The sequence below is a fragment of the Odocoileus virginianus genome, chromosome 4, assembly GCF_023699985.2.
Source record: "Odocoileus virginianus isolate 20LAN1187 ecotype Illinois chromosome 4, Ovbor_1.2, whole genome shotgun sequence".
Taxonomy (NCBI): domain Eukaryota; kingdom Metazoa; phylum Chordata; class Mammalia; order Artiodactyla; family Cervidae; genus Odocoileus; species Odocoileus virginianus.
Genome location: NC_069677.1, coordinates 60,522,262 through 60,644,990, shown reverse-complemented (window position 1 = coordinate 60,644,990; position 122,729 = coordinate 60,522,262). Strand labels below are relative to the sequence as shown.

General features: G+C 38.8%; 2 protein-coding genes and 1 long non-coding RNA gene across 7 annotated transcripts; 1 reads left to right on the top strand and 2 right to left on the bottom strand.

Moving 5' to 3' along the window:
• Window positions 1-8,533: 8,533 nt before the first annotated feature.
• Window positions 8,534-53,239, bottom strand: LOC110139147 (phospholipid scramblase 2-like). Its single transcript, XM_020896763.2, has 8 exons — window positions 52,946-53,239; window positions 45,571-45,596; window positions 31,511-31,791; window positions 30,149-30,191; window positions 18,453-18,673; window positions 15,353-15,514; window positions 13,543-13,704; window positions 8,534-8,967 (listed from the first exon to the last, which is right to left on the bottom strand). Exons 2-8 carry the CDS (start codon window positions 45,581-45,583, stop codon window positions 8,908-8,910), a joined length of 942 nt encoding a protein of 313 aa, XP_020752422.1. The 5' UTR covers window positions 45,584-45,596; window positions 52,946-53,239; the 3' UTR covers window positions 8,534-8,907.
• A 67-nt stretch (window positions 53,240-53,306) lies between these two features.
• On the top strand, window positions 53,307-61,334 carry LOC110139149 (uncharacterized). Its single transcript, XR_002314423.2, has 3 exons — window positions 53,307-53,388; window positions 58,057-58,141; window positions 58,544-61,334. It is a non-coding gene; the product is annotated as an uncharacterized lncRNA (long non-coding RNA).
• An 8,766-nt stretch (window positions 61,335-70,100) lies between these two features.
• LOC110148950 (phospholipid scramblase 2-like) lies at window positions 70,101-116,237 on the bottom strand. 5 transcript variants are annotated; one of them, XM_070466617.1, is made up of 9 exons: window positions 116,026-116,080; window positions 112,307-112,332; window positions 110,261-110,556; window positions 107,844-108,148; window positions 106,088-106,130; window positions 84,678-84,898; window positions 79,357-79,518; window positions 72,965-73,126; window positions 70,101-70,505 (listed from the first exon to the last, which is right to left on the bottom strand). In XM_070466617.1, exons 3-9 carry the CDS (start codon window positions 110,406-110,408, stop codon window positions 70,446-70,448), a joined length of 1,101 nt encoding a protein of 366 aa, XP_070322718.1. In that variant the 5' UTR covers window positions 110,409-110,556; window positions 112,307-112,332; window positions 116,026-116,080; the 3' UTR covers window positions 70,101-70,445. The 5 variants fall into 5 exon arrangements, with proteins under 5 accessions (XP_070322718.1, XP_070322719.1, XP_070322720.1 ...); XM_070466618.1 differs by lacking the exon at window positions 116,026-116,080 and adding an exon at window positions 113,457-114,071; XM_070466619.1 differs by lacking the exon at window positions 110,261-110,556 and having other exon boundaries at window positions 116,026-116,237.
• Window positions 116,238-122,729: the final 6,492 nt, after the last annotated feature.

The window sequence follows — 122,729 nt, the reverse complement described above, 5'->3', positions numbered from 1 at the left end:
GATCATAGACGATCTTGCTGTGATTTATGTCAGAGAGTGTTCTACCTGTGTTTTCCTCTGGTTTTATAGTTTCTGGTCTTTAATTTTAGATCTTTAATCCATTTTGAGTTTATTTTTGTGTATAGTGTTAGAAAGTGTTCTAGTTTCATTCTTTTACAGGTGGTTGACCAGTTTTCCCAACACCAATGGTTAAAGAGATTATCTTTTCTCCATGGTATATTTTTGCCTCTTTGTCAAAGATAAGGTGTCCATAGGTGCGTGGATTTACCTTTGGGATTTCTGTTTTGTTCCACTGACCTATATTTCTGTTTTTGTGCCAGTACCATACTATCTTGATGACTGTAGCATTGTAGTATAGTCTGAAGTCACGCAGGTTGATTCCTCCAGTTCCATTCTTATTTCTCAAGATTGCTTTGGCTATTTGAGGTTTTTTGTGTTTCCATACAAATTGTGAAATTATTTGTTCTAGTTCTGTGAAAAATACCATTGGTAGCTTGATAGGGATTGAATTGAATCTATAGCTTGCTTTGGGTAGTATACTCATTTTCACTATATTGATTCTTCCAATCCATGAACATGGTATATTTCTCCATCTGTTTGTGTCCTTTTTGACTTCTTTCATCAGTGTTTAATAGTTTTCTATATATAGACCTTTTGTTTCTTTAGGTAAATTTATTCCTAAGTATTTCATTCTTTTCATCGCAATGATGAATGGGATTTTTTCCTTATTTTCCCTTTCTGTTTTCTCATTGTTAGTGTATAGGAATGCAAGGGATTTCTGTGCATTAATTTTATATCCTGCAACTTTAACATATTCATTAGCCCTAGTAATTTTCTGGTGGTGTCTTTAGGGTTTTATATGTAGAGGATCATGTCACTTGTAAACAGTAAGAGTTTTACTTCTTTTCCTAATTGGATTTGTTTTATTTCTTTTTCTTCTCTGATTGCTGTGGCTATAATTTCCAAAACTATGTTGAATAATAGTGGTAAGAGTGGGCACCCTTGCCTTGTTCCTCACTTTAGGGGAAATGCTTTCAATTTTTCAATATTGAGGGTAATGTTTGCTATGGGTTTATCATATATGGATTTTATTATGTTGAGGTATGTTCCTTCTATGCCTGCTTTCTGGATAGTTTTCAATCATAAATGGATGTTGAATTTTGTCAAAGTCTTTCTCTGGATCTATTGAGATAATCATATGGTTTTTATCTTTCACTTTGTTAATGTGGCATATCACATTGATTGATTTGCAGATATTGAAGAATCCTTGCATCCCTGTGATAAAGTCAACTTGGTCATGATGTATGATCTTTTTAATATATTGTTGGATTCTGTTTGCTAGAATTTTGTTGAGGATTTTTGCATATATGTTCATCAGTGGTATTGGCCTGTAGTTTTCTTTTTTGTGGCATTCTTTGTCTGATTTTGGTATTAGGGTGCTGATGGCCTCATAGAATGAGCTTGAAAGTTTACCTTCCTCTGCAATTTTCTGGAAGAGTTTTAGTAGGATAAATGTTAGCTCTTCTCTAAATTTTTGGTAGAATTCATCTGTGAAGCCATCTGGTCCTGGGTTTTTGTTTGTTGGAAGAGTTTTGATTACAGTTTTGATTTCTGTACTTGTGATGGGCATGTTAAGGTTTTCTATTTCTTCCTGGTTCAGCTTTGGAAGGTTATACTTTTCTAAGAATTCATCCATTTCTTCCAAGTTGTCCATGTTATTGGCATATAGTTTCTGATAGTAGTCACTTATAATCCTTTGTATTTCAGTGTTGTCTGTTGTGATTTCTCCATTTTCATTTCTGATTTTGTTGATTTGATTCTTCTCCCTTTTTTTCTTGATGACTCTGGCTAATGGTTTACCTATTTTATTTATCCTTTCAAAGAACCAGCTTTTAGTTTTGCTGATTTTTGCTATATTCTCCTTTGCTTCTTTTTCATTGATTTCTGCTCTGATTTTTTTTTTTTTTCTTTCCCTCTACTAACTTTGGGGTTCTTCATTTCTCCTTTTTCTAGTTGCTGTAGGTGTAAGGTTATTTATTTGATATTTTCTCATTTCTTGAGGTAAGCTTGTAGTGCTATGAACCTTCCTCTTAGCACTGCATTTACTGAATTCCATAGGTTTTTTGTTGTTGTGTTTTCATTTTTATTTCTTTCTATGCATATTTTGATTTCCTTTCTTATTTTTTTCTGTAATCTGTTGGTTATTCAGAAGCATGTTGTTTAGCCTTCATAAGTTTGTATTTTTGATAGTTTGTTTTTCCTGTTGTTGACATCCAATCTTACCGCATTGTGATCAGAAAAGATGCTTGAAATTGTTTCAATTTTTTTGAATTTACCAGGGCTAGATTTATGATCTAGGGTGTGATCTATCTTGGAGTATGTTCTGTGTGCACTTGAGAAAAAGGTGAAATTCATTGTTTTGGGGTGAAATTTCCTATAGATATCAATTAGGTCTAACTGGTCCATTGTATCATTTAAAGGTTGTGTTTCTTTGCTAATTTTCCGTTTGGTTGATCTATTCATAGGTGTGAGTGGGGTATTAAAGTCTCCCACTACTACTGTTTTACTGTTAATTTCTCCTTTTGTACTTGTTAGCATTTGCCTTATGTATTGATGTGCTCCTATATTAGATGCATATATCATTGTTATATCTTCTTGGATTGATCCTTTGATCATTATATAGTGTCCTTTGTCTCTCTTCATGGTTTTTATTTCAAAGGCTATTTTATCTGATATGAGCCTGATATGAGTATTGCTATTCCTGCTTTCTTTTGGTCTCCATTTGCATGAAATATGTTTTTCCAGCCCTTTACTTTCAGTCTGTACGTGTCCCTTGTTTTAAGGTGGGTCTCTTGCAGACAGCATATATAGGGGTCTTACTTTTGTATTCATTCAGCCAGTCTCTGTCTTTTGGTTGGGGCATTCAACCCATTTATATTTAAGGTAGTTATTAATAAGTATGATCCTGTTGCCATTTACTTTGTTGTTTTGCATTTGATTTTATAAACTTTTTCTGTGTTTCCTGTCTAGAGAAGATCCTTTAACATTTGTTGAAGATCTGGTTTGGTGGTGCTGAATTCTCTCAGCTTATGCTTGTCTGTAAAGCTTTTGATTTCTCCTTCATATCTGAATGAGATCCTTGATGGGTGTAGTAATCTGGGTTGTAGGTTTTCTCTTTCATCACTTTAAGTATGTCCTGCCATTCCCTTCTGACCTGGAGAGTTTCTTGAAAGATCAGCTGTTATCCTTATGGGGATCCCCTTGTGTGTTATTTGTTGGTTTTCCCTTGCTGCTTTTAATATTTGCTCTTTGTGTTTGATCTTTGTTAGTTTGATTAATATGTATCTTGGGGTGTTTTGCCTTGGGTTTATTCTGTTTGGGACTCTCTGGGATTCTTGGACTTGGGAGGCTATATCCTTCCCTGTTTTAGAGAAGTTTTCAACTATTATCTCCTCAAGTATTTTCTCGTGCCCTTTATTTTTGTCTTCTTCTTCTGGGACACCTATGAATTGAATATTGGGGCATTTAACATTGTCCCAGAGGTCTCTGAGGTTGTTCTCATTTCTTTTAATTCATTTTTTTCTTTTTTTCCTTTCTGCTTCATTTATTTCCACAGTTCTATCTTCCACCTCACTTATCCTCTCTTCTTCTTCAGTTATTCTACTCTTGGTTCCCTCCAGAGTGCTTTTGGTCTCAGTTATTGTATTATTCATTATTGATTGATGCTTATTTCTTCTATGTCTTTATTAAACATTTCTTGCACCTTCTCAATCCTTGTCTCTAGTCTATTTATTAAAAAAGAAAAGAAAAACTCCATTTTGTTTTCAAAACTTTGGATCATCTCTACTATCATTATTCTGAATTCTTTTTCAGGTAGACTCCCTATCTTCTCCTCTTCTGTTTGGTTTTGTGGGCATTTACCATGTTCCTTTACCTGCTGTATATTGTCACCCTGCTTATTTAACTTATATGCAGAGTACATCATGAGTAATGCCGGACTGGAGGAAGCACAAGATGGAATCAAGATTCCCCAGAGAAATATCAATAACCTCAGATATGCAGTTGACACCAGCCTTATGGCAGAACATGAAGATGAACTAAAGAGCCTCTTGATGAAAGTGAAAGAGGAGAGTGAAAATGTTGGCTTAAAGTTCAACATTCAGAAAACTAAGATCATGGCATCCAGTAGCATCACTTCATGGCAAATAGAAGGGGAAACAGTGGAAACAGTGGCTGACTTTATCGTTTGGGGCTCCATAATCACTGCTGATGGTGACTGCAGCCATGAAATTAAGAAGCTTACTCCTTGGAAGGAAAGTTATGACCAACCTAGACAGCATATTAAAAAGCAGAGATGTTACTTTGTCAACAAAGGTCCATGTAGTCAAGGCTATGGTTTTTCCAGTGGTCATGTATGGATGCAAGAGTTGGACTATAAAGAAAGCTGAGTGCTGGAGAATTGACGCTTTTGAACTGTGGTGTTGGAGAAGACTCTTGAGAATCCTTTGGACTGCAAGGAGATCCAACCAGTCTAACCTAAGGGACATCAGTCCTGGGTGTTCATTGGAAGGACTGATATTGAAGGTGAAACTCCAATACTTTGGTCACCTGATGGGAAAAGCTGACTCATTTGAGAAGACCCTGATGCTAGGAAATGTTGAGGGCAGGAGGAGAAAGGGATGACAGAGGATGAGATGGCATCACTGACTCAATGGACATGGGTTTGGGTAGACTCTGGGAGTTGGTGATGGACAGGAAGGCCTGGTGTGCTGCGGTTCATAGGGTCGCAAAGAGTCAGACACGACTGAGTGAATGAACTGACTTTTACCTGCTGAGTATTTCTCTGCCTTTTCTTTTTGTTTAGACTGCTGTGTTTATGATGCCCTTTCTTTAGGCTGAAAGTTCATGATTCCTCTTTATTGTGTAGCCTGCTCCCTTGGGTGGGGTGGCTTTTCAATTTTTCCTCGTTAGGGGTGCCTAAGTCTGTGTTCCAGTGGATGGAGCTGGATCTCTTCTTCTAGATTGCAATGAAGTGTCCAGTAGTGAATTTTGCGGTGTCTATGGGGTTGGCATGGCTTTGGGTAGCCTGTCTTTTAATGCTCAGGCAGGGCTGTGTTCCTGTTTTACTGGAAAATTAGCATGGTATGTCTTGCACTGGAAGTTATTGGCTCTTGGGTGGAGCTTGGTTTTACTGTAGGTATGGGAGGTTTTGGGTGATGAGCTCTTTTTTAACGTTCCCTGGAATCTGGACTTCTCTGATGTTCTCAAATTTTGGAGTTAAGCCACCCACCTCTGGCTTTCAGTGTTATTCTTACAGTAGCCTCAAGATTTCTCCATCCATACAGTACAGATGATAAAACATCTAGGTTAATGGTGAAACAGTTCTCCACAGTGAGGGACACCAAGAGAGGTTCACAGAGTTATGTGAAGAAGAGAAGAGGGAGGAGGGAGATAGAAGTGACCAAGAGGAGAAGAAGGGGACTCAAAAGGGGAGAGAGTAATCTAGCCAGTAATCAATTCCCTAATTGCTCTCCACTTTCTGGAACACCCAGAGAGATTCACAAAGTAGAGAAGAGAAGGGGGAGGAAGCAGATAGAGGTTACCTGGGAGAGAAAGGGGGAGTCAAAAGGGGAGAGAACAACCAAGCCAGTAATCACATCCCTAAGTGAAAATGGATACTGAAGATTAGATTCTTAAAGGTACAAAATTGATAGCAAATACCAAAAAGCAAAAATTTAAAATCTAGTATAGAGGTTAGACTCTCAAAGATACAGTATAAAAAATACGAAACAAAATCAATCACAAAATTAATACATGTATATATATATATTAAATTTGCTTTAAAAATAGGGTCTTTTTTGGCAAGGTAGTAGTAGGTTATAAAAATGAAAATTAAAGGAGTAACAAAGAACTTAAACTTTTTAAAAAAAGTGATAATAGTAAAAATATACCTAGGAATTTCTCTGGAGCTGTTGTGGGCAGTGTGGAGCCAGTTCAGTTTCAGATAGTTCCTTATTTCAGCTTGTACTTGTTCTCAAGGCTTATGGGTCTATAGCCCCCCTCCAATGCTTAGTCAGTGCTAACTACAGGGATTTAATCTGTTCACCTGTCGCTTCCTGAGCGGTTCCCCCTTCTTTGTTTATTTTGGCTTCCTCTCTTTGCAAGTCTCTTCAGACTTTTCCAGCCTGACACAAGGGAGCGAAGGTGTTCACTTATTTAGGCTCACTTGTTCAGTTGTGTTGTAGGGAGGCAGGAACACTGCAAACAAATATTGCTGGCGTGTGTTGGGAGTGATTGCAGTGTATGAACCACACTGGCTTTGCTGTAGATCAAGGCAGCATGTGTTTCCTGCATCTACACTGCTCAGGCTCCGGGTTGCTCAGCAAAGGCACTGTCCAAAGCAGACCCTGTGCTTCATGCCCATCCCAGGTCGAAGCCGCTCAGGTTCTCGGGCACTCCACAACGGCACAGACACAGCTGGGTGTGCGCTTTTTGCCCTTCCCAGGTCCAAGCAGCTCAGGGGACCAGGTGCGTGGTGAGCACACTTGCAGGTGGGCCACGTGTCTTAATCACGTCCCTGGTCCTGGCCTCGCGGTCTCCCCAGTGCGGCAGGAGAGCACCGTCTCAGGTGGGCCATGTGTCTTCTCTGGGGAGCTGATCTCAGGCTGTGACCCTCCTGGTGGATGTCAACAATCCAGGATCCCAGGAAGACATGGCTAGCAACTGGGAGCCTGGTCACAATTTGGTGGAGGATGTGGTCTCTGGGGCCGAGATTGCAGCAGCTCCTTGCCTTCCAGCTCTGGCTGACACATACCTGCCTCTCTGCCTCCGGGGGCAGCGGGGAGGGGGGCCTGTGTGCAGCTGGCTAGCTCTCCTTTAGTATTTGCTTAATCCTTTGTTCTGAGTGGGCCAGGCTGGACATTAGAGCCTTTCATGGGAAAGTTTTTTTTTTTCCCCTCTGGCGATCCCACAATTTGGGTTGCTATCTCATGTTAGCTCCCCCAGATTGTCCTCAGGGCATTCGGCCCTGGTCCTTACCCTAAGCACTGACTATGCAGCCCGCACCTCTCTGCCCAGCCCCCACTCGCCGGTGGCAGACATGAGCATCTGGGCTACTTCTCCGGGGGCAGTTGCGGTTAGGTGCGTATTCGCTGGGTTTTTTTTTTTTTTTTCCTCCCGGTTATGTTGCCCTCTGAGATGCCAACATTCCCCCCCCCCCCCCCCCCCCCCGCCAGACCCACCTGTGTGAAAGCTTCCTGCTGTGCGGAAACCTCTCCTCCTTCATGTCTCCCTCCCCAGGACAGGTCTCTGTCTCTAACTCTTTTGTTTCTCTTTGTGTCTTTTATATTTTGTTCTACCTCCTTTTGAAGAGAATAGGCTGCCTTTCTGGGTGCCAGATGTCCTCTACCAGCGTTCAGAAGTTATTTTGTGGAGGTTGCTCAGCATTCAAATGATCCTTTGATGAATTTGTGGGGGAGAAAGTGGTCTCTGCATCTTGTTCCTCTGCCATCTTGAGACCAACCTCCTAAGCTCTTACTTATTAAACACACTTCCTTTGCATGAAGTAAATTGTGGTTTGGACATTTCACACAATTCAATTTTCTCTACAAGACAGAGTATAAAAATTCCTCTAACTTTCTGATATATAGAAATCCTATTTTCTAGCACTACTATTGGCTTTACTAATGGTGTCATATGCTTTTGCTCCTTTTAAGGAGATCTGAAAGATAACGAGAGGTACAGGGTTCAGAATACCACCTGAATTGTTTGTTCACTGGTTGTTTAGAAAATCAAATGTGTAAGAAAACATGTTAACAATTCTAAAATTTCACTTATTTTATTATTGGTACACTTCATATTAGATTTCTACTGAAGTTTTTACCCTGCAAAAGAGTTGCTGGTGCTTAGTCACTAAGTCACGTCCAGCTCTTTCGCTACCCCATGGACTGTAGCCTGCCAGTCTATGTCCATGGGGTTTCCCAGGCAAGAATACTGGAGTGGGTTGCCACTTCCTTCTCCAGGGGACCTTCCCAATCCAGGGACTGAACTTGCCTCTCCTGCATTGGCAGGAGGTTCTTTACCACTGAGCCACCAGGGAAGCCCTGCAAAGGAGTAGGTATGTTATATTCAATACATAGAATAATATCAAGGTTTCTATGTTTTGTAAACAATAGGATATAGGAGCTATTTCATGTGTAAATGGTTACTTCAAAAATTATAACAATACCCCAGTTTTAGAGTGAGTTTTTAAAATGTGTTCTTTTTGGGACAGAATCATGTTTTTCTTTGCTGAAAACTGTCAAAAATGGCAATTTATTGCCTTGTCAATATGAAGATTTTATTTACATTAGCAGATGATCAAAAATTTAATATAGTATGGATCCCTGAACATAAAACAAACATATTTTACTTTCCTTGGTGTTTATATTGAATATTATTTGAATGTAATTGTAAAGGAAACTGAAATTATGTTAATATTAGTTCTCAAATATATAGTGTTTGCAAAATAACATGACTTATTATGTGTGAAATAACTAGATTGAAAAAAATATAATTTTACAGTATAATTCATTTAATAAGTCTTTCATTAATTTTGCTATAAAAATGTAAAATAAATCAGAATATAACTCAAAAGTTTTTCATAAGAAGTTTCATGTCTAAAGGTAAACAGTCCTATGCATTTCTCCCAAATACATAGTGAACATTCAAAGAAAATGTATAAAACATTTATAAGCATGTAAACAGAAAATGGACCATAGTTTCAAGCTGGAGTCACACTCTGGGACCACAGATATCAAGAGTATTTCACATGTGGCATAATGACTTTCAAAAGAAAAAAATTAGTTTTTCTTTTATACAGTCCCAATCAATACAGACATCACATTTTTTGATACTTTCATTACTCTGCTACCATATTCCTCCTGTCAAAAGTTGAATGCAGCCATTGTTTTCATAAAACATGAAATCCTAGATAAAAACAAAAATGCAGAAATGAATTTCAAGAGCATAACAGAGATAATTCTGATGCACAGGGATGCTAAGGGATCTGATGAAACACAGTAATATATCTGTTAAACAAGAAAAAATAACTGAAAATTGAAAAGCTGTAGCAAGTCTATAGCTATATGAGCTCCACCTGCAGCATTTAATTTTAATAGCAATGAAATCCCATAATTCTATGCATTTTTTGATAACTGCAAGAATTGAATTCATCTTCTGGTAATTTCTCCTTCGTGGATCACAGCCTTGCCATGGAAAAGGGCTTGTGTACTCAGTGAAGCTATGAGTCATGTCATGCAGGGCCACCCAAGATGGACAGGTGATAGTGATAAGTTCTGACAAAACATAATCCACTGGAGAAGGAAATAGCAACCCATTCCAGTATTCTTGCTTGGAGAATCTTATGGACAGTATGACAAGGCAAAAAGATATGAAAATGAGCCCCCCGGATCAGAAGGTGTCCAATATAGTACTGGGGAAGCTGAAGGCAATAAATAATATCTCCAGGAAGAATGGAGTGGCTTGGCCAAAGCAGAATTGACACTCAGTTGTGGATATGTCTGGTGGTGAAAGTTAAGACTGATGCTGTAAAGAACAGTATTGCATAGGAACCTGGAATGTTAGGTCTGTGAATCAAGGTAAATTGGACACGGTCAAGCAGGAGATAGCAAGAGTAACATTGACATCTTAGGAGTTAAGTGACTAAAATGGACAGGAATGGGCGAATTTAATTCAGATGATCATTACATCTACTATTGTGGGCAAGAATCACTTAGAAGAAATGGAATACCCCTTGGGGTCAAGAGCAGAGTCCAAAATGCAGTATTTGGGTGCAGCCTCAAAAATAATAGAATGATCTCAGTTCATTTTCAAGGTAAATCATTCAACAGCACAGTAATCCAAGCTATGCATGCCCCAACCACTGATGCTGAAGGAGCTGAAGCTGACAAGTTCTGTGACTATCTACAGCACCTTCTAGAACTAACATTAAAAAAAAATAAGGTCCTTTTCATCATATGGGATTAGAATGCAAAAGTAGGAAGTCAAGAAACACCCTGAATAACAGGCACGTTTGGCCTTGGAGTACAAAATGAAACAGGGGAAAGGCCAACAGTGTTTTCTTAAAGAGAAAATCCTGGTCATAGCAAGCATCTTTTCCAAAAACCAAAGAGAAGACTCTACATATGGACAATACCTACACATGGACAATATCTACAGATGGTCAACACCAAAATCAGACTGACTATGTTATTTGCAGCCAAATATGGAGAAACTCTACACAATCAGTAAAAACAAGACCTGGAGCTGACTTTGGCTTAGATCATAAGCTTCTTCTTGAAAAATTCAGGCTTATGTTGAAGAAAGTAGGGAAAACCACTTGACCATTTGGGTGTGATCTGAATCAAGGCTCTTATGATTATACAGTGGAAATGACAAATATATTCAAGGGATTAGATCTGATAGACAGAGTGCCTGAAGAATTATGGAGGAAGGTTTGTAATATTGTAGAGGAAGGGGTAATCAAAACCATCCCAAAGAACAAGAAATGCAAGAAGGCAAGGTGGTTATCTAAGGAGGCTTTACAAACAGTTGAGAAAGAAAAGGAGTGAAAGGCAAGGGAAAAAGGGAAAGATATACCCAACTGAATGCAGAGTTCCGAGAATAGCAAGGAGAGATAAGTAGGTCTTTTTCAATGAAGAGTGCAAAGAAATAGAGGAAAACAACAGAATGGGAAAGACTAGAGATATCTTATTGGAGAAATCAAGAGAATATTTCATGCAAGGATGGGCATGTTTAAGGACTGAAACAGTAAGGACCTAATGGAGGCAGAAGAGATTAAGATAAGGGGGAAAGAATATACAGAACCATGCAAAAAAGGTCTTAATGACATGGATAACCATGATGGTGTGATCACTCCTCTAGAGTAAGACATCCTGGTGTGTGAAGTCTAGTGGGCCTTAGGAAGGATTACTGCAAGAAAAATTAGTGGAGGTGATAGAATTCCAGCTGAGCTATTTAAAATCATAAATGATGATGCTGTTAAAGTGCTGCACTCAATATGTTAGCAAATGTGGAAAACTCAGCAGCGGCCACAGGACTGGAAAAGGTCAGTTTTCATTCCAATTCCAAGAAAGGGCAATGCCAAAAAATGTTCAAATTACTGCACAATTGTGCTCATTTCACATGCTAGCAAGGTTACATTCAAAATCTTTCAAGCTGGGCTTCAGCAGTACATGAACCAAGAATTTCCAGATGCACAGCTGGGTTTCAAAGAGGAGAGGAACCAGAGATCAAATTGCCAACCTCCACTGGATCTTAGAGAAAGCAAGGGAGTTCAAGAGAAACATCTACTCTTGCTTTATTGACTATGCTTTGATTACTTGGATCAAAAAAACTGTGGAAGATTCTTAATGAGATGGGAGTACCAAACCACCTTACCTGTCTCCTAAGAAAGCTGTATATGGGTCAAGAAGCAACAGTCAGAACCAGGCATGGAACAATGAACTGGTTCAAAATTGAGAAAGGAGTATTAAAATGCTGTATATTGTCACCATACTTATTTAACTTCTATGCAGAGTACATCACGGGAAATGCTAGACTGGATGAACCACAAAGTGGAATCATAATTCTGTCAGGAATATCAGCAACCTCAGATATGCAGATGATACCATTCTAATAGCAGAAAGTGAAGAGGAACTAAAGAACCTCTTAATGAGGGTGAAAGAGGAGGGTAAAAAAGTTGGCTTAAAACTTAATATTCAAAAAACTAAGATCATGGCATCCAGCCCCATCACTTCATGGTGAATAGATAGGGAAAAAGTGGAAGCAGTGACAGATTTTATTTTCTTGGGCTCCAAAATCACTATGGACAGTGACTGCAGCCATGAAATTAAAAGACACTGCTGCTTAGAGGGAAAGCTATGACAAATGTAGACAGCATATTAAAAAGCAGAGACATCCATTTGCTGACAAAGGACCATATTGTCAAAGCTATGGTTTATCCAGTAGTCATGTACAGATGTGAGAGTTTGACCATAAGGAAGCTGAGTGCCAAAGAATTGATGCCTTTGAATTGTGGTGCTGGAGAAGACTCTTGAGAGTCCCTTGGACAGTAAGGAGATCAAACCAGTCAATCCTAAAGGAAATCAACCCTGAATATTTATTGGAAGGACTGATTCTGAAGCTGAAGCTTCAGTACTTTGGCCACCTAAGCAAAGAGCCAACACATTGGAAAAGACTGATGCTGGGAAAGATTGAAGACAAAAGGAGAAGTGGGCAAAAGAGGATGAGATAGCTAGATATCATCACTGACTTAATGGACATGAAGTTGAGCAAACTCCAGGAGATAGTGAAGGATAGGGAAGCCTGGTGTGCTGCAGACCATGGGGGTTGCAAACAGTTGGACATGACTTAGTGACTGAACAATAGTACATAGGTATTATTATCATCAGAGCTTAAAAAAACTTTATTTTTATATCATCATCAAATAGCCAGTCAGTATTCAAATTCCCTGGATGCCCTGTTAATGTGTTTTTATATTGATTTGTTCAAATCAATATGCAGACATGCTCCACAAACTGGGTAAGGTTGATGTCTCTCTGCTTTTTTCATTTTATTTTTCTTTCTATCTTCCTTGACAATTATTTGTTGAAGGAAAGGGTCCTGTTTGCTATATATCCTCTCACCTTTTGGTTTTTCCTGATTGCATCTCCAATGACTGTTTAAGATAGTTATCTAATGATTTCAAATCTTGTTTGGAAACTGGAATGACCTGGGAGCCTAATCAGCTTAAAGACTTGTTTCCACCTCCACAGATTTTAGTTTACTAGATGTGGGCAGTTTTGACATAGGGACTGTGAAAGCTACCCAGGCATTTCTACTGTATCGGTAAGGGTGAAAAATCATTGCTCTGTCTCAGGTGTCTTTGACTTTGACTGGATATGAATTTATCTGAGGAGTTTTACAAGCCTCTGATGCTAAGCTTCTGACTTAATTGAACTGGGGTATGATATGCTATTTGGGGTTTCTGAACTCTCCCTATGTTATTTAATGTGAAGATAAGGTCTGGTTCATTGCTTTATCCCATGTATTTCCTCTCAATTTGCAATTTGATCTGATGGCTTGATTGGATATATACTCATTGCAGATTACACCTTATATTAGATGATTTAATAGTGAATAAAAAGGAAACCTACCTGTTTCTCTGAGTTTTATCCTATGTAAGCCCATATTTAAAGTATTCCCATATCACTAATTTTGATTCTTTAATACAGGCCCCAAAGACTAGGGCCTCTCCTTAACATAGAAGGTCTTCCTGCTGACACGGGAACCTGAGCAGAGGTCCCAGAGAGAACGAGTCTATGAATCTACAGTGTCAGGTGAAACAGGATTTAAGAGCTAGGACTAAATAAATACTTTTGGGGAAAAAAAAAAAAAACTATAAATTTAAGAAGCTCATTCTAAAATATACAATTTACTGAATAATTTAAGCCTGATACTAGAGAAATCATCTACAGCCAAAATTAGTGACAACAGACTTACAAGGAGAAAACACATGCCAAGTATCACAGCTTTCATTTTCACATCAATGTCCGCAGGAAACTGGATGCCAAAGGTACTGTAGTGTGTAAATATTTCTCTCATAATCTTAGTAAACTGCTTGGAAATCTTGCCAAGCACATTTTTTCCATCAAGAGATTTAATCTGAATTAAAAAAAGGAGACAGTCTTAAAAAAAATTCTAGAAAATTTTAATCTACTTTCAAAGTTGGATAAAAATGAAACAGATATACTCTTAAAATAACATGCCAAATGGAACTGTGCATATTATGATCCATTAGATGCATACAGATATTTGCATCTGTCTATAGATACATGAAAAATTATTTCTTTGCTTTAGAGGACTTACATAAAAGTAGTTTTGCTGAAAAGTTAACATTAAGACAGACTTATAAGTGAGTTGAACTGATCCAAAATAAAAGTTAAGTGAAAATGATATAAATATGAAATATTTCTTTGACAAATTTCTAGAAGCCATTGGGGGGGGGGGTAGTAAATGGAATGCCCATCTGAATTCTAGTTTAAGACAAGCACAGAGGGCTGACATAGGGTGAGTGTTTAAATATGATAGAAGGCCTCATTATCATCCACTGTCAGTAGGAAAATGTAAAATGCCAAAAGCCCGGAAAAGCAGACTGGCAGTTTTGAGTGAAGGTAGGTAACCAATAAGTAACTTGATGGCATGCTCCAGCTCCAAGCTTGGGGTAAGACTGGACAACAGAATGGTGCTGAACAATAAAAGAGGAAGGATGCATAAAAAAACAAAGAGCTTCAAAGTAAAATTTTTCTTGTTTTTTAATTTATTTTTAATTGCTGGATAATTGCTTTACAATGTTGTGTTAGTTCCAGATTTAGATTTTTGTCCCTTGTATGGAAATTTGGATGCAGCTGAACAGACCTCATGGTTTTCTAAGAGAATCATTATATTAAGATTAAGTTACAAAACACTGAACCTTTATATTATGCATTTGTATCTGAATAATACAAAAGCTATAAGGCTAGACTACCTGTTGAAAAGCTGCCATGATAGAATTTACTCATGTAGTAATAAATATACAAATATATTGTGGTTTACAGGACCATAGAAAGCCTAACTGTATAGTATGTCTTATTGCATTTTTGTTAAAATTCTCTTTGCATATGTGAGCTTTTCAAAGGAACTTAAAGAGTCAGAGCTCCTGAAAAGGGTCTAGAACACTGGAAGTCTGTGTTTCAGACTAAGGAAAGACTAAATGCTTTGGCAATCAGATTTAATAACAAGGCTAATGTTCTATTTGGGGTTTCCCTGATGGCTCAGTGGTAAAGAATTGAATCCCCCCACCAATACAGGAGACACAGTTTCCCTCCCTGGGTCAGGAAGATCCCCTAGTGGAGGAAACGGCAATCCACTCCAGCACTGTTGCCTGAAAAATCCCATGGATGGAGGAGCCTGGCAGGCCACAGTCCATGGGGCCTCAAAGAGTCGGACATGACTGAAAACACACAATGTTCTGTTTTAAATGATAATATTCAGTGCCTCCATACAAAACCCACCATGTTTAAATGTTAGATATTTTGCTTATGTTTATGTGACTGTAAGGCTCTGCTTCTCTTTTTCCATTTAATATAATCAACACTGACATCTAATCAGAGCAATAACTACCTTTCTGACCAAGGTTAAATACATGAGCACATTATCGTCCTCTTGAGATATCAGTATACAAATATTTATTTAATATATTTGTAACATCTTACAAAATTATATTATCCTTATATTAGGAAAGCAAATCCTATAAATATATCTCATCTCTTACCTTAAATTCAATATTTCCACAAAACTTGCACGCAAAATATGGGCCTATAATTCTTAGAACGTCCTTTTTATTTTCATTTTGAATTGTAAACTTTGGCAGACATGGGTGCCAGGTCTGTGTAACATAACCTATTGGTATACCAGGAGGAGCACAGATTTCTATCTACAAAAACAAGAGAGTAAGGTAATATGTAATTATCATCATCACTGGAACAATGTCTGATAATCACTTTCATTTATTGAGTAGTTTTTTTCAATTAATAATATTATTTTCTCCCACCTTCACTGAGGTACATTTGACACACAAAATTAGTAATATGTTTAAAGTGTATGATACAATGATCTGTTATACAAACACATCATAGAAAGATTACCACAATTAAGTTAAATGAAACAAGCATCACCTCATATGGGTAATTTTTTTTTTTTTGTAAGAACACATGAGCTCTATCTCAGCAAATGTCAAGCATACAGTAGAGCATTACTAACTGTAGTCCTCAGGGTGCATATTAGATCCTCAGAGCTTATTCATTTTATCACTGCAAGCTTGTAGTGTCTGACTTAACATACCCTGATTCTCCCACCCACCAGTCCCTGGAAATTACCATTATATTCTTTGTATCTATAAGTTAGACTTTTTTTTCAGATTACACATATACATAAAACCATATAGCATTTTTCTTTTTAATCTGACTTATCAATTAGCATAATACTTTCTGGTGCATGTATATTATCACAAATGGCAAGATTTTCTTCTCTTTTTTGGCTGAATAATATTTTATATTTGTATATATATGTATGCGCATGTGTGTGTGTATATACACACACATCTCACATTTTCTTTATCCATTCACCAGTCAGTAGACACTAAGGATGTTTCCATATCACGGCTACTAAATAAGGGTTCAATAAACACATAAGTACAGAAATCTCTTTGAGAACCTGATATTATTTCCTTAGGATATATACTCAAATGTTGGATTGCTGGCTTATGTGGTAGTTCTATTTTTAATAATCTGAGGAGACTTGATACTCATCTCCATGATGGCTATTTACATTCCCACCAATGTACAAAATTTCCCTTTTTTCTATTAACACATCCTTGTCAACATGTCTTTGTGATAACACATTCTAACAGGTGTGATGTAAGATATCATTGCGGGTTTGATTTGCATTTTTCTGACCAATAGTGATTTTGAGCAACTTTTCATATATCTTTTGGTCATCTCTATGTTTTCTTTGAAAAATACATTTCTTTAATGTCTATTTAAATCCTTTGCTCCTTTTCTGAGTGCAAAATACTGCCCTATGCACCACTTAATTCACACTCCATTCTTAGCAGGCTGGTACTATTATTCCTATTTATAGAGGAAGTGACTGAGGGACAGAGAGGTACATCAGTTGGTTTAAGCGTCCTCAGGGGCGACGTGGAAGGGATGAGACGCCAACTGCACACACCGCCTCCTCAGGGGCGACGTGGAAGGGGTGAGACGCAACTGCACACACCGCCTCCTCAGGGGCGACGTGGAAGGGGTGAGACACGAACTGCACACACCGCCTCCTCAGGGGCGACGTGGAAGGGGTGAGACGCCAACTGCACACACCGCCTCCTCAGGGGCGACGTGGAAGGGGTGGCCTCCTCAGGGGCGACGTGGAAGGGGTGAGACGCCAACTGCACACACCGCCTCCTCAGGGGCGACGTGGAAGGGGTGAGACGCCAACTGCACACACCGCCTCCTCAGGGGCGACGTGGAAGGGGTGAGACGCCAACTGCACACACCGCCTCCTCAGGGGCGACGTGGAAGGGGTGAGACGCCAACTGCACACACCGTCTCCTCAGGGGAGACGTGGAAGGGGTGAGACGCAACTGCACACACCGCCTCCACTTCGAAGTGCTGCTCTACTAGCCGCCTATATTTCAAAATTTTCCTTTTTTCAGACTTATGAAAAATATCTAAATTATTAAAACCCTTAAACTCCTTTATAAATAGTAGTTTAGTGTACAAACGGAGCTCTGATCCCCAGGGCAATGTTCAAATATGAGTGTAATAGTGCTAGAACGTAAGGAAAAATGGGGCCTGGGTTCTTGGCTCTGAACCCTAGCTGGGTGACCTTGAGAGTATCTCAGCATGTTCATCTGTAAGTAAGGACTTCTTAGACCTATTTTTTAAGACCAAAAGTATAATGGATGCTAATATGCCCTACAAATTGTGAAAAATATTCCATCAAACTCTCAATTTTGCCTTAGCTATTTTTATGAGTATTGTTATATCTAAAGTAGGTGACATGGGAAATAAAATTCAGTATGAATAAGTTCAGTTATCCTTTCAAAAGAAGTGCAGTATTAGACATCAAGTGTCTATGTGCTTGCAGCTCTGTCTGCCCTGCTCTCGCAGCGACCGGTACAGATGCTTGAGTGACCCAGGCAGTGCAGGTCTCAGGCCAGTGGAGGTACAGGTAAAGGTCAACTTCTGTAAACACTCTGTGCCCTGCTGCCCACCCCCCACCGAGACCCGTGCTCTCTGTCAGAGGGCTGTCGAGTTCTATGGAAGAGACACCTGGCCTTTACAGGCCTGAAGGTGCTCACAACACTCAGATATACTTTTTTTCAAATAGAGAACTGAAAAACACAGGATTTGAGATTTCTTAGAGGGAGCCTTCCCTAGGTTAGCTCCCTGCAAGTTGGCTAAAATTATGAGATGAACACATCTGTTCTTTTCCTCACTCTTCTGTCCACTTGCCTCTAGGATGGCATTCAAAGATATTCTCTATGGAACCCTCCTCTAGGTTTGGCCAGGCCCTCGTGGTCATTTCAGGTGAGGGACGTGACCCAGGTGCCCTAATTCTCAGCTCTCCCTGAAGATCAAGGAGTCTCGTCTCTGAGCTCTCTGATCTCAGCCCAGAGGGCACACTGCTCATGAAGGTGTGGCTAACTGCTTACTCTTTTCCACCTGCCTCCTTCCTACAAGTTACTCTCGAGTATAACCCAATAGCTGGTGTGCTGCTTTTCCTTTAAATCTCATATGATTATGTAGTTCAACGACAGGGTAAAGCTTCTTGCTGACCTACTTTACAGAGTACCCAGGCAATTGCTTACTGACCTCCTGTAAGCAGCAGGGGAAACAACAGCTGGAACACCGCAGTGGCCTCTTCAGAGTTATGACTTCTTGGCCCTTGAGATCTCGAATCCTCATGGTGAAGGGTCTGCAGGACCCACAGCAAAGCCGAGTGCACACAGCAGTGTCCTCCACTGCAAGGTACATCCTCTGTCCACGGCTGTTCTTGATTTCATATCTGTTGTTGGTCTCATAGCTTATCATGGCTGAAACCATGGAAGAGGGAACCACAATCACTATTTTAAAAATATTTTGAATCTAAATATTTTAGACTTACATATCTTTAGACATTATATTTCTTGGATAAATAGAAAAAGGAAAGGTGTTTAGAGATGATCTAGACAGAGAAAAAAAGGCAAAGAAAAAAAGGAGGAAACTGGAGTAAGGTACTGAGAAATTAAAAGTATCTATGTGAGACATGGAAGACAAAACAACTAGTATCTTCCTAATCCCATGGACCACACCAGAAAGGAGACTTTGCTGTGAGGGATGGTACAGTTCTGCCAATGGTCACAGTCATGCTAAGTGTATGCAGAAAATGTCTACTTGTTCATGTATTCAACTATAGAGGGGAATATAGGATGGTTGTTACATTTATGTGCTGTACAATATTATATTAAGTAAACAGGCTTAAGATTTTGTTTTATAAACCAGGCATCACTTCTCTCTATGCACTGTGTGAGGAATGTATGAGAGGGCTTTCTCTCAATGAGCACATGTGATAAAGGAGAGAGTAAAAATGGAAGGGGAGGTAGAACTGTGCCCTGGGTTCATGGTACCCTGTCTAGATCAGCAGTTGTTGTTCAGAAGGGAGAGGTGGGATTAGAACAGGGGAAGAGGTGCTTGGCAACCAGGGCTGTAAGTCACAGGACATCTAGACCACTGGCATCCTAAGTGCACTGTGTACCTTAGTGGGGGCTAATGTCTCTATGGGGGGAACAGAGACATGCTAAATACTGACACCCATGTGGTGTCTTACCAAAGGGCTTCCCCTACAAACCACACTTTGGAAACTCTCCTTGCTTAAAGCCAGAAGAAGCAATGAATGGTCCCACTTGTCCACAGCCCTCATTAACATGGATCATAGGAAGTCAGAAGCCACCAAAATAAAGAGCAATTAAAAGAGACACACAGAGACAAAAATCATGGATTTAGTCAAAAGTCATTCACAAGCTCTATCACCTTGACCTCCTTTAAATGTCTTTTACTCAGGCCCTGGATTTTGCTTTAGAGAACTATCCTTGACCTCACCATCTCCCAGCCAAATATCTAATGAGAAAAGGCTGATCTGATTCATGAAATAGAATCTTTTTTTTTTTTTTTTAATTTGGTTTTTCAGCATATGGGATCTTGGCTCCCTGACCAGGGATCAAACCCATGCCTGTGCAGTGGAAGCTTGGAGTCTTAATCACTGGCCACCACAGAAGTCCTGATATAGACTCTATTGTTTAGCTGTTTCGTTAAGTACCTTACTCTTGAAAGTCTTTAGTTTGTTCATCTCTAAAATGCGATTGATGTGTTTACACAATCTCTTGTTTCCTTCTAACTACTGAAGAATGAAAACAAATATAAAAATTCTATAGTGACATCTTTCTGGTATATTAAATTTTGAACTGGAAACAGCTATAAATAAGTGTGTCATCGTCTCAAATGCTAAAAAGAAACTGAGTAATCTTCACCCCTTTACACTACTCATAATGTGAAAATATGATATAGACTTACTACTTGAGAAAAAAATTAAGAACACCTCTTAAAAACTGAAAATTAACAACTAGTAAACTTGTTAGTTATATTTCATGCCAAAAATGTTTTTGCAAATCTACATAAACATTTAAATTAAAAAATGCTTAAAAATGTATCATATCGTGTCTTTTGGGTTTTATAATCTCAATGAAATATACCTTAGAATAAAGTGTTTAGAAAATTCAGACAGGGTGGGGTGGAAGAGACACTTAAGAGGGAGGGGATATATGTATGCCTATGGCTGATTTACATTGTTATATGGAAAAAAACCAACACAACATTGTAAAGCAATTATCCTCCAATTAAAAATAAATTAAAAAAACATTAGAGTGAAAATTGTAAACACCAAAGAGCTCCTCTCCAGAGAAAGCTTAGTTTCAAAAAGCTAAACAAGGGCTTCCCTGATGGCTGTGGTAAGGAACCTGCCTGCCAGTGTAGGAGTGGGTTCAGGAGGATCCCACGTGCATCGAAGCACCTAACCCAGGGCGCCACAGCTGTGGAGACTGCTCCAGAGCCTGGGAGCTGCAAACCCTGGGGCCACATGCCTCAACTCCTGGAGCCTGTGTGCCCTAGAGTCCAAGGTCCACAAGAAGAGAAGGCGCCCCAATGAGAAGCCTGCACAATGCAACTAGGAGCGGCCTTCACTCGCCACAACTGGAGAAAAGCCCTTGCAGCACTGAATGCCCAGCACGGCCAAAACTAACTAACTAAAATTATTAAAAAACTAAACAAATTCAATTCTACACATAGCTAATAATGTGTATTATAAGTCATTTTAAGAATATACTTTTATTGAGATATAATTGACATAGAACATTGTATTCATTTTAGGTGTACAACATTATGATTTGCTATCTGTATATATGAGAAATGTATACCACAATAATACTACACATACACTCAAAATTTTTTTCTTGTGCAGGAAGTTTTAAGATCTATTACCTCAGCAACTTTCAAATATACTACATGTGTGTGTGTATTGTCGCTCAGGATTAAGTCGCTTCTGTCATCTCCAAGTCTGTGCCACCATGTGGACTGGGTTCTCCAGGCAAGAATATTGAGATAGGTTGCCATTTCCTCTCCCAGGGGATCTTCCCAACCCAGGGATTGAACCCTCGTCTCTTATGTCTACTGCATCGGCAGGCAGGTTCTTTACCACTAGTGCTACCTGGGAAGCAATAGTACTGTTAATTATGGACTTTCAGGTGGCACAGTTGTAAAGAATCCACCTGTCAATGAAGGCGATGCAAGAGACGTGGGTTCATCCGTTGGCTCGGAAAGATCCCCTGGAGAAGGAAATGGCAGCCCACTCCAGTATTCTTGCCTGGAGAATCCCGTGGAGAGAGGAGCCTGACAGGCGACACTTCACTGGGTTGCAGAGAGTCAGACACGACTGAGTGACTATGCATAGAGCACACGCTGTATATCACATTCTTAGGATTTCTTCCTCTTACAACTGAGTTTATACCTTTTCACCACATTACGCATTTCTCCATCACACTACCCCCAAACCTACAGCAACCACCAGTCTATTATCTAAGTTTAGTTTCTTTCGGATTCCACATATAGGTGAGATCATACACTATTTGCCTCCTATGTCTAACTTTTTCACTTAGCATAATGCCCTCAAGGTGTACCCATGTTGTTACAAATAATAGGATTTCTTTTTTATGACTGAATAAAACTCCAGTGTATATTTTCCATGTTTTCTTTATTCATTCATCTGTCAATTGATCCAAGTTGTTTCACTGTCTGGACTACTATACATACGCTGCAATGAATATGTAAGTGCATATACTTTTTTGAGATAGTGATTTTTGTTTCTTATTGATAAACACCCAGATATGGAATTGCTGGATCATATAGCAGTTTAATTTTTTAATTGTGGTGTAATTGACATATAATATTATATTTGTTTCTTTTCTTAATTTTTTTCAGGAATTTCCATACATAGTATTTTTCCATGTTGGCTGCACCAGTGTACATTCCCACCAACAGGGCCTAAGGATTCTCTTTTCTCCATAGCCTACTAGCTGCTTGTTCTCTCTTCTCTTTTTGATAATAGTCATTTTAAAGCATGAGGTGATTTCACTGTAGTTTTGATTTGTATTTTTCTGATCATTAGTGATGTTGAGGACTTTTCATGTACCTCTTTTTGAAAACATCTATTGAGATCCTCTGTCCATTTTTTAAATCATTTTTTTCTACTGAGTTTTATAAATTCTTTATATATTTTAGATATTAATCCTTTATCAAATATTTGATTGACACATATTTTCTCCCATTCACAAGTTACTCTTTCATTGATGATTTCCTTTGCTGTGTAGAGCTATTTAATGTAACCCTACTTGTTTTAATTGCCTGTGATTTATGATTTATACAAAAAAATTTATTACCTCAAATGGAGCAATGTCAAGGAACTTACCTTCTCTAGTTTCTTCTAGGAGTTCTGTAGTTTCAGGTCTTACATTCAAATTTTGATTCCATTTTGAGTTCTTTTTTGTTGTAGTTTTAAGATTGTGGTCTAGATTTACTGTTTTGCAAATGGAAATGCAAATTTCTCACACTATGTATTGAGGAGACTGCTTTTTCCTCTTTGTGTATCATTGGCTCCTTTAACACGTATCAGTTGACTGTGTGGGTTTATTTCTGGGCTCCTATTATTTCCCACTGGTCTGTGTGTTTGTTTTATGCCAACATGGTACTGTTTTGATCACTACAGTTTTGTAATACAGTTTTAAATTAGGAAGCATGTTCTTCCTAATACAGCTTTGTTCTTTCTCAAGATTGCTTTGGCCCTTTGGGGGTTTTGTGGTTTCAAAAAAAAATTGGGATTGTTTTTCCTCTTTTAGTGAAAAATTTCATTGATGTTTTGACAGGGATTGAATTGACTCTATAGATTGCTTTATGCAGTGTGGACATTTAAGCAATATGTGTTATTCCAGCCAAAAAGGACAGGATACCTTTCCATTTATTTGTTCTTTTTCAGCATCTTTTGTCAATGTCACATAACTTTCAGAGTATAGATTTTTCTCCTTCTTCATTAAATATATTCCAGATATTTTCTTTTAGATATAATTATAAATGATATTGTTTTATTAATTTCTTTCTGATTTGTGTATATTGATTTTGTATCCTAAATCTTTAGTGTATTTTTTTATTCTATCAGTTTACTTATAGAGTCTTTAAGGTTTTCTATATAATATATTTGAAAATAGAAACAGCTTACTTCTTCCTTTCTGATTTGGATGTCTTTTATTTCTTTATCTTTTCTAGTTGCTCTGGATTGAGCCTCAGTTCTATATTGAATAAAAGTGGCAAGTGTGAATTATCCTTGCCTTTTTCTTTAACTTAGATGAAAAGGTTTCAGTTTTTCATCATTGAATATGATGTTAGCTATAGGATTATGACATATGGCCTTTTATCTTGAAGTATGTTCCTTGTATACTCTGTTGAGAGTTTGGTATTGTAAGTGGATGTTGAATTTTGTCAAATGCTTTTTTTGCATCTAATAAGATGATTGCATAATTTTACCTTTCATTTTGTTAATGTAATGTATCACATGACTTGATTTGCAAATATTGAACTATCTTTGCATCACTGGGCAAATCTCATTTATGATAAATAATTCTATATTATTAAAATCAGTTAATATTTTGTTCAGAATTATTAGTCTATGTTAATCGGGGATACTAGCCTGTAATTTTCTTTTCTAATAGCATCCTTTTAAGGTTTGGTATCAGAGTAATGCTATTCTCTTAAATGAGCTTCAAAGTGTTCCCTCCTCTTATCATTTTGGGAAGAGTTTCAGATGTTTACTATTCTTAAATATTCTGTAGAATTCATCAGTGAAGCCATCTGTTCCTGGACTATTGTTTGTTTGATCACTAATTCAAACTCCTTACTTGTAATTGGTTTGCTCACATTTTCTATTTGTTCATGATTAAGTCTTGGAAGGTTGTATGTTTGTAGGAAATTATCTATTTCTTTTAGGTTTTCTAATTTGTTGGTGTTTAAATGTCCACAGCACTATCTCATAATCCTTTGTATTTCTGCCATATCAGTGGTAAATCTCCATTTCTTTTTATTTATTTGAATCTTCTCTCTTTTTACCTTGATGAGTTTTGCTAAAACTTTGTCCATTTTGTTTACCTTCCAAAAAAACCCTGCTCTTAGTTTCCCGATTTTTTTTTTTTTTTTTTTTTACTGTTTTTGGTCTCTATCTCAGCTCTGATCTTTGTTATTTTCTTCCTTATAATAATTTTAGATTAAGTTTGTTCTTTTTTCCAGTTTCTTGTAGTATAAAGTTAGCTTATTTGAAATCTCTCTTTTTTTTTTAATGTCGCATTTTTAAAATTTTTGGTAAAAAGGTCCCTCTTAAAACTGCTTTTAGTGTATCCCCTGTTTCAGTTGTTATATTTCCATTTTCATTTGTCCCAAGATAGTTTTTGATTTCTCTTTTGACTTCTTCATTGAATATTTGGTTGTTCAGTATTATGTTGTTTAGTTTCCGTGTATTTTCCAGTTTTCTTCCTGTAATCATTTCTAGTTTCATACAAAGCTGTTTGATATGATTTTGATCTTATATGTATCAAGACTTGTTTCATGAAGTAACATATAATGAATCCTGAAGAATGCTGCCTGTATGCTTGAAAAGAATGTGTATTCTGTTGCTTTGGAATGGGATTTTATGTAGATGTCTGTTCATCTCTTCATCAGTGCTGCTTTATGTGCAATTGTCTCTTATTGACTTTCTCTTTTGATGAACTATCCACTACTGAATGTGGGTGTTAAAGACTTCTACTGTTATTGTATTGCTGACTACTTCTCTCTATAGCCTCCTAATATTTGTTTTATATATTTAGGTGCTCCTATGTTGGGTGCACAAACATTAAAAATGTTATATCCTCTTGTTGGAGTCACCCTTTTATCATTATATAATGGCATTCTTTGTTTCTTGTTACAGACTTTGTCTTAAAGTCTATTTTGTCAAATCTGAGTATAGTTATCCCAGCTTTATTTGATCTCCATTTGTTTGAGATATCTTTCTATCACCACACATTCAGTGAATCTTGTTTTTTTAATCCAGTCAGCCACTATATGTTATTGATTAGAGAATTTTAAATAATTATTTATATATATGGACTTGTACTGCCATTTTATTAATGGTTGCATGATATTTTGTAATCCTATGTCCCTTTCTCTTCTCCCTGTTTCTATCTTTGTGCTTTGATGATTTTTTTTATAGTGATATGCTTAGATTTTTTTTTTTAATTTTATGTATATACTATAGGTTTTTTTGCTTTGGAATTACCATGAGACTTACACAGAATATCTTATGTTTTTGACAGTCTGTTTAAAGTTTAAAACAACTTAAGTTTTAACATGTTCTATAGGCCCACTTTTTTACTCTCTGTAGTACTATTTGACATCATGATTTACATCTTTTTATCTTGTGTATCCATTAACAAATTATTGTATAGTTTTTCCTGTTTTTATCTTTTATCCTTCACATTAGATTTATCAGTGATTAATCCATCATCATTATAACTTTAAATAATTCTGAATTTAACAACAGCTTCTTAAAGATGTCTCTTCAGCATTTCTTGCAAGCAGGTCTAGTGGTAATGGATTTCTTCAATCAACTTTTGTTTGCTTGGCAAACTATCTTTGTTTAAATTAAGAAGGTCAACTTTGTCAGGTAAAATATTTTTGGTTGTCAGTAGCTTTCTTCCTTTATCAGAATTTTGACAGTATTATTCCACTCCCACTGGTCTATGAGATTTCTATTGAAAAATTTACTCATGGTTGTATAGGGGTTCTGTTGTAAGTATTAAATTGTTCTTCTTTTGCTGTTTTTAATAAAGAGTCTCTCTTCTTTTAGCTTCTGACAATTTAATTATAATGTATCTTGGTGTGAGCCTCTTTGAAAGTGAAAGTCGCTCAGTTGTGTCCAACTCTTTGTGACCCCATGTACTATACAGTCTGGAATTTTCCAGGCCAGAATACTGGAGTGGGTAACCTTTCCCTTCTCCAGGGGATCTTCCCAACTCAGGGATCAAACCCAGGTCTCCCACATTGCAGGCAGATTCTTTAGCAGCTGAGCCACAAGGGAAGCCACAAGTGAGTCTCTTTAAACTAATCTTATCTAGAACTCTGTGTCCTCGATCTGGAGGTCAGTATCTTTCCTTAGGTTAGGGAAATTGTCATTTCTTCCAATGAGTATTGTGTCTGTTTCTATCTCTTTTTTCCTTCTTGGATGCCTTAAATGTGATTATTGCTCTGCATGATACTGTCCCATAAGTGCCTTAAGCTATCTTCAATTTTTTTTTTCTTTTTGATCATCTGATTGGATGAATTCCACTTCCCTGTTTTGAATTTGCTGATCCATTTTTCTGCTCCATCTGTTCTGCTATTGAACCCCTTTTGAATTTTTCATTTCAGTTCCTATATTCCTCAGCACTGTGTCTTTGGTACTTTCTTATATTTTGTATCTCTTGTTGAAATTCTCACATTGCTACATTCTTCTAATCGTGTCAAGCATCTTTACGATCATTATTTTCAACTCTTCATAAGTCTCTTACCTCGGTTTCATCAATGGCGTTTTCTGAGTCTTCGTCTTGTTTTGTCTGTAATACGCTTCTGCTTCTTCCTTTTCCTGGTGTCCCTGTGCTGGTTTCACTGAACTGCACACAGCACGCATCTCTCTCAGTCCTGAATGAGTGGCCTCATGAAGGAAGTGAACTGTATCACTTGACACTGCCCTAGCTCCTGGATTACGTCTCAAACTTTTGTGATCACCTAAGCAGCCTTCTTATTCTTAGTGGCTTTCAGCAGCTGAACTGTCAGTCTCTCAAACTGTAGGGTCTTACTCAGTACCTTCATGTGGTCTGATTGGAAGCTGGACATTCAGGCAACAACATTTAAAGTATGCAAATATACATCTTTCAGGGGATGATTGGGAGATGCGCATTTTCCTCTCCTATATAGGTACTGAACCCTAGGGTGGAGAGCCAATTAAGGATTATTTGTTTGTTACCATACTGTGGAAATCAACCACAAGCACTGTTACACCAAAGCCAAGCTGTCAAGAGATGCCTCCTCTCTGTGGCGCCCACAGGAGCCGGGTGACAGGCATGTGTGCAAACTCCTTTCTAGGAGGTATCAGCAAAGTGGATGGGGGCGAGGGAGAGCACAAAGGCGGTGCCCACAGGCCTCTGAGGACTCTAGACTGCACTGCAGCTGGCCCTGGATATGTGTCAAATTAAGAAACTACACTTCTTTCATGATAAGACTAGGTTTCTTTCACAAAAAGACTGGGCTGCTTTCAGTCTGCTACAGTTGTGCTGGGATCTGGGAGTTAGACATAGCGAATCAACATTTAATTATCTCTGAACGTCCCCAGTGGTCCAGTGGTTAAGAATCCACCTGCCAATGCAGGAGATGGGCTCAATCCCTGACTTGGGAAGATCCCATATGCCATGGGACAGCTAAGCCCATGGGCCAAAACTACTGAGCCTGCACTCTGGAACCCACGCGCCACAACTACCGAAACCTAGGCGCCCTAGAGCTAGAGCTGTGCAGCAAGGGAAACTGCAGCGCGAGGCCTGGGTGCGGCCACTGGAGTAGCCCCCACTCGCCACAGCTGGAGGAAGCCTGCACACGGCAACAAAGGTCCAGTGCAGCCAAAGGCAGACGAATAAAAACGTGAAGAAGTTTTCTCCGAGTTTCTTATAGCCTTGTGGGTCTTATGTACGTGAAATCCATAACTTTCAAAACCACTTATTTGGGGTGTCCACCATTCTGTGAAAATATTAAGAACTGGGGTATCAATTACGGGGTCAAGAACCAGTCACCCGAGGAGAACCTGAGAATTGTAAGTTCCCTCCTCTTTGTGTATTGTGCTGGGGGTATGGTTTACGGTGATATTGTATCTCACATCCCCCAGTCCCTTTCAATGTGCATTTTTTCTCATCTGCCCAATGTGCAGTCACTCAGCTAGTGTCCAGATTTCTTTCAGGGGGAATTGTTCTGTAGGTAGCTGTAGACTTATTGTCACCATGGGAGGAGGTGAGTTCAGGAGCCTGTTCTGACACCATCTTCAACTGGCCCATAATAAGTAATTAAAATGTATTAGGTGATATTATATATATTTTTAATTTATTTTTTATTAAAGCATAGTTGAATTATAATGTGTTAATTACTGCTATGCAGCAAAGTTATTCAGTTATATGTATATATATGAATATGAAATTATTATATGCATATATATGAATATGAAATTATTATATGTATATATGTATATGAATATTAAAAATATATATTTAAATGGTTTTCTAGTATGGTTTATCACAGGATATTGAATATAGTTTCCTATGCTATACAGTAGGACCTTGTTATTTACCTATTCTCATAGTGCTCATTCGGTAAAGCGTCTGCCTGCAATGTGGGAGACCCAGGTTAGATCCCTGAGTTGGGAAGGTCCTCTAGAGAAGGAAATGGCAACCTACTCCAGTATTCTTACCTGGAGAATTCCATGGACAGAGGGGCCTACAATCCACGGTGGGCTACAATCCATGGGGTCATAAAGAGTTGGACACGACTGAGTGACTAACATCCATATACCAGTTTGCATCTGCTAATCCCAAACTCCCAACTCAAACCCTTTCCACCCCCATCCCCACCGTGGCAACCAGTCTATTCTTTATGTCCTTGATTCTGTTTCTATTTCATAGATAGATGCAGATAATTGTATATTTTAAACAAATCCATTACTCTGCTGTACAATTCAGGTTCTAAATCTACTACTGGAAAGGAATTATCCAGAGATATAAAGATAGATTTACAGATATATTCTACAACTATCAGTTTTCTCACTAATCTCCTTATATCTGGAAGGAAGACACTCTGTTTCATGAATCTACACAGTTATCTTTCCCTTGGCAGCAGACCTGAAGCATCTCACTAGGTCCTAAGTTTATTCTTGAACATGAAAAGGCCTGGCAACATCTGGCAGAGTCAAAGGTATCACTTAGCACAAGCAGGAGTGCTCTTCTAGGAGCCAGGCTGCTGGCCCGCTGGCCAGCACTCTGTGCACTGCAGTGTCCCCTCATCGGAGTGGTAATTCACGGTCCATGGAACAGAGCCCGTGGAACACAGGTTTTATAGGATTCATCTGAACTCCCAAGGGGAACTGCGCAGGAATACCATTTTCTAAAATATCCCCCTCCAAATTAAAAAATTTCACTCTATTTAGAAATGCGTTACTATGGCTTCCCTGGTGGCTCAGTGGTAAAGAATTCGCTTGCCAATTCAGGAGACATGGGTTTGATCCCTGAGCCCTGCAGATCCCCTGGAGAAGGAAATGGCAACCCACTCCAGTATTCTTGCCTGGGAAATTCCATGGACAGAGGGACCTGGCAGGCTACAGTCCACAGGGTCACAAAAGAGTTGGACGTGACTAACTGACTAAACAACTGTTAGCATTAATACATGATGATAAATTAACATGAACTATTGCTGGTAGCTCTTTGCCAGTGTCAAGGTTGTCAGAAATTGGGAAGAAAATAGCTGAAGCCATAGAAGTCAGGTAAAGAGATAAATTCCTTGAAACGATGTCTAGCGAGCCTAGGGAACAAAGGTAAATTCTGACTGTTTTCTTTCAAAGTTAGAGTCCTTATCATGAAAACAGAGGGCAGAGAAACAGCATCTCACCACTCGACCCTAATCCTGAGAGCTACGCTGCCGACAAACCTCACCGATCCCGTGCCACAGAGTCTGTTGGACACAAACAGACGTCACGGTACAGTATCACTGAAAGTGTTTTACGTGTGGTTGGTGGTTGGTGATACACCTTTCTCTGCATATCACCAGCTCCTTTATCAATGTATCAGCTGTCCCATCTTTCTAGAAACATAACCAATACAATGAATACTTACCTTCTGTAAGTGCAATTTGCTGATGAATCTGAATCTGATCTGCCTATTATAGTAAACAAATAAATTAAGCTGTTAAGCATATATATTTTTATATTTTAAGAATTAATATACATAATCATCAATATATATCAATACTTTCAGGGTTCAATAATACTTTATATTATTTTTTGTTGCAAAAATAATGGTAATTTTTTTCAAAAACATCAATTGAATGTGTTCACTATTAATGCAGGAAAATTCAAGTGAAATAAAACTGACTTACATTGAAAGTTCTGTAAATATAAGAACACACTGCTGTCTCTAGAAGGGGTTTAGGAACTATTAAGACCACTTTAATCTATTTAAAGAGTATTATTACTGCAAATCTCAAGATTTTTATTTTTAAGTGTACATGATACCATCATTTCTAGTAGGTGATAAACTTGCCCTACATATTCCTTGAGTCCTGATTTAAAAAATATCCATTGACGGTATTTCTTGGAGAATATATGAATTAATAATATTCCTATATATGATGCCCAAGTACATTTTAAGATATAAAATTAGTTCAGAGATTGTAAGAGACACTACTCATTTTTTGAAATATAATTGGATGTCACAGGAATATTTAGTTTCATATAGTTTGGGCACACAGAACTTCCTACTCTACTTTGCATATGAGATTTCTAACATCAAGCAAATGTAAAACATCATTTTGCTGAGATAAGCTATAATGTAGTACACTGAAATCCAGGACTTTTCCCTCTTTGTGGCTGCACTTATAAAATTGTCTTCAAAAGAATAAAAGCAACATCAAATGTAATTCTATTAAAGATAATGAAAAGTTAAGTCATATACAAATTGTTGAATTGAACACTAAGTTATATTTGATGTTTGTTTCTAATTCCTAGAAAGTTATTCAGTGTTGGGGTTAAAAGACACAGGATCCAGAACCAAAGTTCCAGAAGTAAAAAGTCACATCTATTTCCTTTGTATTTTGATGCTGTGCAAATCATGTAACTTTTCTAGGCCTTTGGTAAATGGTGATAACTATAGCTCCTACATATTATAAAGTTTCTGAGGGATTAGATGCATTAATATGTGTATTACACTGAGGAACAAAGCTTGGAAAATAGTGCTTAATAAAGGTTTGCCATTGAGTATTGTTGCAGATTATATTCAAGATCATAGAACACACAGTTCCTAAGACATTTATATTTTGGTTTACTAGTAAACCTCACCTAGAAAAATTAGAGTAATTTGTTAGCAAGAAATGTTGTTTTACCATTTCAGACTTTTGTGAATTAGTTATTTGTTCATGTCATTAAGTAAACTGGAAGCACAGTTTTACCTGTTAAGAGTCTTTGATGTATTTGGAATTACCTGATTTAAACATTCCAACCCTGGTGGACAGTCTGATGAGAGTGGGATCCGTGCTAGCTCTTCAGGCACACCTGGCTGGAGCTGGACAGGAATGACAGCCGCTCCAATCACAGAAAAGCCAGGTGGCACGATTATATATTCAGACTGGGCTCTGGGGGTGCCAGGCTGCGAGGTGGAATGATGGTCAGGGACAGTATTCTCAGCCTGGGTCTCAGAACAGACAGCCGTGGGGGCACTAGAGTCATCTTTGGGGGCAGGGGAGTGGCTGTTTTCTAGAGATGCTGAAATATGAACAAATGAAATTGTTTTTAATTGAACAGAAAATTGAAAACTTTAATTTTTTAGGATTACTTCAGTTATCTACAAACTACAGTTTCCCCTCAGAAATCCTGTTTCTATTAAGCTTAAAGTTTGTGTTTTTATCATTAGTAATTTTCAATAAAATATCTGGAGTTACATGTCCACTTTTATTTTGAGGGTTTGGGGAATGTGTGTAAGGCCCATAGCCTTATTTTTATTGTTTAAAATTCAGATGAAAATATGCATGAAACCTAAGAAAGTGGGGGGAAAAAAAACCAGAAACATGATCTGGAGTCATGTACACAGAGATCCTAGAATGTTTTCATGGAAATAAGAGAGAGCATTGGGTAAGGGCCCTGGTGACTCAGAGGGTAAAGAATCCGCCTGCAATATGGGATTTGACCTGTGTTTGGATCCCTGGGTTTGGAAGATCCCCTGGAGAAGGAAATGGCAACCCACTCCAGTATTCTTGCCTGGAAAATCGCATGGACAGAGAAGCCTGGTGGCCTCGAGTTCACGGGGTCGCAGAGCGGCTAAGCACAGCACCAGGGCCCAATGTGATGGCTTGGAGCCTGCACTTCTAGCCCAAAAACACCTTACGATACATGATAATTCTGGAATTCTAACAAATGGCACTTCCCATATGTATAAAATTGGCAGTGGTTCTGTTCCCTCAAGGCATGCTTGCCAGGGTCCAGAGACGTTTTCACTGCCCCAGCCGCAGAGGAGAGCAGTACTGGCAGCCAGTGGACAGAGGCGAGGGACGCTGGTAAACACTCACTGTAAAGTGCTCAGGACAGCGTCCTGCAGAAACAGCACCATCCAGCCCCAAAGACCACAGTGCTGCTGTTGACAGCCCTGGTATAGAGGTAGATGTATGTCATTCCATCTAGTATTGTTCAAGTACTTGTCTGGCTTAACAACTTACCTGGGGGTTTAATCCATGGTGTATTCTGTTCCTACGATGCTGTGCATTAAAACATTTTAAATTATGACATTTGAGTTACAAATTTAAACTTTACAATTTCACACCCTCAGCTCTCCAGAAAATAGAATTTGAGAAGCAAGGAAGGTAAAAAGCATGTTAGGAAAATTTGTCTTAAGTATGTCATAAGCACAGTATAGGAAGAAATTTAATAAGTGTATACTCTGTATTCCACATGAATTTGTAATTACAATAAAATTTCATAGGAAATAAAGAAGAAGAAGAGAAATGGCTAACACTAAAGATGTAAAGACACAGGATCAGCTCATCTTGGGAGCTGCTAAATCAGGCGTTTCTATTTTATTCCAAATGTGATTGACAGGCCTTAGAAGATTTTAAGCAGAATAACAAATTTCATGGTCCGATTTATGTATTACAAGGTTTGGGGGAATACAGACCATTGGAATTTTTAAATTTTTTATTTTACTTTATATCAGAATAAAGTAGATTTATAATGTTGTGTTAGTTTCAAGTATATAACAAAATGATTCAATCACAAAGTATTTATTTTTTTGCAGATTCTTTTCTATATTCATTATTACGGAGTATTAAGTAGAGGTCCCTGTGCTATACAATAGATTCTTATTAGCTATCTTTTTTATTTATAGTAGTATATATATGTTAATCCCGATCTCCTAATTTATCCCTTTTCCCTTTGGCAACCATAAATATGTTTTCTAAGTCAGTGAGTCTATTTCTGTTTTGTAAATAAGTCCATTTGTATCTTTTTTTTTTTTTTAGATTCCACATATAAGTGAAATCATGATATTTGTCTTTGATTTATTTCACTTCATTTGATAATCTCTAGGTTCATTCATTTTGCTGCAAATGGCATTGTTTTGTTCTCTTTATGGCTGAGTAATATCCTGTTGTATATATCCATTCCTCTGTTGATGGACATTTAGATTGCTTCCATGTCTTGGCTTTTGTAAATAGTGCTTTAGTGAACACTGAGGTACATTTTATCTTTTTGAATTAGGGCTTTCTCTGGATATATGGCCAGCAGTGAGACTTGGATCATATAGTAGTTCTGTTTGTAGTTTTCTAAGGAGCCTCTATACTATTGTCCATGGTTCCTGTATGAGTTTACATCCCCACTAACAGGAGGGTTCCCTTTTCCCAACATCCTCTCCAGCATTTATTGTTTGTAGACTTTTTGATGATGGTCATTATGATGAGTGTGAGGTGATACCTCATTACAGTTTTGATTTGTATTTTTCTAATAATTAGTAATGCTAAGCATCTTTTCATGTGCTTCTTGGTCACCTGTATTTTTTTTTAAGAAATGCCTATTTAGATCTTCTGCCCATTTTTGATAGGGTTGTTGGTTTTTTTTATATTGAGCTGCATAAGCTGTTTGTATTATATATTTTGAAGATAAATATAATTCTTTGTCAGTTGCATTGTTTGCAAATTTTTTCACCCATTCTATGAGTTGTCTTTTTGTTTTGTTTATGATTTCCTTTGATGTGCAAAAGCCTATAAGTTTGATTAGGCCCCATTTGTTTTTGTTTTATTTGCATTTCTCTAGAAGGTGGATTGAAAAAGATATTGCTGAGATTTATGTCAAAGTGTTCTGCCTATGTTTTCTTTTTATGAGTTTTATAGTATTTAGTCTTACATTTAGGTTTTTAATCTAAATACACGGAAATATATGGTGGTACAGAATGTTCTAATTTTGTTTTTAAACATGTGGTTGTCTGGTTTTCTCAGAACCACTTATTGAGGAGACTTTTTCTCCATTGTATATTCATTCTTGTCTTCTTTGTCATAGATTAATTGACCATAGGTTCATGGGTTTTAAGCTTAAATAATGTATGAAAATTGAAATCACATCAAGCGTCTTTTCTGATCACAATGCTGTAAGGCTGGAAGTCAAATACAACAAAAAAACTCAAAAACCATAAACCTGTAGAGACTAAACAACAGGCTATTAAAAACCAATGAATCAGTGAAGAAATCAAAGAAGAAATTAAAAAAATACTGAGACAAATTAAAATTAAAACGCAACGTTCCAAAACCTAAGAGATGCAGCAAAAGCAGTTCTAAGAGGAAAGTTTATAGCAATACAATCCTACCTCAAGAAACAAGCAAAGTCTCAAATAAACAACCTACCCTTACACCAAAAAGCAACTAGAGAAAGAAAAACAATAAAACTCAAAGTTAGCAGAAGGAAAGAAATCATACAAATCATACAAACCACAAAAATACAAACTATCTTAAGTGACTGCTACAAGCAATTATCTGCCAATAAAATAGACAACCTGGGAGAAATAGAAAAATTCTTAGAAAGGTACAATCTTCCAAGACTCAACCAGGAAGAAACAGAAAATATGAAAAGACCAATCACAACTGTGGGAATTGAAACTGTGATTAAAAATTCTCAACAAACAAAAGTCCAGGACCAGACAGCTTCACAGGTGAGTGAAAGTGAAAGTTGCTCAGTCGTGTCCAACTCTTTGTGACCCCAAGGACTATACAGTTCATAGAATGCTCGAGGCCAGGGGATCTTCCCAACTCAGAGATCCAACCCAGGTCTCCCACATTGCAGACAGATTCTTTACCACCTGAGCCACAAGGGAAGCCCAAGAATACTGGAGTGGGCAGCCTATCCCTTCTTCAGCAGATCCTCCCAACCCAGGAATCAAACTAGGGTCTTCTGCATTGCAGGTGAATTCTTTACCAACTGAGCTATCAGAATGCTTTACAGGTAAATTCTCTTAAATATTTAGAGAAGATTAATGTCTATCTGGGCTTCCCAGGTAGTGCTAGTGGTAAAGAATCCACCTGTCAAAGAGAAGTAAGAGAGGTATGTTCAATGCCTTGGTTGGGAAGATCCCTGATGGAGGAAATGGCAACCCACTCCATTATTCTTGCCTGTAGAATCCTATGGATAGAGTAGCCTGGTAGGCTACAGTCCATGGGGTCGCAGAATCGGACACGACTGAAGCAACTTAGCATGCACACACATCTATATTTCTGAAACTATTTCAAAAAATTGCAGAGGAAGGAACACTCCCAAACTAAGCACTGGGATTTAAAATGAGAAGTGCAAATGCAATCTCTGTCCTAACTACCTGATGGGAAACAGAACTGTATACTTACCCTTAACGTAAAGAGATAGAACACCAGTGTGATGAAATGACTAACTAGAATCAGAAACAAATCCTCTAAAGGGAGGGACCCGGGTTTTATGACTACGCATGTGCCAAAGGACAGTGTTTGGAAGGGGACAGGGAGGAAGGAAGGGAACAGGGACAGCCTCCCTGAGACCATCAAGAGACCTAAGGCATGTAAAGTTGTTTAGTAGGCCAGTGGCAGGGAATGAACATTTCAGAAAGAAGTCCTAGGATAATAACAAACACAGAGTCTTTAAAAATCTGAAAAGAGGAAGCAACCTAGATGCCCATCAGCAGACGGATGGATAAGGAAGCCATGGTACATATACACCATGGAATATTACTCAGCCCTTAAAAAGAATTCATTTGAATCAGTTCTAATGAGATGGATGAAACTGGAGCCCATTATACAGAGTGAAGTAAGCCAGAAAGATAAAGACCATTACAGCATACTAACACATATTTATGGAATTTAGAAAGATGGTAATGATAACCCTATATGCAAAACAGAAAAAGAGACACAGATGTACAGAACAGACTTTTGGACTCTGTGGGAGAAGGTGAGGGTGCGATGTTTCAAGAGAACAGCATTGAAACATGTATACTATCTATAGTGAAACAGATTACCAGCCCAGGTTGGATGCATGAGACAAGTGCTCGGGCCTGGTGCACCGGGAAGACCCAGAGGGATCGGGTAGAGAGGGAGGTGGGAGAGGGGATCGGGATGGGGAATACATGTAAATCCATAGCTGATTCATGTCAATGTATGACAAGACCCACTGTGGTACTGTAAAGTGATTAGCCTCCAACTAATAAAAATAAATGAAAAAAAAAGAAAAAAAATCTGAAAAGAGGCCGATCTACCTGAACAGAAGACAGGGAAGTCTCCTAGGACCTGGTGACCAAATTAAGCATTTTGGTTTCCATTCTAAAAGTAATGGAAAGCCAGTGAGACTGAATATTCTCTGTAATATGTATTTCCCCCACTTTATGGATAAGAAAACTGAGGCTGGAGGTGTAATAACTTGTTTAAGATTACCACACAACTATTAGATATAGAACCCAAACCTGATGACTGATCCAATCTTTCTTGCCTTTTTTCCCACCTGAGTAATGGGGATAATTAATAGCATTTACTCTATATGATTGAGAATTAAGTGAGTTAATCTACATTAGGCACATAGAACAATGCCTAAAACACAGTAAATCCTCAATTTTAAGCTATAAAATTGTTAGCATAACTTTCCTCCTAAGACATGAGCTATATGTGGCCTTAGACTTAAAAAAGAAAACAGCAATTTTTCTCATGAACTTTCAAGTTGAGTATAACCAATTTTAATTATGTACCACCTGCTTTAATTCTACAGTGTGGATTAAATCATTCTCCAACTGCACTGGATAGATGTTATAGACTTGCTAATCATTCTTCAAAGAGCAACAGTATAAGGATTTAGAGCACAGTTCTCAGTCCTTGCTGCACATTATAATCACCTGAGGAATTAAAATTTATCAATCACTGGGTCCCACAACTAGAGTTTCTGATTTGATTTTTCTGACATAATCCCTGATAGTATTTTAAAAAGCTTCTTCTTAATACTTAAGTGAAGGCAGTGTTGAGATTTACCACCTTAAAGCTTTAAAGTTTTTCTACTGCACATTCTTTTAATTGCAAACATCCAGATGAGGTTCAGGCCACACTGCGAGTTTTCTGTCCGGACAAACCATGTAGTTCCCAAGCAGATTTGTTTGCTCAGAGTAGTATACAAAATGCATGTACCTTTCTGCCCGTAATTTTTTTTTAACTGAAATGTCATTGTTTTACAATATTATATTTGTTTCAAGTGTATAGCATAGTGATTCAGTACTTTTATAGATAATATTGTTAAAAGTTATTATAAAATATTGGCTACTGAGATGGATGTGATTTTTATCCTTCCTTCTGCTACTGTGGTGTATCACACTGATTGACTTACAAATGTTGAACCACCTTGCATCCATGGAATAAATCTCAAGAGACACAGAAAAAGCATTTGATAAAATTTACCATCCATTTATGATAAAAACTCTCACCAAAGCTAGGATAGAGGGAACACACCTCAACATAATAAAGGCCAATTATGACAAACCAACAGGTAACATCATACTGAATGGTTAAAAAGCTGAATGTCTTAATCCTAAATAAATGAAGCAAGAATGCCCACAATTCAGTTCAGTTCAGCTCAGTCACTCAGTCGTGTCTGACTCTTTGCGACCCCATGAACCGCAGCATGCCAGGCCTCCCTGTCCATCACCAACTCCAGGAGTTCACCCAAACCGATGTCCATTGAGTCAGGGATGCCATCCAACCATCTCATCCTCTGTTGTTCTTTCTCCTCCTGCCCTCAATCTTTCCCAGCATCAGGGTCTTTTCAAATGAGTCAGCTCTTCGCATCAGGTGGCCAAAGTATTGGAGTTTCAGCTTCAGCATCAGTCCTTCCAATGAGCACCCAGGACTGATCGCCTTTAGGATGGACTGGTTGGATCTCCTTGCAGTCCAAGGGACTCTCAAGAGTCTTCTCCAACACCACAGTTCAAAAATTGTGGGTGGTTAATGGCCACTATTACTACCTCAATTTACCATTGTATCAGAAGCCCTTGTCACAACAGACAAGAAAAAGAAACAAATGACATCTAAATTGGAAGGGAAGGAGTAAAAATTATCACCACTTGCAGATTACTATATATAGTATATATATAGTATATATAAGTATAAGTATATATATAGTATATATATATATATATATATGAGGCTTCCCGGGGGGCTCAGTGGTAATGAATACGCCTGAATGCAGGAGATGCGGTTTGATCCCTGAGTCAGGAAGACGCCCTGAAGGAGGAAATGGTAGACCATTCCAGTATTCTTACCTGGTAAATACCCTGGACAGAGGCCTGGCAGGCTACAGTCCATGGGACCACAAGAGTCAGACATGACTTAGCAACTAAACAACAGCAGCAATGTGTGTGCGTGCATGTGTGTGTGTGCGTGTGTGCGTGCATGTGTGTGCGTGCGTGCGTGCATGTGTGTGTGTGTGCGTGCATGTGTGTGCGTGTGTGCATGTGTGTGCGTGTGTGCGTGCATGTGTGTGTGCATGCGTGCATGCATGTGTGTGCGTGCATGTGTGTGCGTGCATGTGCGTGTGTGTGTGAGAAAACCCTTAAGTCTCCACAAAAAAACTGTTAGAATAAATGATTCAGTAAAGTTGCAGGATACAACAGACTAGTATACAGAAGTCTCTTGCTTTTTGATACAGTAATAATGAACTATCAGAGAAGGAAAGTAAAGAAAAACTCCCATTTCAAATCACATAAAATAGCTTTCCTGTATAGCAGAAACTAATACAACACTGTAAAGCAACTGTATCCCAATGAAATTAACAACAAATAAAAATCACACAAAATTAAATACCTTGGAACAAACTTATCCAAGAAGGTGAAAGACTTACACTCTGAAAACTAAAAACACTGAAGAAGGAAACTGAAGCTGACTCAGAGAAGTAGAAAGGTATTCTATGCTCTTCAACTGGAATGTTTAGGATTAATAAAATGGTTATACTACCCAAAGCAATCTATAATTTAATTCAATCCCTATCAAATTACCCACAACAGAACTAAAGCAATTTTTTTTCACAGAACTAGAACAAATAATCTGAAAATTTACATGGAATCATAGAAGACCTAAAATTGCCAGAACAATCTTGTGAAAAGAGTACAAAGCTGGAGATAGCAACCTCTCTGACTTCAGACTAACTACAAAGCTATAGTAATCAAATAGCATGGTACTGGCACAAAATCCCTTTTGGTCCTAGGCCCCCAGGTCTCTGCCTACTTGACAATCTGGTATACCATGGACTTTGCCAATGGATAATTCTGAAACCTGCCTTTGTCTGGATGAAATTTTCTGACATCTTATATGCGGTGGTTCAAAAGAAAAACATATTCCCTAGTTTGTAGTGAGGTAAGGCATGATTCAGCATGCATACAAAAGTAAAGCTTTCATACATATTACGAAATAAAAATGAAAATTATCCCAGGTAGCTAAGTTTCTATTGGTTGCAGCTTCCAGATTTAAGCAGTCGCTGCTTCTGTGATGCTCAATGAATACAATTAACTCCAGATAATAAATGACTCAAACACCTCTAGGGCTAAGTCTCCTAAATATGATTACATGACCACAATTTTCAGAATAAAAGGAGAATCAATAAACTCTTTTATTAAACATGTATTTTGGGGTTTAATTTATGTACAGATTTATATTTCATCAGATAAATCTAAACTTATTATTGTTTTTATTACCTTTACATGTTTTTACTATCCTCTATAAATAAAAATTACTTTTATGATATTTATTCATGTGTGTGCTCAGTCGCAAAGTCATGTCCAGCTCTTTGCGACCCCATGGACTGTAGCCTGCCAGACTCCTCTGTCCACGGGATTCTCCAGGCAAGCATACTGGAGTGGGTGCCCTTTCCTTCTCCAGGGCATCTTCCCGACCCGGGGACCAAGCCTGTAACTCCTGTGTCCCTGCACTGGCAGGAGTCCACCACTGTGCAATCTGAGGAGCTACGTGATGTTAACATTTATGAAAATACACCAAACAGAAGTCAAGAACTAGGCTGCTGCTGCTGTTGCTAAGTCACTTCAGTCGTGTCCAACACTGTGCGACCCCACAGACGGCAGCCACCAGGCTCCGCCGTCCCTGGGATTCTCCAGGCAAAAACACTGGAGTGGGTTGCCATTTCCTTCTCCAGTGCATGAAAGTGAAAAGTGAAAGTGAAGTTGCTCAGTTGTGTCCGACTCTTAGAGACCCCATGGACTGCAGCCTGCCAGGTTACTCTGTCCATGGGATTTTCCAGGCAAGAGTACTGGAGTGGGGTGCCATTGCCTTCTCCAAGAACTAGGCTACCAATTTCATTATTGTACTTTCAATAAAATACACTTCTATGATAAATACATATACCGGGACAGAAGACAGATATAAGCGCATCAAGATCTTGTGTGGATTTGTTTTCAACACCTTTGAGTAAATAATAAGGAGTATGATATCTGGATTGTATGTTAAGAATATATTTATTTTTTTAAGAAACTGACAAACTACCTCTCAAAGTGGCTGTACCATTTTGCATTCCAACCAGAAATGTATAAGATTTCCTATTGCTTCATATCATCACCAGCATTTGGTGTTATCAATGTGCCAGAAAATTGGAGATACCAAGAAAACATTTCATGCAAAGATAGGCTCAATAAAGGACAGAAATGGTAGGGACCTAACAGAAGCAGAAGATATTAAGAAGAGGTGGCAAGAATACACAGAAGAACTGTACAAAAACGATCTTCATGACCCAGATAATCACGATGGTGTGATCAGTCACACTCATCTAGAGCCAGACATCCTGGAATGTGAAGTCCAGTGGGTCTTAGGAAGCATCACTACAAACAAAGCTAATGGAGGTGATGGAATTCCAGTTGAGCTATTTCAAATCCTGAAAGATGATGCTATATGTCACCAAATTTGGAAAACTCAGAAGTGGCCAGAGGACTGGAAAAGGTCAGTTTTCATTCCAATATTGCCAAAGAAAGGCAATCCCAAAGAATGCTGAAAACTACCCCACAATTGTACTCATCTCATGCACTAGTAAAGTAATGCTCAAAATTCTCCAAGCCAGGCTTCAGCAATACATGAACTGTGAACTTCCAGATGTTCAAGCTGGGTTTAGAAAAGGCAGAGGAACCAGAGATCAAATTGCAAACATCTGCTGGATCATTGAAAAAGCAAGAGAGTTTCAGAAAAACATCTATTTCTGCTTTATCGACTATGACAAAGCCTTTGACTGTGTGGATCACAATATACTGTGGAAAATTCTGAAAAAGATGGGAATACCAGACCACCTGACCTGCCTTTTGAGAAATCTGTATGCAGGTCAGGAAGCAACAGTTAGAACTGGACATGGAACAACAGACTGGTTCTAAATAGGTACAGGAGTACATCAAGGCTTTATATTGTCATCCTGCTTATTTAACCTATATGCAGAGTACATCATGAGAAATGCTTGGTTGGAGGAAGCACAAGCTGGAACCAAAATTGCCAGGAGAAATATCAATAACCTCAGATATGCATATGACACCACCCTTAAGGCAGAAAGTGAAGAGGAACTAAAGAGTCTCTTGATGAAAGTGAAAGAGGAGAGTGAAAAAGTTGGCTTAAAGCTCAACATTCAGAAAACTAAGATCATGGTATCTGGTCCCATCACTTCATGGCAAATAGATGGGGAAACAGTGGAAACCGTGGCTGACTTTATTTTTCTGGGCTCCAAAATCACTGCAGATGGTGATTGCAGCCATGAAATTAAAGGACTATTGCTCCTTGGAAGAAAAGTTGTGACTAACCTAGACAGCATATTGAAAAGCAGACATTACTTTGCCAACAAAGCTCCATCTCGTCAAGGCAATTCTTTTCCAAGTAGTCATGTATGAATGTGAGATTTGGGCTATAAAGAAAGCTAAGCACTGAAGAAGTGATGCTTTTGAACTGTGGTGTTGGAGAAGACCCTTGAGAGTCCCCTGGACTGCAAGGAGATCTGACCAGTCCATCCTAAAGGAGATCAGTCCTGGGTGTTCATTGGAAGGACTGATGTTGAAGCTGAAACTCCAATACTTTGGCCACCTGATGCAAAGAGATGACTCATTGGAAAAGACCCTGATGCTGGGAGGGATTGGGGGCAGGAAGAGAAGCGGATGACAGAAGATGAGATGGTTGGATGGTATCACCGACTCGATGGACATGGGTTTGGGTGGACTCCAGGAGTTGGGGATGGACAGGCAGGCCTGGTGTGCTGTGGTTCATGGGGTCATAGAGTCGGACACGACTGAGCGACTGAACTGAACTGAAATGAATGTGCCAGATTTTGGCCATACTAATAAGTGACAAACTTACTTGTCATCTGTATATTTTCTTTTGTGAGGTGCTTAGATCTCTTTAGTCCCTTCTAGACTTAAAGCTCAGATCCTGGTCACCCCCAGCAGAAACTTCTATTGGATCACCCTTGGCGAAGGAGCACAGTGGGGAAGTCACTTGAGACTGAAAACTTAAGTTTTTCGGCCCAATTTTCACAGGATTTTATTGTTGTTAAGTTTGAGTACTTTGTATGTTTTACATGTAGTTCTTTATCAGATGTGTCTTTGCAGATATTTTCTCTCAGGATGTCTCTTGTCTTCTAACACGCTTGATATTGTCTCTTTTTGCAAAGTAGAAGTTTTTTATTTTAATGAAGTTCAGCTTATTAACTGTTTCTTTCATTGGTTGTGATTTTGGGGTTATATTAAAAAAAAATCACTATACTCAAGATTATCTAGATTTTCTCCTGTGTCATTTTTTAGGGATTTGATAGTTTCACTCTTTACATTCAGGTCTATAGTACACTTGAGTTAATTTTTGTGAAGAGTGTAAGGTCAGTGTCTTGAGTCAATTTTTGCATGTCAATGTCCAGTTGCTCCAGCACTATTTGTTGAAAAATCTTTGTTCCATTGCAAGCCTTATTCCTTTGTCAAAGATCAGTTGACTATATCTATGGGTATCTACTCTGGACTCTCTATTCTGTTCCAATGACAAATATATTTGTCTACTCTTTTGCACTTGCCACATTGTCTTGATACTGTAACTATCATAAAGTCTTGATTTTGGGTAGCATCATTCCTCTTTGCTCTTCACAGGATTTTGTTCCTAACATTTCCCTCTAATATATATTGTTTTCCCCTTTAGAATCTTAAAATTTTAAAAAGAGAAGGTCTTCATTTATATCCTTGATCAATATCTATTTTATTTAGAATTTTCTTAGAGAAAAACAGACTGAACTTAATGGTTGTTACTTATTTAAACCTATATATCTGTATATGTTAAGAAATATACATAGGGGATATATCTGAGAATTTTAAACAATGAACATATTAAATTCACTATCTGTTAATTAGTATGATTTGAATAAACTTTATGTATATATAATGTACACAGAATAGGGAAAACTTATCTGGTGGAACACTGACAATTATATAATTTATTCCCAATAATATTAGAATTTCTTAGGTTACTCTTAGATTTTTTTTTTTCATTTATTTTTATTAGTTGGAGGCTAATTACCTTACAATATTGTAGTGGTTTTTGTCGTACATTGACATGAACCAGCCATGGATTTACATGTATTCCCCATCCAGATCCCCCCTCCCGCCTCCCTCTCCACCCGATCCCTCTGGGTCTTCCCAGTGCACCAGGCCCGAGCACTCATCTCATGCATCCAACCTGGGCTGGTGATCTGTTTCACCCTTGATAATATACATCTTTCGATGCTGTTCTCTTGAAACATCCCACCCTCACCTTCTCCCACAGAGTCCAAAAGTCTGTTCTGTACATCTGTGTCTCTTTTTCTGTTTTGCATATAGGGTTATCATTACCATCTTTCTAAAGTCCATATATATGTGCTAGTATGCTGTAATGTTCTTTATCTTTCTGGCTTACTTCACTCTGTATAATGGGCTCCAGTTTCATCCATCTCATTAGAACTGATTGAAATGAATTCTTTTTAAGGGCTGAGTAATATTCCATGGTGTATATGTACCACAGCTTCCTCATCCATTCGCCTGCTGAAGGGCATCTAGGTTGCTTCCATGTCCTGGCTATTATGAACAGTGCTGCGATGAACATTGGGGTGCACGTGTCTCTTTCAGATCTGATTTCCTCGGTGTGTATGCCCAGAAGTGGGATTGCTGGGTCATATGGCAGTTCTATTTCCAGTTTTTTAAGGAATCTCCACACTGTTCTCCATAGCGGCTGTACTAGTTTGCATTCCCACCAACAGTGTAAGAGGGTTCCCTTTTCTCCACACCCTCTCCAGCATTTATTGCTTGTAGACTTTTGGATAGCAGCCATCCTGACTGGTGTGTAATGGTACCTAATTGTGGTACCTCACTTTCTAACACCATACACAAAAATAAACTCAAAATGGATTAAAGATCTAAATGTAAGACCAGAAACTATAAAACTCCTAGAGGAGAACATAGGCAAAACACTCTCTGACATAAATCACAGCAGGATCCTCTATGACCTACCTCCCAGAATATTGGAAATAAAAGCAAAAATAAACAAATGGGACCTAATAAAACTTAAAAGCTTTTGCACAACAAAGGAAACTATAAGCAAGGTGAAAAGACAGCCCTCAGATTGGGAGAAAATAATAGCAAATGAAGCAACAGACAAAGGATTAATCTCAAACATATACAAGCAACTCCTGCAGCTCAATTTCAGAAAAATGACCCAATCAAAAAATGGGTCAAAGAACTAAACAGACATTTCTCCAAAGAAGACATACAGATGTCTAACAGACACATGAAAAGATGCTCAACATTACTCATTATCAGAGAAATACTCTTAGATTTTTTAAAGGGTGAAAAGGGGGCTTTTGTCTATATCTTGTCTATGGTCCAACTACTGAACTAGCCATTAGATTCTGGAGCATAACAACACAAAGCAAATCGTGCCCTTTCTGAAACCGAGTAAAACATAGTCACAAAAACCAGTAACGACAGGATGAACACTATAGGGAGGAAGATAAACAAAGCAAAGTACTTACTTTGGTTGTCCATGATCTAAAGAGTTCTGAAAAAGAAGACCTCATATTAATACTGTCTGCAGATTTATATGTCAAATATGACAGTTGAAGCAAGGTTCTCTAAAGCAATACCCTCACACATGACATATTCCTCTTTATTCATACAGTCTAGCCAATCTGGCCATTTAAATCCTTTTGGCTTGACCCCTTCCACATTACTATTTCTGAGTAGGACTTTAGAAGTTGTAGGGCAGCCCAGGACAGTTACAGTTTTTCCAAGACTTAGGAGGAGAGGGCAAAATGAGGCAGAAAGTCATGAAGAAAAGCTGTGAGCCTAGGACCCTACATGGTAACCAAGTTAAAAATCAGAGACTTCACAAGGTACGGAACCCTAATGGGAGCATGTGACCCAGTGTCCATCCTCAAGGCTGGGCTCTAGGCGTGGTCCAGCACGAGAAGGAGAAAGGTGAATTACGAGGTCACGCTGTTACAGATGTCTCTGAAAATTCCAGGTCCTTTGGGTATGTTCTGCCCAGCTTAAGTGACAAATTTGATAAGACTTGATCCACTGTCTTGTTTATCAGTACATGCCCTTAGCCAAAAAAACATAAACTGAGGGACTATAGTTGCTGAAATACCATGATAGTCCAACTGAAACTTTGTGGTGGTTATTTCTACAGAAACCAAACAACAAACAAACCAAAAAAATATATTTTTGCCAGTACTTCTGATTTTAGTGCCTTGATCCTATTTTAGTCTTTCCCACTACTATCCAGTCACTACTTTCCCCTTTTTCCACTTTAAATCCTAATCCCCATATGTTGTTTTAAATAATACATGTGATAAAAGCTCTTACCTGGTTGATTTATTGTGAGCCACATATCAATATGAATTAGTTTTCCCCTCTCCCAGGCCTTCTCTGGTCTCTGCTGCCTCTTTAATAACTCCTTCTACTGTATTATTCTAAATGCTAAATAAAAGTCAATTGATCCTCTGTATCATTAACTAAAATTTGGTGTTTCCAAGAAGAAACCATATTTCTCTTTTTCTAGGTTAGTTATTTATCATTGCCTGCTTTAATTATTTAATAATATAGTAAAACTCTTAAGAATATTCCAATTATAGTACTTCTCAATTATATATAATCAAGAAGTTTAGAAATAGGCAGTATCCCTTATAAACACACTGGACTAAACAGCTAAGTTTGTACTTAACGGCTGTTCCTCAAAGGATCACTCTGTAATACACTTAGATTTTAAAAACTGTTCTTTGGCCTTTAACCAACTTAGCAATTTTAAGGGACAGTTGTTTCAGTTATTCTCATCTTGCCCACAATATAAAAAAGGCACTCATAGTAAGGAAAAATCCTGCCTAGTACCCACAGGTATTATATTGTTTACAATAAAATTTTAAACAAATCACTGAATCGGAAAAAAAAATCTACAATTTCTGGAGTGAAAATCTATATATTTGAGATTGGAAAAAAATTTAATTTAAAATACACTTCTTAGTATTTAGTTATTTGAGCCCAGGAAATTTAGTGCCAGTCAGAAACAAAGAATATGCTAAAAAGAAGGAATTTATATACTACTGCTGTGCATCATGGGGCTTCCCAGGTGGTGCTAGTGGTAAAGAACACACCTGCAGTGCAGGAGACTTCAGAGATGTGGTTTTGATCCCTGAGTCAGGAAGATCCCCTGGAGAAGGAAATGTCAACCCACTCCAGTATGCCTGCTGGAGAATCCCATGGGCAGAGAAGCCTGGTGGGCTATAGTTCAAAGGGTCACAAAGAGTCGGATGTGACTGAAGCAACTTAGCGCACATGCACGCTATGCATCATGTTAGGTGCAGGTGGAGGTTCTTAAACAATGGAAAGTTCCAGAGTCCTTGCCAGATGAGTACCAACTACGAATATAGGAGTATTAACCTTTCACGAGATCAGAAACGATTCCTGTCTTTCATGGAAATTGAAGGAAGGGAAACTAAACAGACTCTAACAGAGCTCATCTGCTTAAATTTCTTTTTTCCTTTCTACTTGGTCTCATCAATATGTGAACCATGAACTTCCAGATGTTCAAGCTGGTTTTAGAAAAGGCAGAGGAACCAGAGATCAAATTGCAAACATCCCCTGGATCATCGAAAAAGCAAGAGAGTTTCAGAAAAACATCTATTTCTGCTTTATTGACTATGCCAAAGCCTTTGACTGTGTGGATCACAATAAACTGTGGAAAATTCTGAAAGAGATGGGAATACCAGACCACCTGACCTGCCTCTTGAGAAATCTGTATGCAGGTCAGGAAGCAACAGTTAGAACTGGACATGGAACAAGAGGCGGGTTCCAAAGAGGAAAAGGAGTACTTCAAGGCTGTATATTGTCACTCTACTTATGTAACTTATATGCAGAGTACATCATGAGAAACACTGGGCTGGAGGAAGCACAAGCTGGAATCAAGATTACTGGGAGAAAAATCAATAACCTCAGATATGCATATGATACCACCCTTATGGCAGAAAGTGAAGAAGAACTAAAGAGCCTCTTGATGAAAGTGAAAGAAGAGAATGAAAATGTTGGCTTAAAGCTCAACATTCAGAAAACTAAGATCACGGCATCCGGCCCCATCACTTCATGGCAAATGGGGAAGCAGCGGAAATAGTGGCTGACTTTATTGTTTGGGGCTCCAAAATCACTGCAGATGGTGACTGCAGCCATGAAATTAAAAGATACTTACCCCTCGGAAGGAAAGTTATGACCAATCTAGACAGCATATTAAAAAGCAGAGACATTACTTTGCCAACAAAGGTCCATCTAGTCAAGGCTATGGTTTTTCCAGTGGTCATGTATGGATGTGAGAGTTGGACTATAAAGAAAGCTGAGCACTGAAGAATTGATGCTTTTGAACTATGGTGTTGGAGAAGAGTCTTGAGAGTCCCTTGGACTGCAAGGAGATCCAATCAGTCCACCCTAAAGGAGATCATTCCTGGGAGTTCATTGGAAGGACTGATGCTGAAGCTGAAACTCCAATATTGTGGCCACCTGATGCAAAGAACTGACTCCTTGGAAAAGACTCTGACGCTGGGAAAGATTGAGGGCAGGAGGAGAAGGGGACGACAGAGGATGAGATGGTTGGATGGTATCACCGACTCGATGGACATGGGTTTGGGTGGACTCCGGGAGTTGGTGATGGACAGGGAGGCCTGGCGTGCTGCGGTTCATGGGGTCACAAAGAGTCGGACATGACTGAGCGACTAGACTGAACTGTACTGGTCTCATTATTTTCATTTTTAAACTATGGATTTGTGAGAATAAGTACCTGTTTGCAAAACTACTGTGGAATAAAATCTGGGTCCTCACATTCTGTAGATTTTAGAATTTTCACAAGTTCATAATATCCCAAGCATGAAAAATGTTATGTCAGAAGTTCGGGTGCAAAAGTAAAGTGACAGCTGAATCTGTATGTGTACCAGGTAGAATAATGCACTTGTGTATCGATAAAATACCACTTCCATATTTTGGATTCAAGAGAACAGAACAACCTCTGAACATCCCTCATGTTCATCCCTGTCCAGTTTCTTTTGTTGTTTTAAGGTTCTTTCGGCTTTCTCAAATCCAATGGGTATATCATAAGACATAATATCACTTCATTTTGGAAATGACTGGGCTATGTGTGCTGGATGAATTAATTATGTTAATTAATTTAATATGGTAACTTCTAAATAATGCCTTCCACTACTCCTAGTATGAAACAAATCATTGAAAAACTTCCAAGAAAATCATATTAATCCTGTACTAAAATAAAAACCTCCAAAAATCATATTATATACTGTGCCAGTGGAATCATAATTACTTCAGGACAAATACAGAACTTCAAATTATAATTGAATTATTATAGTTAACAATGTTAATTTAGCAATCAACATTATTAAATGAGAACTGAGGAAATTAAGGCATATATACATATGTATCTTATGAGACACCACTGGTGCTCTAACATTTGATAATCATAAACCTCAACCATCAGACAGAAGGAGAAATAGTGTAGAAGACATCCACACTTCATATCACGGTAAAACCTTTTGGACCCATCTTTTAGGGTCCTGAAATTTCCATCTTATTGCATCAAAAAATTTTGAAGTATAATCTGCAAACCAAAGGCAAAACATCCCTAATTTAAAAATTTTGAAAGTTTCTATAACTACTATGCCTACAAAAATAGACATAAACTACATTTGGATTACTTATCTAAATTTACTTAATTGACTAAAACCAAGTCAGTTAAAATTTTTCTGAGTCCCAAGATGGGAATATGTTATTAATCATTTTAACAAAACATTAGTTGCTCTAAGCACAATCCAAGAATTCTATATCCTTAACTTCCTACTAATAAGTGAAAATGAGGTACTGGACTAGGGGGATTAGGAGGAGGGGAGGAACTAGACAGAGCTAGTGGAGAACCAAACACTTGCTGAGGTAAGTCACAAATCAAGCATTTTCCATGTTGCTCAGTTTATGTTTGTAGGCAAAATTTATGCAGCTAAACCTTAAATTTATGTAGGTAAAATTTAAGGTTAACATCCAGGACAAAGGCATTTCATTGATTGAACCGTGGCTCTGGTGAAGGACAAACAGGGAAAATGCAGGTGGCTTCAAACCAAGATGCTGGTGAAGATATGAGTACACCAGTACGCATACCAAGACAGTGGATAGAAGTGGGTGACTGAGGCCGTTATCAATGCAAGGAAACTGACAGGAGGCAGTTTATTGATAAAATACCACTTCCGTATTTTGGATTCAAGAGAACAGAACAAATATGCTTAGAACCACATTAGCATAAGATTTCAGAGTCAACCTTGAGAAAACTATAGATAGTACATTAACTGGGAGCAACTGAGCAATACAGTTGCTCTAGTATTGCAGCTAGTATTCTACAAAACTAGCAAACCAGAGACCAAAGACACACACACTAATCTTTGTGTCAGTTAGCCTACTTTGGTTGCTTTATTTACGCCTAGAAAACCTTTTCTGACAACTCAGAGCTCCCTTGCACATTTGTGTTTTTCCTAAATTCAGAGATTAATAGTCAGTGTTACACAGCTCACTAACTACATGATATGAATAGTTCATGATCCATGTCCTTTGCACTCATGTCCTTCATTCACTGAAAAATATTCTCCTAAACTGATAAATTCAATGAAATTTGTTAAAAGACTATTCTCTTCTCTTTTTAACTTTTTCTTTTGTATTGGGGTATAGCCGATTAACAATTTTAGGTCAGCCATACATATAATGTATCCATTACCCCCTTGTGGCTCAGCTAGTAAAGAATCTGCCTGCAGTGCCAGAGGCCTGGGTTTGACCCCTGGGCTGGGAAGAACCCCTGGAGAAGGGGGAGGCTGCCTGCTCCAGTCTTCTGGCCTGCAGAATTCCACGGACTCTATAGTCCATGGGGTCGCAAAGAGTCAGACACAACTGAGCGACTTTCACTCACTCACTCATTACCCCCAAAACTCTCCTCCCATCCAGTCTACTACAGGACACTGAGCAGAGTTCCAAGCCAGTAGATCCTTGTTGGTTACCCATTTGAAATATAGGAGTGAGTTTGTGTTAAAAGACTATTCTAATGTATCTTCCATATGTAGCAATTAAAATATGGAATTTCAATTATTCTTGTAGCTTATGTTTTTATTAGGTCAGGAAAGACTTTTTTAAAGCAATTATTAAAAACAAAATTTTAAAAATTAAAGGCACATTTGTTAGTACTGACAACTAAAGTGCTTTGGCTTTAAATTTATCACTATTCAAGTTAGTGCTACAGAGTATTTGTGTGTATATAAACACACACACATGTGTATATATACATACACACATATATGTATATACATTCCTATAAATATATATTTGTTTAATATAAAGCTTGTTGGGTTTTTTCCCCAAGAAATATTGAATCAAGACATACAGCATCCAAGGCCCTATGTGAGGCACTATACCAAAATAGAGAAGACAGATAATTAACAAAGCTAAATATAATATCACAGTACTCTTAGTGCTATTAATAAAAATAGTGGTGCTATAAGAAAGAATGATAGAAGCATTAGTTTGGATGGTGGTGATGGTGGCACTGGGTTTGTTAAGACACGCAGATCTGAGAGCCAAAAGCAGTTTAAAGTCAACCAGGCTATGGAGGTGTGTGCTTGGGTGGAGAGAGGCATTGAGGCAGGGGAACTGTATGGATAGCAGTCCTGTGGCTGGAGGGAGGGACCTTGGCTCACTCAGAAGTTATGAAGATCTGTAGGTCACAGAGCAAAGAAGGAGAGATGATTAAACAAAAGGATGGAGAAGTGGACAGGGACGTTTTTACAGGTTTCGTCTAAGCTCTCAAAGGTCAAAGCATTGCCTGTCTTGTCAGATTGTTGTTGTTTAGTCACTGAGCTGTGCCCTGCTCTTTTGGGACTCCATGGACTATATAGACTTCCAGGCTCCTCTGTCCACGGGATTTCCCAGGCAAGAATACTGCAGTGGGTTGCCATTTTCTTCTTTAGAGATTGAACCCACATCTCCTGCATTGGCAGACAGATTCTTTACCACTGAGCCACCAGGGAAGCCTCATGTGAGGACAGGACACTTAATTGGTACTCATTGATTCAACAATGTATACAGTATTATTTCCCTCCTTTCAATCAGAAAAAACAGCTCCTTTACCAAAGTGAAGGCTACTAATCCATGACTCAGCTGTTTTATATGCCACTTCTATCCAATTGCCGAAACTCACTCATTTCCCATTTCATTTATTTTTCATTTCCTTGTGTATGTTCAATAGTCAAAGCCCTACAATTATAGTGCTCACCAGGCTGGTAGTAAGAGAAAATTCCAGAAAGAAGAAGAGAACCCTGAATCACCTGACAATTCCCACTAAGCAAGCGACACTTGTACTAACCCAGTATTTCAAATTGCTAAATTAGGAGAATCAGTTATTGCCTTTGGGAAAGTGGCCATGTCAGAATTTTCAGGAGTAACTACCTAAAAAAATCCACGCGGACTCAGCGAGCTTAGAGAAGCAAGAACTTGGTCAGATATCCAAAGTAATAAAACTAACGTTTACTGAGTGATTCTGCAGCGCCAGACTCTAGCAATGTTCACACGGACACACGTCAGACCCTAACTCTTGAAACTTTTGACCATTACCCAATTTCAGAGAGGAGCCAAGGAAGGAACGTACAGGGAGGAACTCCCTGGGAGTCCACAGATATTAAGCAGTAGTGTCAGGTTCAACTCGGGCAGGTGGACGCTTGAGCTACTGATTTTCGTTTCTATGTGATAAACCACCCATCTTCACACTTCTTCTGGTGTTCCAGGTTGCCTAACATAGTTTTGGCTCTAGCCACATTCATTAATGCTTACCTTTAAACGACAGCTAGCAGGCTCTATTAATTGTCTCTTCTAAGACCCCCAAATACTGGCAGATACCCGAGCCCAGGTTCTGTTCATGATCCAGCCCTGCTCCATGCTGCGAAGAGAGGTACTACGTGATGCCCAAGTCTCCAAGGCGGTTTCAGGCAGGGAAACTTTGGAAAGGTCCTGGGAATGGCCGGGATACCACTAGGCCAGGTGGCCCGCTTTCTTGAGCCCCTGCTGTGGTTCTGGGGTAGCGTTTGGAGGCTGGACCGCTGCCCCAGCCCGTGACGCCAACACGAAGCCCCGCCTCGTGCCCCGCCCCCACCGGCCAGCCTGCTCTTGCGCATGCGTCCTGCCTCGGCCGTGGTTCCGGTTCCAGGCGGTCGGAGCGTGGGGGCTGAGGTCGCGGGCTTGGTGGTTCTCCTTGTCTGGGGACGAAGTCGCTGCAGGTGGGTGTGAGACGGGGAGGTGAGACCACTGTTCTGGTGAGGCTAGAGGCGCAGGGAGAGTGCCTGCTCCCTTTCTTGACCCCAGCGAGGCTCTAAAAACGTTGGTTCTGAGGCTCAGGGCCTCAAAGAACTGGAACATGGACTCCAGCTGAAACTTGGAAAACGAGTAACAGAAGAGTGGCCGCCTCCTGGGTGGGCTCTCGGCGCCTCCTGAGGGGGAGCTTCCTTGATTATGGCGTTGACTGCCACCCATTAGAATCCTGTCGCTTCAAAACGAGGAACGGGGGTGTTCAGAATAAAAATAGGGACTGATTAAGCGTGCTTTTCCTGGTGATCTCTTTCTTGGTCACGCTCTCTCCCTTCTCTTTTATTGGTGAGGTGAAGCTATTTTTTCTAATTTGTAATTTCTTTTTAAATTCAAGTATAGTTGGTTTATATTATTGTTTTGATTTCAAGTGTACACCATAGTGATTCAGTTATTTTAGAGGTTATACTTCGTTAGAGATTAGGATACTGAGTTAGTTTCCTTACGTGTGTGTAGTAAGTCGCTTCAGTCCTGTCGGACTCTATGTGACCCTATGGGTTGTAGCCCACCAGGCTCCTTTGTCCATGGGATTCTCCAGATAAGGATACTGGAGTGGGTTGCTGTTCCCTTCTCCAGGGGATCTTTCTGACCCAGGGATCAAACCCGCCTCTCTGAAGTCTCCTGTGTAGCCAGGCTCTATAGTGTATCCTGTTGCTTATCTATTTTACGTGTGATAAATGTATATCTGTTAACTGCATAGTCCTGATTTGTTACACTCCTTCTCTCTCTGCCTTTTGGTAATGGCAAGTTTGTTTTCTATGCCAGTGAGTTTGTTTTTGTTTTGTATATATTGTACATTCATTTGTATTATTTTTTTAGAGTCCACTTATAAGTGATATTGTATAGTACTTGTTTTCCTCCGTATGACATTTCACTAAGCATAAAACGTTCTCTAGGTAAATCCACATTGTTGCAAAGGGCACTATTTCATTCTTTTTATGGCTGAATAGTATTCTCTTGTATATGCAGACCACTTTTTCTTACTCTAGTCATATGGATGGATGCTTGTGTTGTTTTTATTTCTTTGGCTATTGTAAATAGTGCTATTGTGAACATTGGGGCACTTGCATCTCTTCAAATTAGTGTTTCCTTTTTTCCCCAAATATGCCCAGGAGTGGAGTTGCTGATCAACTGGTAACTTTATTTTTACATTTTAAATAAGCTCCATACTCTCTTCATAGTGGCGGTGCCACTTTAGTTGCTCACTAATGGTGTGGCAGGGCTGCTTCTCAGCACCCTCGCCAACATTTGTTATGGGTATTCTGACAGGTGTGAGGTGAAACCTCGTTGTGGTTTTGCTGTGTATTTCTCTAACAATTGGTGATGTTGAGCATCTTCTCATGTGCCTGTTGGCCACATGTATGTTTTCTTTGGAAAAATGTTTCTTCAAGTCTTGTTCCCCTCTCGCCCCTTTTTTTGATATAATTTGTTTTTTGAATAGAGTTGTATGAGCAGTATATTTTAAACATTAACCACCTTGTCAATTATATCATTTGCAAATATTTTCTCCCATTCTGTAAGTTGGCTTTTTGTGTTGTTGATGGTTTCCTTTGCTGGGTCAAGCTTTTTCAACCTAAGCTTAATTTGCTTTTTTCTATTTGCTTTAGGAGACTAACAAAATATCACTAGGGTTTATGTCAAAGAGTATTTTGCTTCTGTTCTCTTTTAGGAGTTTTATGGTGTCATGTCTTACATGTAGGTCTTTAAAATAGTTTATTTTTATGTATGTTTTTGTATATGGTATGGGAGAACATTTGAATTTCATTGTTTTACATGTAGCTGTCATATTTTCCCAGCATTTTTGAAGAGATTGTGTTTTCTCCATTGTATACTTTTGCCTCCTTTGTCATAGATTAATTGACCATAGATGTGTGAGTTTATTTCTGGGAATATCTATCTATTTTGTTCCATTGATCTATGGATTTTTGTGTCAAAACTATGCTGTTTTGATTACTGTAGCTTTCTAGTATAGTTTGAGGTCTGGGTGAGTGATACCTTCAGTTGTATTCTTTTTTTCTCAGGTTTGCTTTGGCAATTCAGGATCTTTTGTTGTTTCTGTGAATTTTAGTGTTGTTTGTTCTAGTTTTGTGTCCCGTTTAGTGCCTGGAATACTAATGGTCTCTGTTTAATTATTTTTTTCAATTTTTCTCTTGCCCTTTCAGTTGGGAGTAGTTCCTCTTTCTTTTAATTTTACTTATTATTATTATTATTTATTTATTTTTTGCTATCTCTTGTCTTGAAGGGGTGATTTTATGTGGGAGCAATCCTGTGTAAACTGAATGTGTCTTTCCTCAAGGTGTGTTGGCAAATATCACCTTGCTAGGAGGTATGGTCTAAAGCCTGTGCAGGGTGTGAGGCAGGACTTCTTTTCTTCTTTGTGGCTGGCACTCACCAGTCAGGGGTGAAGTCTGCTCCCCAGTTGCTGGAGCAGGCACCCTGAGGCCTGAGTTCAAGATGGCTCTGTTCACTTTGAATATTGTTTTGCCCCAGAGGAGAGGAGTGCTAGAGAGATTCATGCACTTATGGAAGTCCAATAGGTTGCCTGTGTAGGTGTCAACAGCTCTGCTCAGACAAAGCCTAGTGATCATGTCCCTTCCCCTCTTGTTGCCCCAGGTATGATGCAAGGTTGTGGCTGGAGTGGGTATGGCTGGAGCATTCTCTGGGCTCAGGACAGGGGTTAGGACATTGTAGCTGCAGGAATTGAAGTGGCTGTGCTGACATCAGAGATCTGGGCTACTTTTGAGGTGCTGATTGACCTAACACCAACACTGGCACTTCGCACCCCTAGATCACACCTCAGTCCATCTCTGTGTCCCTCAGTTCAGTTCAGTTCAGTCGCTCAGTCGTGTCTGACTCTTTGTGACCCCTGGACTGCAGCTTGCCAGGCCTCCCTGTCCATCACCAATTCCCAGGGTGTACTCAAACTCAACGATCATTGAGTCAGTGATGCCATCCAACTGTCTCATCCTCTGTTGTCCCCTTCTCCCCCCGAGTTCAATCTTTCCCAGCATCAGGGTCTTTTCAAATGAGTCAGCTCTTCACATCAGGTGGCCAAGTATTAGAGTTTCAGCTTCAGCATCGGTCCTTCCAATGAATATTCAGGACTGATTTCCTTTAGGATGGACTGGTTGGATCTCCTTGGAGTCCAAGGGACTCTCAAGAGAGTCTTCTCCAACACCACAGTTCAAAAGCATCAATTCTTCAGTGCTCAGCTTTCTTTATAGCCCAACTCTCACATCCATACATGATTACCAGAAAAACCATAGCTTTGACTATATGGACCTTTGTGGGCAAAATAATGTCTCCACTTTTTAATATGCTCTCTAGGCTTATCTGTGTCCCTACATCAGGTTTTTTCCCAAGACTTGTCTGTGGAGGGCCAAGCTGTGGTATGGGATGAATGGAACTGAGTGTACACCCCGTTTGGATTGGAAAGTGGCGAAAGGTGTCAGCTACCAGTACAGAGCTTTCTCTTCCCTGTTTGTTGGTAGACCAGCACCCACACACTCTTTGTGAGTGGAGTCTGAAATTCTCCAACTTTTCTATCCCTCCCACCAGATTCTCTCATCAGCCAAAGGCACTGGTTTTCCCTGTGTATGGCCCCAGGATGGGATGCCCAGTCTGTGGCTCAAGCCATGCATTGCTTAGAGAAAGGGTCTGCCCATGTGGAGCTTTTCTACTTTCATAGCTCCCCCAGGGGCAGAGGTCCTGACCCTGTGCCTTTTTTGTGTCCTACCAGATGATGTTGAAATCTTTCTTGCAGCTTTGGTTGTATAGGAGTTCTTTTTCCTGTTTCCAGTTAGTTTTCCATGAGAATTTTTCCACATGTAGATTTATTTTTTATGTGTTTTGGGGAGGGAGGTGAGTTTCACATCCTTCTACTCTGCCATCTTTATCTGATCCCACTGCCTCCTCCTTTATGTCAAATGATATTTTTAATTAGTTGAAGTGTCAAAGTGACCAGGTGTGTAGAATGTTTAATTTTCTGCCCCAGAGCTGGCACATAACCATGGAATAAATACATTTTTCTTAACTTGAACAGAAATGCCTTCATTGATATTTAACTTTTTTTGTTGTTTACAAAAGTAACACATGATCTTCTGAATAATAAAGCCAGACATGAAGAAAAAAGGGAAACCCTGTTCTCTCCACCTCCTGTTTTTGTTTTCATTACACTGTCAACAGTGGTTAACAGGCATTCTAAGATTTAACTAAGAGAGGTAGATGGGAGGAGAGAAGAAGGGCATTGGAAGGGATGGGAATAGACAGAAAAACTGAGAAAATGAGATGAAAGGAGAAAAAGCAAGGCACTTTGGCCTGAATCCCACCTCATCCACTTACCATATCTATGACATTGTGAAAGTTACCTGCTCATTTCTGTGCCTCATTTTTAATATGTAAAATGAGGATGATAATAGCATCTACTCCATAACATTTTTATCAGAATTAAGAAAAATAAATATGTAAAGGATTTAAATGGATGCCTGTCATACAGTAAGAACTCAATAAATGTTGTCTGTGTAAGATGTATATTACAAAAATGAACATACACATAGTTTTGTTTTTTTTTTTAATGCCAATAGGATTATTTTATGCAAACTGTTCTCTGGAATGCATCTTAGAAATCTCCAAGCCTTTGATGCAGAACTGTATCAGTAATCTAATTATGTAGGTATACTTCATTTTAAATTTTTCACAATTATCAATTATTTTTATAATTTTATTAAGTGATGACTATGCTGTAGTCATTATTCTTGCACCTGTCTTCTGGTGCAAACTACAGAAGACTGTATTATTCCACATACATACCTTGTTATATTGGGCTTTGCAGGTACTGTGCTTTTTACAAATTAAAACTTTGTGGCAACCCTGTGTTGTCAGATGATGGTTAACATTTTGGAGGGGATAAATTATTTTTAAATTAAGGTATATGTGTGTGTATATGGTTTTTAGACATAATGCTATTGCACATTTAATAGACTACAGTATAGTATAAGCATAACTTATATGAACTGAGAAACCAAAAAACTTCATGTTATTCACCTTCTTGTGACATTTGCTTTATTGCAGTGAACTGTAACCAAGCTCACAGTATCTCTGAGGGGTCTACCTCTGAAGAAATGTATAAGAATAAAAATTTATCTCCACAGAACCCCAGAGAGATGATGACTTAGTAATAGCAAATAAAGAGGAGGACAAAATTGAAAATTAGAATATAAAATGAAGTATGCACAGTAGTCAAAAGGCTATCTACCCACCCTCATTCACCACCTCAATGGAAAGGATGTGGCAATGTTGTGGATTACACTAAGCAAGAGATGGAAGATTTCTTCCGTGTAAAACTGAACAGAGAAGTCTTGGGATTCATTGGGGAAGGAGAGGTTAAAAAGTAACATTTAATTGAAAGCTCCTGGATCTCTACAGTTTTCCCCTCCCTTCTGCAGAGATGGACTGAGGTGTGGTCTAGGGGTGGGCAGTACCACTGTTGGTGCTAGCTCGGTCAGCACCTCAAAAGCAGCCCAGATCTCTGATGTCAGCACAGCCACTTCAACAGTCAGGAAACTAAACCCCAAGAAAAGCTTCTGCAAATACTGGAGACCTTGGCATCTACCTTGACTACTGCATCATAATCTTAAGAACTGAATGTGTGTCCCCCAAATTTCATATGTTGAAGCCCTGTTCCCCTAATGTAACAGTATTTAGAGATGGGCCTTTGAAAGACACTAAGGTTTAGATGAGATCATGAGGGTGGGGCCCCATAATGGGCTTAGAATCCTTTTAAGAAGAAGAGAGACAAGAGCTCATTCTCTGTCCTGTGAGGGAGAAAGCTGCTGTCTGCAAGCCAGGAAGAGGGCCCTTCCCAGGAATAAAATCTGTTGACACCCTGATCTTGGACTTCTCAGCTTCTAGAACTGTTGGAAAAAATTTTCTATTGTTAAAGCCTCCCAAACTATGGAATTCTGTTACAGCAGACAGGCTGAGTAAAACTGATGTTAAGAACAAAGCTAAACTGCAGGATCCATCAGAAGGAAAAGATGAGATTGGTGCAGATGTAATTGCAGCTTTTGCATTGTTGAAATTTGGCATTTGATATTAGAATACATTCTTAAATGTAGTTATACCTCATTTTAATATGCATTTCTCATTTTATGGGTTTTTTTGCTAATGATTTGTTACTTGCTGTGACTTTTATATTTATTTTATACTATAGAAATGATGTTAGACCAAAAGCAAATTCGAGCAATATTCTTAAGTGGGTTGCAAAGCAGCAGAGACAACTCACAACATCAGCAACACATTAGGCCCAGGTACTGCTAATGAGTGAGCAGTACAGTGGTGGCTCACGAAGTTTTGCAGCAGAGATGAGAGCCTTGAAGATGAGGAGTGCAGTGACTGGCCGTCAGAAGTTAACAATGACCAACTGGGAGCAGTCACCGAAGCTGGTCCTTACAAGTATGCAAGAAGTTGCCAAAGAACTTAGTGTCGACCATTCTACAGTCATTGGGCATTTGAAGCAAATTGAAAAGGTAAAAAGCTCAATAAGTGGGTGCCTCATGAGCTGACTGCAAATCAAAAAAATCTTCACTTTGATGTGTCATCTTTTCTTATTCTATGCGACAACAATAAACATTTGATTGGATTGCGACATTCGACAATAAGTGGATTTTCTACAACTGGTGACAACTATTTCAGTGGTTGTACCAAGAAGACGCTCCAAAGCATTTCCCAAAGCCAAACTTGCACTCAAAAAAGTTCATGGTAACTGTCTGATGGCCTGCTGCCCATCTTATCCACTTCAGCTTTCTGAATCCCAGTGAAACCATTACATCTGAGAAGTATGCTCAGCAAATTGATGAGATGCACGGAAAACTGCAGTGTCTGCAGCCAATATTGGTCAACACAAAGGACCCAATTTTCTCCACAACAATGCCCAACCACACATCAGACAACCAATGCTTCAAAAATTGAATGAATTGGGCTATGAAGTTTTGCCTCATCCACTATGAGATGTGATCTCTTGCCAGCAAACTACCAAGAGTTCATCAAATCCTGAAGCACAGATTTTTATGCTACAGGAATAAACCAACTTATTTCTCATTGGCAAAAATGTGTTGATTGTAATGGTTCCTATTTTGATTAAGAAAGATGGGTTTGAGCCTTTGTTACAATAAGCCTAGTTAAAACACATGGTCTGAAACTGTAATTATGTTTGCACCAACGTAATAATAACTTTCCTAGCAGTATCTAGACAAGTGTTTGATCAGCTAACTAGGGGATGGAAAACTGGGGGAGAAATCTTTGTAATTCTATTTAATCTAGCATCTATTCTGATAGCATTGGTCTTAGGCCATCCCAGTTATACATTTGATTGTCATTCCTGAATATAATATTGACAGCAGTGAAATATGTCAGATGTTTGGTGATCAGCCCTATTAGTGTATTCAGTACTTCTCATTGAGGTAGCACTAGTTATTCCCCTGGCATGACTGATGGAGTCCAACCTTGCATTTACAGTCATTTTATCATGTTGACCAGTCCTGATTCCCTGTTTGTCCTCTACCAGAAGTTCTGCAAGGCTCAATCCCTGTCTTGGATGCTAGCCTCTCAAAGATCATTCAAGTTAAACTTTGCCACTTGTTGTGTCTCTAAAAAATGTTTACTTTAAGTTTTGAGATTTGGAGAAATGCCAGTGCTTTTTTCCAGGGCTTAACCTTGTCATTGTAGATAATAAATAGATCCACATCTGCAATAACTTCAAGTGACCCCAAAAGTTCTCAGTATGGTGTGTTATGGAGAGTCCTATTTTGAATTAGCGTCTGTGAAAATTTAGAATCCATTCTTTAGAGAAGAATTGAGGCCTTGAATAACCATAATAGTTGGCTCAGTGAATTGGGATATGGAAAGATCTCTCAAAATAAGAATGCTGTCTATTAACATAATGTGTTGAGCCATTCTTTGCAAAATATTTTGAGGACTCTCCTACAAATTGTCTGCAAGTCTTCAAAGAAGATATGGACCATTTTATTTAAAAAAGAATGAGCTGTGACACAGAGAATATATATTTAGGAGACATGCTTCAGTCATTCCCTCCCATCCACCCTCCCCTGCTTCTAGGGAAAATAAACAAAAACACCATCCAGGTTAGTTTTCTGTGGACCCCAGTATCCTGATGTTTTAGTGAGTCAGATGCTGGTGGTAAGCATTCCTTCTCTTTCGCATGCCCAAGACAAACCTGAGTTCCTTTCCTAATAGGATGTTCAGATTCACAATACTTCTTAATTCCCATTTTCTCCATGCACCCCTCCCCCCTCTTCTCTTTCTCTCTCTCTCCCCTAGTTTCCACCTCTGAATTTTTTTTGTTTATTTAAAATTCTGAGAGAATATCTCATTTGATATTTCATACCTTAGTTTATTTAAACTTTGACTATCCCATTTTTAGCTTGTGTCCTCCCCAAATGTCCTTTTTTACAAAACTTTTCATGTTTTATAGATGTGTTTTTAGTCTGAGGTTTTTTATGGGGTGGGAGCAATTCTTCAGTTTTCTCTTCTACCAATAATTTCTGTTTTTTGAATGTTTAGCTTGTCTTTTGTTGAATTTTGTCTGTTTGCCTGAGGCCTTGCTTAAGTGTTGGGTGATTCCTAGATAGTATATATATATATGGTCAGAAGCAGTAAGGTAGCAGATTTTAGCAGCAAACTTTGTTGATGAGTTTGCTTCACTGTATGGTTAATGAGTAGAAAGCTGCATTTTTTTTTTCTTCCACATACTCCAAAATCTGGAGTTTTTTTTATTGTGTTTTCTTTGACTATACAGTTCCTCCAAAGAGCAATTTTCTGACCATCTCTATGGAAGTCACTGTGAAAGTATTGTCATTTTTTATATCTCAGATGAAAACATAATTAGAAAGCTCAATGTATTTATAATATAGAGGAAGAATAAGAGAGAGGCTGAGAGAGAAAGACAGAAGAAAATGAAAAGTGGACTTGAACAACTGGTTAGGAGAGGGCCACAGATTTACCTTGTTCATTAAAAAAGGAGGTAACTATTGTGACCAAGGTTAGACTCAAGGGCAGACAGGTCCACCTAGTCCAGACGGAATGTACTTATGCATCTCAGGGTACTAACCTCTTTCTTCAGGCAGCAGTGCTAATAACTAACTGCCATGCAGTGTCCAATTGCTGAAATCACAGCCAAGAGAACTTCCCAGAAACACATCCTCAGTCATGTAGTACTTTATCTTGTGTTAGCACAACTGACCAAAATCCTATCCTTCCCTAGGACAGACATCTACAGTACAAACGTTTGCCAGTCATTTACCAGGTCCAGGGTTATTTACCAGGTTCCACGTATTATTTACCAGTTATATACCAGGTCCAGGAGAGTTCTGACAAAATATGGTCCACTGGAGACGGGAATGGCAAACCACTTCAGTATTCTTGCAATAAAAACCCCATGAACAGTATGAAAAGGCAAAAAGATAGGACAGTGGAAAATGAACCACCTATGTTGATAGGTGCCTAATATGCTACTGGAGATCAGTGGAGAAATAACTCCAGAAAGAATGAAGAGACAGAGCCAAAGCAAAAACAACACCCAGTTGTCAATGTGACTGGTTATGAAAGTAAAGTCTGATGCTGTAAAGAGCAATATTGCATAGGAACCTGGGATGTTAAGTCCATGAATCAAGGCAAATTGGAAGTGGTCAAACAGAAGATGGCAAGAGTGAACATCAACATTCTAGGAATCAGTGAACAAAAATGGACTAGAATGAGTGAACTTAACTCAGATGAACATTATATCTACTACTGTGGCAAGAATCCCTTCAAAGAAATGGAGTAGCCATCATAGTCAACAAAGAGTTTGAAATGCAGGACTTGGATGCAGTCTCAAAAATGACAGAATGATCTCTGTTCCTTTCCAAGGTAAACCATTCAATATCACAGTAATCAAACTCTATGCCTAGACCAGTAACGCTGAAGTTGAAGTTGTATGGTTCTATGAAGGCCTACAAGACCTTTTAGAACTAACACCCCAAAAATATGTCCTTTTCATTATAGGTGAATGGAATGCAAAAGTAGGAAGGGAAGAAACACCTGGAGTAACAGGCAGATTTGGCCTTGGAGTACAGAATGAAGATGGTCAAAGGCTAACAGTTTTGCCAAGAGAGGGCGCTGATCAGAGCAAACACCCTGTTCCAACAACACAGGACTCTACACATGAACATCACCAGATGGCCAATACCATGATCAGATTGATTATATTCTTTGCAGCCAAAGATGGAGAAGCTCTATACAGTCAGAAAAAAACAAGACTGGGAGCAGACTCTGGCTCAGATCATGAACACCTTATTGCCAAATTCAGACTTAAATTGAAGAAAGAGAAAACAGCTAGACTATTGAGGTATGACCTAGATCAAATCCCTTATGATTATACAATGGAAGTTACAAATAGATTCAAGGGATTAGATCTGATAGAGTGCCCGCAGAACTATGGACAGAGATTTGGGACATTGTACAGAAGGGAGGGATCAAGACCATTCCAAAGAAAAAAGAAATGCAAAAAGAAATGCCAAAATGCACAATAGTTGTCTGAGGAGGTCTTGCATATGGCTGAGAAAAGAAGAGAAGCTAATGCAAAGGAGAAAAGGAATGATATTCCCATTTGAATGCAAAGTTCCAAAGAATAGCAAGGAGAGATAAGAAAGCCTACCTCAGTGGTCAGTGCAAAGAAATAGAGGAAAACTATAGAATGGGAAAGACTAGAAATCTCTTCAAGAAAATTAGAGATACCAAGGGAACATTTCATGCAAAGATGGGCTCAGTAAAGGACAGAAATGGTAGGGACCTAACAGAAGCAGAAGATATTAAGAAAAGGTGACAAGAATACACAGAAGAACTATGCAAAAAAGATCTTAATGACCCAGATAACCATGATGGGGTGGTTACTTACCTAGAGCCAGATATCCTGGAATGTGAAGTCAAGTGGGCCTTAGGAAGCATCACTACAAACAAAGGTAATGGAGGTGATGGAATTCCAGTTGAGCTATTTCAAATCCTGAAAGATGATGCTGTGAAAGTGCTGCACTCATTATGCCAGTAAATTTGGAAAACAGTGGCTGCAGGACTGGAAAAGGTCAGTTTTCATTCCAATCCCAAAGAAGGGCAATGCCAAAGAATGCTCAAACTACTGCACAATTTTCCTCATTTCACATGCTAGTAAAGTAGTGCTCAAAATTCTCCAAGCCAGGCTTTAATAGTATGTGAACCGTGAACTTTCAGATGTTCAAGTTGGATTTAGAAAAGGCAGAGGAACCAGAGATCAAATTGCCAACATCTGCTGGATAATCAAAAAAGCAAGAGAATTCCAGAAAAATATCTACTTCTACTTTATTGACTATGCTAAAGCCTTTGACTGTGTGGATCACAAGACAATGTGGAAAATTCTTCAGAGATGGGAATACCAGACCACCTGATCTGTCTCCTTAGAAATCTATATTCAGGTCAGGAAGCACCAGTTCTAACTAGTGCTTCTAGTTAGAATATATACAATACACATCAAGGCTGTATATTGTCACCCTGCTTATTTAACTTATCTGCAGAGTACATCATGCAAAATGCCAGGCTGGATGAAGCACAACTGGAATCAAGATTGCCAGGAGAAATCTCAATAACCTCACATATGCATATGATATCACCCTTATGGCAGAAAGTGAAGAAGAAATAAAGAGCCTCTTGATGAAAGTGAAAGAGGAGAGTGAAAAAGTTGGCTGAGAACTCAACATTGAGAAACTAAAACTATGGCATCTGGTCCTATCCCTTCATGGCAAATAGATGGGGAAACAATGGAAACAGTGAGAGAATTTATTTTTTAGGGCTGCAAAATCACTACAGATGGTGACTGCAACCATGAAATTAAAAGATAGTTGCTCCTTGGAAAAAAAGCTATGGCCAACCTAGACAGCATATTAAAAAGCAGACACATTACTTTGTGAACAAAGGTCCATCTAGTCAAGGTATGGTTTTTCCAGTAGTCATGTATGGATGTGACTACCTGATCCAACAATTGTACTAATGGGCATTTATCCAAAGAAAATGAAAACATTATTTTGAAAATAAAGCACTAATCTGAAAATGAACCCATGTGTTCACTGCATAATTATTTACAAGAGTCAAGATATGGAGGCAACCTAAGTGCCATCAGTAGATAAACAGATGAAAATATGTGTGTGTATACACACACACACATGTATGCATATGTATTTTATTTATATGCACATATATGATGAAATATTAAAACCTGATGAAATCTTGCCATTTGTATCAAGATTATTAATGCTAAGTAAAATAAGTCAGAGAAAGAAAATATCATATGATTCACTTATATGTAGAATCAAAAAAAGAAAATCATTGATAAGAGACTAGATTGGATGATTACGAGAGGCAATAATTAGCGGTCTGTTAAAATGGGAGAAGGTGGTGAAAGGGACAAGCTTCCAGTTATGAGGCAAGTGAGGTCTGGGGTGTAATGTATAGTGTGGTGAATATAGTTAGCAGTATTGTGTCACATATTTGAAAGTTCGTAAGAGTAGAACTTAAAAGTTCTCATCACAAGTGAAAGATTATGTGAGGTAATTGATACTGTTATTATTACTGTGGTAGTCATTTTCCAACATGTACAAATTTCAAATCATTATCAGTCCAGTCACTCAGTCGTGTCCAACTCTTTGTGACCCATGGACTCCAGCACGCCGCCCTTCCCTGTCCATCACCAGCTCCTGGAGTTTACTGAAACTCATGTCCATCGAGTCAGTGATGCCATCCAACCATCTCATCCTCTGTTGTCCCCTTTTCCTCCTGCCTTCAATCTTTCCCGGTATCAGGGTCTTTTCAATGGATCAGTTCTTCGCAAAGTGCAAAGTAAAAAGGCCAAAGTAAAAAGTTAATACAGGGGCTTCTCAGGTGGCGCTAGTGGTAAGGAACCCACCTGCAAATGCAGGAGACTTAAGAGACATGGGTTTGATCCCTGGATCAGGAAGACCCCTGGAGGAGAGCATGGCAACCCACTCCAGTGTTCTTGCCTGGAGAATCCCACAGACAGAGGAGTCTGGTGGGGTACAGTCTGTGGGGTCTCAAAGAGTCAGGCATGACTGAAGCAACTTAGCACACAAAGCTAATAATGCAATGTTATTTGTCAATTATATCTTAGTAAAACCTGGAAAATTATTACTTGACTAGGCGCTAGTCTAGACAACATGTCAAGATCCCTGTGAGGCTGCATCTTACTGCATTCTATCAGGCAATGCTCAATTGCACTTTGTCAGACTACTGAGGATGATCATTTCCATCATTTGATTATGGTGGTAGCTGCTAGGAGCTGCTGTGAATGTTATTTATTCTTTCTCCCTCTAAAAGTAAATAGGTTTCATGTGACACTGTGTTGAAACTGTGTATATCTTTTTCTTCCTCAAACTTTTCATGTTTATTTTATCTCTAGGGATGCATAGTGTTCTATTTTATCTAATAGTAATAATCTCTTTTAAAATATTTTGATGTTCCTTAATTTTGCTGGTTGGAGCCCTTTCAGTTATATTCTTTGGACACGCCACCCTCCTCCTGAGCACCTCATTTCTGTCCCACGAGTTGTTCAAGGCTTATTGTACACTTTTTCCTGCTCTAATTCTGGGGCCAGCCCTTTCTCAGAGACCCCAGTTTGGGTAGAGAACAGTATTAAGAAGCCAACGTCTAGAAATTGTTGAGTAGAATAATGACCTTGATGCTTGTCCATTGTTCTCTGCAGGGTGAAACCACTGGCAGTGGGAGCCCTTGTTCTGAGTGAGTCCATGACCTCCCATCTCTTAAGTCACCTCCACCTGAGGGACAGAATCCCTGACAGGGTCAGGTCTCCGTTCAAGAGCAGGCATGGGAAATAGGGCTTAAGAGCACAATACCTTTATAGGATTTCTTTTTGGTCCACACACTTTGATCATTTAAATGCTTGTGATTAATAGTACTAAATTTATTGAAACTTTTTAATAAGAAAAAATGAACTAGACTGTGGAAATATCATGGAATCTAGGTCACTGAAATCATTTTATTAAACCTAAAAATGCCTGTAATAATTTTTGTTAATAAATTTTTTAATAAATAAATAATTTTTTATTAATAATAATAATAAGTTTTGTTAATAAATAATTATAATAGGAGGGCTTCCCACAAGGCACAGTGGTAAAGAATCTGCCTGCCAATTCAGGAGATGAAAGAGATGCGGGTTTGATCTCTGGGTCGGAAAGATCTTCTGGAGAAGGAAATGGCAACCCACTCCAGTATTCTTGACTGGAAAATCCCACAACAGAGAAGCCTGGTGGGCTACAATTCATGGGATCTCAAAGAATCAGACACAATGGAGCACATGCACACACATAGACACACAATTATAATTGTTATAAAAATTATAAAATTATAATTATTATTTAAAAACATAAACAGGTATTTTCATGAATTTTTCTGTTATATGGTAAATTCACTCACCTGAAAGAATAATCTATCCTAAATGCAAATAAGATTTATTACTTTTTTTTTATTACTCTCTTGGCTCCATCTGAATTTTCTCTCTGGATTTTCTGTTGTGCATAAATGTAAGTTGATAGATACGTTCCTCAGGAATCCCCCCTTGTCTCTGTACTTTGTGTTTTCTGACTTCTAGAAGAATTTCTAAAATATTTTACTTTATTAAAATGTTATATCCTTCTACATTATGAAATCTACTCTTCTACTGTCTCCATCAAATGTGGTCATTGTATTTTTACAAGTTGAGTGAAGTTTTGCCACATCAATATATTTCTTTTTCTCTGCCTGTCCAGAAATGAATATGCAACAGTCCCTTAAATCTCATTGAGATTATAAATTAAAACATTTGTGGCAATTCCTGGTATTTTTCTTACTTAAGTTTCTAATGTTTTATGTTTGATCATTTTTCTTTTTGTAAATATTTAAAGAGAAAGTATTTGTCTAATATTTGAATATTAAGTTCTACAGATAGTGTGTAAGTTTCCGCTCAAATCTTCCCTGTACAATTGAAGAAGGAACTCTTCAGATTGATCAGATGCTATCTTACTTTGCTTAATCAGATATCCTAGGTCTTATGCAAATAAGTGGAAGACGGGGAAGCTGAGAAGGAAAACGGAAGCAACATGTAGATGTACAGAGATCATGTCTGTGAGTAACTTTAACCTCTTTTTGGGTTGACTGTGGTAACTAACAGCTTGGAAAGCCCTCCTTCTCTGACGGGCATAACTCATGTCCCCAGGATCCAGCTTTACACGAGCCTCAGGGTGCCTGGCATGCTGTCTGTACCAACTGTAAACTGAACATGAGTGCCTCAGTGACACCTCATCAGCGGAATGTAGCATCCGGTAAATGACTTAGACTAATGAAAGGTGGTCTAGACATGACTTTTCCCGCAGCTCCTCTGCCATCTCAAAGGTCTCAATATTAGGAGCTAGGGACTGATGCTGATGCTGAGACTCCAATAGTTTCATCCCCTAATGCAAAGAACTGACTCATTGGAAAAGACCCTGATGCTGGGAAAGATTGAAGGCAGGAGGAGAAGGGGACAGCGGAGGATGAGATGGTTGGATGGCATCACTGACTCGATAGACATGAATTTGAGCAAGCTCCAGGAGTTGGGGATGGACAGGGAAGCTTGGCGTGCTGCAATCCATGGGGTCACAAAGAGTCGGACATGACTGAATGACTGAACTGAACTGAGGGATGATCTCTTATTTCTTATCCTAATCTCTTATTTCTTAATCAGCACACTTTTCCTTTCTATTAGGTAAATTGTGGGTTGGACCTCTCCTCTCTCTGGATTCAATTTTCTCTACAAAACAGTATATAAAAATTCTTCTAACTTTCTGACATATAGAAATCCTAGTTTCCAGTACTGGTATCTGTTTTATTAATGGTAACACATGCTTTTGCTCCTTTTAAAGGAGCAAAAGGGAATGCATGGTAAATGTACAAGGCTCAGAGTACCACCTGAATAAAGTATTTACAATTTGTTTAAAAATATCAATATGTAAATAAATATATAAAGAATCTTCTATCAGTTATTTTGACTATTGGTATAAATAATAACATACCATTATAGAAGTTTATGTTCTGTGAAGGAATATGTATGTCATTTAACACCTAAAGTGATCTCAGGATTACTATGTTCAGTGGATGATAGAATATATGAGATAATAATTACATGTTAATAATTATGCCAAAAATTGTAATAATACCCTAGTTCTAGTGAATGAGATCTTTTTTTAAATGTGTCTGTGTTTGGGAAAGAGTTATATCTTTCTTTGTACTGAAAACTATTAAAAATTGGTAATTTATATTCCAGTTAATGTCTTATTTATAGTAGCAGGTTAGATTATAGGTGAAGTTTATATAAAGTGAACTCCTGCATATAAAACAAATACAAATTTTACTTTTCCTTAATAATATGCATATTAAGTATTATTTAAACATAATTATAAAGGAAATTTAGTATATATTAATGTTAACTTTTGAATATACAGTATTTGCAGAGTAACATTAGTTGTTGCATATAAAAAACTAGATTTAATTACAAATATTTCATATTATAATTAACTCTTTAATTTTTGTCTTAAAATGGAAAAAACAGACTATAATTCAAAGCAGTTTTTCATAAAAAGATTCATGTCTAAAGGTAAAATGTCCAAAATAGTTTCTTTCAAATATATGATGAATGTTTAAAGAAAATGTGTAAAAGCATAAGTCAGTGAACAGAAAATAAACTATATAGTTTTGACATAAAATCACATACCTGGACCACAGGATTCACAGAGGATTTCAGACATGGTATAATACTTTAAAGGTAAAAAACACTGAGTTTTCCTTTTCATAGTCCCACTCATAGATACCAAATTTTCTTTTATGAGAGACTTTTGTGAGCTTGCTAAAAAGGTATTAGTGCCAAAAACTTAGCGCATCTCTTTTTTTCATAAAACATGAAGTCCTAAATTTAAAAAATGCAGAGAAGAATATTCAGAAGCAAAACATGTATAATTCTCTGGTACAGAAATTCTATGGGATCTGATAAAACACTAATATAGCTGTTAAACAAGAAAAATGAACTATAAACAATAAATCAGGTGAAGTCTATGGCTGCATAAGTGTACCTCCGGCTTTCTATTTTAATATCAGTTATGCCCTGTAATTCATTCGTGTATTGATACCTGCATGAATTTAATTACTCTTTGGTAATTTCTCTATGTGGCTTCCTGGGTGGCATGGTGGTAAGGAATCTGCCTACAAATGTAGGAGACTCAGGTTTGATCCCTAGGTTGGGAAGATCTCCCCGAGTAGGAGATCGCACCCCACCCCATTGTTCTTGCCTGGAAAATCCCATGGGCAGAGGAGCCTGGGGGGCTAGAGTCCACAGAATCACAAAAAGTTGAACATGACTGAGCATGCACATGCAATTTCTCTATATTTCACTTTTTATAGTCTCCATTAGAATCTTCTTTCAGTTTTTCTTCCCCAACTTTTTGTAGTCCTTCTCTTGCAGTATAACTTGTGATGAGCATTGCATATATAATTTTTAAATTTTTTTTCCCATAAAAATGATGGCCATCTAAAGAGTCAGAATGCACCTTAGAAGTTTTTGTGTCAGTTTCATGATTTGTCTTCCAAATTTAATTACTGTGTTTTCCAGGTTGTTCAAGTCCATCAGTGTCTATGCAGAACTCCCTTCCCTATAATTTTAGTCAAATCCTATGAAATTTATTTCTCTCACATCTATTATTTTTCTTTGTTCCTTTAATAGAGATAATTTAATACTTGTTGCAAGTCACTAGTAATTATACTATTGTAATTTTACCCCTCAAATTCATTGTTCACATAGACAACAGGATTTATACTTCTAAAATTTGGATTTATAGCTATTTATGCCTATTTCAGTTCAGTTTAGTTCAGTCGCTAAGTTGTGTCTGACTCTTTGCGACCCCATGAACCGCAACACAGCACACTAGGCCTCCCTGTCCATCACCAACTCCCAGAGTCCACCCAAATCCATGTCCATTGAGTCGGTGATGCCATCCAACCATCTCATCCTCTGTCGTCCCCTTCTCCTCCTGCCTTCAATCTTTCCCAGCATCAGGGTCTTTTCCAGTGAGTCAGCTCTTTGCATCAGGTGGCCAAAGTATTGGAGTTTCAGCTTCAACATCAGTCCTTCCAATGAACACCCAGGACTGATCTCCTTTAGGATGGACTGGTCAGATATCCTCGCAGTCCAAGGGACTATCAAGAGTCTTCTCCAACACCATAGTTCAAAAGCGTCAATTCTACTGCACTCAGCTTTCTTTATAGTCCAACTCTCACATCCATACATGACCACTGAAAAAACCATAGCCTTGACTAGACGGACTTTTGTTGACAAAGTAATGTCTCTGCTTTTTAATATGCTGTCTAGGTTGGTTATAACTTTCCTTCCAAGGAGTAAGCATCTTTTAATTTCATGGCTGCAGTCACCATCTGCAGTGATTTTGGAGCCCAGAAAAATAAAGTCAGCCTATTTAAATAATAGCCTATTATGCGTATTTAAAACCAATTAACAGAACCATTTTCAATGAATTACCAATCTGTAGAAAGTGTTGCTTAATCCTTAAAGGTCTTTTAGAGGCAGGTTAACTCACATCTTAATCACACCACTGGATTTCCCTAGTGGTGGTGTCGCTCAGTCAATTAGTCATGTCTGTCTCTTTGCAACCCCGTGGACTGCAGCTTGCCATGTTTCCCTGTCCTTGTTCGATCTCATGTCCATTGAGTCATTAAGGGTAAAAATTACTGCTCTGTCTCAGATATCTTTAATTTTGACTGGATATAGAATCATACAAAACTTCTGATTCTGAAATTCTGATTTAATTGAACTCAGGGTATGATTTGGTACTTGCAGTTTCTGAAATTTCCCTAGGTCATTTAATGTGAAGACAAGTTCAGAATCATTGCTCTATCCCATGTATTTCCTCTCAATTTGCACTTTTATCTAATTGCTTAATTGGCAATATACTCTTGTTGCAGATTACAATTTACACTAGATTATTTAATAGTGAGTCAAGAGGAATTCTCCCTATGTCACTGAATTTATGCCATTTTAAGCCCTTATTTAAAGTATTCCTCAAAGCATGAATTTTAATTTTTTTTTTTAAATACAAGCCCCAAAGTCCAGGGCCTCTCCTTAACACATAAGGCCCATATGTTGACATATGAAATTGAGTTGACTTTCCAGAGAAAGCTAGTCACCTATGAATCCACAGTATCAGGATAAAATGAAATATCAGAGCAAGGATAAAATGTCACCCCTTTGAATAGAATCTGTGAGTTTAAGATCACTTTTAAAATGTGAAATTTAGTAAGTAATTTCAGAATGATACTAGAAAAATCACCTATACTGAAGTTCAGCAAGAATAAACTTACTATGAGGAAACATGCACCAAGTATCACAGCTTTCATTTTCACATCAATGTCTGAAGAGAACTGAATGTCAAAGTTACTATAGCTTGTGAATATTTCTCTCACAATTCCAGTAAACTGCTTAGAAATCTTGCCAACCACATTTTTTCCATCAAGAGATTTAATCTAGATTGGAAGAAAAGAAGAAAGTCTTAAAGAATTCTAGAAAATAAAACTACCTGTAAACTTGGAATATAACAAATACTCTATTAACCTTATGGGACATAACAAACTTTGAAAATTATATCACTTATTAGATGCATATAAATTCATATACACACACACACACAGATAATTGAGAAAACTGTTTCTTTGCTGTAAAGAATTTATATGAAAGTAGCTTTGCTAAAATATTTTAATATTTTTTATTTTACATTAAGACAGACAGTAATAAATGAGTTGGAATTGATCCCAAATAAAAGTTAAACAAGAAAAGATACAGCCATAAAGTGAATGAAATGTTTCTTTGATGAAATTTCTAGAAGTCATCAGGAAGGTTGTACATGAAACTCCTATCTGAATTGAGTTTTGTGACATAAGAAGAAATACATATTTAGGTTTTTTTTTTTTCTCCTTGGTTCCTGACATGGAGTTCTAGAACTCTTGTAATTTTCTGATTGATAGGGATTATAGGAGAGTCTTTTGTCATAATATGTGTTCTTTGTCCCAAGTTCTTGGCACACATTTGCTAAAACTTTTGGAAACTTCTGAGGAATAAAAGTTTTCTAGGTTAATGAGATGATTGGTGGCTGTGGGCCCTGAAAAGTGAAAGTGCAAGTTGTTTAGTTATGTCTGACTCTTTGTGATCCCATGGACTGTACATTCCATGGAATTCTCCGGGCCAGAATACTGGAGAATACCCCTTCTCCAGGGGATCTTCCCAATCCAGGGATTGAACCCATTGAACCAGCTGAGCCACCAGGGCAATCCAAGAATACTGGAGTGAGTAGCCTATCCCTTCTCCAGCAGTTCTGTCAGACCCAAGAATTGAACAAGGGTCACCTGCATTGCAGGCAGATTCTTTACCAGCTGAGCTGGGGTTTTGTCACCAGAAAGTCCAAGCAATAATTAGAAATTTGGCACCCTGAACTCCTGCCTTGACCTTTAGGGAGGAGACAGGAGCGAGAGATTGATTTATTCATCATTGGCCAGTGATCTTATAAATCATGCTTATGCAGTGAAGCATTCATAAACACTCTGTAAAAATTGAGTACTGGAGACCTTCCAGGCTGGGGAACACACCCCCGGGCTGGGAGTGTGGCATAGCGCAGCTCCACGGGGATGAAAGCTCCTGTGCTGAGGACCCCTCCAGACTGGAGACCTTCCAGGCTGGGGAACACACCCCTGGGCTGGGAGGGTGGCATAGCGCAGCTCCACAGGGATGAAAGCTCCTGTGCTGAGGACCCCTCCAGACTGGAGACCTTCCAGGCTGGGGAACACACCCCTGGGCTGGGAGGGTGGCATAGCGCAGCTCCACGGGGATGAAAGCTCCTGTGCTGAGGACCCCTCCAGACTGGAGACCTTCCAGGCTGGGGAACACACCCCTGGGCTGGGAGGGTGGCATAGCGCAGCTCCACGGGGATGAAAGCTCCTGTGCTGAGGACCCCTCCAGACTGGAGACCTTCCAGGCTGGGGAACACACCCCTGGGCTGGGAGGGTGGCATAGCGCAGCTCCACGGGGATGAAAGCTCCTGTGCTGAGGACCCCTCCAGACCGTGCCCTATGTACTACTTCATCCTCCTGCTCATCAGTGTCTCACAATATCCTTTATAAAAACCGTTAAGCATGAGTAAAATATGTTCCTAGTGCTGTGATTATCCTACCAAAATATTGAACCTGAGGAAGGGATTGTGGGTATCCCTGATTGATGGCTAGTAGGTCAGAAGTACAGTAGGTTTGAGACTTGTGATTAGCACCTGAGGTCAGTGTGGGGTCTACATCAACTCCGATTAGCTAGGGTCAGAATTGAATTCAGTTGCACACCCAGCTGGGGTCCAGAGGACAAGGTAATTATTTCATGTGAGAGAAAAACGCATACATTTGGTATCAGATATATGGATAAAAAATTGAATTATGGTATATTATATTTGAATTAAATTTATAAATCCATAAATTTAATACCAGTATTTGATAAATATATTCTTAAAAGAAAATTGCAAGTCACTTATTAATATAATATAAATATAAATAAAAAATCCAAATAGAACAATAGCACATAAACCTAGCAAACAATGCACTGTAATAAAGTGTAAAATACTTTAAAAATGATAAATTATAAGCAAATGATCACATCAATGATTGTGAAAGATATTTTATTACTTACTAATACAATGTATAACATTTAGTACAATCATGGCATACAAAGTCTTTACAATTTAATGCTCATAACAACCTTGCAAAATATGTGCTATGTTAAGCAACATAGGGATAGTAAAATGGTATGAAAGATCATAGTAATATATTTCTAAAGTATAATATTTTTCAGTTTCAACTGAAGTAATCAAATTGATAGTTATTGTTTTACTGTAATCATCATTATAATTTTTGACCTGTAGAAAGGCTGGAAAAAAAATGAGCCAATTGCTATAGAAGCATTAGAAGAGCTACCATAATGTCATTTGAAATGTGATGTTATACCTAAGAAAGTTAAATAAATAAAGCAGAAACACCTATGTTTAATATTATAATATAGTCATACGACTGGATAAAAAATAAAAATAAATAGCTTTTCTCACAATTAATAATAGTACTTATTTTTAACAGTGATAATGGTATAAATTACAAATAAACTTAATAAAACACAAAGTTTCTATATGAAGAAACCTATATGTTCTTATGAAAAATATAAAACAAGACATGAGTGAATACTTCTTGGATGGAGCAGGTTTAGCATCATAAATATGTTAATTTTAAAATGATAAACAGATTTTAAACAATCCTGATTAGATTCTAACTTATGAAAAATTAAAATGACTTTAATATTCATGTGAAGGAAAATACTAGATATTAGCAAGAAAATACTATCAAAGAAGAATATTGAGTGATCATTTTGGTATGACTTGAAAGAGGACATATTATGTCACCATAATTATATCATAAGGCACTACTGTAAAATCAGATCGTCAGGTCAGTACAACAGAGGAGTGAATCTAGAAATAGATTTTATTATATGTAGGGATTTAATGTTTAATGTTTGCATGATATTTTAATTCAGCAAGGAAATAATAGTTTCCTTAATAAAGTCTGATCACATACTGTCTGGCCATTGAAACAAAATAAAGCTTGGGATTCTCCTGGTGGTCCAGTGGCTAAGACTCCACACTCTCAATGCAGGGGGCCCTGGTCTGGAAATATGCCACAACTAAGAGTTCGCATGCCACAACTGAAGATTCTGCATGTTGTAGCTAAAGCCCTGGCACAGCCAAATAAGTAAATAAGAATTAAAGCTGCCGGAAAATAAAGTTTGCTCCTATATGGTACTAATAGATATAAAATTTCTGTATGGGCTTCCCGGGTGACGCTAGTGGTAAAGAATCCACCTGCCAATGCAGGAGAGGTAAGGCACGCAGGTTTGATCCCTGGGTTGGGAAGATCTCCTGGAGGAGAACATGGCAATCTATCCAGTACTCCTGCCCGGAGAATTCCATAGCATCACAAAGAGTTGGACACAACTGAGTAACTAAGTACAACACACACACACACAGGGTACAACACTCCTTGAAAAAATATTTATAATCAGCAGACAAATAGAGAAACCTGTATGGAGGTCAGGAAGCAACAGTTAGAACTGGACATGGAACAACAGACTGGTTCCAAATCAGAAGAAGTATGTTGAGGCTGTATATTGTCACCCTGCTTATTTAACTTCTATGCAGAGTACATCATGAGAAACGCTAGGCTGGAGGAAACACAAGCTGGAATCAAGATTTCCAGGAGAAATATCAATAACCTCAGATATGCAGATGACACGACGCTTAAGGCAGAAAATGAAGAAGAACTAAAGAGCCTCTTGATGAAAGTGAAAGAGGAGAGTGAAAAAGTTGGCTTAAAGCCCAACATTCAGAAAACTAAGATCATGGCATCCAGTCCCATCACTTCATGGCAAACAGATGGGGAAACAGTGGAAACAGTGGCTGACTTTATTTTTCTGGGCTCCAAAATCACTGCAGATGGTGATTGCAGCCATGAAATTAAAAGACGCTTACTCGTTGGAAGGAAAGTTATGACCAACCTAGACAGCACATTGAAAAGCAGAGATATCACTTTGTCAACAAAAGTCCGTCTAGTCAAGGCTGTGGTTTTTCCAGTGGTCATGTATGGATGTGAGAGTTGGACTATAAAGAAAGTTGAGCGCCGAAGACTTGATGCTTTTGAACCGTGGTATTGGAGAAGACTCTTGAGAGTCCCTTGGATTGCAAGGAGATCTGACCAGTCCATCCTAAAGGAGATCAGTCCTGGGTGTTCATTAGAAGGACTGATGTTGAAGCTGAAACTCCAATAATTTGGCCACCTGATGGGAAGAGCTGACTCATTTGAAAAGACCCTGATGCTGGGAAAGACTGAGGGCAGGAGGAGACGGGGACGACAGAGGATGAGATGGTTGGATGGCATCACCGACTCAATGGACATGAGTTTGAGTAAACTCCAGGAGTTGGTGATGGACAGGGAGGCCTGGAGTGTTGCGTTTCATGGGGTCGCAAAGAGTCGGACACGACTGAGCGACTGAACTGAACTGATACAGAAATTATTTTTATAAACTGACAAAAAATAAACCACTCAATAGACAAACAGACATTAGTAAACAAAGCAATAAGAGCAAATGCAAGTAGCCAGTAAACCTAAAGTAAAATGCTCAAAATCCCTAATGATCAGGGATTGTTGTTCAATCACTAAGTCATGTCCAGCTCTTTGCAATCCCATGGACTACTGCACACCAGGTTTCTCTATCCTTCACTGTCTCTCAGTTTCCTCAAATAAGGCCCTGAATTGGTGATGCCATCCTCATCCTCTGTCTTCCCCTTTTCCTCTTGCGCTCAATCTTTCCCAGCATCAAGGTCTTTTCCAATGGGTCAGCTCTTCGCATCAGGTGGCCAAAGTATTCGAGCTTCAGCATCAGTTCTTCTAATGAATCTTCAGGGTTGATTTCCTTTAGGATTGACCAACTTAATGGACATGAGTTTGAGCAAACTCCAAGAGATAGTGAAGGACAGGGAAGCATCTTGGTGTGCTGTAGTCCGTAGGGTCTCAAAGAGTCGGACACAACTTAGTGACTGAACAACAATAACAGATATGTGCGCACGCGCGCGCGCGCGCGTGTGTGTGTGTGTGTGTGTGTATGCATGAACATAATGCCTTTAAAAGAGCTTTACAAAATCTCTTTATGTTGTGTGTGTTTTCTTAGAATTATCCATCTGTTAGTAGACTATGATGTCTCTTAGGGGAATGATTCATCTTCATATAGTCAGAGTCTAACAGATGAATTAAAAGCTATGTGACTAGGGAAGCCAGCCAGATAATGTAAAAGAAAGATACTGGATAGTGGGAAATCTCAGGAAGTCAGGGGACAGCGATAGAATTCCCATATCTTATCATAAGGCGGCAACCCTGCTTCGTGTTAGGAGAATTTTGCCCCTTCTATGGAAATGAGTGATTTCAGCTTATGATCAGTTTCAGATTTTATGATTTTCCAAGAAAATCATGACATTAAGATTAGGTTATAAAATATCTCAACCTTCTGCAACTAAATACTTTGGACTATGGGACTAGGCCTCATCTGTTTGGAAAATTTGCTGTGATGAAATTCTTCTATGTGGTAAATACATGGGTATATTATGTTTTATAGAGATCAGTTTAATACAAAGAAAGATAAAGGAGAGACTATAAAAAGCATAATTGGATAGTATAACTTACATTATCTTTGTTCTGATACTGTTTGCATAATTGGGCTTTTTATAGGAACGCAGAGATTTTAGAGCTTCTGAAGAGGGCTTAGGGCATTGGCAGCCTGTGTTTCAGACTGAGAAAAGAACATTTTTTATTGAAATCAGATTTTGAAGACAACGTTAGCATTTTCACTTGTATGGATAATACATAGTACCTACATTAGAAAATACCATGTTTAAGTGTTAGATGTTTTGCTTATATTTATTTGACTATAAGTTTCTTCTCTTTTTTCACATTTAGAATCATAATGCTTAATAAGAGCAAAATCCCCCTTTCTAGCCCAAGTTAAATATATAAGCACATTACCTTCCTCTTGAGATCGATATACAAATATTTATTAATATGTTTGTAATATCTTACAGAATTATGATATTCTTATGAGCCAATGTTATAAAATTTATCACATCTCTTACCTCAAAATCAGTATCTCCACAACAGCTGCACATGCAACATGGACCAATAATTTTTAGTACATCCTTTCTATCCTCATTTTGAATTCTAAACTTTGGCAGAAATGGATGCCTGATCTGAGTAACATATCCTATTGGTACACCAGGAGGAGCATCTATTTCTATCTGAAAAAGTAAAAAAATAAATGTAATATATCATTATCATCATCATCACTATCATCAGATGTCTAATAAGAGCTCTCATCAGTATAGTCTTTATTTCCAAGTCTACTGAGGTATAATTAACAACTAAATTATAACATATCTAAGGTATACTATATGATGATTTGATGTACATTGTGAAATGACTACCACACTCAAGTTAACACAGCCATCACCTCATATAGCCACTTTTTTTGGTGTCAATAATTGGGGTTTACTCCTGGCAAATTTCAAGGACACAGTATATAGTTGACCCTTGAACAAAGCAGGAGTTAGGGGCACTGACTCCCCTGACCCTCACCTCAACCTCCCCACCCCTATCCTGCACAGTCAAAAATCTGCCTTCGCAGGCTGGCCGTCCATATCCAAGGTTCTTCATCTGAGGATTCAACGAGTCACAGATTAGGTAGTGCTGCAGCATGTGTTTATTCAAAGAGATCGATCTGAGGAGCCTGGTGGGCTGCAGTCCATGGGGCCGCTAAGAGTCGGACATGACTGAGCGACTTCACTTTCACTTCTCACTTTCCTGCACTGGAGAAGAAATGGCAGCCCACTCCAGTGTTCTTGCCTGGAGAATCCCAGGGACGGGGGAGCCTGGTGGGCTGCCGTCTGTGGGGTCGCACAGAGTCGGACACGACTGAGCGACTCAGCAGCAGCAGCAGCGTGTGTGAATGGCCCAGTGAAGTTCAAACCCTGGTTGTTCAGAGGTCAACTGTAATACTGTTAACTATAGTCATCATGATATACATCAGAGGTCTACACCTTATTTATCTTATAACTGAAAACTTTTACTGATGACCAAAATCTCCCCATTTCCCTCACCCCTGAGTTCCTTGCAACCACCATTTTAATCTATTTACAGGAGTTGAATTTTTTTTTCACATTTAAGTGATAACCACACTGTATTTGTGTTTCTCTGTTTGATTTGTTTCATGCAGTATAACACCATCCAGATATATACATATTATCACAAAGGCAGGATGTTTTCTCCATTTTTGGCTGAATAATATTCAATTGTGTGTGTATGTACAGATGTGTATATAAATGTGATCTCTCTGTATAGATATAGATCTATAGATCTATATGTGATCTAGATCTATATCACATATAGATCTATATGTGATCTATTTATATATATACACACACACACACACACATACTTAATCCATTCATCTGTCAACAAACACTTAGGTTGTCTCCATATCTTTACTGTTATGAATAATGCTGTAATTAACATGGAATGAAGATATCTTTGAAAACCTGATTTAATATCTGTTGGATATATACACAAAAGTAGTATTAGTAGATCTTAGAGTTGTCCTTTTTTCAATTATCTGAGGAAACTCCATACTGTTTTCTATAACGGCTTTACCAATTTGCATTGCTAACAAGAGCACACAAAGGTTCCCTTTTCTTCTCATCCTTACCAATTTGTATTTCTTGTCTTTTAAAAAAGAGCTGTTCAAACAAGTGTGATGTGGTTTTGATTTGCATTTCTGATGATTAATTATGTGAGCACCTTTTCATATATGGGTTGGCCATTTGTATGTCTTTGTTGACAAAATATCTAGGTCCTTTGCTCACTTTGTAAGGGCAAGATACTGTTTTATAAACACTTAATTCACACTATATTCTTAGAAGGTTGGTTCTATTATTCCTATTTATAGAGGAAATAACTTAAGGAACAGAGGTTAATTAACTTATATCCGATTCCCCAGCTGCAAAGTGGAAGAGATGAGATACCAACTTGGGGAGGTTGCATACACAGTCTTCACTGTGAAGCACTGCTCTGCTGGTCTTATGTATTTTAAAATATCTGTACCTACAAAAAAATGTCTAAATTATCCAGAACTCTTTCTTTAAACGCATTTAAAAACAGTAGTTTAGATATATGGACAGAGCCTTGGTCACTGGGGGTTTTCAAAGATAAGTGGCAATAGTGCTAGGATGGAAAGAAAACAAGGCCTAGAGTCTTCATTCTGCTATACAGTTGGGCCACTTTGAGAGTATCCCAGAATGCTCATCGTAACTAAGGGCTTCCTAGGGATGTTTTAGATCAATAATATATTGTATGTTAATGAGCTCTATAGATTGTCGAGCATATCCATCAAATTCTGGTTTCCTCAGATCTCTTATTATAGATATTATACTTAATAAATGTATGCGGAATGTCATTCCTAAATGACATGGGAAAAGAATAATACAGTATGGACTTCGGTTATCTTTTCAAAATAAGTACAATATTAGACATAAATCTCTGTGTGCCCGTGCCTCTGTCTGCTCTGCTCTCATGGATCACTGAGTGGCCCAGGCAGTTCTGATCTCAGACCAGTGGAGACATAAGCAAAGGGCAACATCCTATAAACACTCTGTGACCTGGCACCTCCCCCTGAGATCCTTGTTATCTGTCAGAGGGCTGTCAAATACTATGAAAAAAAAACACCTGGTCTTTGTGGATTGAAGGTGCCCAAACTTGCATGGCCCTATTACACGGACTCAAAGGTATAGTGTTGTTCAGTTGCTAAGTCCATATTCAATCAAATAAGTCCATCAAAGTCCAACTCTTTGCAACACCATAAACTGCAGCATGCCATGCTTCCCTGTCTTTCACTGTCCCCCCAGAGTTTGCTCAAACTCATGTCCACTGAGTTGCTGATGCCCTCTAACCTTCTGATTTTCTATCACCACCTTCTCCCCCTACCCTCAATGTTTCCCAGCATCAGGGTCTTTTCCAATGAGTTGGCTCTTTGCATCAGATGGCCAAGGTATTAGAGCTTCAACTTCAGCGTCTGTCCTTCTAATGAATAGTCAGGGCTGATTTCCTTTAGGATTAACTGGTTTGATCTTGCTGTTCAAGGAACTCTCAAGAGTCTTCACCAGCACCACAGTTCAAAAGCATCAGTTCTTAGGCGCTCAGCTTTCTTTATGGTCCAACTCTCACATCTGTACATTACTACTGGAAAAACCATAGCTTTGTACAGATGTATGTCAGCAAAGTGATGTCTCTGCTTTTTGATACACTGTCTACGTTTGTAATAGCTTTTCTTCCAAGGAACAACTGTCTTTTAATTTCATGGCTGCAGTCACCATCTGCAGTGATTTTGGAGCCCCAAAAATAAAGTCTGTCACTGTTTCCACATTTTCCCCATCTATTTGCCATGAAGTGATAAGACTCGATGCCATGGTCTTCATTTTTTGAATGTTGAGTTTTAAGCCAGCTTTTTCACTCTTCTCTTTCACTTTTATCAAGAGGTTCTTTAGTTCTTCTTCACTTTCTGCCATATGGGCAGTATTATCTACCTATCTAAGGTTGCTGATATTTCTCCCAGCACTATTGATTCCAGCCTGTGCTTCTTCCAGCCCAGCATTTCCCATGATGTACTCTGCACGTAAGTTAAATAAGCAGGGTGATGATATACAGCCTTGGCGTACTCCTTTCCCAATTTGGAAGCAGTCTGTTGTTCCATGTGCAGTTCTAACTGTTGCTTCTTGTCTTGCATAGAGATGTCTCAGGAAATGGGTAAGGTAGGGTGGTATTCCCATCTCTTCAAGAGTTTTCCAGTTAGTTGTGATCAACACAGGGAAAGGCTTTAGCATAGTCAGTGAAGCAGAAATACATATTATTTTGGAATCCCTTTGCTTTTCTATAATCCAGTGGATGTTAGCAATTTAATCTCTGGTTCTTCCACCTTTTCTAAATCTAGCTTGTACATCTGAAAGTTCTTGGTTCACAAAGTGCAGAAGACTCGCTTGAAAGAGTTTGAGCATTACTTTGCTAGCATGTGAAATGAGTGCAATTATATGGTAGTTTGAACATTCTTTGGCCTTGCCTTTTTTGAGATTGAAATGAAAACTGACCTTTTCCAGTCTTGTGGCCACTGCTGAGTTTTCCAAATTAGCTGGCATATTGAGTGCAGCACTTTAACAGCATCATCTTTTAGGATTTAAAATAACTCCACTGGAATTCCATCACCTTCTGGTGCTTTGTTCATAGTAATACTTGTTAAGAGCCACTTGACTTCATACTACAGGCTCTAGGTGAATGACCACACCACTGTGGTTATCTGGGTCATTAAGATTTTTTTTTTTTGTACAATTTTTCTGTATTCTTGCCAACTTTTCTTAATATCTTCTGCTTCTGTTAGGTCCCTGCTGTTTTTGTCCTTTATTGTACCCATCTTTGCATGAAATTTTCTCTTGGTAGTTCCAATTTTCTTGAAGAAATCTCTCGTCTTTCCCATTCTATTGTTTTCCTCTATTTCTTTGCATTGTTCACTTAGGAAGTCTTTTTTTATCTCTCCTTGCTATTCTCTGGAACTCTGTATTTAGTTGGGCATATCTTTCCCTTTCTCTTTTGCCTTTCGCTTCTCTTCTTTTCTCAGCCATTTGTAAGCCCTCCTTGGACAACCACTTTGCCTCTTTGGATTTCTCTTTCTTGGGGATGGTTTTGGTTATTTCCTCCTTTACAATGTTACGAACCTCTGTACAATGTTACGAACCTCTGTCAATAGTTCTTCATGCCCTCTGTCTGCCATATCTAATCCCTTGAATTTATTTATCATCTCCACTGTATAATCATAAGGAATTTGATTGCAGTCATACCCAAATGATATGATTGTTTTCACAAATGTATTACTTTTCCTCAAATGGAGAACTGAAAAACACAGGAATTGAAATATCTCAGAAGCTAGCTGTCTGTAGCATGGGGAATTTTGAGATGAACACGTCTGGTCTTTTCCTCACTCTTCTTTTCACTTGCCTCTGGAGTGGCATTTGAAGCTATTCTCTGTGGAACCCTCCTCTGGGTTTGGTCAGGCCCTCATGGTCACTTCAGCTGAGGGACTTGACAAAGACGCCCTACCTTCTCAGCTCTCCCGGAAGATCAGAAAGTCTAGTCCCTGAGATCTCTGATCTCACCCCAAGGGGGCACACTGCTCTGGAATATGGGGCTAATTGCTCAGTCTTTTCCACCTGCCTTCTTTCCTACAATTCACTCTCAAGCATAAACCAGTAGCTGCTGGACCACTTTTCCTTCAAATCTCATTTGATTCTATAGGTTCACTGAAAGGGTGAAAATTTTTGCTGAGCTACTTTACAAAGTACTCTGTTAATTGCTTACTGACCTCCTGAAGGCAGCAGGGGATACAAAAGCAGTTAAGTCTTAGTGGTCTCTCCAGAGTTATGACTTCTCGGCCTAGAAGATCAAGAATCCTCATGGTAAAAGGCCTAGAGGCCCCACAGGAATATCGGGTACAGCAATCAGTATCCTCTACTGCAAAGTAAATCTTCTGTCCGAGGCTGTTCTTAATTTCATATTTGTTATTTGTTTTAATATGTACAATGACTGAAAAAGGATAAAACCATCATCATCATCATGTTAAAAATTCAGATTAGATTAAAATATTTTTAGATATTACATTAGATGATATTTCATATTACATAGGGCAAGGTGTTTAGGGATGAACTAGTATTAGAAAAAAGGGAAAGAGAGAAGGGGCAGTTTTAAGGTACTGGTAAATTAAGCAATCCATGTGAGACACATAGGATAAAACAGTATCCTCTGTTGCAGAGTGTATTCTCTATTAAAGACTATTCTTAATTTTATGTTTGTTATTGTTACTCATTATGACTAAAACCATGGAAGAGGAAACCATAATCACCACTGTTAAAAGAATTTTAAATCTAAATATTTTAGACTTACATTTTTTAGACACTACTTTAGATTATATTTCTTGAAAAGTGAGAAGGAAAAGGAAAAGTGTTTGGAGATGATCTAGGCAGAGGAAAAAAAAGACAAAGAAAACTAGAAGGAAATGGTATTAAGATACTGAGAAATTCAGTATCTATGTAAGAGTATCTATGAGTATCTATGTGAGACATGGAAGAGAAAACAGCTCACATCTTCCTAATCCCATGGACCACGTCAGAAGGGGAGACTTTGCTGTGAGGGATGGTCACAGTCATGCTGAGTGTATGCAGAAAATGTCTACTTGTCCATGTATTCAGCTAGAGAGGGGAATATAGGATGGTTGTTACATTTATGTGCCTTACAATATTATATTAAGTAAATGGGCTTAAGATTTTGTTTTATGAACGAGGCATCACTTGTCTTTCTGCACTGTGTGAGCAATGTATGAGAGGGCTTTCTCTCAATGAGCACATGTGAAAATGGAAGGGGAGGTCGAACCTGCCCTGGTACCCTTGTTTATTTCAGCAGTCATTGTTCAGAAGGGGCAGGTGGGATTAAACAAGGGGAAGAGGTGCTTGGCAACCAAGACTACAAGTCACAGGACATCTAGACCACTGGCATCCTAAGTGCACTGTGTACCTGAGTGGGGGCTAATGTCTTTATGGGGGGAAACAGAGGTGCTCTGAATACTGACACCCATGTGGTCTCTTACCGAAGGGCTTCCCCTATTGAACCACACTTTGGAAACTCTCCTTGTTTAAAGCCAGGAAGGAGCAATGAATGGTCCCACTTGTCCACAGCCATCATTAACCTGGGTCAGAGGATGGTGAAGCCACCAAATAGTGGCTGAAAGTGGTTAAATGATATGTATAGGGACCAAAACCACTCTCTTGTATTGTTGTGGACAGACTATTAGTCAGAAATGTCCTTCGCAAATTTTATCACTATGCCTTCTCTTAAGTGTCTTTGCTCTAATTCAGACCGGATTTTACCTTTAAAAGAACCATCCTTGACGTTGCTATCTCCCATTCAATGTCTGATGAGAAAAATTTTAATTGATTCAAGAGATGAAATCTGTTACCTAAGTGTTTCATTAAGCAGCTAAATCTCAAAATTCTTCAAAAATCATCTTTTTTATCTTTAAAATGAGTTCCAAGGGCTTATATAATCCTTAAATTTTCTTCTGGTTACTTACAAAATGACATCAAGACAAAGAATCTATGGTTGTGTCTTTATTAAGTTTTGAAATATGGAAAGGAATAAGTGCTGGTCATAGCCTCATATGCTAAAAATAAACTGAGTAATCATCATCACTTTATACTACTTTTAAGGTTATAATGTAAACTTCCATTTAGAGACAAAAAGAAAAGAAGAAAATTAAAGACGTTCCTTTTAAAAAAACTGAAGAGTTATCAAGCAATAAATTTCTTAATTTATATTTAATGATAAAGACATACATATATTTCACAAATATGTATAACTTTTTTATACATAAATTATAAATGGAGTCCTGTATAATATATGTATCTGTCTGAGGGTTTTATAATCTCAATAATGTATGCTTTAGAATATCATATTTTTAAAAAATCAGAATACAAATGATTAAACGTCAAAGAGCTCCTTTTGAGAGAAAACTTCATTTCAAGAATCTCAACAAAACCAAGAGCATTATAAATATCCAATACTATGCATTTTAAATAATGCTTATTGAAAATTATACTCTTAAATTTTTATTGAGATGCTATTAATGTATAGCATTGTATTTATTGGTTTTCAATATACATCATGATTATTCATGCATCTACATATAGTGTGGATTCTCTGGTAGCTCAGATGGTAAAGAGTTTGCCGGCACTGCAGGAGACCTGGGATCAATCCCTGGGGTCGGGCAGATCCCCTGAAAATGGAAATGTCAGTGTTCTTGCCTGGAAAATCCCATGGATGGAGGAGCATGGCGGGCTACAGTCCATAGGTGACAAAGAGTCGGACACGACTGAGCGACTTCCCTTTTACTTTCTACATAAAGTGTAATGATTACTACAGTAAGTTAACATGATCATTTAAGATACTCTCTTAGCAACTTTCAAATATATAATACATTGTTGCTAACTATAGTCACCATCCTGTAAATCGTATCCCCAGGACTTCTTTTACTTAAAACTGGAAGTTTGTCCTGTTCACCACTTTTACTCATTTCACCAAACCCACTGCACCCACTCTGTCAACCGCCAATCTGCTCTTGGTATCTATGAGCTCATTTACTTTTTTTAAATTCCACATATATTGAGATAAGATATTATTTGTCTTCTTTTTCTAGCATTTCATTTAGCATAATGTTCTTAAAATTCATCATGTTATAGATAGAAGGATTTCCTTCTTTTTCTGACTGAATAACATGCCATTGTGTGTGTGTGTGACTGTCTCACATTTTCTTTATCTGTCAGTGGACACGTGTGTTAGGGAAATAAAATAGAAGTCGTCTTGTTCAGGCTTCAGAGGCAAAAGAGCACCGCAGCCTCTGACCTTGCTTCTGACCTTCCTGGATACTGTCTTGACTACTGCCCTGGGTGTCAGCCACACCTGCTGTGAGTTCCCAGAAGAGAAACACTGTAATAGATAGATAGTGAGGGGATCTTGGAATTTGTTAAATCCCTGGAGGAGGTCAGGCCAATCACTGCCTCAACTTAACAACATTCCAAGATTTGTAGAACAAAGCAAACAGCATTATAAAAATTATCATAATACCAGAGCTGCAGTTTTGCTCTTAGACTTATAATGATATCCATTTGTGGCCTGGGGATCATAAATGGGGGCCCAGAGACAGCAATCCAAAGTCTCATCCACAGAGCACTGCCTGGGACCTTTTCCCAACTGAAACTGCAGACTGCTGTCACACAGGACACCCAGTGGTGTTTGAGTCTGGATGTTGGCAAATTCAATTAGGTAATATAACCCAGCCAATGGGTTAATGTACAAAAACATATTTCTCATTCATGGTGGGACTTTTTCTTTACTACATCCCCTACTGCTTGGAAATGGTTTTCTGTACTATTTAATCTCTTGTTCCTTTGATTATCTTGTTTATTTTAACCATTTGGAATTGTTATTTGATTTATAGAATTTAAAAGACTGTGTTATTTTGTCCTGTTCCTATGCTCTTCATTCTAAACAACCCTGAGGCCAACTGTTAGGAAAATAAAATAGAAGTAGTCTTGTTCAGGCTTCAGAGGCAAAAGATCACCGCAGCCTCTGACCTTGCTTCTGACCTTCCTGGACTCTGTCCTGACTACTGCAGTGGGTGTCAGCCATACCTGCTGTGATTTCCGGGAAGAAAACAGGATAGATAGATAGGGAGGGGATCTTGGAATTTGATATGTCTCTGGCGGAGGTCTGGTCAACCACTCCCCGGACTTAGCGACACTCCAAGATTCGCCCAAGGGTTGTGAGTGGGGCCGTATTGACAGCAGTCCAGAGTCTCAGCCTCAGAGGGGACATGCTGCCTGGGGCCTTTTCCCAGTGGGGTTCTGGACCGCTCTCACACAGGACTTCCCACTGCTGTTTAAGTCTGGATGTTGGCAAATCCAGTTTGATGACATATGTACTACTGCTCTCCTCTGCTGTTTCTTTTTCTTTTTTGCCTTTTAATGTTATTATATTAAAAGTAGACTATATAGTTCTCTAATAAATATTTGTATTGTTTATTTGTATATAGAGAAGGTGTAAATCACTCAATCGTGTCTGTCTCTTTGCACCTCCATGGACAGTACAGTCCATGGGCTTCTCCAGGTCAGTGCACTGGAGTGGGTACCACTTCCCTTCTCTAGGGGATCTTCCCAACCCAGGGATCAAACCCAGCTCTCCTGCAATGCAGGCAGATTCTTTACCAGCCAAGCCACCAGGGAAGTTGTGTATAATGAGTGACTTACTTTTTTTTAACAAATCCTTTGAACCTGAGACAAAAGTGGAAACTTTCAGTGAAACAACATAAGTTGTTACCAAGTCTTGGCTGTGGTAAATGTGCTGCAGTGAGCATGGGGATGGAGATATATTTCCTTCCAAGGAGCAAGTCTTTCAATTTCATGGCTACAGTCACCATCCACAGTGATTTTGGAGCCCATGAAAATAAAATCTGTCGCTGCTTCCACTTTTTTCCCTTCTGCTTGCCAAGAAGTAATGGGACCAGATGCCATGATCTTAGCTTTTTTTTTTAATTGGAGGATAATTGCTTTACAATATTGTGTTGGTCTCTGCCATACATCAACATGAATCAGCCACAGTTATACACATGTCTCCGCCGTCTATGGGGTTGGACAGAGTAGGACACGACTGAAGCGACTTAGCAGCAGCAGAAGCCTCCCTCTTGAATCTCCCTCCCACCTCCCACCCTATCCCATCCCTCTAGGTTATCACAGAGCACCTGATTTGAGCTCCCTGCTTCATACAACAAATTTCCACTGGCTATTTTACATATGGTAATATACATGTTTACATGCTACTCTCTCAATTTGTCTCACATTCTCCTTCCCCTACTGTGGCCGTAAGTCTGTTCTCTATGCCTGAGTCTCCATAGCTGCCCTACATATAGGTTCATCAATACTATCTTTCTAGATTCCATATAAATTAGTTAATATATGATACTTGTTTTTCTCTTTCTGACTTCTCTCAGTATAACAGGCTCTAGGTTCATCCACCTCATTATGACTGACTCAAATATGTTCTCTGTTATGGCTGAGTAATATTTCATTCTATATATGTACCACAATTTTATCCATTCGTCTGTTGATGGACATCTAGTTTGCTTCTATGTCCTAGCTATTGTTAATAGTTCTGCAATAAACATTAATGTATATGCATCTCTTTCAATTATGGTTTTCTCAGGGTATATTCCCAGTAATGGGATTGTTAGGTCATAAGGTAGTTCTATTCCTAGTTATTTTAAGGAATACCCATACTATTCCCATAGTGGTTGTGTCTGTTTACATCCCCACAAATAATCTAGGAGGGCCCTCTTTACCCCATGCCCTCTGCAGCATTTATTATTTGTAGATTTTTTTTTATGACGGTCGTTCTCAACAGTATGAGATGAAACATTATTGTAGTTTTAATTTGCATTTCTCTAATAATTAGTGATGTTGAGCATCTTTTCATGTGCTTTTTTGGCCCTCTGTATGTCTTCTTGGGGGAAATGTCTGTTTAACCTCCCATTTTTTTATTGGGTTGTTTTCTTGATATTGAGTTGCATGAGTTGTTTATATATTTGGAGATTAATCCTTTGTCAATTGCTTCATTTGAAAATATTTTCTCCCATTCTGAAGGTTGTCTTTTTGTTTTGGTTATGATTTCCTTTGCTGTGCAAAAGCTTTTAAGTTTATTTAGGTCCCATTTGTATATTTTTAATTTTTATTACTTTAGGAGGTGGATCAAAAAAGATCTTACTGTGATTTCTGTCAGAGTGTTCTGTCTATATTTTGCTCTAGGTGTTTTATAGTGTCCAGACTTACATTTAGATCTTTAATCTATTTTGAGTTTAATTTTGTGTATGGTATTATATTCTTCTTTCATTATTTTATATATAGCTATCCAGTTTTCCCAGCACCACTTATTGAAGAGACAGTCTTTCCTGCATCATATACTCCTGCCTCTTTTCTCATAGATTAGGTGGATTAGGTGATCAAAGGCATGTGGTTCATCACCAGGCTTGTTATGCTATTCCACTGATCAGCGTTGCTGTTTCGTGCCAGTACTATACTGTGTTGGTTTCTATAGCGTTCTAGTACAGACCAAAGTCAGGGAGCCCGAGTCCTCCAACTCTATGTTTCTTTCTCAAGACTGCTTTGGCTATTCTAGGTTTTTGTGTTTTCATACAAATTGTAATATTTTTCACTGGAATTTTTTTTTAAGTGCTGTTGGTAACTTAACATGGATTGCACTGAATCTATAGTCATTTTCACAACACTGAGTCTTCCAGTCTATGAACATGGTATATATTTCCATCTGTTTATTTCATATTTAATTTCTTCATTAGTATCTTACAGTTTTCTTAAAAAGAGAGTGAAAGTGTTAGTTGCTCAGAGGTATCCAACTCTTTGTAACCCCATGGACTGTAGTACATCAGGCTCCTCTGTCCCTGGGATTCTCCAGGCAAGAATATTTCAGTGGGTAATCATTTCCTTCTCCAGATGGTTTTCTGAGTACAGGTGGTTTGCCTCATTGCTATCCTTGTTGTTCAGTCACTGATTCATGTCCAACTCTTTCTGACCCCAGGGATTGCAGTATCCCAGAATTCCCTTTTCTTCAACATCTCCTGGAGCTTGTTCAAACTCATGTCATTGAGGCAGTGATGCCATCCAATTCAACCATCTCATTTTCTGTTGTCCTATTCTCCTCCTGCCTTCAGTCTTTCCCAGCATCAGGGTCTTTTCCAATGAGTCAGTTCTTCTCATTGGGTGTCAAATTATTGGAGCTTCAGTTTAAGTATCAGTCCTTCCAATGAATGTTTAGGATTGATTTTGTTTAAGATTGACTGGTTTGATCTTGAAGTCCAAGGGGATCTCAAGAGTCTTCTCCAGCACTATAGTTTAAAATAGTTCTTTGGTGCTCAGCCTTCTTTATAGTCCAAATCTAACATCCATACATGACTATTGGAAAAACCATAGCTATGACTATACAGGCTTTGTCAGCAAAGTAATGTCTCTGCTTTTTAATATGCTGTCTAGGTTTGCCATAGTTTTTCTTCCAAGGAGCTTTTCTTTTAATTTAATGGCTGCAGTCACCATCTGCAGTGATTTTGGAGCCAAAGAAAATAAAATCTATCACTGTTTCCATCGTTTCCCCATCTATTTGCCATAAAATGATGGGACTGGATGCCATGATTTTTGCTTTTTGAAGTTTGAGTTTATGCCAACTTTTTCACTCTCCTCTTGTAATTTCATCAAGAGGGCACTTTAGTTCCTCTTCGCTTTCTGTCATAAGGGTGGTGTCATCTGCATATCTGAGTTTATTGATATTTCTCCCTGCAGTCTTGATTCCAGCTTGTGTTTCATCCAGCCTGACATTTTGCATGCTGCACTCTGCATATAATTTAAATAAGCAGGTAACAATATACAGCCTTGACATACTCCTTTCTCAATTTTGAACCAGTCCATTGTTCAATGTCCACTTTTATCTGTTGCTTCTTGACCTGATACAGATTTCTCAGGAGGCAGGCAAAGTGGTCTGGTATTCCCATCTCTTGAAGAATTTTCCAAAGTTTGTTGTGATCCACACAGTCAAAGGCTTTGGTGTAGTCAATAAAGCAGAAGTAGATGTTTTTCTGGAATTCTCTTGCTTTTTCTATCTGTGATCCAATGGATATTGACAATTTGATCTCTGGTTCTTCTGCCTCTTCTAAATCCAGCTTGAATATCTGGAAGTTCTTGGTTCACGTACTGTTGAAGCCTGGCTTGGAGACTTTTGAGCATTACTTTGCTAGTATGTGAGATGAGTGCAATTGTACAGTAGTTTGAACATTCTTTGGCATTGCCCTTCTTTGGGATTGGAATGAAAACTGACCTTTTCCAGTCCTGTGGCCACTGCTGAATTCTCCAAATTTGCTGGCATATTGAGTGCAGCACTTTCACAGCATCATCTTTTAGGATTTGAAATAGCTCAACTGGAATTCCATCACCTCCACTAGCTTTGTTTGTAATGATGCTTCCTAAGACCCACTTGACTACACATTCCAGGATGTATGGCTCTAGGTGAGTGATCACCCCATCATGGTTATCTGGGTCATGAAGATCTTTTTTGTATAGTTCTGTGTATTCTTGCCACCTCTTCTTAATATCTTCTGTTTCTGTTAGGTCCATACCATTTCTGTCTTTTATTATGCCCATCTTTGCATGAAATGTTCCCTTGGTATCTCTAATTTTCTTGAAGAGATATCTAGTCTTTCCCATTCTATTGTTTTCCTCTTTACTTGCATTATTCACTTAGAAAGACTTTCTTGTCTCTCCTTGCTCTTTTTTGGAACTCTGCATTCAGACAGGTTTATCTTTCCTTTTCTCCTCTGTCTTTCACTTCCCTTCTTTTATTAGCTATTTGTATGGCCTCCTCAGGCAACCATTTTGCCTTTTTGCAGTTTTTTCCCCTTGAGGATGATTTTGATCACTGCCTTTGGTACAAAGTCATGAACCTCTGTCCATAGTTCTTTAGGTGCTCTATCAGATCTACTCCCTTGAATCTCTTTGTCACTTTCACTGTATAATCATTAGTGATTTTATTTACATCAAACCTGAGGGTCTAGTGGTTTTCCCTACTTTCTTCAATTTGAGTCTGAATAAAGAGTTCATGATCTGAGCCACAGTCAGTTACTGGTCTTGATTTTTCTGACTGTATAGAGCTTCTCCATCTTCAGCTATAAAGAATATAATCAGTCTGATTTTGACATTGTCCATCTGGTGATGTCCGAGTGTAGAGTTGTCTATTGTGTTGTTGGAAGAGAGGGTTTGCTATGACCAGTGCATTCTCTTGGCAAAATTCTGTTACTTTGCCCTGCTTCATTTTGTTCTCCAAGACAACACTTGCCTGTTTCTCCAAGTATCTCTTGACTTCCGTCTTTTTCATTCCAGTCCCCTATGATGAAAAGGTCATCTTTTTTGCTGTTAGTTCTAGAAGATCTTGTAGGTCTTCATAGAACCATTCAACTTCAGCTTCTCAGCATTAGTAGTTGGAGCATAGAGTTGGATTAGTATGATATCGAACCGTTTGCCTTGGAAATGAACAGAGATCTTTCCATTGTTTTTGAGAATGCAGCCAAGTACTGCATTTCAGACTCTTTTATTGACTATATGGGCTACTCCATTTCTTCTAAGGGATTCTTGCCCACAGTCATAGATATAATGGTCATCTGAATTGAATTCATCCATTCCCATCCATTTTAGCTCACTGATTCCTGAAATATTGATGATCACTCTTGCCATCTCCTGTTTGACCACTTCCAATTTACTTTGATTCATGGACCATTAAGGTTCCTATGCAATATTGTTTCATTCCAGGTTCCTATGCAATATTATTCTTACAGCATTGGACTTTATTTTTTACTACCAGACACATCCACAATTGGGCCTTGTTTCCACTTTTGCTCAGTCTCTTCATTCTTTCTGGAGCTATTTCTCCACTCTTTTCCAGTAGCATATTCGGCACATACTGACCTGGGGAGTTCCTCTTTCAGTGTCATATCTTTTTGTCTTTTCATCCTGTTCATGAAGTTCTCTAGGCAAGAATGCTCCAGGGGTGTGCCATTCCCTTTTCCAGTGGACCATGTTTTGTCAGAACTCTCCACTATGACATGTCCATCTTGGGTTGCCCTGTATGGCAAGGCTTGTAGTTTCATTGAGTTAAACAAGGCTGTGATCCATGTCCAGTTTGGTTAGTTTCCTGTGTTTGTGATTTTTATTCTGTCTGGCCTCTGATGGTTAAGGAGAAAGGCTTATGGAAGCTTCCTGAGGGGAGGTACAAGCTGTGAGGCTAACTGGGTCTTGCTCTGATGGGCAGGTCCATAGTCAGTAAAATTTTAATCCAATTTCTGCTGATGTGTGGGGCTGTGTTCCCTCCTTGTAGTTTGGTCTGAGTCCAGACTATGGTAGGAGTAATGGTGGCAATGTCCACTTACTTCAAAAGGACTTATGCCAGCTATGGTTCCCAGGATTGTTTTATTCAGTGCCCCTGACCCTGTGGCAACCTAGTGTCAACCCATGCCTCCGCTGGAGACTCCCGGACACTCACTGGCAATTCTAGCCCAGATTCTTGTGGGGTCACTGCTCCTTTCTCCTGGGTCCTGATGCCACAGGTTTTGTTTGTGCCCTCCAAGAGTCTGTTTCCCCAGTCCTATGGAAATTCTATAATCAAACCCCACTAGCCTTCAAAGTCAAATTGCCTGAGGGTTGTGTCAGTCCCTTTGCCAGATCCCCAGGTTGGGAAATCTATTGTAGGCCCTAGAAGTTTTGCAACAGAACAGTGCAAGAAGTTCCTCAGTGTAATTGTTCTGCAGTTTGTGGGTCCTTTGCTCGGCGGGGGGGGTCGTTTACGGTGGGGCCAATGGTTTGTGGGTCCTTTGCTCGGGGGGGGGGGTCCGTTTCCGGTGGGGCCAATGGTTTGTGGGCCCTTTGCTCGAGGGGGAGGGTCGTTTACAGTGGGGCCAATGGTTTGTGGGTCCTTTGCTCGGGGTGGGGGTCGTTTACGGTGGGGCCAATGGTTTGTGGGTCCTTTGCTGGGGGGGGTGCCGTTTACGGTGGGGCCAATGGTTTGTGGGTCCTTTGCTCGGGGGGGGGATCCGTTTACGGTGGGGCCAATGGTTTGTGGGTCCTTTGCTCGGGGGGGGGGTCGTTTACGGTGGGGCCAATGGTTTGTGGGTCCTTTGCTCGGGGGGGGTGCCGTTTACGGCGGGGCCAATGGTTTGTGGGTCCTTTGCTCGGGGGGGGGATCCGTTTACGGTGGGGCCAATGGTTTGTGGGTCCTTTGCTCGGGGGGGGGGTCGTTTACGGTGGGGCCAATGGTTTGTGGGTCCTTTGCTCGGGGGGGGCGGTGCGTTTACGGTGGGGCCAATGGTTTGTGGGTCCTTTGCTTGGGGGGGGATCCGTTTATGGTGGGGCCAATGGTTTGTGGGTCCTTTGCTTGGGGGGGGATCCGTTTATGGTGGGGCCAATGGTTTGTGGGTCCTTTGCTGGGGGGGGGTGCCATTTACGGTGGGGCCAATGGTTTGTGGGTCCTTTGCTCGGGGGGGGGGGGATCCGTTTACGGCGGGGCCAATGGTTTGTGGGTCCTTTGCTCGGGGGGGGGGGTCGTTTATGGTGGGGCCAATGGTTTGTGGGTCCTTTGCTTGGGGGGGGATCCGTTTATGGTGGGGCCAATGGTGACCCCCTCCCAGAGGGCTTGTGCCCCACACTGTGCCTCCCAGGTCTGCGGCAGCCGGGGTCACCGTCCCTGCTGCAGGCCACTGCTGGCCTGTGATCCACGGGAGACATGCAAGCACTCAAAGGCAGGCTGGACTCAGTCTCCTGCGGGGTCCCTGGGTCCTGCTGTGTGTCCTCCTAACATCGTTGCCTCCTTAGGTTTATTTCCAGGTATTTTAATATCTGTGATGTGATGATAAATGGGGTGGTTTCCTTAATTTCTCTTTCTGATCTTTCATTGATACTGTTTAGGAATGAAAGAGATTTCTGTCTTAATTTTTTATGCTGCAACTTTACTAAATTCATTGATGAGCTCCAATAGTTTCTGGTAGCATCAGTAATATTTTCTATGTATCATGGCGTGTTCTCTGCAAACAGTAAAAATTTTATTACTTCCCCCCCCCCATTTGGATTTTTAAATTTCTTTTTCTTCTGTGATTCCTGTGACCAGACCTTCCAAATCTATTTTGAATTAAATTGGTGAGAGTGGACATTCTTGTCTTGTTCTTGATTTTAGAGGAAATGCTTTTAGTTTTTCACTGTTGAGAATGATGATTGCTGTGGGTTTGTCATAAATTGCCTTTATTATTTTGCGATAAGTTCCCTTTATGCCCACTTTCTGGAGGGTTTTTATCATAGATTGGTGTTGATTTTGGTCAAGAGCTTTTTTGCAACTATTCAGATTATCAGATAGGCTTTTATTCTTCTATTTGTTAATATGGTGTAATATGTTGATTGATTTGCTTATACAGAAGAATCCTTCCATCTGTGGAATAAATCTACTTGGTCATAGTGCATGCTCCTTTTAATATGTTGTTGGATTCTGTTTGCTAGAATTTCATCGAAGATTTTTGCATCTGTGTTCATCAGTGATATTGTCCTGTAATTTTCTTTTATGTGGCATCTTTGCCTGGTTTTGGTATCAAGGTGACAGTGGCTTTGTAAAATGAGTTTAGGCATTTTTCCTTCTTCTGAAAACTTCTGGAAGAGTTTGAGCAGAATAGGTGTTTGCTCTTCTCTAAACTTTTGGTAGAATTCACCTGTGAAGCCATCTGAACCTGGACTTTTCTTTGTTGGAAGATTTTAAATCACAGTTTCAGTTTTATTACTTGTGGTTGATCTGTTTATTTTCTATTTCTTCTTCAGACTTGGAAGGTAGTACCTTTCTAAGCATTTGTCCATTTCTTCTAAGTTGCTCATTTTATTGGCATATAGTTGCTTAATAATCTCTTATGATCTTTTGTCTTTCTGTGGAGGACTCAAGTCAGTGTAACAAAATCCAATGTCTGTTGTTGCTGAGTTGCTCAGTCATGTCTTGACTCTTTGCGACCCCATGAACTACAGCATGCCAGGCTTCCCTGTCCTTCACCATCTCTTAGGGTTTGCTCAAACTCATGTCGATTGAGTCAGTGATGCCATCCAACCATCTCATCCTCTGTTATCCCCTTCTCTTCCTGCCTTCAATCTTTCCCAGTTATCAGGGTCTTTTTCAATGAGTCAGTTATTCATATCAGGTGTCCAAAGTATAGGAGTTTCAGCTTCAGCATCAGGCCTTCCAATGAATATTCAGGATTGATTTCCTTTAGGATTGACTGATTTGATATCCTTGCAGTCCAAGGAAGTCTCAAGAGTCTTCTTCAACACCACAGTTTGAAAGCATCAGTTCTTCCACATACAGCTTTCTTTATGCTCCAACTCTCACATCCATACATGACTACTAGAAAAACTATAGCTTTGACTATACAGACCTTTGTTGGCAAAATAATATCTGTTATAACTTCTCCTTTTTCATTTCTAATTTTATTGATTTGAGTCCTCTTCCTTTTTTTCTTGATGAGTCTGGCTAAAGGTTTATCAATCTTCTTTACCTTCTGAAAGAACCAGCTTTAAGCTTTATTTATCTTTTCTATCATTTTCATCTCTTTTTCAGAAATTTTTGCTCTAATCTTTATGATTTATTTCCTTCTACCAACTTTGGGTTTTGTTTGTTCTTTCTCTAGTTGCTTTAGGTGTAAGGATTGTTTGCTTATTTGAGATTTTTTTGTTTCTTGAGGTAGGACTTTATTGCTGTAAACTTCCCTCTTAGAACTGCCTTTGCTGCATCCCATCAGTTTTCGGTTATCTTGATTTTATTATTAGTTTCTAGATATTTTTTGATTTCCTCTTTTGATTTCTTTAATGATCCATTAGCTATTTAGTAACATATTATTTGGCCTTCATGTGTTCTTGTTTTTTACAGTTTTCCCTGTAATTTACTTACAATCTCAGAATATTGTGTTCAAAAAAGATGCTTGGTATGATTTTAATTTTCTTAAATTCATTGAGGCTTGAATTGTGACCAAAAATGTGGTCTGTTTTGGAGGATGTTCTGTGAACACTTGAGAAGAAAGTATATTCTGCTGCTTTTGGACGGAATGTCCTATGAAAGTATCAGGTGAGTTTATCTGATCTAATGTGTCATTCAAGGCTTGCGTTTTCTTACTAATTTTCTGTCTGGATGATCTGGCCATTGGTGTAAGTGAAGTGTTAAAGTCCCCTAATATTGCTGTGTTACTATTGATTTCCCTTTTTATGGATGTTAGCATTTTCCTTATATTGATGTTCTCCTATTTTGGGTGCATAAATATATTTGTAAAAAATATATTTTTTATATCTTTTTCTTGGATTGATTCCTTGATTATTATGTAGTGTCCTTCCTTGTTTATTGTAGCAGTCTTCATTTTAAAGTCTATTTTGTCTTATATAATATTGTCACTCCAGCTTTCTTTTGATTTCCATTTGCATGAAATATCTTTTTCCATCTTTCAGTGTGTATGTGTCTCTGGGTCTCTTGTAAACAGCTTATATTAGGTCTTATTTTTGTATTCATTCAGTCAGTGTCTTTGGTTGGAGCATTTAATCCATTTATATTTAAATTAATTATAGATATGTATATTCCTCTTGTTATTTTCTTAATTGTTTTCAGTGTTTTTGTAGCCTTTGTTTCTTCTCTTTTTTTTTTCTTTTCTTTTTCTCTTCCCCTGTGTTTCTTGCCTAGAAAATTCCTTTAACATTTTTTGTATAGCTAGTTTGGTGTTGCTGAATTCTCTTGGTTTATGTCTATCAAGCTTTTGATTTCTCTGCTAAATATGAATGAAAGCCTGGCTGGGTAGGGTAATCTTGTTTATATGTTTTTCCTTTTCATAATTTTAAATATATTCTGCTGCTCCCTTCTGGCCTGCAAAATTTCTGCTGAAAAATCAGGTGATAATTTTATGGGGAGTCCCTTTTATATTATTTGTTGCTTTTCCCTTGTTGCTTTGAACATTTTTTGTTTGCGTTTACTTTTAGTTCATTCAGTTAATGTGTCTCAGTTTGTTGTTCTTTGAGTTTATCCTATGTGGTACACCGGGCCACCCAGCACTTGGTGACTACTTTCTTTCCCATGTTAGGAAAGTTTTCAACTATTATCTCTTCAGATATTTTCTTAGGCTTTATATAATTTGAATGGTTATATATTTAATGTTGTCCCAAAGGTCTCTGAGACTGTTCTTATATTTTTTTCATTGTTTTTTCTCTATTCTGTTCCACAGCAGAGATTTCCACTATTCTGTTCTCCAGGTCACTAATCTGTTCTGCCTCAGTTATTTTGCTATTGATTCCTTCCTGTGTAATTTTCATTTCAGTCATTGTTTTGTTTATCTGTGTTTGTTCTTTAGTTCTTCTAGGTCTCTATTCAACCTTTCTTGTAGCTTCTTGATCCACGCCTCTGTTCTTTTTCTGACATCTTAGATCATCTTTACCATCATTTGTCTGAATTCTTTTTCAAATAGATTGCTTATCTCCTCTTCACTTAGTTATTCATGTAGATCTTTATATTTCTTTTTTTGGTAACATATTTCTTTGTTGTCTGATTTTGCCAAACTTACTGTGTTTGTGGTTTCCTAGTGGAGGGAGTTAGCTGCACCCTCCTAGGACAATGTGGTGGGTCCTAGCATCCACTGGCATATTTCCTAGTATTTAGATCTATCTGCATGCTCCTGGGAGAACAGTGTGTATTCTGGCACCAACTGATGGACTTCCTAGTAGCAGAAGCTATCAACATTCTCTCAGAACAGCAGGCCTGGTCCCATGACCTAATAGTGGATTTTCTAGTAACGAGAGGTTTCCTCATGCTCCTGGGATGACTCGCAGTTCCTGGAACCCACTTGACGTATTTCATAGCAGCAAAAGGCATCCATGGACTTCTGGGATTCTGTGGGTAGGTCCTGGGATAGTGTGGGCAGGTCCTGGAACCTGCTGGCAGAATTCTTAGTGGCTGGACCTGTCCATGTCCTTCCAGGATAGTTGGGGCAGGTTCTGGGTCCCACTGGGGGAGTTGCTGGTGACTGGAACTGTCTTCACCCAGTGGGTCAGCAGAGGTGGGACCTTGCATCTGTCAGCAGGTCTGCAAGAGGTGTTCAGTGCTGGCCTCTGGAGCCCAAGATGGCAGCAGTGACTTGCGTCCACTCCTTGAGCTCCTGTGGGCAGTGTCCTCTTGCCTGAGAGTGCTTGTAAGGATAGAAGTTCTTATGGTGGTCCTACCCCTTTCCCCGTGCCTTCTCATGGGCCCAGGCTTCTTCCTAGTATGCCCTTGGTTGCCATGGCCTGACCTCTTCAGGCTGTTTCTGCACCTAACCCTGCTCCTCTCCCTGGGACTGAGATTTGAAGTCTGAATGGCTAACCCCTACCCCACCAACAGAGGAATATCTCAGATTGGGGAGTGCAAAGTGATGAAGCTGACCCACTGTGCAGGTTACAGTCCACAAAGTGGTTGCTGCTCTCCTCTCTCAGACTATGAAACTCTTCCTCTGTCCAATCTAATCACTCTGCTGGGAGGAGTCTTCCAAGGTATGGGAAACTTTCCTCCTTTACAGGGCACAGGCCCTGTCCTCATTCCTTATTTTTCTTTTTCTCTCTGTCCTACCTGTTTACATGGTGCTTTTCTTGTCTTTGGGGGCATCATAGGTCTTCTGTCAACACTCAGGAGTTGTTCTGTATGAGTTGTTCCACTTGTGGAAGTATTTTCAATGTTTCAGTGAAGGGAGGTGATCTCTGCTTTTTACTCCTCCACCATCTTGATTCTGACACTCCCCAGATTCCAATATTGTTGTGATTGGTGTATTTGTGCGAGGGGGTGAGGTCTAGATTCTTCTACTCTGCCATTTTGCCTCCTCCCTAGAGACTGTCCTCTTAAAAAAAAAAAATCTAGCCTCAACTCTCCTCATTAAACAAAAGTAAGATATGTAATACAAGTCTAAAAATGGGCAGTGAAATAAGTATAGTTTTCAATTTACATTGAATATGGAAGAAAAATATGTATAAAATTTTGAAATGAATTCAAACATATTTTTAAAAGTTATCTTTTTAAAAATTAGTGTGTTTGGGGGAATGTCAGCTGATTTCTAAAGGAATTAATGCCAACATTGTACTGAATAAAATCATCCAGTATTGCTAGTTTATATAAGAATGGGTGCAGAGTAATTTTCCCTTTATTTCGTCCTGTGGTGGCAGGCATCAACCTTTGACTATGCCTAAACATGCTAAAATCTAACATCATCACATTGTGTTCCTGTGGTAATGTTTGCTTCTTCCGTGCTGGTGTAGTCTGTGAACTTCTGAGAGAGAGGACCACATCATTACCAACAGAACCATAGGCCAGTATCTGCTGAGAAGCCTCATCCACAAAGCTGGAAGTGGACTTGGCCAGCATCTAGGCAAGCCCGAGGACCAGAGTATGGGTTGAGACGTGTGGTAAGCTTGTGAGTCTAAATGCCAGCCTGCAGGGCCTCTCCTGATAGAGAGACGCTGGCCTGGGTTCATCCTGGGGTAGAGGACTCCCTCACTCTGCACGGCAGTGCCAAAAGTCAGGTTTATCATTCCCAAGCAGCATAGTAGAGGCTCTTTCTCTTAATAAACTAAATTGGTACAGAGAAAATAAATATACACAATGACATGTGGGGGACACACTCACACCTCAAACCACAAGCAGACTGATGACATCTTTCTGAGAAGCATGAATATGAATTCATCTTTAAATGTCCGTGTTAATCACTATTAAAGCCATGCAGTCCTGGACTTGGTTTACTGAGAGGTTTGCAAACACAGACTCCATGTCCTTATTAGTGACTGGTCTTCCTAAATGTGCTACTTCTTTGTGTTCAGTCTTGGCTTGTCAGATGTTTCTTGGAATTTGTCTATTTAGGCAGTCCAGTTTGTTGGGATGTACTTGTTCATGGTTGTCTCTTATAATGCTTTTCATTTCTTTAATGTCAGTTGTAATATCTTTTCTCTCAGTTTTCGTTTGAGTCACTTTTTTTTTTTTTTTTGGTATATCAAACTAAATGTTTGCCTATTTTGTGTTTTCAACAAACATTCTCTTAGTTCTATTGTTCTTTCTTATTTTTTTTCCCTCTACTAGTTTTTGGCTTGGTTTGTTCTTTTTCTGATATATAAAGTCAAGTGTTTATTTGTGATCTTTCTTATCTTTTAACATTGCATTTATTGACATGAACTGCCCTCTTATTACTGCTTTTCCTGAATCCCATCATTTTGGTATGCTGCATTTCCACTTTCATTTGTCTCAAGATATTTTCGTGAGTTATGTTCTGCTTATTCTCTGATCCTTTGGTTTTTCAATTTTCCACACATTTGTGAAATTTCTAGTTTTCTTCTTGTACTTGGTTTCTGCTTTCAGACTATTTTTGAAAACAAAATGCTTCATATGATTTCAGTTTTCTTAGATGTATTAAGGCTTGTTCTGTGACTTAATATATGATGTATCCTGAAAATGTTCCTTTTGCACTTAAGAAAAATATGTATTCTGCTTCTTTTGGATGGAATGTTCTGTAAATGTCTTTTAAGTCCACCTGGTTAAAAGGTATTGTGTAAGTCCAAAATTTCCTTATTGATTTTTGTCTGGATGATGTATCTGTTGATTAAAGCGAGGTAGTAAAGTCCCCTAGCATCGTTTTATGTTTGTCTATTTTTCTCTTCAGGTTTGTTAATATTTGCTTTTATATATACAGATACTTAAAATAGTACACCAATATTTACAAATTTATATCCTCTTGGTGGATTGTAACTATTTAGTGATCTTTTTTGCCTCTTATTTTGGTCCTTGACTAAAAGCTATTTTGTCTGATATGAAAGTGAAAGTGTTAGTCTCCCAGTTGTGTCTAACTCTTTGCAGTCCCATGGACTGTAACCCACCAGGCTCCTCTGTGCACAGAATTCTTCAGGCAAGAATACTGGAGTGGATTGCCATTTCCTTCTCCAGGGGATCTTCCCAACACAGGCAGATTTTTTACTCTTTTAGCCACCAGGGAAACCCTCATGTTTTTTCTGATATTAGTATAGCTACTCCAACTTTCTTCGGTTAAAATTTTTTTGGGATACTTTTTCCCTCCCTTGACTTTCACTTGTGTGTGTTCTCAAAGCTGAAGTGAGTTTCTTGTAACAACATGTAAGTAGGTTTCTGTTGGCCTCCATGGTCTCTGGAGGTAGTGGTAAGTACCTTTATGTATGTTAAATTAGAACCTGCACCGAAAAATAAAATTTTTTAAAAGTGTTTGTTTTATTTAAGCAAAAAGAATACTTTCACAGAAAGATGGGCTTGTGTCAGTCTGATGCCTATGTGTTGGGCCTTAAGGGGTTAGATATGGTAGTCCAGTGAGCCCCGACACACTGTCTCTGAGCTGTTTGTAGCCGTTTGGATCCCGTGGGTGTAAGTCCCAGTGGTTTTCCAAGTTAGAGGTTTTGGTGGACCCATCTGTGTGACAGGAATGTTAAAAACTGGGGCACCAGCCATTAGGTCAAACTCTTCACCCCTCGGGGAGAAGCTGAGAGGTGTGAGCTCCCCCTTGGTCTGTGTTCTTCTGCTAGGAGAGGGCTTTGTGGCATGGCTATGTCATAGACTTGCCTAACCATTTCAGTATTTTTTTAAATTTATTGTTTTTAATTGGAAAATAATTACTTTACAATATTGTAATGCCTTCTGCCATACATGAGCATGAATCAGCCATAGGTTTACATATGTCCCCTCCCTCTTAAACCTCCCTCCCACCCCCTCCCCTGCCCACCCGTCTGGGTAATCACAGAGCAATGGCATTAGGTTTCCTGCATCACACAGCAAATTCTCACCATATATACCATATTTTACATATGGTAATGAATATGTTTAATGCTACCCTCTCGTCATCCACCCCTTCCTCTCCCACTGTGACCATGTCTGTTCTTTATATCTGTGTCTCCTTGGGTGAGCCTAGAGCCTGTTACACAGGGTGAGGTCAGTCAGTATTTTATTTTATCTTGCTTATTTTTCATTTGCCCAATGTGTAGCCGTTCAGCTAGTTTCTGGATTTCTTTCAGAAGGAAGTTTTCTGTGGGTAGCTGTAGATGCATTGTGCTCATAGGAAGAGATGATTTTGGGAGCCCGCTCTGACACTGTCTTTAACTGCCCCATTATAGGTAGTTTAAATATGCTGCTGCTGAGTCACTTCAGTTGTGTCCAACTCTGTGCGACCCCATTAGTAGATAATAGTTGTATATTTTAACCAAATCCTTACTCTGCTATTAAAGTTTGGTTTCTAAATCTACTACTGGAAAGGAACTGTCCACCAATAAAGATGGATTTACAAATGTATTCTATAACCAACAGTTTTCACTAAACCCCTTATATCTGGAAGGAAGACACTGTGGTTCATCAATCTACATAGGTTCTCTTTCTTCTGGCAGCAGTTGTGTAGTATCTCACTAGATCCTGAATTTATTCTTGCACATGGAAAGCACTGGAAACATGTAGAGTCAAAGGTATCATTTAGCGCAAGCAGGAGTGCTCTTCTAGGAGCCAGGCTGCTGGCCCGCTGGCCAGCACTCTGTGCACTGCAGTGTCCCCTCATCTGAGCTGGTAATCCACGGTCCATGGAACAGAGCCCGTGGGACACAGGTCTTCTAGGGTTCATCTGAACTCCCAAGGGAAACTGAACAGGAATACAATTATCTAAAACATCCACATCCAAATTCAAAAAGTTCCATCTATTTGGAGATGTAGTAAGGTAACTTAGTATGGCTTCCCTGGTGGCTATGTGGTAAAGAATCTGCCCACAGTGCAGGAGACATAGGGTCGATCCCTGGGTCAGGAAGATCCCCTGGAGAAGGAAATGGCAACCCACTCCAGCACTCTTGCCTGGTAAGCCCATGGACAGAGGAGCCTGGAAGGCTACAGTCCACGGGGCTGCAAAACAGTCAGACACGACTTAGTGACTAAACAACCACTGTTCGTATGTGATAATAAGTTAACATGAACTACTGCCAGTAGCTCTGTGCCAACGTCAAGGTTGTCATAAACTGGGGAGAAAATAGGTGAAGTTATAGAAGTCAGGTGAAGTCGTGTCTGACTCTTTGTGACCCCATAGACTGTGGCCCACCAGGCCCCTCTGTCCATGGGGATTCTCCAGGCGAGAATACTAGAACAGGTTTCCATGCCCTCCTCCGGGGGCTCTTTCCAACCCAAGGATAGAAGCCAGGGCTCCTGCATTGCAAGTGGATTCTTGACTGGCTGAGCCAACGGGGAAGCACAGATAAAGTGACAGATTCCCCGAAAATATGTCTAGAGAGGGGAGGGAACAAAAGTATGTTTTGGTTGTTTTCCTTCTAAGTTAGAGTCTTTATCATGACAGATGTCCAGATGAATAGTATTTTGCCAGTTGACTCCCACTAATTTCAAGAAACGAGTTGCTGTATCCAATTCATTACAACAAAGAGAGACTTTTGTAAATAACCAGTTTAATGGCCCAACATCACTAAAAGTGTTGTATTTGTGGTTGATGACATGCCTTAATCTGCATAAATATCTCCTCTTTCTAGAAATATAATCAATACAAGGAATACATACCTTCTGTAAGTTCAATTTGCTGATGAATCAGGATTTGATTTACCTATTATAGTAAACAAAAATTTAAGCTGTAAGCATATGTCATATGATTTTTAAGCCAACCAAATTATGTTTTTATATTTTTTAAAATGCATATAATTATCAATATTTGTCAATACTGTCAATATATAATGATAGTTTACATACTTGTTAGTGTAAAACTAAAACGTAATATAAATTATATACATATATATTTATAAGTGACAAGATACCTATTGAATGTGTTCAGTACTAATGTGGGCAGATTCAAGTGAAATAAAATGACTTAAACTAAAAAAAAGGGGGCTTCCCTCATAGCTTAGTCGGTAAAGAATCTGCCTGCAATGCAGGAGATCTAGGTTCGATTCCTGGGTTGGGAAGATCCCCTGGAGAAGGAAATGGCAATCCACTCCAGTATTCTTAACTGGAAAATTCCATGGACAGAGGAGCCTGGCTGGCTACAGTCCATGGGGTCACAAGAGTTGAACAGAATTTAGCTACTAAACCACCACACACACACACAAAAAAAAAAAAACTTAAAAATGAGAACACTGATCTTTCTAGAAGAGCTTTAGGAAATATTAAGACCATTTTATCCATATAAAGAGATTTTTTTTTACTATAAATCTCAATTTTCTTTTTTAGTGTAAATGAGATCATCATTTCTAGTAGGTGATAACTTCTACATATTTTGTGAGTCCTTGATTTTAAAAAATCTATTTCTTGGAGAATATATGAACTAATAAAATTCTTGTATTATGCTCAAATACATTTTGGTATATAAAATTAGTTCAGAGAGTGTAAGAGACACAACTCATTTTTTGAAAAATGTTTGAATGACACAGGAATATTTACTTTTATATAGTTTGGGCACACAGAACTTCCTTTTCTACTTTACCTGTGAGATTTCTAACATCAAACAAATGTAAAACCTTATTTTGCTGAGATAAGTTATCAAACATTATAATCTATTACTTTTCCCCACTTTATGGTTGCATTTATAAACTTGGCTCTTCAAAAGAATAATAACAACATAAAATGTAATTTTATTAATTACAATAAAAAGGTAAGTCATACAAAAATTGTTGAATTGAACACTAAAGTTTGTTTTATACTTGTTTTTAACTGCTAAGAAATTATTTAGTGTTGGGATTAAAGGGCATAGAATCCAAAACCAAGGTTCCAGCCGTATAAAGCCATTTCTACTTCCTGTGCATTTTGATGCTGAGCAAATTGTTTAACTTTCTCTAGGCCTCAGTTTCTTCTTTGAGAAAATGGTGACAATTCTAGCACCTGTATTTCATAGGCTTCCCAGGTTATTCAAGTGGTAAAGAATCCACCTGCCAAAACAGGAGACCCAGGAGATATGGGTTTGATCCCTGGGCTGGGAAGATCCCCTGGAAGAGGAAATGGCAACCCACTATCATAGAGCTTCTAACAGATTAAATGTGTTATTATATGTAGTACATTTAGGAACAAAGCCTGGGAAATAGTGTTTAGTAAAGGTTTGCTGTTGACTCTTAATTACAAATTATATTCAAGATCATAGAAAAATACAATTTCCTAAGACATTGGTATTTCGCTTTATTAGTAAACCTTGCTTAGAAGAATTAGTTTGTTAGCAAGAAATGTTGTTTTACCATTTCAGACTTTTGTGAATTAGTTATTTGCTAATGTCATTAAGTAAACTGGGAGCACAATTTTACTTGTTAAGAGTCTTTTATGTATTTGAAATTACCTGACTTAAATATTGTAACCCTGGTGGACAGTCTGGTGAAGGTACTAGTTTTATAATATATAGTGGCTTTGCAGGTATATTTGGCTGAAGAGACACTTGCTGGTATTGGACCGGAATGTCAACTAGGCCACATCCTGTTTTTCCAGCTTGGACGACTAGATAGCCAATCTGTGTTTCAGGGTATGCAGGCTGAGGACTGGGATATTCAGCTTGGGTTTCAGGATTGCTATCCTGGACATGATTTTCAGCATGGGTTTCACTGTTGCCAGCCTGCAGGGTGGGACAGCCAGAATGTTCTGGAGATGCTGAAATATGAACAAGTGTAATTATTTGTAACTACATAGAAAAGTTAAGATTTCAATTCTTTTATCTACAAACTAAAAATTTCTACTCAGAAATCCTGTTTCTATGAAGCTTACGGTTTGTGTTTTTATAGTTCAACAATTTTTCAGTAAAATATCTGTTGTTTCATATCCATTTCTATTTGTGGGTTTTGGCCTGTATATAGAGTTGTTCCACATCCTTACACTTACTCTTCAGAATTAATATGAAAATATGGTTGAAACCTAAGGAAGTGAAAACAGATCAACAACGTAACATACATATTCTGGAATGCCTTCATGGAAATGAGATGTGGCATTGGGTAGAAGGCCCAAAATAGAGGTGTTAAGCCAGAATTTCTAGAACCAAATCACTCTACAAAAAATGACAATTCTGGAATTCTGACAAATGGAAGTTCTTATATATATAGAACTGGCAGTGGTTTTGCCCCTCCAAGGAATACTTGTCAAGGTCTAGAGATGTTTTTATTGCTTCAGCTGCAGAAGAGAGTGATCCTGGGATACAGTTGATAGAGGCCAGGAATGCTGTTAAATATCCTAAAGTGGTCAGAGCAGCATGCTGAAATAAAGAATTATCCATTCCCAAACATTATAATGTTCTTACTGAGAATCTGGTATACAGGTGAAGGCATATCATTCCATCCAGTATACTGTCCAAATACTTCCCTGGGTTAACCATTTGCCTGGGGCTTTAATCCATGGTTTATCCCTTTCTTAAAACCCTTTCATCAAAAAAAAAAAAAAAAAGTTGACTGATCCTGAACTTACAAATTAAATTTTAAAATTTCATACCTTAGCTCTCTGGAAAATATGATTTGAGAACAAAAGGAGGTAAAAAGTATCAGAGGCAAAATTATCTTAAATATTTAATAAACACAGTATGGGAAGAATTTAGTAAGCATTTATTCTTATAATCCATGAAAATTTGTAAGCAGTGAAACTTTATAAGCTTATATGTACATAGAAAAGCAATTCCATAAAAATGTAATATAATTTGAAAAGACTGTGTCCCAAAATATTTTAATTACAAAGGCTACGCAAAGCTTAATACTAAGAATAGGCCATTTATAAATATGTTTCAGTGGAACACTGATGACGAAACATTGTAAAGAGTAAGACTTAAAGACTTCTTCAGTGGGAAACCAATGGTAGAGGAAAAGGACACGCAGCTTACTTCCCGACACAAACGTGTTAACACAGGGATGCGTGGAAGAGTTCTCACGGGGAACTAACTGGGAGCTGGCAGAACAACTCCTGCAGCCAAGGGTGTATCAGAGATACACATGCAATCGGGCATAATGTGCAGACAAGTGGTCGTGTCAGTGCCTGTGCCCCTGGGACGGGACTCAGAGAAAAAGAGATCACATGGGCGGATACTTGCCCTGGTGAGTGAGCAGGTTGAACAATAGACTGGGTGTCCTAGTCCTGGGGTCCTGTGTGGGGGAGGCATGCCTCTGTGGCTGCTTGGAAAAGTGCTTTCTATCTGAAAAGGGTAGAGAATCTCAGACTCCATCCATGAGGGGTGTTAGGTCACCCCCAGGAAAGGTGAAAAGGGGTCTGCCCTAGTGATTGCCACCTCACCACACTCTCCAAGCAAGTGAATACCAACCACAGCCCTACTCAAACCACACTGTACCATACCACAGCTCTGCTTTAGCTCTAGGGTGGCCAGGACCAGGCTGAATGCTTGACCTAGGGACAGAGACTGCCTGGGTGCCCAGTGCATAGCTCAGGTGGGATGTTAGTGGCCATTGTGGGTGCTTACTCAAGTGGTGCCCCGGAAGCAGCCCAGACTTCTGAAGGCAGCTGGAATTCCAATGACCTTTATGTTGTGTGTCTCAGCCTCAGCTGAGGAGACAGTGCAGCCCAGCCCACTCCATGTGACGGTGCAGCTCTAGATCTGAGCGGGGGAAGGGCACAGCCAGGGGAAAACCACTACTGGCCGTATCTGAGCAGAGCCACAGGGGCCTAAATAAGCAGAGCACTGGGCCTCCGTAAGCAGTGAGTTCCACTTGCTTCACCCATCCCCACCTTTAGGGCAAAGAGCCGCGTGTGAGGAAAAGAAAAAACACACACTTAAAGAGAACAGAGCCAGCTGGAAGCTCGACCTGCAGGACTTCTGCTCCGGCAGCACGAGAGCAAACCCCACTGCTGCAAAGGGTGGTGACGGTCCTGAGCAGAGAGGAAGCTCTGCCTCAGCCTGCTCCAGCTCTAGCTCCTCCATCCCCGGTCACACCCGCTACCAAGGTGACAGGTGCCAGTACACACTGCGGAAGCGTGATCGATGTTCATCACATCCAGCCCTCACATCGGTAGAGGGATGCTTTTATAAAAGAACACCCTTTCAAGACGACAGCAGGTAATTGTTTCACCTAAATTAATAAAGGCAGAGAAAGTTAAGAAACCTGAAAAGGCAGAGTAACTATTCTCAATTGAAAGAGCAGGAGATACCTCTGAAAAATAAATAAAATAGAAGTACATAATTTACCAGATAAAAATCCAGAACGTTGGTAATAAAATGTTGATTAAGTTAAGGGACAGAATTGATCTAAATACAGATCATCTTAACTAGGATTTAGAAAGTATAAAAAAAAACCCAATCAATACTAAACAATCCAGTATATGAAATAAAAAAAAAACAAGCGCCCTAGATTCAATAAGTAGCAGACTAAATGAAACAGAAGAATGCATACATAATCTGGAAGACAGAATAACAGACAGAAAGAAAAAAAAATGAAAGCAACATACAAAATGGCTGGGGTAACATTAAATGTGCCAACATTTGCATTACAGGGGTTGCAGAAGGAGAAGAGAGAAACAGGTGCAAAAATGTATTTGAAGAAATTATAGCTGAAACTTCCCAAATCTAAAGAGGGAAACAGATATCCAGGTATAGGAAGCAAAGAGGGTCCCTAACAAGATGACCCACACAAAGACATATCAAATTAAAATGTCAAAAATTAAATATAAAAAAGGCATTCTAAAGACAGCAAGAGAAAAACAAAGAGTTATATACAAGGAAATCACCATTATATTAGCGACACTATAAAAAAAGAAAATTACAGGTCAATAAATTTTCAATACAAAGGCAATATCCTGAACAAAATATTACCAAACCACAATATATGAATAGGATCTTGCCCCATGATCAGTCAGTCAGTCAGTTCAGTCGCTCAGTCATGTCCAACTCTTTGCGACCCCAGAGACTGCAGCATGCCACGCCAGACTTCCCTGTCTATCACCAACTCCTGGAGCTTGCTCAAACTCATGTCCATCGAGTTGGTGATGCCATCCAACCATCTCACCCTCTATCGTCCCCTTCTCCTTCTGCCTTCAATCTTTCTCAGCATCTGGGTCTTTTCAAATGAGTCAGTTCTTTGCATCAGGTGGCCAAAGTATTGGAGTTTCACCTTCAACATCAGTCCTTCTAATGAATATTGAGGACTGATTTCCTTTAGGATTGACTGCTTGGACATCCTTGCAGTCCAAGGGACTCTTAAGAGTCTTCTCCAACAAACACCACAGTTCAAAAGCATGAATTTTCCTGTGCTCAGCTTTCTTTATAGCCCAACTCTCACATTCATACACAACTACTGGAAAAACCATAGCTTTGACTGTATGGACCTTTGTTGGCAAAGTGATGTCTCTGTTTTTTAATACACTGTCTTGGTTTGTCATAACTTTCCTTCCAAGGAGTAAGTGTTTTTTAATTTCCTGGCTATAGTCACAATCACAGTGATTTTGGAGCCCAAGAAAATGAAATCTGTCACTGTTTCATTTTTTCCCCTTCTATTTGCCATGAAGTGATGGGACTGTGTGCCATGATTTTAATTTTTTTTGAATGTTGAGTTTTCAGCCAGCTTTTTCACTCTCCTCTCCTCCACTAGAATTTCTTAAGTTTCTCTAAAATATCTTTTTATTTTGTGAAGGGAAAATAGGTGGTATTGGATATTTGTCTACATCTTCTCTATAGTACAGATACTAAACTACACATTGAATTCTGAAAGATAACACAAAACAAATTGTATCATTTCCAGAACTTAATAAACCTTTATGACAGATAACCTCTTAACAACAAAATTAATATTATAGCGTGGGACATAAACAAAGCAAATGACTTACTTTGGCTGTCCATGATCTAAAGAGATCTGAAAAAGAAGACCTTGTATTAATACATTGTCTACAAATTTGAAAGTCAAATGTGACTGTTGAAACAAAACACTCTGTACCTATATAGTCATACACTTGGAATTTTCCCCTTTATTCATCTAGTCTAGCTATATCTGGCCATTTAAACCCTTTGGGCTTGATCCCTTCCTCACTGCTGTGTTTTTGGGTAGAACTTTAGAAGTGGTTGGTCAGCCCAGGATGGTGGATAGTTTCTAAAATCCTGAGTGTCCAATGAGGCAGAAAGCTAGGAAGTAAAGCTATGAGCTTAAGAGCCCTCATGATAACAAAGTTAAAAATCAGAGTCTTCACAATGTACACATCCTGAGGGGGAGCATGGGATCCAGCATCCAGCCTCAGGGCTCAGCTCCAGGAATGAGAAGAAGAAAAGTTAGCTATCAGGTCAACAACAATCAAGTCACACAACTGCAGATACCTCTGGAAATTCCAGATCCTGAAGACCTGTCCCGCCCAGCTTGAACAGCAAATTTGAGACGACTTTGACCCCATGTTATATATCAGTACATACTTTTCCAAAAACATACGTCAAGGGTTTATACAAGCTGTAACTCTGTGATAATCCAACTGAAACTTGGAAACAACAAACTTCCTTTTTCTAGTGCCTTGATCACAGTCTAGTTTTTCTTTTTTTTTTCTGGTACAATCCAGTCACTATTTCTGCTATCTCTCCACTTTAAATCCCAACTCCTATATGCCTATATGTTAATTGTAAATTACATGAACTGTAAATTACAAAAACTCTGCTATCTGACTGGTTTATTTTGAACTAGCCTGAATATGATTCAGTCCTTCCCCTTCCCAAACTTTCTCCAGTCTTTCCTGCCCTTTACTAAAGCTTCCTACTGTATCATTGTAAATGTTAAATAAAATCAAGTAATTTCTCCAATAAGTGTCTGATATCCAAATTATATAAAGAAATCATGTAACCCAATATTAAAGAAAAACAATCTGATTAAATAATGAGCAGAGGACCTGGAAAATATTTCTCCAAAGAAGACATGCAAATGGCCAATAGACACATGAAAAGGTACTCAATATCATTAAACATCAAGGAAATGCAAATCAAACCCACAAAATATCTCACCTTTTTAGAATGGCTATTATCAATCAACAAGACAAGAGATAACAAGTGATAGTGAGGATGTGAAGAAAAGGGAATCTTCATACACTGTTGGTGGAAATATAAATTAGTGTCGTCACTGTTGAAAACAGTATGGAGGTTCCTCAAAAATAAAAATAAAAGATAGAACTACCATAGGATCTAGCAATTCCAGTTCAAGATACTTACCTAAAGTTAACAAAAACACAAATTCATAAAAGATATATACACTACTATATTCACCACAGCATTATTTACAATAACCAAGATATGGAAGCAACCTAAATGTTCATCAATAGATGAAGATGTATATATACACCCTACCACCATCATCATTTAAAATGGTGCCTTGATCTCTTTCTTATAGAATCATCATTTTTAAGTAGAGCACTTAGAGTAATTATAATATGATACTTAATTTTGTGATACACACACACACACACACACACACACACACACACACACATGAGGAGTATTACTTAGCCATAAAAATGAAATCTTGCCATTTGTGACAAAACAACATGGATCCACCTAAAGGTTTTTATGCTAAGTAAAATAAGTCAGAGAAAGACAAATACCCTGTGATCTAACTTATATGTTTATTTGTTGAATCTTTAAAAAAAGTAAATGAACAAATAAACAAAATAGAAAAAGACTTTCAGACACAGAGGACAATCTGCTGGTTGCCAGAGGGTATGGAACATGAAACTGGCGAAACGGATGAAGGGAACTGAGAAGTATAAACGTCCAGGTGTGAAACACAGACGTAGATGAGGTATTCAGCATAAAGAATACAGCCAATAATACAGTAGTAATTTTGTATAGTTATATTGGTTACTAGACTTCTTATAGTGACCATTTGTAATGTATTTGACTGTCAATTTCACTATGCTATACACTAGAAACTAGCATAATATTATTTGTCAAGTATATTTCAATTAAAAGGCAGTCAATTAATCCCTAATTTCCTTAACTAAAATTTGGTGTTTCCAAGATGATCGTCCTCTGCATTTAAAAATCATAAGCATGCAATGCTCCATACCAAGCAGTAGAGCAAAAATGGAGAAATGGACAATTAGACAAAGTTAAGTACCTTATTATAATTGCTCTAAGTGCTTTAATTACAAATGATGGTCTATAAGAAAGAGAGATTGAGGCACTGTTTTAGATGATGATGGTGGTAGGGTTTTCATAAAAGTCTGATCTGAAAGCCGAAGGAAGTCTAAATTCAACCAGTCCAAGGAGGTATTGGCCAGGGGGGGGTGGTGGATGGGATGAGATGAGGTGAGGCATTAGAGGCAGGGGGCCCGTATCAGTGCAGTCTTGAGGCCTGAGAGAGGGGGCTTGGCTCATTCAAGGGGATGAAGATCTTCCCCTGTGGGTCACAGAGCAAAGAAGAGATCACTGGACGAGAGGATGGAGAGATGGACAGGGAAGCTCTTACAGGTATCCTGCCTCTAAGTTCTCTAAGAACAAGACACTTAACTGGTGCCTATTGAGTCAACAGTGCATACATTATTATTTCAGCCTTTCAGAAAGAAAAGCTTCTTTACCAATGTGAAGGCTGCTAATCTGTAACTCAACTGTTTTATGTGCCGCTTCTATCCAGTTGGAAAAGTCCGCTCATTTCCTGTTTATTTTTCATTTCCTTGTGTTTGTTCAGTAGTCAAAGCCCTATAATCGTCATGCTTTCCAGGATGGTATTAACAGAATGTTATGTTGTCAGGAAAGTTCCAGGAAGAACAAGGGGACAGACCCTGAATCTCCTGACACTTCACTTAGCAAGTGAGGCCAGGACTTGCTAGAATAGTTGTCTAAGTAAACCAGATGGGAACTAGACAGTGAGCCTGGAGAAGAAGGGACTTCATCAGATATTAAAAGTTACAGATCTAACTTTTGTTGAACCCATTCTGCAGTGCCAGACCCTAACAAAGTCACACTAAAACACACCGTGCTCTAACGCTTGTAATTTGACCATTATCCAGTTTCAGAGACGCTAGAGGAAGGGATGCATAGCCAGTAACTGCCTCGGAGTCCACAGATACTAAGCAGTAGAGGCAGGTTCAAGTCAGGCAGGTGGAAGCCTGAGCTACTGATTTTAGCCTCTATGCGATAAATCACTTGTCTTAGCAATTTTCTGGTGTTCCTGAGTGCCTAGCATAGTTTTGGCCCTAGTCACAGCCCCCATTCATACTTACTGTTCAACAACAGCTAGCGGTCTCTATTAACCATCCCTTCTAGTATGGTCAAATGCTAGCAGATACCCCTGAGTCGAGGTTCTAGCCATGATCCAGTGCTCCTCTGCGCTATAAAGAGATGGATTAGGTGAAATTCAGCCTGAAACTTGGTTTCAGGCAGGAGACCATTTGGCATACAAAGGTCTAGGAATAGGACTAGGTCAGCTAGGCTGCTCGCCAAGCCCTCCACTCTGCTTCTGCAGTCGTTTCCCAAGGCCACTGGGACCCTGGGTCCCGACCCTGTGAAACCCAGCTCCGCCTCTTGCTTTCCCCCACCCCCCACCAGCCACAGCACTGCTGCGCATGGGCCCCCTTGCCTCCGCAGCGGTCCTGGGCAGTACGGATACAGCGAGCTGAGTGAGGTCCGGGTCCTGGGCACTTGAGGTGGTTCTCCTGCCCTGCAGCCCACGTTGATGCTGGAGGGCATGAGACTTGGAGATGAGACCGCTGCCCTTGTGAGACTCAAGCGGCAAAGAGGTTGCCACTCCCTTTCTTGCCTCTGGAGAGGCTCCAAAAACGTTGGTTCTGAGGTTCGTGTTCGCGAGGAACTAGGACGTGGCCACCAGCTGGAACTTGGAAGTCGTTAACAGGGGAGTAACCCGCTCAAGGGAACGTCCTTGGCTCTGGCCTTGACCTCCATCTGTTAGGTTCCTGTTGCTTTTAAGCCAGGATCCTGGTGGCGGTAAAGAGCGAGGATGGGATCAGTCTCATTTTCTTCATGGTCTCTTTTCTCTATAGCGTATGCTCTCTGCCTCTTTCTCTACCCAAATGATGTTTTAAAACAGTTGAAGAGTCAAAACTACTAGGTGTGTGGACTGTTGGATTTTCTGGCACACAAACCATTCATAAATACATACTGGTCAAATTGAACTGAAGTGTTTTCACTGATTTTTTTTTTCTTTAACAATTTTTATGTACAAAAGTAACACGATCTTCCAAACAATAGGCTGAAATTTTACCTTCTCCATGCTCTGTTTTACTTCTTATTCCACTGTGAACTGTACTTAACAGACATTTGAAGATTTAACTAAGAAAGGCAGGTGGGAAGAGAGAAGGGTGTTGGAGGGAAGGGGCATAGAGAGAGAAACTGAGAAGATGGAAAATGAAGGGAGGAGATCAAGGCACTTTGGTTTGAACCCCTTCTTATTCACTTACTGTCTCTGTGACATTGGGAAAGTTACATGATCATCTCTGTGCTTAATTTTTAATGTGTAAAATAAAGGTAGTAATAGTATCCATAGGGTTTTTATGAAGATTAAGAAAGTGAAATACATAAAGGTTTAGAATGGTGCCTGCCATAGATTAAGCACTCAGTAAATGCAATACATGCAAATATATGTATACATATGTATACATATCTACATGGTGCTTTTGATTATTTTTTTAAATAAACAAAATTATTTTTATATAGCCTGTTCCCTAATGATGCATCTTGGAAATCTCCAGGCCTTTGATACAGAGTTGAATCATTGATCTAATAATCTAGGTGTCCTTTATTTTCAGGTTTTCATAATTACAGATTTTGTTGTTATCATCTTTGTACATATCTTTCTATACAAGTTACAGAAAAATATCCTGTTCTTCTACCAGTCAAGTATGAGAATGCTTATTTATTTACATTGCTCCAGTTCTGTAATTTCAATTGTTTGCTTCTCTGATTGGCAGTTTTTACTACTTTTCTTGTTTTTGTTTGTAATTGTTAATAGAGCTGAGTAATTTTTAACATGATTACTGGTCATTGATCATTTTATTATGTGATTTATCTGACATTAATGCCTGTTTTTCTGGGGTGTTACTATTTTTTCCTTGCTGATTTATTGGTGTTCTTTTTTAATATTGTAAAGTTGAATCCCTCACCTATTAAGTAAGATACAGTTCTTTCACCCAGTAGATCTCTGGTTTATAAATTATTTAAACTTTCTTTCATGTTTTGCAAGTTTTTGTTTCTAATTATTTTATTTTATTTTTTTGACTTCTGGGTTCTGTGCCTTGATTTTAAAAAACCGATTGTGCCCCAGGATATTTATTATGGCTTCCTCCTTCACACCTATTTATTTCCTAATTTCTAAGGGGTGAGAATTCTAGTTTTAGTTTTGAATTATTATTTGTAATTGTAATATAAGAACGTGCTAGGAATAGTTTAAATTTTTTGAAATGTTTTGAGACTTGTATTTTAGCCCTTTGGTACACACCCAATTTTTGTACTTTATCATTATTTGAAAAATAGTGTCAGTCTTCAATTGTGGGTGTACAGTGCTCTGTTTTATAATTGACTTAATTTGTTAATTGTATAGTGACTTTATTTTGTTCTATCATTAATTCAGAGGGATTTTAAAATATCAACTACAGGGGTACTCTTCCTACCCCCTTCTGATGTCTATGTCTGAAGCTTTCTCTATCTCCTTTACACTTTAATAAAACTTTATTACACAAAAGCTCTGAGTGATCCATCCTCGTCTCTGGCCCTGGATTGAATTCTTCTCAGCCGGAGGCCAAGAACCCCGGCATCTTTGCATGGTTCAGCAACAACCTTTCATCTTGGGCGCTCGTCTGGGATCCTTCAGGACAAGATGGGAGCTAACAATTCCAGCCTCACTCCTTTGAACTATATCCTGAAAAACTGGGATAGATTTGATCCCCAAGGCTTAAAGAAGACACACCTGGTCTTCTTATGTGATACTGCATGGCCGTGGTACCCACTGGAGGACGATGAATGGTGGCCAGTTGGAGGGTCTCTTAAGTATAATACTGTTTTACAATTAGACCGGTTCTGTAAAAAAAAAAAAAAAAAAAAAAAAACAAGGGAAATGGGTAGAAGTAGCATATGTGTTGCCCTTTTTTGCTCTGCTAAATATGCCAGACTTAGGTCCTAAGGGTGTAGATTTGGGTGTGAAGCCTTCAGCTTCCCCCCGTCCTACTTTGCCCTGTACGCGGGGCTCCCAACTGAGGTTCCAACTGTCTCTGTCTCAGTGGAAACCCAAACTGAGATACGAACTGTCTTGGTCTCAGTGGAAACCCAAATTTAGATTCAAACTGTCCATGTGGAGGTCCAAACAACTCCTGTCTCAGTACGACTTCAGACTACTGTGGTTTCAATAGAAACTCAGACCATCGAAGTAAGAGATGAGATGGAAGACAGGAGACAAAGAGATAAAGAAAAGCAGGTTTCTCCAATCTATCCCTGGGATATGCACAGAGCAGCAAGAAAGACTGAGGAACAGCCACTCAAGCTGTTGCTTCTTCATGAAGTACGAGATCTACCAAATCAACCCCAAACAATTAAGAAAGTGGCAAATAGGAACATATGTATCAACAATTACTTTAAATGTAAATGGATCAAATGTTCCAACTAAAAGTCATGGACTGGCCAAATGGATACAAAAACAAAATCTATATACGCTGTCTACAAGAAACCCATTTCTGACCTCAATACACATATAGACTGAAAGTGAGAGGATGGAAAAATATATTCCATGCAAATGGGAAGCAAAAGAAAGCTAGAGTAGCAATTCTCATATCAGACAAAAGAATAAAGAAGATTACAAGAAATAAGGAAGGACACTACATAATGATCAAGGGATTAATCCAAGAGGAAGACATAATAATTGTAAATATCTATGCACCCAACATAGGAACACCTCAGTATATAAGACAAACACTAACAAACAGAAAAGGAGAAATTGTCAGTAACATAATAATAGTAAGAGACTTTAACACACCACTCACACCACTTGTCAGATCATCACAACAGAAAATTAATAAGGAAACACAAGTCTTAAATGATACATTAGATGAGATGGATCTCATTGATATCTTCAGGACATTCCGTCCAATGCAGAAGAACACACCTTCTCCTCAAGTACACATGGAACATTCTACAGGAGGGACCACATCTTGAATCACAAATCAAACCTCAGTATATTTAAGAAAATTGAAATCAAATGAAGCATACCACAGCTCTATGAGACTAGATATCAATTACAAGAAAAAAACTATAAGAAACACAAACACATGGAGATTAACCATACATTTCTAAATAACCAACAGGTTACTGAAGAAATCAAAAGGGAAATCAAAAAATTTCTAGAAATAAATGACAATGAAAACATGACAACACAAAACCTACAGGATGCAACAAAAGCGATTCTAAGAGGGAAGCTTATAGCACTACAATCCTACCTCAAGAAACAAGAAAAAGCAATGAATAGACAATCTAACTTTACACCTAAAACAACTCAAAAATAAGAACAAAAACCCCCCCAAAATTAGTAGAAGGAAAGAAATCATAAAGATCCAAGCAGAAATAAGTGAAAAAGAAGTGAAAGAAGCAATAATAAAGATTAATCAAACTAAAAGCTGGTTCTTGGAGAAGATAAAGTTGAGAAACCTTTATTTAGCCAGACTCATCAAGAAAAAAAGAGATAAAAATCAAGTCAACAAAATTAGAAATGAAAAAGAAGAGGTTACAACAGACAATGTAGAAATACAAAGGATTATAAGAGACTATTATTAACAACTATTTGGCAATAGAATGGATAACCCAGAAGAAATGGACAGATCCTTAGAAAAGTTCAATCTTTCAAGACTGAACCAGGAAGAAATAGAAATTATGAATGACCCATTTACAAGCACTGAAATTGAAACTGTGATCGGAAATGTTCCAAAAAACAAAAGTCCAGGACCTGATGGCATCACAGGAGAATTCTATCAAACATTTAGAGAAAAGCTAATGCCTGTCCTTCTGAAAAAAAAAAAAAAGACCTTGTAAGTTGAAGACCCAATACATACATGAGTACACACTCATGCACATCTATATATGTATAGATGTGTGTATATCTATTCCATTTATATGGAGAAAGTCAGTTTTCATTGCAATCTCAAAGAAACGCAATGCCAAAGAATGTTCAAACTACCAGACATTTGCACTCATTTCACATGCTAGCAAACTAATGCTCAAGATCCTTCAAACTAGGCTTCAACAGCACATGAACCAAGAACTTCCAGAGGTACAAGCTGGATTTAGAAAAGGCAGAGAAACCAGAGATCAAATTGCCAACATCTGTTGGATCATAGAAAAAGCAAGAGAATTCCAGAAAAAACATCTTCTTCTGCTTCGTTGACTACACTAAAGACTTTGACTATGTGGATCACAACAAACTGTGGAAAATTCTTAAAGAGATGGGAACAGCAGACCACCTTAACTGCCTCCTGAGAAACTTTTATGCAGGTCAAGAAGGAACAGTTAAAACCAGACATGACAACGACTGGTTCCAAATTGGTAAAGGGGTATGTCAAGGCTATATATTGTCACCTTCTTATTTAACTGCTCTGCAGAGTGCATCATATGAAGAGTTGAACTAGATGACTCACAAGCTGGAATCAAGATTACTGAGAGAAATATCAACAATCTCATATATGCCGATGATACCACTTTAATGGCATAAAGCAAAAAGGAACTAAAGAGCCTCTTGACAAAAATAACAGAGGAGAATGAAAAAGCTGGCTTAAAAGTCAACATTCAAAAAATGAAGGCTATGGTATTCAGTCCCATCACTTCATGACAAATAGATGGGGAAAACTTGGAAACTGTCAGATTTCATTTTCTGAGGCTCCAAAATCACTGTGAATGGTGACTGCAGCCACGAAATTAAAAGATGCTTGCTCCTTGGAAAAAAAACTGTGACACACCTAGAGAATGTATTAAAAAGCAGAGACATTACTTTGCTGACTAAGGTCTTTATGATCAAAGCTGTGGTTTTTCCAATAGTCATATATTATATTATGTGCCTATATACATATATATATATGTAGGTGAGAGTTGGACCATAAAGAAGACTGAGCAACAAAGAATTGATGCTTTTGAACTGTGGTGCTGGAGAAGACTCTTGAGAGTCCTTTGGACAGCAAGGATATCAAACCAGTCAATCCTAAACAAACCAACCTTGGAATATTCATTGGAAAGAATGGTGCTGAGCTGAAACTCCAGCACTTTAGCCACCTGGTGCAAAGAACTGACTCATTGGAAAGACCCTGATCATGGGAAAGATTGAAGGCAGGAGGAGAAGGGGACAACAGAGGGTGAGATGGTTGGATAGCATCACTGACTCGATGGACATGAGTTTGAGCAAACTCAGGGAGATAGTGAAGGACAGGGAAGCATGGTGTGCTTCAATTCGTGGGGTTGCAGAGTCAGACATGACTTAGTGACTTAACAACTATATATATCTCCACTGTTACATAATCCAATAATAAGTCTGTCTGTGGGATCTGTTCCATTTATATTGTAGGGAGTGAATATAATGAAAATTTGGTGCATATTTCTGAGTCAGAAGCTAAGATTGACTTTCATTCAGTAGCTATTTATCAGACTTCTTTTATCTCATCAGGAACTGTGCTTTGCACTAGGGAATAAAAATTGAAAGGGACTCTGTTTTTTGAAAGTAGTGCAGAATCTAGTGACTGGGACACACAAGTAGTATGTCTATAATAACTGTGCATGCATGCTAAATCACATCAGTTGTGTCCAGCTCTTTGAGACCCTATGGACTGTAGCCTACCAGGCTTCCCTGTCTTACCCTATCTCCCTGAGTTTGCTCAAACTCATGTCCATGGACTCACTCCAGTGTTCTTGCCTGGAGAATCCCAGGGACGGGGAGCCTGGTGGGCTACCATCTATGGGGTCACACAGAGTCGGAAACGACTGAAGTGACTTAGCGGCATCAGCAGCATGTCCATGGGATTCTCCAAGCAAGAATACTGTAGTGGGTTGCTGTTTCCTTCTCCAGAGAATCTTTCCCACTCAGGAATCAAACCCAGGTCTCCTGCATTGCAGGCAGATCCTTTACCGACTGAGCCACCTAAGTGGAATTAATGACTTCAGTGTGTGAATACTGAGCCTGTGATATAAACTATTTCCTTATGAAAGATTAGGGCTGAACTTCTTAGTGCTGAATCAAATCCTAGTGTCTCTCAGGTCATCCTTTGTAACTATAGAATGAGTAATATGGAAAAAGAGCATGTT

Excerpts from the sequence above, each read along its gene's own strand:
- LOC110139147 (XM_020896763.2), bottom strand. Across the intron at positions 13,705-15,352 it reads GTGGAAATATTGAATTTAAG|ATTAAATCTCTTGATGGAAA; the intron begins GTAAGAGATGAG and ends TTTTTAATTCAG. Across the intron at positions 8,968-13,542 it reads TTGGCATGTGTTTTCTCCTT|GATTTCATGTTTTATGAAAA; the intron begins GTAAGTCTGTTG and ends GTTTTTATCTAG.
- LOC110148950 (XM_070466617.1), bottom strand. The coding sequence starts at position 110,408 with ATGGAGGAGCTAGAGCTGGAGCAGGCTGAGGCAGAGCTTCCTCTCTGC. Across the intron at positions 108,149-110,260 it reads GCTGGCTCTGTTCTCTTTAA|CATCTCCAGAACATTCTGGC; the intron begins GTGTGTGTTTTT and ends TTCATATTTCAG. Across the intron at positions 70,506-72,964 it reads TTGGTGCATGTTTCCTCATA|GACTTCATGTTTTATGAAAA; the intron begins GTAAGTTTATTC and ends TTTTAAATTTAG.